The sequence below is a fragment of the Lathamus discolor genome, chromosome 1, assembly GCF_037157495.1.
Source record: "Lathamus discolor isolate bLatDis1 chromosome 1, bLatDis1.hap1, whole genome shotgun sequence".
Lineage (NCBI taxonomy): Eukaryota > Metazoa > Chordata > Aves > Psittaciformes > Psittacidae > Lathamus > Lathamus discolor.
This window is the reverse complement of record NC_088884.1, coordinates 40,049,352-40,193,530: the sequence shown is the minus strand read 5'-3', so window position 1 is coordinate 40,193,530 and position 144,179 is coordinate 40,049,352. Positions and strand designations below refer to the sequence as shown.

At 40.0% G+C, this 144,179-nt stretch overlaps 3 protein-coding genes and 1 long non-coding RNA gene across 6 annotated transcripts; 1 reads left to right on the top strand and 3 right to left on the bottom strand.

The window, feature by feature from the left end:
* Positions 1-2,636: 2,636 nt before the first annotated feature.
* Positions 2,637-55,679, bottom strand: TPH2 (tryptophan hydroxylase 2). Its single transcript, XM_065665034.1, has 11 exons — positions 55,411-55,679; positions 51,849-52,001; positions 50,494-50,677; positions 50,285-50,385; positions 47,960-48,027; positions 42,517-42,713; positions 40,626-40,761; positions 35,039-35,165; positions 12,323-12,418; positions 4,794-4,927; positions 2,637-4,702 (listed from the first exon to the last, which is right to left on the bottom strand). Exons 1-11 carry the CDS (start codon positions 55,513-55,515, stop codon positions 4,528-4,530), a joined length of 1,476 nt encoding a protein of 491 aa, XP_065521106.1. The 5' UTR covers positions 55,516-55,679; the 3' UTR covers positions 2,637-4,527.
* An 8,882-nt stretch (positions 55,680-64,561) lies between these two features.
* On the bottom strand, positions 64,562-99,347 carry TBC1D15 (TBC1 domain family member 15). The gene is made up of 17 exons (XM_065669090.1): positions 99,212-99,347; positions 88,599-88,697; positions 88,290-88,364; positions 87,409-87,547; positions 85,591-85,801; positions 81,151-81,253; positions 79,964-80,161; positions 78,342-78,470; positions 77,149-77,252; positions 76,750-76,844; positions 74,907-75,023; positions 72,119-72,219; positions 70,749-70,848; positions 70,275-70,372; positions 67,267-67,383; positions 66,618-66,704; positions 64,562-65,930 (listed from the first exon to the last, which is right to left on the bottom strand). The coding sequence occupies exons 1-17, from the start codon at positions 99,233-99,235 to the stop codon at positions 65,724-65,726; spliced, it is 2,004 nt and encodes a 667-aa protein (XP_065525162.1). The 5' UTR covers positions 99,236-99,347; the 3' UTR covers positions 64,562-65,723.
* Positions 99,348-105,925: 6,578 nt separating this feature from the next.
* RAB21 (RAB21, member RAS oncogene family) lies at positions 105,926-124,922 on the bottom strand. The gene is made up of 7 exons (XM_065669105.1): positions 124,523-124,922; positions 117,375-117,434; positions 117,087-117,194; positions 115,533-115,596; positions 114,645-114,699; positions 113,585-113,673; positions 105,926-112,682 (listed from the first exon to the last, which is right to left on the bottom strand). Exons 1-7 carry the CDS (start codon positions 124,667-124,669, stop codon positions 112,543-112,545), a joined length of 663 nt encoding a protein of 220 aa, XP_065525177.1. The 5' UTR covers positions 124,670-124,922; the 3' UTR covers positions 105,926-112,542.
* Positions 124,923-125,086: 164 nt separating this feature from the next.
* LOC136009020 (uncharacterized) lies at positions 125,087-130,375 on the top strand. 3 transcript variants are annotated; one of them, XR_010610306.1, is made up of 3 exons: positions 125,087-125,189; positions 126,979-129,249; positions 129,394-130,375. It is a non-coding gene; the product is annotated as an uncharacterized LOC136009020 (long non-coding RNA). The 3 variants fall into 3 exon arrangements; XR_010610305.1 differs by having other exon boundaries at positions 126,882-129,249; XR_010610304.1 differs by lacking the exon at positions 125,087-125,189 and having other exon boundaries at positions 126,791-129,249.
* Positions 130,376-144,179: the final 13,804 nt, after the last annotated feature.

The following is a 144,179-nucleotide window of genomic DNA, read 5'->3' as shown; positions in this document are numbered from 1 at the left end:
CACAACACTCCAGGTGAGGTCTCACAAGAGCAGAGTAGAGGGGCAGGATCACCTCCTCCGACCTGCTGGTCACGCTCCAGAAGTTTTGAAGAAGCAGCTCACCATGATGCAGCAGTGAGCACTTGCAGCCCAGAAAGCCAACTTTCTCCTGGGCTGCATCATAAGGAGCGTGACCAGCAGGTTGAGGGAGGCGATTCTCTACTCTGCTCTGGTGAGACCACACCTGCACTACTGCCTCCATCTCTGGGGCCCCCAAAATAAGAAGGACGTGGACATGGACCTGCTTGTGTGAGTCCAGAAGAGGGTCACGAATATGATCAGAGGCTGGAGTACCTCCACTACGAAGACAGGCTGAGTTGGTTTTGTCCAGCCTGGAAAAGGGAAGGCCCAGGGGAGACCTTGGAGCAGCTTCCAGTACAGGAAATCTGGAAAGGGACATTTTACAAGGGCATGTAGGGATAGAACAAGGGGGAATGGCTTTAAACTTAAAGAGGGTGGATTTAAATTAGATATTAGGAAGTTCTTTCCCATGAGGGTGGTGAGGCACTGGCACAGGTTGCCCAGAGAAGCTGTGGCTGCCCCATCCCTGGCAGTGTTCAAGGCCAGGTTGGACGGGGCTTTGGGCAACCTGCTGTAGCGGAAGGTGTCCCTGCCTGTGGCAGTGGGGCTGGAACTGGATGATTTTTAAGGTCCCTTCCAACCCAAACCATTCTGTGATTCTATTAATTCCCCAAGGGAAGATGGAAAGATGAGAACCACTCTTTAGTGCTGGTCAATGCCTGAAGGAAGAGGGAGAGGTGCAGGTGAAGTACCAATGCCCCGCCATGGTGCCTGCTGACCACTGCTGTCCTCGAGCTGGCTGGAGCCTTTTCAAGAGGAGGCTGAAGACTTTTCCAAGCAGTTGCTCTAAGGAACTTCAAGTTGTCTATAGCCTCTCCCCTGGTCTCAAGATGGGACTGACTGTGCTAATAGTATTCCTGAGAGATAGCAGCCTAACCTGTTCTTCCTAGACAATCTATACCCCATGTTTCACTATTACACAGCTTAATGCTCCTCTTCTGCAGTTTAAGTCCATTAGCTCTTGAGGCCGGAGAACAGTTTGTCCCTTCCATTTTGCAGCTATTTTGGTGTGTTTGAAAAAGGTTATCATGTCTCCCCTACTCCAAACTAAGCAACCCCAGCTTCCCAGCTCATCACACAGAAGCTAGGCTGCTGCTGGCTGGTGATAGCTTTCAGTAACTGCTGACTGGGCTGGATTTGTACCAGCAGCCTGTAGGTGAAATCCTTCAGCAGCTTTAGCTCTCTGAGCCAGGCTGTCCTTTCAAAGATAGGAAACTTTCTTCTGTAATCCATTACAGTGAGCCATAAATATACCTTATAGTGCAGTGAATTTCTGGAATTTTCTTCATTACATTACAATATAATAACAAAAAAAAAGGAAAAGACCTTACTTGTGACAGTGTCCTGAACGGCTGAACATAAAACAGGATTCTAAACAGGCCTCAAAAAGTAGAGAGGGAAACACACAATATATTGTGTTAACACCTTTTGCACTCCATCCCCTCTACCAAATGAAATGAAATGCATGAACCATGTCTTGGTTTGCAAATGAAACTTGGTATTTGTATTTGCTGCCATGTCTCAGAGTGTTGTTTTTCATTTTAGACTTTCCATGGTAGTAAACACTGCAATGCCTTACATTCATTAAGCTTGGGCCCATTTACTCTGTGCAGGCAAAGCAAGTGCATATATCTTAGACCCATAAAGCATCAGTTCAGAATTACACAGGAAATAAATGAGCCTAAGCCAGAAGTCCAATTTCCAGAGTCCAGCTCACTATAGCTAAACAAGCACCTTAGATAAATATGGCCTATTTTAAATGAAACATTAGTGTAATCTTATAACTGTCAATAATTCTCTCATTATGCCTAAATGAGCTTGTCATCGTAGGAGATTGCTGCATGGCTGATCTTAATTTGCTAATAAAAAACGCAGAGACGAATTTCAGCTAAACTGAAACTATTTGATTCATAAAAGTGCAATAGTGCACTTTTTAAAGCATTCCTTCCCAGTCCTGACTCCTGACTGGCTGAAGCCCAAAGCCAGTTTGCTCTACAGCCTGTAAGAGGGCAGCTTTGCTATGTAAAAACAATGAGCAATTGTCTCTCTAAATCACTATTATTCCTTAGCCCATTATATTTAATTTATTTTTAATCATGTTGTATAATAGAAATAAAATCATCGGATTAAGCATGTATCTAGCAGCAAGAGCCCATTATCCTTTGACAATGTTCTGTTTCATTGACATTATATCTTCATTGTAGACAGTTTCCTTGCCATCATTAGTCCTAAAATGACTATTGGATTTCAAGGGTTTCTCTTTAATCCATAATAAGATTTACTTGGTAACAGCACAAAACAAAACAAAGATATGCTTCTATTGTTTTACTGCTATGGAATTCTTATTTTAATCTGTTCAGAAAAGTCAAGAATAAATCCAGATATTGTAAGTGTTTCAAGTTTTCCTGCATTATTCTGATTAAAGGGAAAGCCTCAGTAACTTTGCAAGCTTAGGAACTCTGTTACTCATTGCAGCTTTATTTTACTTAAGCAAGCAACAATACTTAGTTCTTGAACAGAGTAAGATCTACTATTCCTTGTACAATGATTTTTTCAGATCACTTAAAGCAAATCTCAATACAGTCCATTTTCTCCAGAAAGGGCTAAATGGTGTTTATCAGATTCCACGGGAGACAAAAAAAGGACAAACTTCCATGCCAAGGTTGCCAGCAATTCCTCTGTGATAAGTGCTAGCTAACAGAGTCAGCACTAACGTCAGGAAGTTAAAAACTCCTCCGGCATGCTGATCCCCATGGGATAATTCAACAGCTCTTCATCTGTACCAACGGCAGTCACAGTTAAATCTAAAACTAGATTTTTCCACACCCTATTAACAGCAGCGTTGGAATGCAGCAGGGATCATCCAGAGAAAAGAGCATTTTCTGTTATCTCATAGTTATCTTTGAGGAGGTGGCAGATTTCCCAATGAGAAATTATCCTTATAGACTGCCTCTTATTTAAGGATATGCTGGTACTATCAAGTGGTGCTCTTTTTATGCTGAAATTGCTAGAAACAATTAAGAGTATCTATCTGCATGACTCTTTCAGCTGTGAGTGCAGCTTCAACAGATACCTATTTTCCATGCATGTAAGCTATGACACTTTCACCTATACTGACATGATCTGCATAAGCCATGTGGTTTCCACTAAGAAGGGTTTATACAATAGAGTCAACTCTCCATTATCTTGGCTAATAGGGGAAGAGAATAACCCAGATAAAGGAAAGACATGCATAATTATTGCTTTCAGATAAGAGCCGGCTCAAATATTTCCGCACTGTGCTCCCCAGACAGAGCTTGTACTTCTGCCAGAGCTTGCTAACTTAGACTTTATTAACTCAGGCATTACCTGCATCCATCTGGTACAAACTAGGCAGCTTGGGTGTCTCCATGATTTAATCATCCCACAAGTAATCTACTAACTGATAATTGTCTTGGCTGTAATTAAATAACAACTTCCATATTCACCTTTTTATATGTGCTGATACTGATACAGCATAGACCCACTCATGCATGTCCATGTCAAGGTTGAATGTGACATAATGAGAAAAGGCAAATTATGCATGAAATGCAAGAGGAGTATGTTCAAAAGACAAGGGAATGCAGAGGGCACACAATGATGTAGAAGGGCTTTATATACACATCTAACAACCCAGAATTAACACAAGCACTTCTCCTATTCCCATATGGCCCTTGTAGAGGAAGTATGCTCAGGACTCTCATAGGCAACAGAACTACCTTTCTACACGAATTGTCAGAGGTTTTCTGGGGTTTTCATTATGTTGCAATTATTCAGCCACGTTGAACATTTGTCAGGTGTGAGAGCTCATAATCTGTAATCTCCATGGACCTTTTAGTACTGATACATAGCCTTCCTGATCTCAGCACTGGTATATAAATTGTATTGTTCAGTCACAAGAGACACTCAGTTCCATTACAGATATATGGGCAAAACACTGTCTTCACCACTACAGAAAGAAATACAGATTCTCTTATGAAGAAAATTAAAACATTGCAAGTATTTTTTCTGGATTCCTATGGGAGGAAAAGGATTATAAAGAAATAAACTCAGACTTCATGAAATCAGCAACTGTTTCGTATACACTGAAGTGAAACATCTTATGGAAACAAAACCATTGCCAGGTAAGTTTTTAATGGTGTACTTGTACATGACATTGTGTTGAGGAATTGATGACTATATTTTGCCACATTTCATGTTGCATTTACAAATTAGCATTGCCTTGGTTTGTCTGCACATTACAATCAGACAGAGCTACACAATGATGCAAGCCATAGGCCAAGCTGCAAAGGGAAAATTGATGGGTTTGAGAAGTTAGCCATATCATGTGATGTTACAAGACTGGCTACAGAAAAAAGCAACTAACAGCAAATTACAGTGCCACAAATATCAAATCCCCAAATATCTGTTCATTTTGCTTAAAGCATCACATACAGTGTTCAGATCGCTGCGGAGGTCCTGAACAACATTTTCTATACTCCTGGTATCCTTCAGAATCTCAATGCTTTGTGTATATGGATTGAAATACACAGAGAAGGGACGATTGATTGATTTGGCAAAGTCCCTGGAAGAAAAAACAAAATTAACATAATCTGGGGGTTTTTGACCACTAAAGAAGAGAAAACTAGATTTTTGAGCCAGGGGAAACATTTTACCTCATCTTTTCTTTGGCTTCTTCAAAACTTTCTGAAACAAAGTAAGCTTCCTGGAAAGTCGTGATAAGGCATTCTTGCAAACAGGTTGTCTTTGGATCAAATGTTTTCACATTGGCCTTGTCAGAGAGAGCATGCTGCAAAATACACAAGAGGATCTGTTAAACCGTATTTCGATACTGCTGTGCATCTATACAGCTGTTCATATATATAGCTTTTATATCACTGTGCTGTGTGTTTCCCTTTGGTTAATAGCCTCTCTTATTTTACACACAGTGGTCTTTCAGTTTGAGCAGAATAAATCATTTGTTACTTTAAAAAGCTCTAAGAGAGTAATTTTTCCCCAAAAATGATTATTAAAATAACTCAGAGGAGATTAGAAATTCACCTGCCATGTAGGCATACAAACATAAATCCTCAGCTGGAAACAGAAAGTCATCAAATAACCATTCCTAAAAATTCATCTGTATAACTACAAATATGTATATGCCCAAAACGTCATTTAACTGGCAAAACTGATGATCATCTTGGTGGGTGAACTGAGTCTGACCAAACCATTCATATAATCTGTGCTTTACATTTCCAGTGCAAAATCATATACTATTTTCCTAACAGTGAGTTTAAGAAACTACATATCTGAAAATCAATTAAATAATGCCCACTTATATTGCATGCTGACGAAATGCACTACATTCTGCCACGTACTGCTGAGCAATAATGCTCTATATAGTACTGTAAAGAAAAAAATAACTAAATAAACAGGCACAAATAAGTACAGAGCAGACCATGGGCAGATGATGCATCAAATGCTGCTACCCAGAGAAGAAATTTCCAATTAGCCTTTCTTTTTATGTGACAGGCACAAACCACTAGAAAGGATGCAGAAGTTCCAAAACTGAGAATCAGGCACTGAGATGTTTTCCAACACAATCTTTTTCCAGCCCTCCTTTCTACTTGAATAATTGTGCTAGCTTTTGGATCTACCCTAACTTTTAGAGCACATATATTTTCATTCTCAGCGCTCTGTACAGAAGTATAAGCTAAGGAAAGAGAGCATATTTAGGTCAACTTTCAACCTTTTTAAGTCTTCTAATATCTACCCATAGTGAAGATGTACATGAAAAGCATGGAGAAATGACAGGGAGGAAGCAGATCCCTGAGGTCCAAAGGTGCCTCTTATTTCTTTACTTTTTTTTCTTCATGGACATTCTTTATAGCAGAGTAAGGTATTAATATTAAGGTATTCACCACACCTTTTATCCAAGCTTTTGCTTATGCTCATTTCTAAATCCCTTGAAAGGCTCTGAAAATATCACACTAGCTCTCAACCTGCAGTCTCCAAATAACAGGACATAAAACTGGAACAAGAACCTCTTTCTCCCACCTCTTCTATCTCCAAAAATAAATACATGAAAAATTAATGTACGAAAACTTAAAATGTCAGGGAATTAACTTTCTTTAGTACATGTATCTTTTCCTTCTCACAAGGTTTGCAGTTTCTAGCCAGCCATCAGTTAAACAGGTTTGAAAAAATAAGGCAAAAAATGGCCTGTCTTGAATAGCATCCTCTTCTAAATGGATTGCAGAAACAGGCTCACCACAGGCCGCTGTCTGTATCTGTCATCACTTTCTCCTTTCAGAGCCATGATGTGGTTGAGTGCCTGTAAATTTAGGCATTTACCTCCTTCTACCAAAATGAATGTGTTTTTATTGACTGGGAATTAGAATTCCCTGGGATAGTAACTATAGCTAAAAACATCTCCACTAAAGGTGCCTTCATACTTCCAGGTGAGACTTGATGCCTCAAATGTCTAAAGCACAAGGTTTTAAAACTTTGGGTGACGCGCTGTGCAGGGGATCGAGAGTGATATGGGCCACATTTTCTTAGGAACCAAATCAGTAGGTGACCACTCCTGGCTCATGGTTTCTTTCCTATACTGTGACAGCTTCAGCAGAAAGGGTGACAGTGTTGTCATCTCCTCCTTCACTCACTAATGGCCTCTGCTGGGCTAGGCCTACTCCTTGGGATATAAGACATCAAAGGCGAGAAAGGATTCAGCCTGTGGCTCCTACACCATGAACAACTGCTCTGGTCACTTAGCACTGATTTTATGAAAAGGAAGAGTTTAAAGAGAAGAAAAAGCTAATTCTTTATCACAGTGGACGCACTCTGAGAAAGCCCTTCTGGTTATTCTCCTCAGATCTTGTATATAAAATTATTCCTACTTTCTGGATCCTAGTTCAGTTTATGCACGAGCAGAGGTGCTGCTTCACAGAGCAACTCTGCAGAGACTGGGACGTGCAGAAACCAGGAAACATACAACCTGGAAGCAGAGGGTAAAGGACTCAGACATGCCTTCAAAGTTAGGTGACAACTGATCAGTTATTTTTAGGGATGCAGTTTAGGAATGAAGTGCCTACATTCTGATGAATTCACACTCAAGATACCTATCTATCTCCATTCTTGGATACGGTCTTTTGGCTCTTGCATCAAGCAGGCATTGGCATGCCTACTAAAGCAATGGGAAACACCTCTGTGAATCTGTCCTGCAGCCTAGTGCCTCTGATGTCTACTATTGACTTGATATGCTGACACCAGTGACTGCAGAGTTCAGAAATGAACAGCCTGCAGACAAACCTTCAGATAGAACATAAACTGCCTGGTGCAAACTAGGGTGGTCAGGACACTGACTCAAAGCCAAACTAGAGGTTTGGCACTTTCAACATTATGATGCACAGAATCTCAACGAAAAACTGTCTGATGAGTCCAAAAGCTTCCAAGCTGTACTTTTTAATATATGCTATTCACTTATGTTCTGGTTGGACATTCAGTTCTTCGCTGAACTCAAACAAGTAAGTATCCAATACAGATTTCTCCATTAGAGACCTCTTCAGTTATCCAAAGAAATGTCAGGGTTAAAAATCATAAAGAAAAGAGCATTTGGTCAAACAGAGCATTTTACCATCTTGTGCATTTGTGATAACTGTCTCTAAGGACCCATTCATGCAAACTGTACTGCTTATGCCAATACAGCCATTGGTGATTCTCATTCAGTTCAAGCAACAAGTGTTTGGAGTGAAAATTCCAAATGAATCATCCCTGATTCCCAGGAAAAGCAGCACTATCAGACAACCAGACAGTTTTAAGAATCAGACAACTGCAGTATTGGAAATAAGCACAGCACTAAAGAATGCCTCAATGACCTGCTAGATCAAAGGTTGAGACTGATTGAGGTAGCTGACCACAGGTCTCTAGGATGTTTGATGCATCTGTATAGGGATGGAAGACATACCACAAGTCCTAAAGAAGACTTAAGCATTTCTGAAGTGGCAGCTGGAGAGAGCTGGTCAGATATACCGGGGCGTCTCAGAAGACACTAGGCATTTACACTGAGCCAAGAACCATTAATCACTTCCTAAGTAACCACTACCATTGACACATGAAGGAAGAGCTTGGTCTTGCAATTCCTCCTCGGGGTACAAAAAATGGAGTGTAATAATACAACTTGGAGTTTTCCAGTTTCACAAAACAAAACAAAACAACCCCCCTCCCTCCCCCCCAAAAAAAAAAAAAAAAAAAAAAGCAGCAAAATCTTCAGCTGGCAAGGAGAAAACTTCAGATGAGTTATAAATACAGCACTGTCTGAGGAGCAGAGGAGGGCAGAATAAGGACACAGATGAGAAGTTGTCTGTGTGCCAGTACTGATTTTACTACCTTATTATTTCAAGTCTTGGAAAACCTGCTCTTAAAGGTTTTTCTGATTATCTACAACACAGGTTGCAAATCTGACAGTGTCCTGATTTTACCAGATTTTTTTCTTTTTTTCATCAGTATAATTTTCTATATTGTTTAGACAAATAAGGGAAAGACTCTCTATTTAAAAAGGGCACTAAAATGAGCATCTGGGATCCAGAAGGTGTTTTCTCCATCATCTTCATACTCTTCAGAAAACAGAGTAAAAGCTTTTATTTGAATCATTTTGGTTATAAAGGCTAATGCTGGCTCTCCTTAACATAAATTATCATTAAAACAAACTATGACATCGTATATGGACATCGCATTTGACTTTAAAAATCTGTACAGAAAGATGTGAAGTCTACCTCTCTGTTAAATATAGAAGCATATAAGAGGGATATATGACTTGATCTATAGCCAACTAAAGCTGATAGGAGACTCTTTTAATGAAAGAATTCAAGAGAGCATCATACAAAGCAAATGGATTAAAGTTTCCAAAGACATTTGGACTGCCTTTTAGAAATAGTTTTAATAATTGAAATGTACATTATTTCTGCCTTATCTCTAAGCCCCAAATACATACTGTGTAATAGCGTTAGCTAGAGTTAACCTGACTATATTAGGCAGAACATTTTATAACTACTTACTGTACTATTTGTTTCCCCCTGGGCTTCACTTCTAATCTTCTCTTTTGTGCTTATTTTGTTGTGCTTTTATAAGTTTTTTGCCTCATGCTTCCATAACATGCACATCAGGAGATGCATTTTTCAGTTTCTGAAATTTGAAGTCTAAGAATCGAGTGAGGAAAAAGACTTGAAGAAAATCCTATATTGATTGGCTGGTGCCCACATTTCTCTAGCTTTTATAGTTCTTTGTTGCTGAAGTTGTTGACCAGATTTGCAGACTGGAGCCATGTAATACAGAAACTTGGATGAGTGAACAAGCCATTCATTCATCTGAAAGGCCCAAATACTGTAGGGCCACTCTCAGCCTTCAAATAATGCAACTCATTTATTTCTAGAAATTTCTAAAAATTATCCATAAAATTGGGCACTGTTTTGCATCCTGTAAATAATACTGTTACATAGAAAAGAGAGCTGATAGGGTGGGCAGCTGGAGAACAGCTTTTCTTCTTGCTGACAAAACCATGTTATTATCAAATGCCTGTAAAATCAAGGCAGCAAAATTCAACACTGACACAAAATCTACCTTCCTAGTGGCAAGGATAAATAAGTATTTGAACTTCTTCAGAGATTGGACAACAGGCTCACAATCACTTTTGTCTTAAGAATGGCAGTATTTATTTCTGAAAGGGCTTCTTCACTCCGACTCCTGTGAGAAGTATGGGATCTGAACACATGAGGGTCAGACTTCATAACCATGCAATCTCACAGTTTCCTATTCATCCCCATTCACCAAAGAAATATTCAGTATTATTGTTATCATTTTGAGAGCAGTTCCTGCCATCCATGAGGATTTTAGATAGAATCAGGATATTGCTATTATCGGGATCTCAACCAAAGTCTGTTATATTAGCATTATCTTTCAGACACCTTCAGGTTAGAGAAGACATTTTCCCTCCCAGTAGGTGCTAGGAAGTGGAAGTAAGAGAGCTTGCTTTCCCAGGAAACATCATAAACCTGCATGGCTTGATACAAGACTGTGCACCAATCCCATGGGCAGCCAGACATTTTGCTTCCTAAGCATTTGCCTGATGTATCTTGTTAAGAAGAAGCATATTCACTGCCAGGTTCCTGGTCTAGAAACAGCTTCTCCTATGGTCATATTAGCAGAAAACTTAGTAGTGTTTTACATTTTTTTCCTTACCTCTCACATTATTTTCTACCATGGAGCACAGCCCTAGACGTTTTTCACCTTACCATTTTCTTCATGGAGACTGGCTATTTGTGGTATGGTGCTGTTCTGCGCCTGCAGCACACAAGTCCTTAGTTTCTCAATAACTGAAATGTCCAACTTAAGTCCCTATGCTCAGTATATGCAAGATCTGGAGAAATTTAATAGCTTACGATACACAAGAGGTCAAACCAGATGATCGAATAGTCCCTTCTGGCTTCACATCTATGAAATATATATGTAGTATAATAGAAAAGTATATAATATTATTGATTTATGGCAAAATTATTATGATATATGGCCATACCTTTGAAGCAGATCAATATAGTCCATTAGTGGGCACATTATTTAATTTTTACTGTTGCTTTTCAAAAGGATTATTCTTTGCATTTATACTATGAGATTACTGCTGAGTGAAGAACACAGATTTGGGATCACAAATGCGAGGTAACAAAATACGCACACTTGACAAGAATAATGTGTTTGTTTATGACATTGATGGTAGAAGATTTATTTCATTCTTGACTATTCATCTCCTCATTTTTATGCCCTTAGATTTTGTAAATGATGTGACAAGTATTTTCAGGGTCATTACCTAATGACTGTGACTGTTAGTTTAAATAAAAGGCCTGATTCTCTGCAGACTCCTGCACGGAATTTGGGGCTTAGCACTGAACGCTGTAGGGCCAGAAGAAGTGGGACATATTCATCTCTCTCCATCTAGCCATCTTTGCACTGGGGGTATAAAATACTACTAGGCTGATACAGAGCACTGTGGCTGAAGTATGCACTGAACTTAGAGCAGCTGTAACGCAACAGAGCACTGTGGCTGAAGTATGCACTGAACTTAGAGCAGCTGTAACGCAACCAAAGAAAAAATACTGGAGAAGGCAATTTTCTTCAACCTTTTTTCTACTAATGAAAGAATAGCAATTTGACTAATGAGCTTCACCACGAATATTCTCAGTTACAGGTGAAACAAACATTTAAAAAGAGACTGAGATTCTTCTATTAAACTGCTAGGTAGTCCACTGAAAAAGCCAGCACAGCAGGGTGGGGAGAAGTTTAAACATAAATAAACAGCAGATATATTGCAAAACAGTTTGTAAATACTATTATACATATACTGTATACATATACTGTTCTGTATATGCTTTCTAAAACCAAATCTTTACCTGGAAAGCCACTAAGAGTTCATTTAGGTGCCAGAAGAGAGAACTCCTCCCTCTCCCTCCCTCCCATCTTGCCAAGAGAGAGATGTATTATGCCCCAAAATACTAGACTTCTGACAAAATACCTTTTGCTTGTTCTCTATGTTTTCTAGGCATAAAAAGAGGCAATAAATGATTCACTACAACTACTCACACCATGCAAGGCTAAACACTTTCACCTTTATAAGAATAGGGCTCTAGGTATTGTCACACTGGCATGTACTTCAAATCTAGCATGAGTTCATATGCATTCCTTAACTTTAAATATGATTAAACTACTGAATCAGGACCTTAATAAATGTTGTTCTTTTAATATCAATAATGAATCAATTGAAATACGCTGCATTACTTACACCAGAACCACATCTGATTTCAAAACATTTTTTGTATGTTTTAAAATTATATGCTTCCCTTCTAAACAAAGTTTTCAGAGCTCAAGGAACCCTTACCTGTTAGAACCTATGAGCCTCCTTTTACAAGAAATGCAAATTCAAACAGAAATTAATTCTGTAGTTTGTAGTTGCTTTGGTACTTTGGGCCTTACAAGTCCATTTCATGCTTCAAGTGCCAGCTGATATTTCAAACAAAGCTTTTAGGTCAATATCATACTTCAAAAGTAAGCTTTTTATCTTGACAACTTTAGCTGTTATTTGAAAGTCAAAATATTTACATCCAACTATTATTTTGTTAAGAATTAAAAAAAAAGTTGATTCTGCTTTAAGGACACATACCTTTAATTCACCAATAGAAGACAGAAGTCCTGCCCCATAAGCACGTAGCTGTCCTTCTTGCTTGCAAAGGCCAAATTCAATCGTAAAAAAATAGCACTGCAAAACATAAAGATACATATAGTGCCGCTGCAAACAGGCACTTCAGCAATGACAATTGGTACCATATTCGCTTGATTGCCCCACTTCTTCAGAATTTCATGTCTTTCATACAAATTCAGGTAAAGTATGTTGTTACTGCTAAGTACTTTAAATGTCATGGTCTGCAGTAGCAGAGCTTTGCACAAAAGTGTGCGATTCTGCTTTTTTTCTGAACCCAATCAGTTCACAGGAATGACCAGTTAGGAACAGACAAGCAAGATCATTTAGGTATCAAAAGCACTGATAGTAATCTGCAGAGATTTTTGAAACCTCCTGAAATAAATGAGGTGCCTTAAAATAAAATCCTGCGAGGTAGTTGGTCTGCCTGTCTAGAAGCCTCTGAATATCTCTGAGATCTAGTTCAGAGCACGCAGCTTTAAGCTCGAGCTGATGCCACTTTAAAGTGTGTCACATATTTAAGTACTTTCTTGAGTTAGAATTAACTTACTTACATGTATGTGTTTAAGAGCCTTCTTGAGCCGAAGCCTTAGACTTCACTTGATTTTACACTGCCCTAAATGAAGACTTAATATGCCACTTGGCTTCTTGAATTACAGAAAGAAAATTACAGTCAGTTGAATGAGTCCACTTGACCAATCCATTACAATTGTTCTTTAGGTCTACATTCAATCAGGTAATATATCTGATAACAAACTAACGAGGAACTATGAAAGAGAGGTGCTAAACCAGCATAACAGTACTGTAACTAACTTTGCTGTATCCACCCAACAAAGTTAAATGTTAGGAAGACTATAAGAAACACAGATAGCTCACTGACCACTAAATGCGAAAGAAGACAGTCACTTTTGCTCCTATGGTACTGTGTTTTAGTTTGGTTTTGCTATGACACATCAAGATTACTTTCTGATGTTAAATGGAACAGTTGAGATTAAGCTAGTAACTATTTCTACATATGAAGGTTTTAGGAAGTTGATTTCTAACTTGAACAAAACCATTACATATCTTGCATATATACACACATATATACATGTGTGCTTATTACATTACCTGACAATTTCAGGTTTTGTGCAAAAGGACATAACTCCACTGAACCGAACAGATTTACAAGTCTTTGCAGGAAATGCAAAGTTAGGACAAGAACCCGGTATTTGGCACTAAGTCTTTAGCTTTTCTGAATTACTTGAGAATGGATCCTAACATGATGACTTATTTTTCATCCATTTCCCTCTTAAACCCCCACTCTTCCAGGTTGAGCATCATACTAAACGCAAAAGAGCAGAAATTAACAGCTTTTTTAAGTTCAACAAATGTTTAGAAATTGACAAATGATTCATTTCTCTGCCTCATAAAAGTTCCTGTAGAGCTAGTGATTCATGCGGCATGGCACTATACAGAAGGGTGTGATAAAAAAGAATAAAAATATGAGCCCTGTGTCTAATCCAAAGCTGCTAAGTCAGCTGGGAAGAAGAAAAGGTTGTGGTGACTTCAAATGCCTTGAGTCAGATTCCATCACAGCAAAGGCACAGATATACACTAGGGGAGGTGAAAGCACAACTCTGACCAGCGAAAAAATGCCTACAAAAAAAATCAAAGTTCCACCACTGGCCTTGCTTTTGACTCAGATAAAGGCAAACTGGCACAAAATATTTCATTAGATGTAATGAGCTGGCGTCATCATTTAAAAGAAGGCCAAGACAACTGGCTTCTAAAAGAGACGCCTCAGGGACAAATAGCCAGGTGCACAAAATGTCAAAGGCCTCTCTAGGAATGATGAGTGAAGCTGAGAGACCTACTGCCAAAAAGAGTACAAAGTTAGCTTCCCTGTCTGAATATCTTGCCAGGAAAACCTTCAGGAGGCTACCTACAGTCCTGGTTCTGTACATGCTGACACTGTCAGCAATGAACCACTCAGCTTTACACTTTGAATTCACCTTTGAATTTGCCCCCTCCTCATTAACTCTCTTAAAACAACCCATCAGGTAGTGGTTCTTATGCTCTGAGCATGAACACCCTCACGGATACACAGCAGGACTGGGATCCTGATAAAACACAGTGATCACAGTCACTTCCATTCTTAAAACCAATCATAGCTAAAAAAGGGCATGGTCTGGTGTTTGTCTGTTATAGATCTGTAAGAGCAGCCATGACTTTGTTCCTCAATGTGGGACAGTTTTACTGTAGACCTTTCTCAGGCTGAGAAGGACCAAACCAATGTCCCACTGCCCACAGGAGAATTTCCACTTAGCAACCCATAGGGACAGTGGAGGGCGGGAAGAGAAATGCTCTCCGCTCCCCTGAGGAGGTGCACTGTTGGAGAAGGAAGGGGCAGAAGGCAGAGAGCTAACACTGGCAAAGGTGAGAGCAGTCCTTGCTGCCACGGAGTAGGGTGTGCATAAGACAGAGGGAGACCTCGATGGCACCTCCTCCTTGATGGACACAAAGCACACAGAGAGGTTTTTATACTTAAGTTCAAAAATTATTGCAATTCTTACTATTATAAGAAAATATACTATCGTTATATTTATGAGCCAACACTCGCTGATGACAGCCTATCTTCCGTGTTGATAAAACTTGCACTCTCGGGATAATTCAAATAAAATGCATGAAAAATGACCAGATGATAAAAGATGTCTGCCTACTACTAAGTTTTGGTATTAAGCTACAGCATTAAGAAAAGCTCTTCAGATGAAAAGTTGATTTTTTGAGAAATTTGCCATATGCAACAACTCCAATTTCCGTATTTAAGAGACCTCTGCTTAGCTAAGAAAACGCGATAGCTCACCCAATACTGCCATCTTCAGATCATTAGTCAGCAACACACGATTCCCCCCCCTCCTCCACTCACAGACTCACTCGGTGCCTTACAAGACTCTGCAGGCTTTGTCAAGCTGTGCTCTCAAGTCTACAAACACCGAAGCATACTGATAAGGAGGTTGAATGTTAACTATACAGAGACACGTTTTATAAGACCAGACGCAGAAATACCCACTTAATCACTCTCTTTATATGGTAAACCTCACTGACTGTGGTAATCTGTGTGTTATATTAAGGTAACTATAACTGAAACTGGAGTATGAATGATAGGACAAAGAAATGGCTGTTGAGAATAACAAATTTGTTAAAGCCTCACCTGAAGGCAAATAGCTGATTATTGTTGTTATATGGTTACTTGCTGAGTGCAAGCACATGCTAAATGCAAGCAAAATGGGGCACACGGGCTCTCGTTCCGATTTCAGATCTTAGACATGTCTCTGGCATACTCCCCAACCTGCAGCCCCAAGCATGTGGCCCTTCTACAAGCTACAAAAATATCCTGTTGTCCCCCCCACCCCCTACTTCCAGCTCCACCCCATCTTTGGGATGAAGTGTGGCTTTGCTACCTACAGGTAGGCTCTTGAAGTAGTATGTTGTAAAAATTCTGTAGTTCTTGAAGAGCCTTCACCTAAAATGCACCTCCATTACCCAAACCAGCAAAGTAAGATGAAGGATCAAAGTGCCAAATGAAGGATTGAAAAGAATTTTTAAGACAAGAGACTCTCCCCAGCCCTGAGGAGAAGGACTTGGGGGTGTTGACTGATGAGAAGCTCAACATGATGCAGCAGTGTGCACTTGCAGCCTAGAAAGCCAGCCACATCCTGGGCTGCATCAAAAGGGGCATGACCAGCAGGTCGAAGGGGTGATCCTGCCCCTCTACTCTGTCCTCATAAGACCCCACCTGCAGCACTACATCCAGCTACAGTGTCCCCAACAAGGATGTGGACCTGCTCAAGCAAGTCCAGAGGAAGACCACGAAGATGATCAGAGGCTGGAGCACCTGTGCAGTGAAGAGAGGCTGAGAGACTTGGGGGTTGTTCAGCCTGGAGAAGAGAAGGCTCTGGGTAGACTTTAGAGCAGCCTTCCAGTGCCTAAAGGGTGCCTACAAGAAATCTGGAGAGGAGCTTTTCACAAAGGCATGTAGTGATAGGACAAAGGAGAACGGCTTTAAACTGAAAGAGCATAGATTTAGATTAGATATTCATAAATTCTTTATTGGGAGGCAGGTGAGTCACTGGAACAGGCTGCCCAGAGAAGTTGTGGCTGCCCCATCCCTGGCAGTGTTCAAGGCCAGGTTGCATGGGGCTTTGAGCAACCTGGTCCAGTGAAAGGTGTGCCTGCCCATAGCAGCAGGGTTGGAACTACATGATCTTAAGGTCCCTTCCAACCCAAACCATTCTGTGATTCTATGAGACATCATTGTAATGACTAAGACTGTGCCAGGACCATAAGACAGTAACCAATATGATTTTAATTTATTTCTCTTATTTAATGAAAGTATACAAAAGATACTTTACTGTCAAGTGCATGAAACACTGTCTACATGGGTCCAAAAATTATTAAATGGATCGATGGAAGAAAATCCTATTAAGGGCTATTAATTACTAATAGAGTAGATCTCTTCTTTCAGACTGCCTGAAGCAAAAGTCATTAGCAACTGAAGCAGCACACCAGGAAAATATTTCCACCATATGGCTTTTGGTCTACACTGTCCTCCAGATGTCTGCAGTTTGCCGGTATCAGAGACAAGATACTGGGGTACCTGGTCTGACCCCGTATATGTGTGATTGTAAGAGTCAGACAGTTGTCCTACTGTCTGCCTGGAAAGCCCTGGCTAAGTCCAAGCCTGGTCTCCAGGGTAAATACAATCTCTGCTCTTCATGTTCAGGTACTGTCCTGCATTATAAACTAGGCTAACAGAAAGAAAAAGAAAAAAAAATGTGACTAATAATAATAATAAATTATTCAAGGCTGTTAAGACATTTTCAAAGGCAGAAGAAGAGGACTAATAAGTTGAACTCTCTTCACCTTAATGGTTTCTAAGCCTCTGAAAATCACTCCTCACATCACACCATTCTGTAATTGGGAATCTCCCTCCTGGGACATATGCAAACAGTTTGTGCAGGGTTTTGGGTGCTAAGGTCATAAAGTCAGTAGTTCAAAATCTGCTAGCAAAAAAAAGGCCTTGCAAGCCATTCCACTTTGCTTAGTTTTCTTATGGTATAGCATAGAGACCATTATTTGTGTTCACTTGGCAAGTTTCAGCATCACGTGTAACTTAAGATTTTATCTGTTCTCTAAAAGTACTTTGTAAAGATGTCAGCATGAGTCCTGAGAACACCAACCATGTCAAGACTTGATTCACTTGCACTCCCTGTCAGGAGAGGAAAGAAGGCGAGATTGAGTAACTGCATGACTGCAACCTTAGCATATGGATAGGATATGCTTCACCACTACAGGAACCGGTAATGGGATGGTGCTACAGCCCCAAACTGACACACAGCAGCACAATCACTTTACGTATATGTATGAAATTAGTTGCTATGAACACAATACAACCGTTGATGTGTGTAAATAATTGCAAGTCCAGTGGCAAATAAATATACTTCAGAAAACATCTCTACATTCATTCTATTGTATTTCAGATTTTTAATGAACCATTCTTGATTCAGATATGTGTTATGTCATAGAGCCACAATAGTTTGGGTTGGAAGTGACCTTAAGGATCACCTAGTTCTAATCCCTCTGTCATGGGAAGAGACACCTTCCACCAGACCAGGTTGCTCAAAGCCCCATCCAGCCTGGCCTTGAACACTGCCAGGGATGCAGCAGCCACAGCTTCTCTGGGCAAACTGTTCCAGTGCCTCACCACTCTGCCATATGGTTGGCCCTCTAGGCTGCAAGTGCACACTGCTGGGTCATGTTGAGCTTCTTGTCAACCAACACCCCAAATCTTTCCTCTCAGGGCTGCTCTCAATCCAGTCTCTGGCCAGCCTGTATTTGTGCTTCACAAGTATGTTCACAATATGCAAAATATGTTCCCAATATGCAAGAATAATTCCTTTTTCTTTAGGAGGCCTCTAAAATTATTCACCTAGAGATTAAATCTCACATATAGTTGTAATTAATTATCTTGTAAAATATAGTTATATACAACTGAAGGACCTCTAAAAATCCCATATTTAGAAACCAATCCTAAGAATTAATGAAGGTGTTTTCTTCACCTCTGTAAAAGTTGTTCAAATTGCAAGCAAATGTTGATTCAGTGATACTGTTTACTCCTTGTTTGTGCTTTCTTTCTTCATAGCTGTTGCAAATAAACTTGTCAATAGTTGCGTATTTTTCAATCTTATCTTAAACACATCAATAGTCACTGAAAAAAACACCTGGCATTTCACATTAGAATTACTTAAAATACACAGCCTGCTGAGTAGTATCAAGAATCTCCACTACAAGAAATAGATAGATATAACACAGGTAACCCAGGCAACTAGCCAGTACAGCCAGCGTTAAAAGTCCAGACATCAAGCAATGCCGGCTATTTGACAGCTATTCATGCGGGAACATTATTGAGTAGAAAAGCAGGGAGATTTCTAAACAACAAATAAATCTCATGATGAGCTTGTGAAGAGATCAAAAGCAGAAAAGAAGTAAAATTCAATGGCTAAGCCTCATTATAGATGATTCGCCTACCTCCAACAAAGGCAGTGACCCTACTCACAGCCAACAGCGCTTCTAAATAAGAAAACAAAGTTTAATTATTCTGCGTTATCTTCCTGAAGTATTTTGTTCAGTGTGCCACTTTGAAATGTATTTAGGCTCACTGAAATGAGGCTTCCTTTGGGGATTCCAAAGTGTATATATTTAATAATATTCTCCTTTTCTCCTCATCTGACTGCTTTGCATTCAGACCTTTCACTAAGGGTGAATACTTGGAACAATCTCTTTATAAACAGAAATTTGAGTAGATGTGGTGCCGCTTATTAGAGCACTCAGGGATAGATGCAGACCAGCCTTCACAGTTCTGTTGACAGCCATAGCACACAGTATCGCTACATACAAGTTCCTCTAATGCAGAGGCTCAGCATACGCAGAGAGGGCACACACTACAGTGAGCACAGCAGGGCTTAACCCCTTGTGAGTAGTTTGAAATGAAATGTTTCTTTTTTTTCAGGAATTTCTGCAGAAAAACTCGTAATGGCAAACAAAATAGAATTATTATCATGAGTTTGTAAGGAAGCAGAAAATATACCACAAGCAACAAAATGGTACAGTGATATTGGTAAGGAATAAAGCTGTACCTCCAATACTGGTGAGCTCAGCCAAGACAAGAAAATGTGGATGTCAGTTGCCCACCTTGCAGGTGCAATATAACTTCTGGAATAAGATCTGGAGGACATCCTTACTAACATTTTTCTGTCACTCAAGAGAATGCATCTTTCTGTTGCTCATTCTCACGTGAAAGAGGCCCTCTTGCTACTCTGAAGAGCAGGCAGGGAAAGTGAAGGATGAAGCACTTCTGGAATCTTTCTGCTGCTGCCACTCCACTTAGCTCCCCCAGAGCTGGAGCCAGTGGATACCCTGCTCCATGTCTGAACTGCTCCTAAATAATCTGAATTCAAGCTTGCTCTGCACAAAGATGATGTCTGTCCACCCCTCAGCTGAAAACCGTGGAGGCCTTTGGAGATGCAGAATCGAGAACCTTTACAGTTAAGCAGGAACTCTTTCTGTGTAAACAGGCTGGTGTTTCCTGGCCAGGCAATGATTCTCTTCCACCAAAGCTAGGAGCCAAAGAGATGATACAAAAAATATCAATCCCATGAAAGCACACTTGCCTCAACTTGCTCAACACTGTCAAAGACCTCCTAGCTTTTTTAAACATAATTAGCTAGTAGTGCTGAAGCTTAATACGCAGCTAAGGAGACGAGACCATCAAACCTATGAACTGCAGCTTAAATCACTTGTTGAACATAAGGCATTGAAGCCCTAATGCTTCACCCTTCCTATTTCCCCTTCCCTGTCATTTGACTCTTATCTTGAACAACTTCTAAAACATGGGGTTTTAAGGTTTATTAATTTCATATGGAGTTATTAAGAACAAATGATGTGCAATAATGAACCATTCCCTTTCCACATTATTTTACAACATGTAACATCAATTCATGTTCAGCGCTCCCTACGGTAGCTGAAGTATTTGCTCATTTCTTTTTCAAGCTGTTGCTTCAAATTTCAGCAATTCTAACAGAGCTAACATAAGAGGCACAGTTAGGTCTTTCAACATGATAGCTGGGACTCCAAGAGATGGGGTCCTCTGAAAGTCAAACTAAAAAGAAACAAAAAAGGAAAAGAAAGAAAAGCACAGTAAATACACGTCACTGCTGTCCAACCACACTCTCCAGTCTGTGCTGCCTTATGTGGCACACTCAACCCACCATGATCCTTCGCAATTCACAGTCTGCAAGCAGGGACTGTCTTTCCGAGATCTGCTGTTCCTGTTCTCTACATCTTTGTCCTGCTACTCCTTCAAATGAGAGCTTTAAGAAAACATATCAAAGGAAGAACCATCCTGATTTTATACACTACATAGGCAAGGGCTGGCACACTGGAAGTGCTCCCTCAGCCTTGTGGCTTATGCTACAGCTTGAAGAGTATGATTTCTGTAGCAGAGGGCTAAGGACTTGAACACTGACAGGTGGCATGACCCAAGTGAAAGCAGAATTTGGAACCAGTACACATAAAAGAGATCATTTAGCTTTCCTTCACCTGGGAACACTCCCACTTTCTGGGCAGTCACTGACTCTAAGACTGTTGCCCCAGTTGTGAACTGCATTGCTTAGAAGAATACCCAGAGAACAGACAGGAACAACCTCAGACACTTTTCTTCCTCTGGTATCCAGAACCAGCATCTCTACAAAAAGCCTAGGCCAGCCCCCAGGACCTGTTTCCCACAGTTACCTACAGACCTCAGCACTGGTTTAACATAGTTTCCTCCTCTCTAAAAACATAAACTTCCCAGCAAGCAAACTTGGAGGGAGACTCAGAAGAGAAGACAAAGTTACAACACTCCCTGAAATACCACTTCAGGCTAGGGAGGCAGAGTCTGTCCTTTTGAACATGCTGCAATGCCCTAAGAAAATGGCATAAGAGGAAAACTGGCACTGGAGTCTCTTCCACTTATCCTGGGAGAAACTTTTCATAGACTGGTAAGGTAAATTCACAGATCAAAAAGAACCACAGGTGCAGCAAAATCACAGTACAGGCAATCCTCATTCTATAAGCAGAGAATATACAGAAGCACTGCCCAGTCCACTGTCAGAATTAATTACTACGGGCTGCAAGGCCTCTTTAATAACTATCCTTGCCAGCCTGGAGACAAGCCCCACTGTCCTCCCTAACAGGCATTCCCCTAAGTAAGGCACCAGGCGCATACAGCACTTCTCATGATGCGACTCCCTGGAGCAGGCTGTGTCCCCCTGTACTTGTCAAGCCAATTACTGCGTATGGCAATAGCACTGCAAGGAGTGGTGCAGAAGAGCCACTGAGCCTCCCATGACATTTTAGCTGATGAGGGACATGAGGTTCTTGTGTCCATAATCAGCAGCAAAAGTCCTAATGTATCTGGTAATGGAGGAAGTCGCATCTTCAGAAAGTGGAGCAGCCTCCTGGGGCTTGAAGGATCTCAGAACTTTTGCAAGACATGAAATTTGGGGGCAGAAACACACTGAAGAGACACGGACAACTGGAACTGAAGTCACAAAATTCTTACTTCAACGAAAAAAATGCACTATTCCTTTATAGTCATATCCATTTCAAATTTATTTTTTTACAGTCATATCCATTTCAAATTTATTTTTGAGGAGCAAAAAGGGTACCTCATTCCAAAAATAACAGCATCCACACTAATTTTCTAAACATTTAAGGTAGAAAATTAACTACTTGCACCTATGTACTGAATATTGATTTAATAGATAAAACCTGCTTTCAAACATCACAGTTTCCAACAGCAACACTGCATTTAAACTCAATGTTCTTTTAATCACATAAATGCAAAGGGAGTCCCAAAAGCTTTTGTGGCTCTTAATGCGTTTGCTTAGCCTGCTTTGCACAAAACCCCCAAAAAAGGTAGTAGGCATCGACACAAAAGTGTAAGTTCTATTCCTGTCAAGCTGACAGGCAGATCAAAGAAGAAAACTAGCTCAGGGAATTTTAAATATCTATTAATTTTGATACTAAAAATATAACCAAATTGAAGATGTTTTCATAGCCGCAAACAGAATCCTTTTCAAGTAGCTGAGCATCTCCTTGTAGCTCTCCAATTTTCAGCAGTGAGGGCACGTAAAATGAATCTATTGTAACCACAGAGTAATCAACTGAGTCACCACTGAGTTACCTGACAGAAGCCTGTAACCACAAAGCAAATCACATGAACTGGTATTCGGCAAGGTAGAAAAAAGTTATACTGAGCAAGTACCTGTGAGCAGAGATCACAGCTCTTCACTGAACCAAGTCCAAGGCTGTGGTCTAGAAGTGAAGACATGAAGATCACTCTGAAGACCAAACATGAAGATCACTCTGAAATGGTCACTAGTGATCTTGCACTGATATGTAAGATCTCTGTACTCATGTAGGTCCTAAATTAATTGTAGATATGTAATATGTATCTGCTCATAATCTAATAGGTTTATTCAATATTAAAATTATTTTATAAAGGTGTTTACATTCTAGAAGTTTAAAATGTATTGTCAAATATAAATTTAGACACTTTCTATAGTCAAACTCTATAATTGTAACAATTACAGTCTACTGATTCAAAGGAGGAAGAAAAACCATTAGAAAAAGAGTAATGTGTTTTATGGGGGGAAAAAAAGATAATCTGGGAATACCCACTCTTTCCAGCATGTCTTGAAAAAGATCTGAATTCAAACTGTTTTACCCAGCACTATTAGTAGACACCATCTTCATCAATGATACTATAATGATCTATAGAAAGTTCTTATAACTTACAGAAAACATAAAGCTTACGGATGCTAACTGAAACAGGGTTATCTTGCCAAAACTAATGCTTTGTCTGATGTAAAAGCAAAATCCCAAAGTAAGCTTGAATCTAAGAAACAGATTGAGGGAGTGGGAGACTTGTTCAAAGTGTGCCTGAAATGGCACTGTCACACTGATGTCCTCACCTCGCACTGCAACAACTTCAGCCACAGCTAGAATCAAACCAAAACAATCAAAACTAACAGACACAAGGCCTCTCTCTTTAAACTTCTCTTTGGCTTCAACAGTGCTCTCAGGCCAAGCACTTGCTTTACCTTTCTAAATTGTTAACAAATAAAAAGAACTTTTATACAATAGCATCAGAAGGACTGCCAGCTCTAAGAAGTATCTAACAAAATCTGTTGCATGCTGTACCACATGAGCTTGGTTTGGACAGAGGAAGAGACAAAAATGCAAAGTCATGTGTCTTCTGGAGTCAGTTCTTCCCCTGAAGAAACCTGTATTCCAAAATAACAAGTTTTGGCAAATAAATTATTACCATTAATTTTACAGCAATAAATCCTACTTTCATTTACATGTGTACAACCCTACTGACCCTTCATGGAAATTAAGGTAGTATTTAGCCCACAGGTCTAAACTCATTGAAAGCAATGGCAAACCTCCCCTTGGTCTTGTTTAGCATCAGGCTTGGACCTATAAATAGATAATTCAGCTATACTTACAAAATCATTATGGTAGATCACACCAAAAAATATCACAATTAAAAATTTATGGGACCATATTCCATCTAGCATTTTGATGCAACTTGATAGAAAGATGACGACAGGCATAAGAACCACTTCCAAAGCTGCAGCATTAAGTAATTAAGCCCTAGGCATATTTAGGTCTTTATGGATGCCAACCATATTTTGTCTTATTTCCATACTTTTATCTGTGCATACAAAGAAAATACCCAGGAACAAGCTGGATGAGAGAATTAAACCGAACACATGTGGTACACTCAGTCACTAAACCAGTATTTAAAACAATGCAGATTAGTGCATAGTTGTGAATATTAAGTTAGTATCTTTTCAGCTTTGTACAGACATGAATTTGAAGACTCTTTCCATAAGATGGTATTTGGCTTATGCATAGTAGCTACATGTATGAATGTCCCTTCTGTAAGCAAAATTATTTACTGAAATATTCCACACAATAAAAAGGTAAGTGTATGATTCAGGGACTGTCTTCATTACACGTAATTGCTTTGGATTCTGCCTGAAAGCAGAATATCCTGGCTTTCTTCTCCTGATGGCCCCACAGACACCCAAAGGGAGGGCTGGGTGTGCAGGGTTGCAGCCATGGTTGTACTGTGCAGTGTGGCACACCCCTGAGCAAAGGGAACCTAGAGTTGACCCACTCCAACAGCATCGCAGGTTCCAGCCAGATAACTGGGCATCTGCATTCAGGAAGCTGCTCCCAGGAGAGCCCCTACCTGCAGCCACCAAAGCTGTTTTTGCACAGCATTCTTTAGCTGCTCTGGCTCCATGTAAAGTATGGATAAAGCCAGCTCCTTCACCTGTGCACACAGAGCACAAACATTCCCTCAGTTCTAAGTAAGACCTAGCCATGGCTGAAATGAGTTGCCATATGCTGAACTCCTTCACTTCCCCATATACCTGCGTGATGCTGATGAAGGACCTCCACAACTTGTACAAATGACTGAAATAATTACCACTCTGTGTTACAGAATCATACAGAAGTAGGTAAACAAACATGATAAAAAAAGCAAGGAGCAAATTATAAAATTTACTTTGTTGGTTAAAAATGATAAAATTTACTTTGTTAGTTTGTTTCAACACCTATATATTCCTCTGAGAATACTTCTTAACATAGTATGGGATGTTCTGTGGTACATAAATAAAGCTTTAGCATCATGAGAGCCCCGCAGTTCTGGACTGTACAAGAATGCATTTTAGCAGTGAGTTTCACATGTATGTGCTACCAAGGAAAAGTAAGTGTAGTAGTGTCAGTATGAATGGTATCTACACAGAGCCTAGGATTGTCTCTTTGCTTCAATATACAAGTGAAAGCACTGGGGCAGTCAGGAACACCACCAACAATATATTCCAAACCTTTCCTCAACTTCCATATCCCCCCCCACACACACACACAATTTTCTTTATTTAAACCTTTATTCCTGTTACGTTTGTAGTTGTTACCCAATATGCTTGTGCTATTGTTGCCCACTGGTGGTGTGGTTTAAGCCCAGACAGCAACCCAGAACCACACAACTGCTCGCTCACTTCCCCCCTTCCTCCCCCAGCATCCCAGAGGGATGGGGAGGAGAATCGAAAGAATGTAACTCCCACAGGCTGAGATAAGAACAGTCCAGTAACTAAGGTATAACACAAACCACTACTGCTACCACCAATAATAATAATGATAAGGGAAATAACAAGGGAAGAGAATACAACTGCTCACCACCCGCCGACCGGTACCCAGCCCGACCCAAGCAGTGATCTAGCCCTTCCAGGTAACTGCCCCCAGTTTTACATCCTGGGCATGACGTGCTGTGGTATGGAATACCCCTTTGGCTAGTTTAGGTCAGGTGTCCTGTCTCTGTTTCCTCCCAGCTTCCCCTCCTCCCTGGCAGAGCATGAGACTCAGAAAGTGCTTCGTCAGAGTAAACATTACTGAGCAGCAACTAAAACCATCGGTGTTATCAGCATTGTTCTCAGGCTGAGAGTCAAAAACACAGTGCTGCACGAGCTACTAAGAAGGAGAAAAATGACTGCTACTGCTGAACCCAGGACAACTGGAAGCTTATGCTGGGTCCTTTCTTTTGTGTCTGTTACATATGTTCTGTAAGAGACAATTTATGCCTTTTTGCTAATACATTTCCTACTTTAGGTCAAAAGAGAAAACAAATATGCAAAAAACCCTATCAAAATAGTGCCATGTGGAGACCTCATAGCAGCCTTCTAATATCAGAAGGTGGCCTACAAGGATGCCAGAGAGGGACCCTTCATCAGGGACTGTAGTGACAGGGCAAGGAGTAATGGATTGAAACTTAAAAAGGGGAGATTTTGGTTGGGTATAAGGAAGGAGTTCTTTACTGTGAGCGTGGTGAGGCACTGGAACAGGTTGCCCAAAGAAGTGATAAATGCCCCATCCCTCGAAGTGTTCAAGGCCAGGTTGGACAGAGCCTTGAGAAACCTGGTCTAGTGGGAAGTGTCCCTGCCCATGGTAGGGGGGTTGGAACTGGATGACCTTAAAGTCCTTTCCACCACAAACTATTCTATGATTCTAAAATTCATAGACTCCTTCCACCCACTTCTCAACCTATTTCAACAGGATCCAACACCAAAATGGTAGATGCTTGCCATTTGTGTACACTCTTGAATCCCACGAATTCTTCCTGAGCTGCTTTTTTTGATGCTCACTTTCATTACTGTTGTAGCAGAGCAAATGTTCAGAGTGTGATCTATTGAACTACCGGCAAAGATTACTATTGCAGAATCTGCAATTTCTTAATGAAAATGAAGTTGCTCCTGAAAATAAACAAACATAATTAGCAAGCCAGTGCTGTGTGAAATTTGCACCATTCTCTTGTTAACCTATATGTCAAAATGTATTACTGTGTGCATGTAAATTTGCATTTGCAGTTCAGTAACCTCACAGATTATGATCTAACCACTTTTGGAAACATAATGCTACAAGAAATAAAAGCAAATCTAGTGCCTGGCTGTAATTTGTTATTTTATTAGAGGCTTTTTCTTTAGTGATTCTAACTGCTTAGGGCTTGATCTTCATAAATTGCATCCTGTATAAAAGGAGCCATATTATTTCTACAGTGAAATTTCTAATTCCTTCTCTGCTCCCAATTAAGTCAAATTAGTTTTCTCTTGCATCTAGCTTCCTCATTTCAGGGTTGGGCCCAAGCATACAAACATACAAGCATGTTATAGAGCAGCACTATTTCTAGTTACTTGTGAGTGCAAAATTTTGTCTTTTAGGGAGATCCTGAGATCCTCTCAAGAAGCAGGTTGCTGACTTGATCAACTGGGCACCTCATGGTGCATCACCTTCTTAACCTTGAGTAACACAGTACAAAGCCCAAGACATTTCATTTCCAGACCCAACATGTCCTGTGTTGACCTATGTAGCCCAGAAACAAGTTAAAGCAGGATGTTTAAAAATGTTTTGCAAACCAGTATTTTATACCACCCTCCACAAATAAAGAAAAAAACCCCACCACAATTCCAACATCAGCAGTCCAGCTCCCCACCTTCAATGCAGTTGCTGACACACAGTTTCTCCACCAAATTACTTCTCTTACACCAGCACAGAATTAGCAGCAGCAGAATCACCCTTTTGTACTTCTGCTGATCAGAAACTGCAGGACTCATATCCTTGAATAACAATGCTGACTGATGAAGATGGATCCACTGAATCTTACTTCCCCCCTGCATGCAGCCCAGCCCATTTCTCCTATCTCTAAGCAGCAAACAGCATCAGATCTACACCACCAGGTCCACTCCTCCAGCCATGCAAAAGGCTCCCATTTCTATAGCAAGGACACCCAAAACTGGCTTAACTCCACAATGCTGCTCTTAACCAACTTGGATTAGGGTTCAAGCTGCTCATTTACCCCACTCCCCTGCCTGATGACTGAGACACTCCCTCTCATTCTTTTCCAGTTCTAGCTGGAAAGGGTTCAGGGAAGGAGTAACATGCTCAAAGTTACAGAGCATCTTGAGCCAGCAATGTGCTCTTGTGGCCAAGAAGGCAAATGGCATCTTAGGGTGCATTAGAAAGGGAGTGGTTAGTAGGTCAAGAGAGGTTCTCCTCCCCCTCTACTCAGCCTTGGTGAGGCCGCATCTGGAATATTGCATCCAGTTCTGGGCCCCTCTGTTCAAGAAGGACAGGGAATTGCTTGAAGGAGTCCAGCGCAGAGCCACAAAGATGATTAAGGGAGTGGAACATCTCCCTTATGAGGAGAGGCTGAGGGAGCTGGGTCTCTTTAGCTTGGAGAAGAGGAGACTGAGGGGTGACCTCATCAATGTTTACAAATATGTAAAGGGTAGGTGTCAGGATGATGGAGCTAGGCTTTTTTCAGTGATATCCAGTGATAGGACAAGGGGCAATGGGTGTAAGCTAGAGCATAGGAAGTTCCACGTTAACATCAGGAAGAACTTCTTTACTGTAAGAGTGACAAGCACTGGAACAGGTTGCCCAGGGGGGTTGTGGAGTCTCCTACACTGGAGATATTCAAGGCCCGCCTGGACAAGTTCCTGTGTGATGTACTGTAGGTTACCCTGCTCTTGCAGGGGGGTTGGACTAGATGATCTTTTGAGGTCCCTTCCAACCCTTGGGATTCTGTGATTCTGTGATTCCACATAATAAATAACTAAACAAATTGTTCAAACTAGAAAAGGAGACAACTAAGGGAGAAAACGAAACAGTTCTGTAAAGTCATGACAGTGTAGGGAAAGCATGCAGGGATGATTAAATCGTTCTCTCTTCCAATACAAAAAAGCTAGTAGGAATCAGGTTAAAACCACAGAAACAGGTAGTTCACCAGACATTGAGCAGTTGAGCCACAGAGCTCTTTGTCGAAGTTCCTAAAATAGGTACTAAAAATGTATGTCTCTTCAAAGATAACAGCTGTCTCTGGATACAAATCCAGTCAGGATAATTAAATATGTAGAAACCACATTTGGCTCAAGAGCTCCCTAAGTTTCTGACTGCTTGGAAACTTGGGAAACATTTAAAAATAATCATATATCCTCATCCTGTTCTTCCATCCCTCCTAAGCAGATACTGATGACTGCATGTGGCCTGACCAGCACAGCAATTCTTGCAGATCCAAACTTCAATCCAAAGCCAGTACAAAGGCCTCAACAAACTGTCACAATTCCTGAAAAAAACATTGAGCATTTGCTCTCGTTTCAGCAACAGAACTCTTCACATTCTCCTTGTAGTAACTTCTCTGGAATGCCAGCTTATTTTTATGTAGTACAAAGCCGTCTGGTTTTGAGCTACAAAGCTAGTGAGGTATTGCTGCTGAGGTTTTGTTCTTGTGCCATGAATTGCTGACATGATGACTGTGAAAATGCTCTGCAGGGAAACACTGCAGTATTCTAAAATATTAAATATTGATCCCTGGAATCTGTGAGGTTTTTTTGCCTTTAGTCTTGTTCTGTGATATATATACTATCTTTTCTGCTCACCTCTTTGATTATGCATACTGCAGGAAGGACTTGACATCAGTGGTTCAGCTACTTCATCAGAAAGTATTGCCGAAACCCTTCAAAAATGGAGACCGTTACCTGTTATTAATTCCTTTAGAACATTACACAGAGCAAAGCCATGAATTAGGGAATGCTTTTACAGCAGCAGTGAGTGTGCCCAGCAACATCTCACCAATCAAAGGAAAGTAATCTATGGGTAAGTTATGCTTCTCTCCTGATTCAAACAGGCCTGTAAGACTTCGTACTGAATAAGAAAGCCACAAGATTTCATCAGCAAGAAACTCCATTATGTCACCACCGGACTTAAGGTACTCACTGTGCTCACTCTCGCATTCATCACACAATTTTGGCGTGCGATTGAGATATAGTAAAAAGACTGAGCAGATTTGAATGTTAAACTTCAGTATGCTCAGTGACTGCCATAGCTCTTGGGCTATAATATCAGGTTTCAACTGGCCAATATATAATTATTTCCATATGGCAGAATAGCTTCAGCAGGGGAGCTGATCACAGACTTACAACAGTGGTTAGTTCACTGCCTATCATTTTGCAACTATAAACAAGAAACATGCAAGCAATCTTGATTTTTCAGAGGCACAGTGGGAATGTTCAAAATCTCAAATATTTTTATAGTTTTCGTCTTGGCTTCATTTGTTCATTCATGGGGGGAGACAGCAATCCAGTTCACAAGCTGTACTTATGGCCTAGCACTATCAAATAGCCCCTCTGGGAAATCTAATCTGTTGTTTGTGAAGATGAGAGACTGCAACAGTCTGCTCTGTCTAGTGAGACCACAAATGCTGCATCTAGCCTAAGTTACTAAATGCAACTCAGTCTTTATCTACAATGCTCCTATTTCTTCCATTCTGGTTTTCCTCTCAGCAAATACAATGTGTAATTGTCCTGAATTATGTGCCAGTTGTTCAGCGTGGGAGAAGAACCAGAATGAAGCCAACAAGACCAGATAACATAGATCCTGAGGGAAGACAGGCAAGTAAGCTCACAGGAATTACTGCTGACTTCTCCCAGGGAGGCAGTTCTAAACATTGTTTTTATCCCAGCATATATCTTTAAAATATTTTGCTTGCGATACTTACACAGATAAATTAAAGTCAGCTTTAGAAATAAAGCATTGGCCTCAGTCATCATCTGGGCAAGGTAAAACATTTAGATTCCTAACAGGATTGAAATGCATTTACAAGACCTTATAACACACAATTCCTTCTAATTCAGAAGCAATTCTCTATTGTAGTTTTCCACATAAAGGACAGCAACACCAGGAGAAATTTCTTGATTTCTACTGTCCCACACTATTAAAATACCAGAACAAGTATTATCGAGAAAGATGAAACGATGACAATTTTACAGTTCTAGAGAACTGAAGGCTTCAACATAACTTCCATTAAGAAACAATTTGGAAAAAAACTTAGTGCAACTAATTAGGCCCTAATTACCAAATTCCTGGTGGAAAGATTTGATTATAAACTTCATACAAAGACACTCTGCTAACCTCTTTTCTGAATCACCATGAGTTAATGTGCCCCACTGAATTTCATAGACACAAACACATCCTATACATACCACATTACGAACCTGGACTGTACTGAAACAACTCAGCAGGAGCTAGGAGTCATTTCATTGCAGCTTTACAAAGACAGCTGCTTTGGCTCCCAAGTCCAGAAATTACAAGGTAATACTGAAGTGTAAACCGAGATGTATTTTTTGTATAATTTTCCTGACAAAACCTTATGCTACATGCTGCTAAATATGTTGGAAATGATATGTTGGAAATGATATATTATATAAATTAGTTGAAACACTGCATGTCAAGTCCTCCCTACAGCTTATGGTCTGATAGGTAAGCAGAAAAGACAGTCTTTGTTTCTTTTGGTACTATGTCGGAGAAGACCAGTCATGCTTGAAAAATCAACTTAGAAGTGTTTTTAGAAAGTCACAGAATACCACAAGACATTAGTGATGATGATAATTACCACTAAGACATGCATGGCTAATACTGTATTTCTTTGACTAGTAACCCCATCATACCATGCTACAAACAAAAACGTGGGTTGTGCAAATATTTTGTTTTGTTTCAGTAACATACCTCTCAGTCACTTGTTTTTTGTGCTTTCTCTCTTTCTTACTCTCCTAAAACATTGTAAAGGAAATGGCATCTCTCTAAAAAACACTGCAAAGCCAGTCTTTTGGCTCTTTCAATACTCCCCTTAAATGCTAAGAATGATTAAGTAAGTTTTAAAAGGAGCAAAAGCAGCTTCTTTCTCCTTGTCCCCATCTGACTACCAGACTCAAACAAGAGGATGACGGGAGCTTGCATCCTTTCTATTCAGCCATCTTGCCCTGAAGGCATCCTTCTCTCCCTAGCTGGCCAACATCAGGGCCCCTGCAATGCTCTCCCTTTTAAACCCTGCCTGCAGCAGGACTGCACAGATGTGATTAATTGCAATTTACTAAACACTCCTAGTCTGTCCAGGGCCCAGGCTCCAGCTTGCTCTACATCCACTGTGTCAGCTCTACAGGGACAAAACCAGCAGGTTTCCTTTGCACCTCAGTACTAATGGGGCACAAAGAGCAGATCTATCAAAGCCAATACTCAATGACTTTTGAAAGCAGAATGGAGGAAAAGATTACAAAATCACCTGTAATAATTCTTCCCCTTCTGGTCCAAATTCCTAAGAGGTGTTTTTCTATCTTCCTAAAGCCACTGTCCTCCCTGTAATGACTCAGCTGTTAATGTCACTATCTTTTGAAACAGGTCATGCTAATGGCAAGCTTGCTTTGAGCATATTGCTTCGAGCTCATTAATATGCATGTTCTCTCTCTGTTCATTTGTTTCTCTATTTACTTGGAAGTTGCCTCACTGGAACCTGCATTGCTTTTCTGTGTTCAGACTCTTGGCTGGCATTTCTCAGCTTGCTACGTCTCTGGTTTTTATCTAGGACGGAAATGGGACCAAATGTTGCAAAAGTCAGTTAACACCAGCTCAGGTGACATTTGGTGCCTAGCTGAATGAATTTCTTGGCCTCCTCACCCTCACTGCTGAGAGATGTTCTTTCTACTTGCTCTCAAACTGACTGTTTACATTGCAAATTTTAGGGCAAGTAACATCTCTGTATTTGTCAAGCACTGCCCCAGGAGAGTACAGGCCCACATTGTGCTTCTATGAGAAATAACACCACTTGGGTTACCTTAATTCTCTAAATGTCTATTCCACCTGAAAGAGCTATTTCCAGCATGGGAGGAGGAATCAACTTTGACTCAGATATCAAATTCTCAGTGTGATAAGGGAAAGTGATTCAGCTGTCTTCTTTTTGCCTTTGTGATTCAGGAGCAGCTCATTGTTCAGATGACAGCATCATAACTGGGAATAGAGTCAGTCATAACTCGGAACTTCTGTGACAGGGAGGAGCAAAAGTATTTATATTTTATTCAGAGGTCACTTTATATTAATATCTCTCCCCATAGAGATGGGTCCCAACATTGTCTTCTGCAATAGGCCCATGTCATCCAAGGTTATTTTGGGGTAAAAGACTTGGAGATACTGCTTTCCTCAAAGTACCTCCAGGGACAGCCATTTAGGTAGTTTCTCTGGAGGCTTCAGGTTGTGACAAGGTAGGTCTGATTCCTACTAAGTCCCTTCCTAGCAAATGTGCAAACAGACACACAACTGTCATGATTCTTCCATACAAACAACAGTTTATTCTCAGTAAATATTCATTAGAAAACCAAGGAACACACCTTGAAGCATATGAGAGGAACTGGCTGTGACCGAGACACTGAGCCTGCCTAACTAAGGAGTGAGCATGGCTGCTTAAACAAATTTGCTAGCCTTTTCTAGAGGGCTGCAGGATTAAAATCAAGCAAATGGGTACAAATGCCTTTTTCAGCAGATGGGACTCTAAGCCACTGCTAAGCCAGTGCATCAAAACCATCACAGTTTGAATCCACCTTCAAATTGTGTCCAAGTTACCTCCAACCCTTTAAATCCCCACTGCACTTCTTGCGCAGAAAAGCCTTAGTATGCTAGGTAAGTTTCCAAGTAGCCAATTCTTCTACTGGATCTCATAAAATTTTTCCTGACACAAAAATATTTAAATATGGAGCTGTTTTTCAACACCATATAGTTCATTAAATTATTTGCAGCATCAGTTTTAACAGGATCCACAAAGGGAAGCATACATAAATTAAAAGAATTGAACTGTGCGAGTGATATGTCATCATGCAAAGGGCTGCATATGAGTTATTTGGAAATGGCAATACAACAGGGCTGACAGGTAGGCAGGAGCTGAGAGTCCTGGGAACTTGATAGGACCCTTCAGTGCAACCTGAGGGTGCTTAACACACAGGCCATCTAACATCTAACATCTTTAACGCACCACGTCTTCCAGTTCACACTATTTACTGGCATGTGCCTCATTTGATGCAATAGAGAATCCATCTCACAGCCACTAGCTGAGGCACTTGACCTCAGTCTAGATCTACTGCTGCACAGCCTTGGGTTAGTAACTATATATTCTCCAACAGGAGCAATAGCAAGGATGCAACATCATCTCAAAATCCATCACACACTACAATACACTGAACAACTGCAAATCAGAACAGTGAGTACAGAAATAGCAGTGGTAAGAGCCAAAGTGGCCACCTGTGCAGGAACTAACAGTGTAGAGATGAGAGCACACACCAAAATGTAGTTTTATTTTCAGAATTACCTTGCTTACTTGTTTTCAGCACCTTTAGGTAGACAAACGGCTCAATGTGCAAGTGGAGATAAGTGGCATTCCTAGGGGGCCAGTATTGGAACCAGTGCTGTTTAAAATATTTGCTGGTGACACAGACAGTGGGATTGAGTGCATTCTCAGCAAGTTTGCTGATGACACCAAGCTGTGTGGTGCAGTCAACATGCTGGAGTGGGGGGATGCCATCCAGAGGGACCTGGAAAGGCTCAAGAGGTGGGCCAGTGCAAACCTCGTAAGTTCAACCTAAAGGGGGCCTACAAGAAATCTGGGAAGGAACATTTTAAAAGGGCTTGTAGGGATAGGACAAGGGCTAATGGCTTTAAACTGAAAGAAGGTAGATTTATATAGGTATTTGGAAGAAGCTCTTCACTGTGAGGGTGGTGAGACACTGAAAGACGCTGCCCAGAGAAGCTGTGGCTGCCCCATCCCTGGCAGCATTCAAGGACAAGTTGGATGGGGCTTTGGGCAGCCTGGTCTAGTGGAAGGTGTCCCTGCTAATGGCAAGGAGGCTGGAACTGGATGATCTTTAAGGTCCCTTCCCTAAACCATTCTGTGATGTCATGAAAATCCATCTCATCCACCCCTGAAAATTGGTGGTTATTTCATGTAAAACATAAAACTGACAAACTGAAGACTAGTGCGTTCAGCTTTGCTCTTATTAAAATCAATGGAAAAATACCTAAAACTCTGTGACTGTCACATCATAGTCATCCGCAACCTGAAAATGCAGTCAAGCTCTAATAAGATAATGCACATCACTTAATCAACCAAAGAGGAGGACAGATGAGAGAGCATGCCATAAAAAGATTTTGACTCACAGTGGCTAATTTCTGAACATCTTCATCAGATGCTCCCAGTGAAGCAAGTCCTATCTCTTGTGAAAACTGTGCAAACTTGGGATCAGCAAGTAGAGGCACGTGTCCCAAGAGTTCATGGCATGTATCCCTGAAGGAATGGAACGTAAAAGAGAACCATTACAGAAATTAATGCCATAATCATTCCATAATTAATTTAACATAAGCCATTTTACATGACCTCTGCTTTAAAAGTCTTACCATGAAGCACTTTTTTTACAGTGTAATTGTTCTGCCCTGTACATGGTTCTGTAGAAATATTCATGTTCGCTTCTATTAAATGGATTATACATCATTTAACCCCACCTGTTCTGTGATTTCCCCATCATTTCTAGATTGAACAGAAGGGCCTAATCATTGCTGTCTTCCAGGCTTAGTACCATGAAGACTGAACTGCCCAAAGGAAAGCCAGATGTCTCACAAGTACAGTTTTCAGCATTTCTTCCCATGTGAATCAAGTTCAAATCCAACACATTCCCTCCTCCCTCTTCTCCATTCCTCTTTTTGCATGTGGGTACAATATCACAACCAAACATTTTGCCACTTGCTGCTATAAATTCAGGGTAATATTTACAGTGGTTTCTGTGTGCTTGATTTCTTGTTTAGTCCTGAGTTCCTTCTACAATTACTGGGTACTTTTGTTACTTGGTTCACTTTTCACCAAGCAGGTTTCAGAAAAAGCAGAGAAGCCAAATCATTTCAGAAAGAACTGCTGTCCACACCTGTAAGTGCATTTTAGCCATGACAAAGTGAAGATATAAGTGTACAAAAAACTGCCAACCAACCTAACAGAAGTGCACATGCATCATCTATAAAAGCTCTCAAACAATTCTGAAAGTTTTGGTGCATTTGTTCTCAGAAAATAATGGACCTGGTAGTAAAGTTCACTTTAAAAATCAGATCTGACATTTCCTTTGCTTTTGCCTCTTCAAAGACATTTCTTTTATTTTTATCTTTTTTTTTTCTTAAGCTGTAAACAAATGCTTTAAAGGCAGGGAGAAAACATCGAGTTTCCTGCTTTCTATCCAAAATCATCCAATTTGTCTTTTATAAACTATTTTTGTTTGAAAAGACACAGAAACTGACACTTTAGATAAATCATGAACAGAAAAACAACACTGTATTATTTAAAGTCTCCTTACTCATTATTCTTTACTAAGAAGGCTGCAGCAACTGTGTCTAGGTAGATAGTAGTAGTTAGTTTCTCAATGCATGCAAATGAAGATTAGCATTTTTGGCATTCCTAGGTTGCTTCACCAAAAGCTTATCAAACAGAGTTTCAGTACTGAAGGGAGACATACAAGCTTCTTTTCTCAGCCCAGAAGGCCTCACTGACAGATGCTTAGCAGCATTTGCTCATGTTATATTCACGCCTTTTGGTGAGACAAGCACCATTCTGAAGCTGTGCATGACAAGTTTAAGCCAATTTCATATACAAATAATTCATTCACTGGTACAGAGAAATTATCAAGTCTCGTTTCTCTTCCTTCCTAGACATAGGCATTTCCCAAAGAAGCAAGGGAGGTGAATAGGTAATCTTGCTCCTGATAAAACAAAAAGTACTCTTGGCATGATAAAACAAACATGATCCATGGACACTGACTACAGATTCAGCTGTAGCAATATGGGCTGAGTGCTCAAATTTGCTGCGTGCCAGTATTTTCAGTCAGCACCCATAAAACGTTTGATATGTACAGCTGGGCAGGAACGGTATCAGAAATCACACTTACATAAGGAAAACAGTTTGCATTTGTTTTCTACTGCCTGATAAAGCTTGTCCTGAAAGTAATCTTTCTTCCCTTGTTTCTACATCATTGCATATCCTTTCAGAGCCCTGGAAATTCCCAATTTCTTCAAAAGCAGCTGTTAAGAAGGCTTTTCTTTTATGATCTACACATCCCTTTGGTGATGCTCTGAGTCTTGCGAGATAACCAAAGTAGCCTACCACAAGACCCATAGGTTAGCTAATACTCCTTTCCTCACTGGAGCTCAGACTTGAAAAATTGGCTGCCTCTGCATGGTGCCTGTCCCTTAGTTCAGGAGATGGTTTGCATCACTAGAATGGATAATCATCAACAGTTAATAACCTTTCTTTAATTCCTTCAGTTCCAGCCATAACAATTTCTTCTGTCATCTCCTGCAAGATTTAGCTTGCTAACAATGCAAGGGACAGCAGTAAAAATGAGTTTGTAGTCTGATAGATATACCCAGAGAATTCCCAGGACCAAACAATTCGCTGGAGGAACCTGACTCCTCCAACCATCACCTTTCAACACAGAAATGGGCCACAAAGCCCATTCTCTGGAAGGCCAGTGCTCAAACTCCAATTCTCATCTTCACTGATGAAATCAACATTGATTCCTGAGTACTTCACCTATGCTGCGCTGCATCAGACCACATGTATTTAACTTAGTAGTTCAAATAACAATAGCAAAGAAGATATACTGGAACTGGCTTCAAGTTCCTGGTTTCAGGTAAGGCTTCTACAGCAGCATCACTACTATTGGTACCCGCGTGAGTGTCTACATCTCTGTTTTCCTGTGCTAAAGCCACAACTCCCAGAAATAAATAAGCAAAGGCATGTTATTGCCAGTTCTGAACTGGGACGCAGGCTCTCTGTGTCATTTCTACCCTTGCAAACAAAATGAGAACAGACAAATCCTAGCCCCATTAACTTGTCTCTCCTGACAAGGGGAGGAGGATGAGGAGGCAGAAGTTATTTGTCTCACGCCTTTAGCCTGCAGATTCTTCCATTAAAACTATGCAAAACAGTATTTTTAACATGCAGTTATAAAGACAGGAGCTTGAAACAAAAAGCAGATGATGAAAAAGAAAAAAAACCACCAACAAAAAAAACACCCACAAAACCAAAATCTTCCAGGCAGCACCATGAACCACCATTCACTATTGTCATTGAAGTCTCTTAGATGTCCCTGCTAGCCTGGCCCTTTATAGATAGCCTAAACAATATAATTCTTCGTTTAACTACCAAAGCTTGATTCTTTTGTTTTGTTTTGTTCAGAAAATAATTAAGTTCCTTTAATTTATTCACACACATTGCTCAGAGAAAATAAGATTTTTGTAATGCACTTTTCACAGCACAAGATTTTTCTTAGAGTAAATTAGTTAGCAGAGCAGAGGAAATCTATATAGCTCTGTGAATGTAGTAGAAACATAATGAAACTCAGAAAGAAATGTTCTAAAATGCATATAGTAGTGATACAGATCAAACCAAATGAACTCTCTAATTTGTATCTAGCTCTATAGCCTGGGTGTTAAATCTGATGGAAAGCCCACTGAAGTCAAAGAGAGTCTTTTTACCAGATTTATATCATTGAAATGCAACATTCACCAAGCCAGGAACCTGCAGCAAATCTCATTATGGCCCCGTATATCAACCAGCAGATCTCAGGGCATTGCAGCTACTGCAGAAGACAAAGAGCTGTCCCCACTCAAGTCAATTTAGTTTTGCCATTGATTTAAAAAAAAAAAAAAAACAGGATAACAGGATTTCACTCTGTATTTCTGATAACACTTACTATATGCTCTAACTATACATATAAAAAGAAAAAATAAACACATTTAGAAAGGTATTTTCAGAATTTTTCTATGGAGTTCCTAATAGTCAGTACACACTATTTAATTTATGTGAAGAAACAGGTCTGCAAAACGAGAGTAACATCATTAGAAAATGACAGCTTCATTCCTCTGTCAGTTTAAATTTAAAGGTGTTAAGACCATAACCTGGATTTTTAAGTTCAGCCCCAAAAAGGAATAAAAACCTTCATTTTAACTGAACTATTATTACTACAGTGACTTTGCAGGCACCATGACCAGAAAGCTTACAAAAAAAAGTAGCTGCCATTACTATTAAGGATCAACTGTAATACACTGCATAATTGTGAATGTAAGCAGCATGCTCCTGAAAAGTACAGGGGTCTCAAGTATACAAATCAATGAACCAGAGAACATCAACAAAAGCACAGACACACTTAATTGATTCCTGGAAGATGTTCCTTCCTTTGTTCCTGTTGGAGTTATGTACCTAAATCCCCTATCAATAGATTAAAATGATCTTCTAGTTTGCATTAAGTTAATAAATGTCATCCTTCTTTTACTGAATATTGGCAGGTGCTGTGATCTGAGACACTGGCTTCCCACAGGAGAGGAAACCATGGCTGCAAAATCTGGTACTTCCTAATTTCCTTTTTTTAATATCTAGAGATATTTTCAGATAGATCAGAAGAGGTCCAGCATCATATATGAAAACCCTTCTTTTACACTGCAGCAATTTGCCCACAGATTTAAGAGATTCAAATTAGAATTACGAATTATAAATTATACTTACAGAGGTTACAGAAATGAATTAATTTCTTCAGGGATTACCACCTCTTTCCCAAAAGAAAAACACACACACAAAACTAACCTCACAGCACTTCAGCAAATACTTTGCCCAGTTCACACGCTGAGGAAAAAAGTAGATAAGTGTATAACAGCACCACCTGGTGACTCCTGCCAGAATAATGTTAAAGCATTTTTAGTTCCAGCTTAATATGTGGTTTCATTATCCTTTCATATCCAAAAATATCACTCCATGGTTTTGGCAGTCTATTCATGAAATCAAAATTAGGCATGCATCCAAATGTTTGCAAGGCTGGAGCTGAATATATATGTATGTATCCTTTGTGTATATTTGGGCAAAAAAAAAAACCACTCAAGTAGACCAAGCTGACTAAACAACAGCCACAATTTCATGCTAACCACCTGATGACTGACTTACTGTGAAAATGTCATTCCTTGTGGTTACAAGATCAGTGTATGACTTTGGTAAAACTACTTCCATGTTATCAAACTGACATGTATTGTTCTGTTATTACTGTACAGAGCACACCATATATAATACAGGACAAGAACTACAATTGCTTTGATCCTTTTTTCCCCCTACTTTTCATCAAGAGACCAAATGCTGAAATATTTCATCCAAACTCACAATATTCTGTTTTAGAAAAGCTGCAATGCTGTCCCATGAAAGTCTCTTATTTCTAACACGTCCCCTATAACAGGCTTTATAGCCAATATCCTCCCTGGCTGAGAGAATAACGTCTCATGACTTGCTTGTGTTGTGTTATCAGAGATAAATGAAGGTCAGCTGTGGAGTCTGACCCAAAGAAAGATAAATGGGGACATAAGAAGACCAAATTGTAATTCTGAAAACATTTTTTTTCAGTTGATTCAGGGTTTTTTTTCCCCAACTTTTTTCCTTAGCTGTCCACCAGAGAATAAAATTTCAGATACTTGTTCAAAATGCTTAGTTGAAAACTCCATTTTTCACTAAAATATAATCCAGATAGAATTCTTTTACAAAAAGTCCAAAAGAAGCCTCTGAATAAAATTCTGGCTCGCCAGTGTAAAGGGTTTTGTCATCCATGGTATAAGTAGATTTTTACACTTGAAGGCAGGTTCCTGTTTTCAGTCTTGACAAATTCAGTTAGGTCCTTTAAGAATCTAGTGAGCATATTTTCTCAGAACTAAAGCAAATGTAGCAACTTACGGTTCCGGTGTGTAGAGAGGATCCGAGCCATGTCGTATGTACTGAGTACAGTGAAAAACTCTATATGCTAAGCCAGCTAAAAAATCTCGGGGAGACAAGTATCCAGCAACTGGTCTCACTGTGAAGCCAGACCTTTCTGAAGTGAAGGAGATAATAAAATACCACATTATACATATATATATCACTGTATCAGTTTCTGAGGACAGGTAGTGATATGTTGTTAATTATTGTACCAGAAACCATGACATGGAGAATCATGGCTGAAGATCACCACATATAATTTTCACCTATTATATAGGAGAACTATCTTGCATGGCTAGCATATGTTTAATGAAAACAGTCTGAGGTATTTCAAAGTCGGTCTGAATACATTTATCTAGAAAAGATGGTAAGGTACCGTAAGTGATGTTCTCAAATCATAGACTTTTATGTCTGGTACCAAATGGGAGAGAAATTTTGAAAACAGAAGATGTCTTCTGAAATATATATTAAAAACTAACAGAACAGAGCAGGATTAAATTAAATCTGTTCTTATTTTTACAGATGAATTACTGTTTGTGACAGTAAAATACTGGCTTTCACAGTTGAGATCCTCATTTAAATATTTAACAACGTGTTCCTTTGTCAGATTGGTCCCAGTGGGAAATAATTTCACTCAGTGACTTTTCTCTCCCACATTCATCCTTTATTCTTTCCAAGTGTTTACAGGAGGATGTTCCAAATTTTTCTTTAATAGACACTACTATTGCTGTATTTAGCCTGAAAACCTGTTTCTGAAGGAGTGTGAGGGTTTGAGTTTCTAGTTAGGGAGAAAGAAACCGTACACTTTAGCATCATTCCTTAGAGACTGTAGTACAATATATGAGACACCCAGAATGACATAGCCAAATTCTAAGAGTGATGAGTCAGTTATTACCAAATGCAGGTGTTCACAAACAGGAATTACAGATGAAGAAAGCAAGCCTTTCATTACAGATTTTGTATTTCTCTTGGCTAAAGATTTTCGACACATATTTGGGGCAAAATGCATTGCTAATCCTTCTCATAACATTTAACACCACATAACATTTTTTTCCAAACACCCATCTTTACAGTATTTTACTTCTGGAGCTCCTGGAGCTCCTGAGCAAGAGGATTAAGGAACAAGTATGTGTATTTGAAAGATCCTTGAAGAGAAATGAAAATCTTAACTCTTTAGTGGCTTTTCCTCTACTGCTAAGAACAGCAGGTTCATGTCTGTCATTTCTTCCATATGGGATAGATTTCCATTACAGATGAAAAACAAGGAGTATTTTCAAACTTAAATATGTAATATACTGGTCACTTAAAAACTAACATTAAAGAGAGGTACCAGATCACCTATGCAGTCACATTGTTTTTTTTCAATATATAAATAAATATGACTTTAGGTGTTGAGCACTCAGGAAAGCCTCCTGTCCTCCAAACCTGCTCTCCTCTTTAAATTCAATTATCTTGGCATTTTATTCCCTCTTCTACCTGCCTGGGTATTTAGGGGGATGCCCACTTGCAGTTATCAGAACTCCCACCCTGTGGTACAATGAGAAAAGCAGAGCTAACTCTGCTCTTTCTTTTCATTGTAGTGAGTGACTTTTCTCTCTGTGAAGAGAGGAACATCAAGTGATAACATTACATGATACATCTTCAGCTTTTTAACTCCTCTCAAATTCCTACTTGCAAATACACAAACACAACTGTTTTGACTCAACAAACTTTCTGCCATGGAGAATGTCAAAACCAGAATGATACTTCAGGCCAAACTGAAGTCCACTGACAATGCAGGGAGTCTTTCCACTCCTTGTGCTTTGTATCTAACAAAAAAAGAGTGTTTTCATGGAACTCTATCTATTGACAAACCAAATATGGAACTTACCCTTAAGAAAAACAGAAACATCTTCCAGTTGAGGCACGTTATCCTCTCTGTATCCACAGTACTTGGTCAGCAGGGGAAAGTTTTTCAAATACTCACGACAAGCATGGGTGGGATAGAGTTTACTGAGTTCCCTAAATACCACCCCCCATGTTTTAATTTCTTCAGCTGTGTACTCCACTCTGGGAATGGGCTGACCACTGTAAAAAACAAAATAATGCAGAATACCTCTGAATACAGCCAGATTCTGGACAGACTGCGGATGGCAAAATTTCTGTAAAAATTATTATTTAAGTAAATAAAGGAAGACACAAACTTTTAAAGCTATTAAAAACTATTTTGAAATTACAGCTAGATGCTTTTTTCTTACTTTCTTACTGATGTTACGTTGTACATATTACATTCATTTCTTAAGAATCGTATTTCTTACTAAGCAATGAAACTATTAATCTTCATATATATCATAGTAGAAAGATGGATTTCTTATACCCCATGTTCCTATACCAGAGTAATATTTCTCCGTTTATTGTCACTGATGCCTTAGCAAGTGGTTAGCTGAAGATCTTTATTTAGTCTAATTTGTAGATTCAGTAAGACCATCAGTAGACTGCACTTACTATGCATTCTTTAAAATACTTAATATTCACACAGCATCATTTCCTAGCGTTTTACAAAGTGAAGATCAGGCAATTACATGGATGTTTAGAAATGTGTGGATCCAGCTGAAATATATATATTTATTGTTTAGATGGTTGCTTACATGTGCAGATATGTTTGCAACCCCAAATTCATGCAGGATGAAACCACAAGGAAGCTCACCTCAGAGCCAACAGCCTATCCTAGGTGTAACTAAGCCTCTAAATACATGCCTCCTTTACTTTTTCTCTTCTTCTGCACCATTCCCCTGCCTCCTCGCCCTTCCATACATGTACAGAAAAGCCTTCCAGAGTACCTGTAAACCTGTCTCTGATACCCAGGATTTGCCTTGAGTGGTTATAGATAATTCAAAACTGATAGTGTGAAGGGTATGAAGGGATCCTTCCAATTTACACTACCTTGTATTTAGCTGCAAGGAATTTCCCATGCCATGGTCACGGGCCATCATCTCACATTATCAGGTCTCCCTAGAATATACTTTATAATGTTTCTCTGGATTTAAAATTCATGTTATAGCATGTAACCTGTACAATCTGCCTTCTTTGCAGGTATCTTCTTTTCCTGCACTGTAATATACTACACATTGGCAAAGGGATTCAGAGGATCATCCTCCTCCCCATCAGTCCCTATCTCCCACTCCCTTGCACAGGGCTGGCGACATGGGTGCTCCCAGCCAAGCACTGCTGCTTCCCCAGTACCACGGACAGCAGCTGAACGGGTGTACTGGGCACGGGGAATCCTACAGTAGCAGAACTGCAGTGCTGGGCTTCTGCTGGGGGTTAACTTTCCATCTTGGTTGCTGCCCAGTTCATAGCGTTGCCTATCTCCACTGTACAAGGTAACAACGAATGAGCCCTCGTGTCATATGGGGATCGCTGCTATGCAGTCCCTACGTGCACAAAGGAGGCTCATCTGCCCCACGCTTACTGTGACTGCTCTCATCTTTATTGAAAACTGCCCATTTAATCCCCTTGCCTTTCACTGTATCAAAGAATTTTGATCCACAGCAGTTATCTGTCAGTCAAAGGCTACTTTGTATGAGGTACTCATTCTTGTTAAGGGCTCACTGAACATACAATACACCCGCTAGTTCCCCTTCAGCCACTCTTGCAGACACGACAGGAATTGCAACACATTCAGTGAATCATTTCTCATCAGCTGAAGCTGTACTGGGTCTGTGCCCATTCTGCAGCAGGAGTGAGTCCTTCAGGTCTAGTATCTGTCTTCACCTTTACACTTTATCAGCCTTAAGCTGCCTGCCAGCTCACAGAAAACATAACAGCTATTCTAAATTGTACCATACATGACAGATACAAGCAGGTTACTGCTCCATCCACCTGAGGTTGCCAGAATACTGTTCAGTAGCCTTGTCGGTTTTCTTCAGACCTGACCTCTACTGTGGATACTGCCAGTACAGGTCAGCACTGGCCCAGCAAAGAGGAAGAAGTGTGTGCACCAGGGGAAAAACTCAGGTTGCTATTTAGCCTGTCACTAGAGAGGTATAACACAACCAAGGATCTGAAGCTTGGTCCCTGCTCACTAAAAGGTTTATAACTTAGTTATTGTTTCAATTAATTCACTAGTACTTAAGTAAGGTTCACTGAACATTAATTCCTTAATAGGATTTATGCCTAGGAGAGCTGATCTTATTTCTAGCTGATCATGGTATTGCTTTCTTTATCTAGAGGATCAAGGCAGCCAGACTTGAGGGAGGACCTATACCTTTCTCACTCAGCTCTGCAAAGCTCGTTTGTCTCACCCTCTTATTTCAGCAAGCAAAACCCACCTTGCACTCAAACATTTCAGTAAATCACATAAATGGCCAGCCTGCATAGCCAGTTTTCTTGTGGCTGAGTAAGATGACTCTACAAGCTAAGATAACTCTACAAGCTAAGCCATCCTGAATTTTCATTTCGCCTTATTAAAATAGGGTCTTTCCATTTTGCCATGGTCATGAGCTATCAAGTCGCATTATGAATTCCCTCTTAAACATAGTATTTTTCCCCCAGATTTAATTTTCTCAACACTTTTTCAATCCCTAATCAGTCTCAAAGGATTAATTAGCAACATCAACACATTTTCACTATCTTTAGGGTAGAAGCTAAGTGAAGGAAGGAGGAAATTTTTTTTTTTTGCCTATTTATTTCATACAGCTGATCTTTACTGCTGTGCTCTATTAATGTGTCCTTCCCTTTATCACCCAGCACCAGCAAATAACTGCTTCTCCAAGTTCCCTTCTTAGTGTTTCTCCCTCTCTCTCCACTACAGAGGCCTCTTTTATGTTCAAACAAAGCAGAGCCTACCACTATAGAATTGCAGCAATTCATAAATGAAATGGTGATCTGGGATTTTCAATTCAACGATTTATTTACAGAGCCAACTCCTTGTAGCCAATTCTTTTCAGCCAAAGCTGTTATTTTTTAAGGAAACAAGTGGTTTGGTTTTGGTTTTTTTAACACTGGCAAAAGAAAAGTAGAAATGAATCAAGCCTCAGCAAGTGATTAGGGAGGTCACTCACCTGGAAGACACTAAGAGTTTCAAGACAATGCTCTGAATTTATCCCTAAGGGAAGCAGTCCTTACAACAGAGCTGTTCTTTTTGTATAAGTAAATAGTCACTAGCGATGAGACTGCTACAGCATAGTGTCAAGACACCTATATTAAATCTGAGCTCCTCAGCATGGGGAGCAGAAACAGCTTAGCTGTAGCAGCACAGAATCCTCCCTCAGCTGATTTGCCTTTTCCTCCGCGTGGCTTAGGCTGAGGTGCAGGATGCTGAGGGTACATGTCTCCCTGGGCCATCTCTACAGGCATACTCAAGACCGACAGTACGGCCCAGTAGACATGGCACATGCCTCGAGTTAAGATAACCACAGTGTGAGACCTGTGGAGTATGAATGAGCTTTTGCCATTTTTAGGTAACTGCTTTAAGCACTGGCTTCCCAGTGATTTTGTAGTCCCTGGCTAAAAATATTTGAAGCATTTTGTTTTCCCTCTGCTTGTAATAATTGGAGAGTTTGGAATCTTTTAAAGGTTTGAAAAGATCAGTAGGGTAAAGGAGTACTTCTGAGAAGCTTTGCTGAAGTACAAGATCTGGCCCCCAAATAACATCTGGTTTGAGTTGTTTGGTTTTTGTCATGTACCTGCAGAAATGGTTCTTGAGCCTTCAATACCTACAGAAGGAAAAGATTTTTCCTTTCCTTTATCTGTTTTTCTGGGCGGTATGCAGGATTACTCTATGTGAGTTTTGTGAAAAGATTTTTCCCACTGGTTTCAGAGCTAAAAAAAAAACACACCTCTTTGTAGCAGGAGACCAACCACTGCTTAGCGAGTCAGCTGCATGATCTTACCAGCACTTAACCAGCTGAGAGGGAGAAGGAAGGAAGGTACTTCCAGCAACTTAGCAGCTGAGAAGTGCATGGCACTACTGTTACCGTCATGGGTGAATGGAGAACTGTCCAACTTACAAAAGAGCTCTAGGAACACACACAGTCTGCCCTCAACCACAGGTACCTGCTTGCCATTTCTTACTGCAATAAATGCTAGGCAAGAAGCTAAATCTACCACAAGCATTAAGACTAGAAAAAAAGAAGATAAATATATCAATAAATCAATCTTCTCTAAACAAACACACAAAAAACCTGCCTCAGTTTACATCTGAAAGCTGTAAAAATTAGGACTTCCCTGGTCAGCCTAGGAAGCTTCTCTACAAACCAGCACCCTGCTCCTAGCATGCAACAGCTCAGTATGCTGGATGAATATCACAAGCCCCCAGCTAAAGAAATGCCACCATGAGTGGAAAAAAGGGGAATCAGAACTAGCACTTACCAATTTATTAGATTGGTAATAGCTTAACAACAGGAATGGGACAAAAATAAAGGAGAAATACAATCAGGATTACATGTCACAAAGCAGAGTCAATCCTCCTGTCCCCCCCAGCTTTCTGCAGCCCATATACTAGCCTTATATGAAAAACAAACAGAACTGAAAAACCTTCACCCCTTTTTTTGCTTCCTGACAGAATGTGCCTCCTCTGAAAGGGGAAAAAAAAAATTACATGTTATATTCTTTAAATAGGTAGAAATCTCAAAGGAGAAAAATTAAAACCTGAAGAAGAGTGGTAAAATGGAAAAGAACATGAAACTAATATGTTCTTTCCCTTGGGAATGAGAGCTTAGGCCTGTTGCAAATGAAACCTAGAATATGATTAGAATTAGTTGAATACTTCTGTGACAAGAAAATTGCATCACAGTAGGTGGTTGTAGGTAGCACAGAAAGTTTCCTAATTTCCAGGCATGGTAATAACACCAGCTCCACTAACTATAGAGAAATCCACTGAGTGAATTCTGAGAAATTTAAAGCTGTGTTAGCAAAATTGATAAATGGCATTTTGCAGCGTCCAGGATAGTAAGCACATGAAAAGAAAACACTAATTTCATTTACAGTGAGCTTGTCCAACTACAAAGAGATGATAGATATGTGCAATTCAGTAGTGCATCAGTCTGTCATTAAGGCATGCAAGTATTTGTAAAGGAGTTTCTTCAGTTTTAGCAGCTATGAATAAAATGCTGAAGAGATAGTGCTTACCTTTCAAATGCTTTACTTGCCTGTATCTGTACCAAAAACATAACAGGATTTCAAGCAACAGGTTTGCCATTTATAGCCTATACTAAACTAGTCAAAGTTTAAAGGATGACTTTGTCTACTGTTAAACTTCCATCCTACAGAATCAAGTAAGGCATGAATCCTAAATAGTCAGCAGCATGGAGAAAAACTATGCCAGTACTTACTATTTATAGCTCATGGCAACATCCACAAAGTACTTTCTTCTCTGCCGATAGACATTGTCTTTAAATCCCTTAAGCAAGGAAGAAGAGAGTAATTCACAATAAGGACAGAAAATTGGTTGTAAGAATTACAAAATAAATCATTAAAGTGTTTATTTAGTGCCAAATTATACTGTATTTTGATTAGCACTATCTGCTGTACTGCAAGAAAAGATAAAGATTTCTCCACTTTTTTCCCCACCAAAGTCCCACAGGAGTTTTTTTAGTTCCTCCTTGTCTGATCAGTAACTTCTGACAAAAGTCTTGAGTTACTCAGTTGAAGATCATTCAAGAGCTGAAAAGTTATGGAAGACGAGGCAAAAGGGATTTAAAAGTCTGTCACGTGTAGTGAAACTGAGACTAAAACCATTAGCCAATATGGAGTGGGTTAGGGCTCTGCTGCTGAAGTGGTGCTGTACTGGTTCTGTAACAGGGTAATCCTCTTTGGTCCTCTGGCACCCACACACCACTGCTAAGGCAGACACCAGAAGTGGCCTTAGAAAGACCCATCACAGATTTCACAGGGCTTTTTCCCCCCCATCTCTAACACCTAGCATGCCACATAGGCTAACAAATGGTGTGTAAATTATGTTTATAGGAGTTCCCCCAAGTGTAAAATATATATTCATATAACGCAAATGTCTTTTTTCATTGTCTGTAAAACTGAAGGCAGATTTTCAGCAGAGCACTCAAGTATTTAATGAAGGCACCAGCTCAGAACATAAAAGAGTTTCAAATGGCCCGTCACAGCCATTGACTCAAGGCTGGAATGAGCTGCCACTACAGCTTCTGTTTGAACCAGATTACTGTTCATGGTTGAAGGTAATCAACAGGCTTTTCCATTCTGAGAAAATGTGAGGTAAATCCTAGTTTATCATCAAGAAGTATACGGCAGAAACTAGAATCCAGGAATGCACTCCCCAACTGTGGGCCAACAGTGGGGGAAGGCCTCACACATGGTAGAGATGGCTGGGAACCAAACAAGGTGATGACAATTATCATGGTTGATAGGCAGGCAGGTGACATTGGAGACAAAGAAATGGGGCTGCCAGGTGACATCATGATGATGCCCTTTTGCTTGAGGGTCTGTGAGGGTCTCTGCCTGAGTTCCCACTATGGCATGGCTGCTGTAGGAGTTGTGGAGCAGACAGAAGGCAGCAGCCTGAGTGCCATTTCTGTACTGACGTAGAGCCTCAGGCCCAGGGTACCTAGAGAGTACCTGCCCCTCCTCAGCCAAGGCAGTCACCAGGCAGATTTCCACACAAGCACTGTAGTACCACGGTATACAGATGCATCACCAGAAAGTCCCCTACACCAAACTGATATTTCTGCAGTCACAAAATGCAGAAATGGCCATTTTTCACCATCTCGGACAATACCAGCAAAAATGTGTGTGACAAAACCCAAAGGAGATTACCACCTACAGGTAGCGCTTAATCTACTACGAGACATTCTTATAGTCAGGTATCTTAGTTCGTTACCTACTTCCTTTCAACTGGAAACTTCCTACAATACCAGTTTAATCCAGCCTATTTTAAGAATGAATATAACTAGCTACCACCAGTATCTTTCAGCCAAGCTGTCCAAAAGTAGAAACTCAGATCTGTAACACATGAAAATGTAACATAAATCCTTGCAGTCATCTGCCATCTAAAGACTCAGAGGTTAAGCATTTATGGACATCAGTCATATGAAATAAAACAATAACAAATCTATTTTTCTGCCTTTTGCATTGTGCATTTGGCTGCATATACAGCTTGTGTGAAACGCAGGCTTGTCTCCTGTCACCAAAGTCTGAAAACAACGTGAGGCACTTTCCCACCTGCTGCATTCATGCAGAAACAGGAACATCTTGTTCTATTTTGTTTTGTAATTACCTCCTGAGTGCCCAAGGAAGTACTCCTTCATAATTCTTTCTTCTCTGACACCTAGGTCAATATCAACTCTTACCTAAGAGCTACATGTGGCAGAGCCCAAGGTCATATTGATCTAAACTCTTCAAAGTTTGAAACTGTTCTATCAACTAGTTCATTAAAAAAAACCAAATAAATGAAAGCAGTACAAAAGGGGACATAGTTGTTAAACAGTGAAGTTTTCTATAAGACCTCCTTTTGAGTGTCCTACTACAGAAAAATTAATTCACTGAAACTACTGAAGAGACCTAAATCCCCAACTTCTGAAAACCGTATGCTCAAAAGAGCACTCAGAATCAGCAGTCAACAGGCTTTTTATTTGGTTGGCAAATAACCTGAACAGATCATCTACAAGACAATTTTACATTACACTTACAGGGTGATCTGCATCCAGCTCAGATCCATACATCAAAACTCTTTGTGAGCATTTGTCTAATTCAGATATCTTCCTGGGGAACCAGGGTACACAGTCAAGATCTGTAGAAGACAGAATGTGAATTGAATGTACTGGCATGTAAGACTATGCAGATAACTGTGCAAAACGTTTGTCAGTGTCTAAATCAAGTGATACAAAAGCAGCCTTGCCTTCTTCATCAGTCCAGATGTTTTCTGGTGGATTGAGAGAGACAATATTCGTTTGAAACTTGAGCAACTGGATTAGTTCATTAAATTCTTTCTTACTGCAGTCACAGTCCACAAAAATTTCCACCTCCGAGTTCCTTCTCTTCGATTTTCGTGATTCAATATGAACCATACTTACATGTTTCTCCTGTGGAAAGATGAAATAACAGATGAAATACAGACATACCAGCTAGAAGGCATATTCCTCATTAAAGCTTTTCCTAGTTATTAAAATGTGTTTGCATTGAAAGTACTTACTTTGTATTTACGCAATTAGTGACACAATACTGATAACAGAAGAATCTATAGATTGAAAGTAAAAACTATTATTCTTAATGAAGAAAGTTAACTAATGATTTCATCTATCAAAATAACCTCTTGTAGAAGAAAGTATAGGATTATAACTTGCATAGAATCACAGAATGGTTTGAGTTGGAAAGGAACTTAAGATCATCTAGTTCCAATCCCCCTGCCATAGGCAGGGGCACCTCACACTAGACCATGCTGCCCAAGGCCCTGTCCAACCTGGCCTTGAACACTGCCAGGGGTGGAGCATTTTATACTTAAATTTTAAATTTTATACTTACATTTGCTATAAACACTAAATTCTAATGCAATTTTATTAGGCAATGTACATAATAATAACATTAATGTAACTAGATTTCAGTGTGCTCACTTTCTCTTCACTGCACAGACTTAACAACCTAACACTTTTATCACACTGCTTTGCCTCCACTGTCCTTAGACACACCCCAAAGCCCTCTTCAATCATTAGTAAGTCAAGCAGACTACGTGCAGTACCAGCAGACTGACCAAAAACTGTCGATTGCATGGGGACCCATACGGGAACCAATACTTCACCATTTACATTCTAGTTAGACACATGAAACCCTGACCCTGCAAGCACTTAAAGGTGCATTTAACTTAATGACTGAACACTGCCTTGCAGCAAGACTGCCACCACCACTTGATTGTATATAATTTAGATTCTGAACTTCTCTCTGAAAATGCCTCCTTTCATTGTGGCCTGCACAGACAACTTCAAACCTAATTTACTCTGTTGAGAATCGCACACCAGAAATCTAAAGCGAATAGCACAAACATCAGTATCGCTCTCCAGCCATATTCCAGAAAACCCTTCACAAGCCCAAAATGCTTTGTTGAATGGTCCATTAAATTTTAAGTTACTTTTATTCAATTCTGCAAAGTGTAACCGCACTCTATTCCTTCTGCCACGGTCCATTAGATTTATACCAACAAACAACCTGACTTCAATAGCCTTCCTCAGTCCAGTCAGCGTAATGATTTGCAAGCTTTACCTGGAAGAGTCGGAGAGCTTTCACCAATCCACCAACTTCATTCTTCAAGGAAAACACTACGGCTGTCTTTCCACCTTCAGAAACAGATTCACCTTTGCCGTTTCCCTTATTCCCTTTCTTTTCCTCATTCTTCCCAGAACTTGATCTGTTTAGCTACAAATGTATAAAGAAACACCATCATCTCAGATGCAAACAGGCATTTCCTAAATTTAAGTCTTTTCACTCAAAGTGAAATTTTTATTAGAAAATAGCTGAAAGAAACTCATCCAGACTTAATTTAAATGGTAATGCATTTACTTGTAAATTGGTAATTTACATTACCAGAATCACAAATCAAAGGCAGCTGTCAGAGATGATCATGTAAGAGGCCAGTCCATAAAAAAAAGCTTAAGGAAAAGCATAGGAATGCTTGGGATACAAATATGATTATATTATTAGGGCAATGCTATCATTTATGATAAATATGAAGCAAATGGAGATGATTTAAATTACTGCAACGCCTGCAGTGATGCTATTCCGCTATTCTAACCTGAATATTGCTGCGAAATTGCACTGCAAAATTTCAGTGATCCTATTTCAGTCAATTTACAATGATTTACACTGGTCTGTATGTTTGCATTAACCATCACATTTAAAACACAAGCATTATGTTCTCTGTTTTAGTACAGTTAATGTCCTCATGTAATGCCATTTTTCCTGAAAAACCAAAATCTCTGTTGATTATACAAACAAGGACAGAAACACACATAGACTGTATCACAGAAACATAGAACACCAGGTTGGAAGGGACCTCAAGGATGTTTTGGTCCAACACTTCTTGGCAAAAGCACAGTCCTAATAACATATCCCAGCACCCTGTCCAGGTGAATCTTTAGAAGTGTCCAGTGTTGGGAACCCACCACTTCCCTGAGGAGATTATTCAATGGCTGGTTGTTCTCATTGTAAAAAACTGTACCTCCCCATTGAAGATGAGCTGGACCAGGAACTCAAACACACACAGAAAATGACACCATCCTTGGCCACTCCTACATTCTTCTCACAATTTGGAGGTCAAAGACTGCTTTAAGCCAAATTTAAGTCAGCATTTAAAAAAAAAAATGTAATTTTCTCATCTTAAACCTTGTTGAGATGCCAACAGTACAGCATTTATAGAGAATTGTTATAATATCAACTATGATTTTCAAAAATCAGCCTGAGTTTTCTAGTACCCAGGCTGTGCCTCCTGGAGAAATCAAATCTCCAGTGAGACACTAACTACTTTTTTTATCATCCATAATAGAGTCACTAAAGATACATGAAGATAGAAGTTAAGAATCATGTACAACTATCGCATGTGGATTAAACTGTCCTTCAGTAAACTGTAAAGCAGCTTTCAGAAGAGAATCCAAAAATGAAATTTTAAACAGGTCTCATAACATTTGATGGAAGCCAAGTTAAATCTCTAATCTTATTTTCTCCTTAAAGGTAAGTTATCCACTTGTGAAAATCTGTGGACCCATGTTGATGGACTTTAGCAAAGGGTCTCCCTGTACTTCTAGATTTCACAAGATTTTATCAAGTGCTTTGTGACCAGGAAACATTAGTGAGCCTCAGCATGATTCCTTTTCAAAATCGATTATATAAAGTGATTTTCTTAAAAATGGGTATTGCTGGCAGTGACAAGGTACTTCAATCACATACATCTTAATGCATCCATATTCATGTCAGATTGGTTCACTTTTTTACCCGATGCTAGCCCACTCTGAAATATCTCCCCCTACTGAGCAGAGCTCACAGCTACCCAGTCAGCTCACACTGGATCTTCTGAGATTTATTTTCTTTTAAGGTACAAGAATGCACTGACTTACAAAAAGAACTAGTTAAAATGCATAATCTTACAAAAAAACACTCTTTAAATGGCACAGGTTAAACCAGCCACTCTTAAACTAGTTACTGGACATGCCAAAAAGTCTCTGTGGTCTTTTCTCATCATCTATTAAACTTCACAAAAAACATCTGGAAAAATATTTATGTTTTTAGAATGATAAATGAAGGGTTTCAAACACGTTTATTTCTTAGTAATTGAGCTTACAGGATTCTGCTCAGTAGGAGGTTCGCTCAGTGATAGCTTAAGAGAAGGCCACTTTTGTTTTAACTTCAATATTTGGGATTTGGCTGAGTCCTTTTCACATCCATCAAGTACACAACCTCCACATGAAGTGACAAAGGTTCTATCTTTATAGCATCCATGATTTTTCACTGTGTGGTGCTTTCCAGAAGTTCTATACCGAGGATCATGTAGTCAACTGAGTGTCTGAGTACCTCAACACCATTGACTCCTTTGGGAAACAAAAGCACTTGGCACCTTCCAAGATTGTCACAGGTCCCCTAAAGCTTTCAAGCAAACATTACCCAAAGTGATGGCTAAAAAACACTTTCAAGCATATAAAAACTAGAAACCTATCTGTTATGAACACAGTAGAGAAGGCTGAACTCAAAACCTTATCAGCCATGCTCATTAGTACACTTCATAACTAAACAGACTAACAGATCAAATTCCATAATGAAAATTAATTATCTGGAGCAAGCACAAGTACTCAGGAATAAGTCATCTATAGCAGAACTCAGTGAAGTAACTCAAATTTAAAGAGGGTAAAACAAATTTATCCTATTTAATTCAGTATTTCTAAGTGAAGCAAAGCATATGCAAATTGGGATATTTCACATTTTACTATGAAGACAACTGGCCAGTTCACAACTGGCACAAACTGGCGCATTCTGTTGGTTCTTCTCAAGTGATATGGACCTTCATGTGCTGCAAAACTGTACAGGACGAAAAATCTTCACAATCCTGAACATCTCACGTATTCAAAGCAGAAGACATTACTAGCACCAACTAATATTCTTTATTCCTATTAAAGTACACCTATTCAAATACGTTTACCTGTGAGTATACAACAGTTTACCCCATGGCTGAGATCACCTGTCGCACCACTGTCACCACCTCACAGACAGGGAACCGCTTCTCCTCCTGACAGGGTTTCCAACAGGGAGGATGCACATCCCCTGCACAATGCTCACGCAGGTCCTTGTGTCCCTGCGAGCTGGCAGAAGCTGGCAAACCCCAAATCCAGCTGCTCTGCAACGAAAGTGCCACAGGCACCAAGGCAGCGTGATCTGCACAGTGCCAAGAATGCCTTAGATACTGTGTGTCTGTCTTGAAAGGGCAGATTCTGCTGGCGCGTAGTCCCGAGGACTAATCAAAGCCTTTCAAATTCAAGCACTTAAAACTACCTGAACTGGACCCCAGCGCTTTTATATTATTCCTATGGCAAGCCGGTTCATTTCTGCAGTAAGGTCTGTACGTCTAACAAAACTTTTACAGGTACTTAACGACACTTTCAAGGCAGCGTTTGCAGCGAGGACCGATTATACCTGCGAAGCCGGCTTCACCGGCCCTCGCAACCGCGGGAGAACCGCTCCCTTCCCCTCAGAGTTACAAGGAAGGGGTCGGGTTCCTGGCACTGGCCCCGCCCCGCCCCGCCGCTGCCCGGGCCCCGCGGCTCCCGGTCCCGCCACTCACGGTGAGTCCCCCGACGGCGGGGCGCTCCTCCGGCAGGGCCGAGTCCAGCGAGAAGCCCCTCCGCGCCCAGTACTTGCTGGAGAACATCATCATGGCGGGCTGCATGGGGCCGGCCGGGCGGGCGGGGGGGCAGCGCCGCGCTCTGCACGCCTCACCCGCCGCGGCCCCTTTTATACGCCCCGGCGGAGGCTGATGGCAACGCGATTAGGGGACACCCGTCAGCGGGTGACGAGCGCCGCCGCCAGCGACGCCCACGGGCCCCGCTTACCTCAGCCGCGGCCGGGAGCGGCCCAGCCCCGCCGCTCCCCGCACCCCCCCGCAGCAGGAGCACGGACCCAACCCGAGAAGCCGGACCAGCCTGCCCGCTGCTGCGGCCGGGCGGCGGACGGTGTGCAGCCCAGGGCGCTGCCCGCGGGGTCCGAGGAGCCACGGCCTCAGCAGTGCGGGGCCCGGGTCCGGGGGGCATGAGGGGACAGAGTGCCAAGGGTAGAGGCCGATTTTGCACAGGGAAGAGTTGCGTGTAGGCTGTGATGTAAGAGATTCTTTGATGTAAAACTTTGCGACTCTCCCTTTTATATAGTACTGCTTTGAAAAACAGACTGGTTCAGGGAAGAGGAATTAAGGGACAAAAATTACATCCTGCAGTGAAGGACTTAACATACCTGATGTACTGAAGGGTGATGCGCAACATGCAAAGCCTGCTTCCCCTGAGAGAGAATGCTTCACTGGAGAATGCTTTTCCATCAGGGCAGCAGTGGCTGTGGTTTGTGCATCAGCTGTGTAAAGGCCAGACTGCAGCCCTAAGAACCTCTACTAACCGCAACATCAGTAAAGCAGTTAAACACCTACGGGACTAGAACAGTCCTGCGTGGATCTTGGAGATCTGCTATATTTATATGACTTCACTTGTCTCTGAAACACATCTCAGGGTAAAGTTTCTTGGGTTTGGTTATGGTGTTTGGTTGGGGGGGGGGGGGGGGGGAGATGTATGCTTCCTTATTTCATTTGGGGTTTTTTTGTTTCTTTTTAAGACTTTGTTTACTGCTTAAGGCTACTATTAGCTGAGAAATTTTCAGTGCGCAGAAGGCATCTGCTGAAGCAGTAACTTGACTGTGGTGTTAAGGTACCTTCTTAGTCTCTCAAATCTACTTACAAAACTGGTTTAGGGTTTTTAATTTCTCTTACACTACCATTCTGAGGTCAAACACTCATTTTGCCCCCCACCATTGCACTTGCTCTCCCCTGTAATTTTCCTTCCCCCTTCTTTCATTTTCCAAAACTTCCCCGTGAGCTACAGATAAACACCTGACATCCATGGAGTATCATGGAATCTTCCCATTCGTCACAACTAGCAAAAATCAGCAAAAGTTTCCGGTCCAAAATGGCCATTGTCAGATGACCCCTTTCTTATAAATGGATGGTCATGCTTTATGTTCAGGACCAGGACAGAGCTGGTCCTGAGCTGCCTCAGAACTCAGAGGGGGGCCTGAAGCACACCCTTTTACCTTCACTTTTCCAGCGTTTCCCACGTGTAAAATGTAATAAGGCTCCTTTTTGTCTGCTTGACAGTAAGTTTGTAGTAATACTTGGTTCCTCTACCTGCTCCTGTAATGCAGATCAATCATTTTCATTACGCTAACCTACAAAGTTTTACTTTTTCCCAGTCAGAGGAAAGCATGTCTTCATGTATTAGCTCAGTCTCATATCCTGAGGTTGCAAGAGACATTCTCAGTCATGTTTATTCATTATTTTTAATGATGGGAAAGCAGGTTTGGACTTCGATATTCCTACCTGCTCTGCCTGAGATACAGAGACACAGTTGCTGCAGTTGAACAATTTATGAGAGTGGGATTGCTTTGTGCTCTCCAACTGCTCCAAAGATGAAACCAAGCCCTACTGGGTGGCTTTTCTCCTATCGTCATGACAGAGCATGATTTCCCCTACTGTTAGATGCTAGCCCTGCAGCTGGGACATCAGACAAATCAATGACCCTGCTACCCAGTAGCCTTGCTATCTATCACAGCTCTGTGTGGCAACTAGAGCATGGCAAAGGTTTTCTGTCTCTCATAACCTCTTCAGGATGACTCATGAATGCAAAAACAAAGGTACCCTGTGCCACCAGGTACTATACCACAGGTGGGGAAGACTCAAGTGATTGAACTATTTTAACTATTCTGTCTGCCCATTAATCCCACGGAGGGATTGCTTCGCCCTTGAACTGAAAGTTCATTGAAGCAGATATTCAAAAATCTCTGCTCTTCAGCAAAAAAGTTATGAGAATAAAGCAAAAACTGAAAATAGGACTTCAATAAATTTGGTTATTACAGCCCCCAGGGGGAAGAAACCTAGAGCAAAAAGACAATTCTTTCCTTGTTTCAGGGAAAAAAAGGTTTCGTCAGGAAACTGTTTCACTGTAGAGGAAGTATAATCTCCTACTACGCTGTCACTAGTATTATCATAAGTTGGTCATTACCTTCAATTCAAAACGGAGCTTAGAGGAGATGAACAGTAGGACCAGGCTACTAAATACAGGAAGCATAACACATAGACAAAGGCTACGGTGCAAAATTCAAAGTAATTAGTATAAGACATTCAAAGCAATTTTTTTTTTTATAAATAGAGCAGCAGCCATCAGAATTGAAGGATTAGCCCACTACCAAACACAAGGACAAAAGAAGAAATTTTAAGTGATCTAAGTACGTAATGCTCTTTTAACATTGTTCTTTGCTGAAAGAATCAACTGTGACCATAGTTCTGTCATAATTAGTAGGAAGGGCAGAGAGGTAAGGTTTTAGCTTTGAACAAGATGAAACGATGTTGGAGAATATTTCAGGTAAGTCTGGGATATTCGGGATAGCAAATGACTTGGCAGACACCACGCTTACAGAGCAGGCTTGTTAAATCTCTGCCATCAATAACTATTTTGAGAACCCAGGGAATGGACAAGTGTCAAAAGACTGGGGAAAGGCCAAAATCATTTATAGAATAGAATCATTTATAGAATAGTTAGGGTTGGAAAGGACCTCAAGATCATCTAGTTCCAACCCCTCTGCCATGGACAGGGACACCTCACACTAAACCATCCCACACAAGGCTTCATCCAACCTGGCCTTGAACACCACCAGGGATGGAGCACTCACAACCTCCCTGGGCGACCGATTCCAGTGCCTCACCACCCTAACAGGAAAGAATTTCCTCCTTATATCCAATTTAAACTTCCCCTGTTTAAGTTTTAACCCATTACCCCTTGTCCTGTCACTACAGTCCCTGACGAAGAGTCCATCCCCAGCATCCCTATAGGCCCCCTTCAGATACTGGAAGGCTGCTATTAGGTCCCCACGCAGCCTTCATGTCCATTTTCAAGAAAATGTTGGGGAGGATGAAGGGCTGAAGAATTATAGACCAGTCTAATTTCACTTGTTGGAGAAAACAGAAGTACCAAAATTGTTTGTAAAGACCTAGAAGATAACAGATGATTAAACAGTCAAGATGGATTTGCTGAGAATAAATTGAGCCAAGCAAATCTCATTTCCTTTCATGACAGTTCTGTGGACCAAGGGAAAACAATACACGTCATTCATCTTGATGGTAGTGAAGCATTTGGCATGGTCTGTCATAACATTCTCACAAGACAGATAAGGAACCAAGTCCAGATAGAACTAATAGATTGGGCAAAAGGGTGGCCTCACTGCTAAATGAAAGGGTACAGAGAACAGAGAGCCGTTAAGTACCTACCCTCATCTCCTGTACTATTTAATAATAGCCTAAATGACTGTGTAGAGACCACCTGTAAATTCCCAGACTGTACCTACCTCAGAGATGCTGTAACAGTTACAAGATTTAAACAGAGCTTGGCAGGGGAAAGGCTACTTGTAGATAACCATCTGCACACTTCACCAGAGAAGGCAGAGCTCATGTAAAGGGAGTCAGAAGTTACAGAAAATCCCCAGCTACATGCTCTCATTCAAACTTCCCTGAAGGTCCACAAACACCTGAAAAGTGCTTGCCAAATAGACTGCAGGATCTATGAAGTTATCCTCCAAATGGATACGTTCATATCCTTCAGTAGATAGACATAACGGCAGAAGACAGTCATACCTTCCAGCAGGAGATAGTTGAGCCTAGTCTGTTATTGACAAGCTTTTAAAAGTGCCTTCCAATATTGTAAACCCGTGATTTTAACTAACTTGCTGTATGTATATACTCAGGTATATACTCCAGAGTGAAAAAATGTGTGGTATGATTGATCTGGCTAAAAGAACTGGTTAAGCCTGCAATTTGTCAGCTCCTTCATGTGATTCAGCATACACTGCACAAGTTAATCATACCAACATAAAAGAGGTAGTGGCACAGGGCAGAGAACAAGGAGCCAGGACTGCCACTTCTGGTAGCAGTAGCTGCACTGCTTTGCTGCTTGAGGAATTTTCAAGTCCCTGAACCCAAATATCTGTACTTTAAAGACTTTCTTGGGTTCTTCCATCAGTTACTTTAACAATAAAACCAGAAGAGTATGTGAAAGCTCTCAAAGAGCCAAGCCCAAAGGTGGCATGCATCTATGTAATCTAAAGGACATCTGGATCAATTCATACACCAAAAAGTGTTTTGGAAGTTCTGGTGTTTTATCTTGTTGACTTATGACAAGCAACAGAATAGCTGAATGCAAGTTGCTTAGATGCAATACAACTGTATGTTGCATCAGGTCTAGATGGGCACTTAAGTGTCCTCTTCAGCAGGAAGGATTCACTTTTTTCTAGCATGATCTCAGATACCATGAAGAATGTGTCATCACACCAAACTGGGTCAGGCTGGCATGGAGTTAACTTTCCTTGTATCAGCCCTTATGGTGCTGTGCTTTGGGTCTGTGCCTAAAACAGCATTGGTAACACTCCACCTGTGTTTCAGCTGTTGTTGAACAGTGCTTGCACACTACTGACATGCTGTCACTTCTTCCGCAAGAGGTTGAGAGCAAACAGCCAGGACAGCTGACCCAAACTGACCAAAGGGACATACCACATAGTATTGTGCTCAGCAGTAAAAGCTCAGGGAGAGGAAGAAGCAGCCACATTCATGGTCATGGCACCCATCTTTCCAAGGAACCTGTGCTGAAGCCTTGTTTTCCAGAAGTGCTTGGACATCTGCCTGCTGATGGGGCAGTAGTGAATGAAATCCTCTTTGTGCTTTGCTTGTGGGAGCAGAACTTGCCTTCCTTGTTAAACTGTCATTGTCTCAATCCATGAGCCTTCCTGCCTTCATTCGACTCTCTCCCCATCCTGTGGGGAGTGGGTGAGGGGCTGGGTGGGTGCTCGCTGCTGGTCGGGGTCAACCACACCATACAGAGGGGAAACAAGTGACCACCAGTTGCTGAACTGCTAGACTGGGCAGAAGTTTAAGCTCTGCACAACAGGGCTCTGCGGTTAGTTGGTTAATAAGATATGTATGTAGAAACAGTCTAAGAACTAATGTTAACATAGGGTACATGTAGCCTGTATAATCCAAATACATGCTATAATTGAATTCCTTGAAATGTAGCCCATCTAGAAGACTTTATTTACTTGAATTACATGGACAGTTTGAAATATGTATTTGATTCAATTGTGAAATTAATTTTGGATGAGGCAAAAAGTGACAGCCTACAATATATTTTTTGTTTGCAATTCATCAGAAAATGTTTGTGCCAGAGTATAGCGATTTAACATGAAAAAAATTGCACCTATTCTCTAAAAAAAACAGGTTTAAAATCCCCACTTGAACGAAAAATGAAATTCAAGCTTAATTTATACAAGGCCTGCAGTGCAATAACATCACTTAATTGAATAGCAGACATTTTCAAGTCCCACTAAACACGAAGCACAGCTCATCTTTTAACACCATAAAAAGTGCATTTGAAAGCATCTTTAAATCAAATATAATAGCAAGCTTATATGAAATGTCTGTTAAGTGCTCAGTTAGGTATCTGCATCTCATCACCTTATCATGCTCATATACAGTCATGTCAACAGCAGAGCTAGATATAGGTACGTAATTGCATGCACAGAACCAAGGGTTAGGGTTTCCTGCTTTAATCCCAGCCACCATAAAGCAGATCATGGAAATTCTCTCCTAAGAGCAGCCTTTCACATAGACAGAGATGGCACCAGCAGATGACTGGAAGTGTTCAGAAAAGTCAACAGGTTTAAAAAATATATATTAAGTATTTAGTCAGCCACAGACAAAACCATGTTACCAGTTTTCTACAGCCCATGGACCAAGCTCCAGCTTTAAGTTGCATCTGTACAAGAATATTGACTAAAACTTGAGCCTGAGGAATAGTTAACACATCTCCAAAACAAATCATTACCCCCATTTATACCGTGAATAAATTCACAGATGCACTTTTAACGTTTCACTAACCTCTTCAGCACTGTTATTTGTGGTGTCTGACATGGAACAACCTAAGGAGAACAGGTATTTTTTACCTATGGAATTTCAGTCCCAAATTCGGTACGACTTCATTTGCATCACACTAGGATGCATGAATCATGCTAGCAATACAAAACTTGTTCACTGTACAAATTCTGAAAGCCAAATCATTTATAATAAAATCTTCTTTTCATGTTAGGCAAGAATCTTGTAACAGAGAATTGTTTAGAAAAGCAAGGAGAAAGTGCCTCACATTTTGAATTAAAATATATCAAAAAATGGAAGCTAAGAGAATACCTTTTTTGGCTTCCTGAAAAGTTGCAACAATAGGCTTTGATTCAGTGCTAATGAGTGTATTTGAGAGTAGTGAGGAATCAGTGAGGCTAAATTTCATAGTGTAAGAAAAAACAAGAAAGAATAATTGAAGAGGCACCAACAGCATCTTGAATTTCTCCACTAGAAAAACTCAAAGGTTTTAAGAACTGGGCTTGTGGAACTTTAACATCTTAATTTTAATTAAACTACAAATTAAAAATAAGCCCAATTCCTAATACAAACAGCACAGTATTTCCACATCTGGTTCTTCAAGCAATCAGGACCTGTTATATATAATCTTCATGAAGATTACTCACAACGATGAATACAAACCTCCACACTTCACATACGCAAAGGCCACTGGCTACAACATTCACTAGGTGCAATCATGGTCATCATAGAGGAACAGGACAGGCATATATTTACTAGTCAATACAACTGACATGTCAAGTGATGGCTATGGCTATGGGCAACTTTGTATCATCCTTTCATATTTTAACCTCCGAGTATCAAAAACATTCTATAAATATTCACATTGGTCTAAACCTCCAAGAAGCTTCAGCCAACATTCCTTTTCGTAAGCTATCCTCTTAGAATCATAGAATAATTAGGGTTGTAAAGGACCTCAAGATCATCTAGTTCCAACCCCCCCCCGCCATGGGCAGGGACACCTCACACTAAACCATCCCACACAAGGCTTCATCCAACCTGGCCTTGAACACTGCCAGGGATGGAGCATTCACAACTTCCTTGGGCAACGCATTCCAGTGCCCTCCAACAGAAGAAAAAGACCCCAAGAATGTACTTTTGAAACAAATTGCCCACATAGGCAAACTAAGAAAAAGCTCTCTCAGGAACACCTACATAAATGTAGTTTTTACCTTGGAACAGATAACACTGGTATACTGCTAGGATTCAAAAGTATAAAGCTTTAAAATACTCCAAAAGATAATTACCTTCCAGTAAAGCATTAAAAACAAAATGGGTTTGCTGGAACTAAGCAAGTATTGCCTCTTTTATAGCCTGACAACTATAACCAAATATATATTCAGCTACTTCATATTTCTTAATTCTAAGCCATCTAAATGATTCACACACAAAACAAAATTGCACATCCAGAACCGCCAACCCTTGGCATTTCTTCAGCCATCATGATCCTGATTCAGGCCTCTTCGTGTCTGTCTCATCAGCTTAGGCTAAAATCATCCCCAAGAATCAGGAGTAGCTCAGTGGAGGATGAGGTTCTTCATGACTGCAGCTCTTTGCAATGTTGGCAGGAAGGAAACTACAGATAACATATGCTGCAAGGGGGATTTGATCTTATTGTTGGGAAGCAGAGCAAGCATACCCACTCCAAGCCTTCCACAGCAGCTGCTCACTGTTAATTCAGGAGCAAACATCTCATCCTTGAAATTCATGTGCTTAATACAAAGAGGAAAAGATCAAGAATCATGCCCAAAATGGAAAGGCAAACTTTAAATGGTGCTAGTATTTCTAGGAAGCCATAGCTGTTAATTCTAAGAAATTATAGAAATCCACTTAAACATGCTTTTCTTAAACATCTGAATATTCATGTTCAGTCAATTACGGTTTTCTTCAACATCTTCATATGTTGCATATAAAAAGATATTTTTGTGGCTGCATATCCTGAATAACCAAGAACCATGCACAGTTACCTGACAGACTCGCCCGTTGCATTTCTGTTTTAGATATCCCCCCCCCCCCCTTACAGTTTCAACTTAATTTGACAAAACCATTCTGCAACTACACTTCAAAGCGAACTAGGTGCTCCAAAAATACTGGAACTAACTTGCTTAGTGTATATGAACCAAAGCGTTGATTATGTAAGTCCCAATGCTTTTATGCATTCTGTGCCATGTTAAACTAACTGCCAAGCAGCACAATGCTCAACAGTGAACAAAGGCACGATGCTTCACAGTAATTTCCTGGACAGGAAATGAAAGGCTACAGATACACTGAGCTGTCAATCCTTGACTTCCACCACATCAGACATTTCTTATTAACTGATGAGAGACAGCACATTGACAATATTAAAATCTATACTGATTCAGCTCTCCAGTGTTTGTTCACAACTTGTGACAGAAGTTTAATCAGGTCTCAAATTATTGTAACAACTTGATTTATCTATTAAAGCCTTTTTGTATTACTTATATTTGCTTTAGATGGCACAAATAACATTTGTAGAAGTAAAACTGCTCCAGAAGAGCTCCAGCATATCCCACACATCAGCTGGCCAAAGGTGAAAGGCACGTTCCACTCCGCAATAAACAGATACTCCCACTGCTCTTCATTACTCACAAAATAAATATATCAATGGACTAATTGTTGTTAGTTATCCCCTCTGTCTCATGTTCTTATATCAACAATCACACAACTAGATTTTTTCTCTAAATAGGATTTAATTAAAAACACTAAATCAGCTTTGATTTTTATTTTATATATATGTACAATAGTTACCAAATATCAAATACACTGAATCAGTTATGTTAAATTTCACATAACGTCAAAGGACATCAGCATGGCATGGAATAAACTCACACTGCCTTTTGCATGTACAAAAAAAAAAAATGCATTCATGTTAATTGCAATTACTGGTTTGGTTTGTGGTTTGTTTTTCAGTTATCTGCTTATTAATTCTCCAAATCATCTTGCCATAAAAACAGTGCAAGTAGTTAATTGATCAGTTAATATATTAGCAAAGATAAACATTAGTAAAGTTTGAAAGAAATCAATTGCAAAATTATCTCAAGTGTAGGACTGAATGTATTCACATGAAAGTTACCTTCAGTTAGAAAAGTTCTGAAAAAGAGCCCAAGTTGGAGCTTTGCATTAATTTGGTCAAACTGATTCATATGAACAAACAGTCAAGTTTATTCAGATATTGAAAATATGACTATCCTTTTTAGTATTCACAAACATTTATGTATATAGTGTGTGTATGTGTGTAAATATATATATGCATATATAAAGGGAAGATATGTTAATGTAAAAATATACTGTTCATCCACTCCCAGTTACACAAAATTCAGTTTTTGGACATTCAACTGTGTAAGTATAAATGTCCACTTCAAATCTACATTCAACCAGCAACAAATACTTAGAAGTATTTTTGTAAACATTTGAGATAGGGAAACCCCATTCATTTACAAAACGATCCTTCTTGAACACATCAGCATCTCTTCAGCTTAAAAACTTTGTACAGCAGCTTCAGCTCCTATTGTGAATCTGCTCCAAAGAGCTCACACTTAAATCAGTACGTGTGAAAGCTCCGCAAATGCAGAATTTGCAAATTCGTGCTTCATCACCATCCATTTCCAGTTCACCAGCAAAAAGAAAAATGCACTTGGCTACAAAAATATTAAGGAATGTTATTGAAAACAAAAGGCTATTTTGGTAGAAGAAACTACAAAAATAGTTAAGTTGAGTCATGTTGTAAAGCTTTAATGAGAGAGCATTACAGTACAGATTTTCTTTCTGACCTTAAAGCTTAATCAACACCAAATTTAAATATCCATCTCTCAAGTGCTTCAAAAAAAACGTGCTCAGTAAAAGTCTTTCTTCAATGTAACCAACTGTGATTACGCAGGTGTCAGGCTCTGCGTCTCAGACATCTGTTGACTGCTGTCTCTCGTACCATTGGCAGCAATTACAGGTGTTGAGATACTCTGGTATAATGACGTTGGACAATTCAACATGGCTCCGCTTTCATCTTCTCCATTATCTGAATCGGGTGTTACAGAACTGCTTTCCATCCCCAGGATCTCACTAACTGCTTGAGGCAATTCCTAAAAGGCAGGAAAAAAAAAAAAAGTAGTACTAAAAACCACTGTAATTAATTAAATAAATAAATAAATAAAGTTTACAGTGAGATGTCATCCCCCCAAGCCCATGCCCCAGCCCTAGTAAGCAATCATTCATCCGAATTTAGCTGTACTGAAACCATCTCTCTCAGCATTAGTTCCATTAAAGTTATCATTTCCTATACCTTGCTTTTCAAAAAAACAGCAAAGGGGACAGGTTCAGTAATCAATTCCTTATGAATAATATATTCTTCATTGTAAAATTAGAAGTCTAAACAACTATTACACTTCATCTTATTGAAATTACTTTTATTGAGTGAACCATTAGCTTCTGCCTAATAAGCCTGGTATGCTTTCAGTGCAATGCACCTTTCACCTCTTTTCTTGAGCACACTGAAGATCGAATTACTTGTACTGAGGTTAACTAGTAGGAGTTACAAAATCACAACCAAAAGGCACAATCCTGCTCTTCCCCAGTGAATGATGTTACTCTGTAAAATTAATCCTTTTTGCTTACAGACTTCTAGATTATAAATGCTATAAAGATACAGCACATTCTTGATCATACCCAGTCATTAGTTATTTTACAAGTCATACATGCATACTTACAGCTAACTAAGCACTTTTACTGTCTATAAATGCTCACAGTAGATATATTCAAAATATCTTTACCTTGCAATTCATCATCTGCATAGAAATTGCTTCTGCCTTGCAGAGTATATATTCCACATCAATTTTCATAGACAGTTCATTGATATGCTAAAAATATATTCACAAAGAATAGTAAAAATGTGATAAATGGTAAATATGTGTTATTGTAAAATACGCTAATACTGTACTGCACTGCTAGTAAGTATCACTTTATAAGCTTGCCCCTTAAGCTATGAAACGCTAAATATGCTCCATTTGCTTTGACAAATGGGTACTGAAAGATGCAGTATGCAGCAGCTGGCTGACACCAAGACCTGCAAGAGAAATCTATAGTACTTCTAAATGTGACAAACTATCTAGCCCTCCTAGGAACGCCCAGCTCACATTTTCAAAGAGTTAACAAATAAGATTCTGGAAAAAAAGGCAAAAATCAAGATAAAGCATACTAAGAAGTCTAAGAGGGAGATCTGGTAATGATCTTATTCCTCAATGCAGACATCAAATAAACCATTTTGAATGCACAGACATTCAGTTCGCATTTAACCCTTCAGAAGATACATCCATCTACATCAAATCTTCACTTTTTCTTCACACCAGCAGGAAATATGAACATATTGCATTAACTCCAAAAAGTTAATCGATATTCAGACAATGCATAAGAATTCAGTACCTTTAATATTTCATTAAAGCCATAGTGCTTGTCCATTATTTGCTGTTTTTCAGATTCTAAGATAGCACAACAAAGGAGAAGATGAAAATTCTGGCAAGGCAGTTCTGTCCACATGACCTGTTAAAATACGAAAACCACTTTTGAAATGCTTATGCTTTTCCTCCAGAAAGTAGTTCTTGGAAAATAAGCCCTCAAGCCAAGTGGGCTTAACTAACAATAAGCTATTTTTGAAGGCAACTAAGTATATACCATTATTTGAATTTTTTCTTTTGGCCAATTAGTGACCAAAATTAGCCTGAGTCACCAAATGCTTATCTGGTTCTTCAAGACTTGTGTGTCTACCAGATTGTCCACTATAATGCTGTTACGCTGCCTAAGCTTGCGGTCTTGTGAATGGGTGTGCTCTGCCTCAGCTCATGTGAAACTCTCCTACTTAAAATTACCAACTACACAGAAGTCTTTAAAACTAAGAAATTATTTGCATGGCGTAATGTATCTGCATTACATGTGAATTGGTAGAACTACGTTATGCTCAGCAATCCGTACAGAAGGGATGGTTATAAAAAAGGGTGCTGAAGTTATTCCCAGTCCCTCACTACAAAAGCCCAAACATCGGTACTTGCAGGTGTTGAGGGTGGGTGAGTGCTACTTTCTGATTACTGCAGACATGTTAGCTTTTGGTCCCACAGAGGCCAAAAAACAGGTGTTGCATATAGCATTGCACATAACTGCAAATACAATGTGTCTCCACTTACCCACACAGGGTGGAATGCCACCTCTCTAGCATGTGCACTGCTGCGATTTAACCATCCACATTTTCTACCACAATCTGATTACAGCTCTTGCTCAGTAAGTGGACATGGCTTGGGGTTTAGCCTCTGCTCCAGCTGATGTGGACTGGTATCTCACATCTCTAATGTGCATGTCTAATAACCAGTCTAAAGAACAATCTTCTTAATTCCTTTTTTTGAGACGAAACACTGGAAGACATGCAGCTGCTGGGAACAGGCAGAAAGTAACCACTGCTACCCTAGTAGTTTAGGCAACTCTGAGGACAGAAATGGAGAACCAAAAGAACACCCCTGAAATTCATAGATTAGACCAAAAATGCTCCAGAAGTCCTACAACTTGGGAATGGCATCTCACATGGTACCTCCTCTTCTCCACATTCTACCCTCTGCAAGTGAATTCATCATAGGGTAACATCACTTTCAAATGAGTTCCCTTAATTCATGTGCTATCACAAAAAAGCACATGAACTTTGCTCAGAATGAAATACCCTAAAAGCTGCTCATTTCCCTGTGCTGGTTACAAAGGTGAAATGTTCTCCTGTACTTAGAGCTTGCGTGTGGAAATCCCACATATACACCCACTGATACCACTGAAGTGGCACAGTTACGAATAGGAAACTTGTTTCCTATTCATAACTGAAGCTGGACTTCCAACTGTGACAAAGGTGACACTAGCTTTCACATAAAAAACATAAACACCATTCCTTAATTAGCTTCTTTTTAAAAGAAAAAGAAGTTACCCCCTTTCCATATCTCCTAGCAAAGAAACAGAATACTTGTAAACACACGTTATGACATACTAGAAAAAACCTACAAGACTATGATATATCAATAGGTTTCCATCATCTTCCTAAGACAGAAAAAAGTACTTGAGAACTAGAAATAGAGTGTGTTTCTGTATGCAGATGTATACACACACATTAAAGCAGAGGCAATAAAAACATGCTAGCCTAGGACTAGAAACTATAAATAAAAATACCACTGTCAATTTAAAAAGAAAAATTAGTCTTTAAAAACATACTAAGATGATGACATAGCACACTGAGGAGGGAAAGTGAGATCAGTGATACCTTATCTCCCAAAAATCATTATCATTTATACCTTGGAATAAAAGAATTCTTTTGGTTTTGTATATTTTGGTTCCCTTATTTATTAATGTTACTCATAAACTTTTTAGTCCTCTTCAGTTAAAATACCACCTCATTACTCTGTGATAGTAAATTCCACCAAAGGATAATAAACAGCTAAAAAAGATTTACTTTAGACAGTTTTAAATACTGGTCCTCCTTTTTACGCGAGTACTTTTTCATTGGTGGAAAAAGTGAATAAAAGCATCAACATTATTTTTCATTATACCAGAAACAACATTATTTTTCATTATAGTACAAACTTTATGTATCTCAGTCCTGTTCTTTTCATTACCCTTCTGTTCCCCAACACAACTCAATGGGATGTTATGTCCTAGAAAATACTCCTTCCATTCATCTGAACATTTATTCTCTTGTTTGGGAGTTTTCAGTGGATACTGTGCTCTTGTTAAGTGCATCTTAGACAGTAAACCTGTACTGTTGACACACTTCTCAATTTCCTTGGAATAAAGAGCTAAAGAATGTTCAACAAAAATATTAGTTCACCTTAATTACTCCATCTGATTCCAAGATTACCTAAATCAAAAAAAGAACTCAACCTGGAACTATCAAAACTTCTACATTTGGATGCTTTAAATCATGTTATTTGGCATCTTGAGGCCTCATAATTAAGATTAACAGGACCTTCTGACATCATCCTCTTTATGGTTTTGGCTAACACAGAAACTACCCTGCCAGTGCTTCATTCCACTTAATCTATAAAGCACTACCAATAGCAAAGAACTAATCAGATATACACACTGCTTCTTCTAGCATAAGCTGTTTTGCAGCCAAAAGTAATTGATACTCTCCACATACTACTTCCACTTCAGACCCTCATCTGAAGAGCCCTGTCCAAACCTTCTGAAAAAGCCAGTTTTTCTCCACCAGCTCTTAGGAGCATTTTTCATTAAGTTCCCAAGTTGCTGTTTTCGCTAAAAACATGTAACATGCGTTAGTTTGTCCTCAGCTCATTGCATGGAATCAGTTTAAAATCTATCAGAGTATTAACCACTTTGCAGAATGACCCATGCTTTTTGTTCTGAAGTCCAAAGACTGCTGGAGTTTGTGTGATGAAACATCTTCTTACCTCCCAGAGTCGAAGAATATCTTGAAAGCTAAATTCCCTTTTAAATCTGATAAGAAGCCATCGGAAGCAAAAATATAGGTAGCCAGAGTCTTGAGATTCTAGGAATAAAAGTATTACATTTCATAAACAACAAATTTGGTTAAGACAACAGGGGGAAAAGGCAAACAAACAAACCAACCCAGAACAAACCATACTTTACAGGTACAGAATCATACCACTGATTTTTAAGACAGTAGTCCTGTTTCAGAATCAAAGATATTTGCCAGAGTAGGGCATATATTTAACAACAGCAACAAGGTGACCATGTTTTTCAATAGGCACAAAGCAATTACTGAAATCTTTTAGGTGTTCTTCATGTTTAAGTCCTGTATTCATATATTACTATTGGAATTATGTTTAACAACTGGCAAGGACATCAATGCATACAGTATGCAGTAAATTGTTTCAGTTAGTGTGCATGAATAATACACCTACCTAAATAACTGCAAAATCCACTGTCTAGTAAACGAAGCAAAGTACTCAGCTGAATTAGTTGTGTCTTCATCCCCTGCATCTGTTCTTCAAAATTCTGATGCTGCATGGAATAAAACATCAGCACTGTTGTTTTTGTCAATGACAACTTTGATATTTACAGCTGTTCTTAATTTTAAAAAAAGTTTTGTTGTTGTAGCAATGGTTCTCACCCTCCAGGTATATAATATGGATATTTAATTGTACTTCCACCTAGTGAAATGTCTGCCTTTTACTGAAAGGTTTAACTAACGCAGTGAACTATGTTTCTTTGATAACACATTTGTATGTAATAAGAGATGATTTTATATTAGCCTATGCTCTTTATCTGCAAGAAGCACCACTGCACTCAAACCAAAAGACAACCTTTTCTGGTATTCTCCTACCAGTCACATACTTTTTTGCCACATGAACAATTTGCAAAAGCTTCAGTTTGTAAAAAACCTAAATTGCATTTTGTTGTGGTTTAAGCCCAGCTGGCAACACAGAACCATGCAGACGCTCGCTCACTCTCCCCCCTTTCCTTCCCCTGCTCCCAGACAGATGGGGAGGAGAATCAAAAGAACGTAACTCCCATGGGTTGAGGTAAGAACAGCCCAGTAACAAAGGTATAACACAAACCACTACTGCTACCACCAATAATAATAATAAGAGAAATAACAAGGGAAGAGAATACAACTGCTCACCACCCACTGACCAATACCCAGCCTGACCCAAGGAGTGATCTAGCCCTTCTGGGCAACTGCCCCCTGTTTATATAGTGGGCATGACGTGCTGTAGTATGGAATACCTCTTTGGTCAGTTTGGGTCAGGTGTCCTGTCTCTGCTTCCTCCCGCCTTCCCCTCCCCCCTGGCAGAGCATGAGACTCAGAAAGTCCTTGGTCAGGGTAAACATTACTGAGCAACAACTGAAAACATCGGCGTTATCAGCACTGTTCCCAGGCCAAAAGTCAAAACCACAGCACTGCACCAGCTACTAAGGAGAAAAATGACTGCTACTGCTGAACCCAGGAGACATTTAACAAATGCCAAAAAGCAGGTGTGACAGGGAACCCTTATCCTGAACAAAGTCCTGCAAGAGGACCTGATTAATACAAATTCATCTGTGATGTCTTCAAGTTACTTTGGAACTTCCAAGGAGCTGAATTTGTCTGCATTACACAGTAATAGTATCACAAACCCACCATAAGGTATGTCAATCAAAGAAAACATAACTTCAAACATGACTGCTTCCAAAGAATTGAAAAAACCCAATGAAATGTATGAAATAAAATTAACTCTAAATGCTGTCTGTAGCTTATATGTTTGAGTGGGCTAAAAAAGCCTTTTTTTACCATTTGATCCATGTATGATACAAAGCACCAAAAGGCATCTACTTCATTCTCCATAACATACAAGACAGGTGATAGCAAGTCACTCATCCCCTGAACATAACCTTGAAGGAGAAAAAGGGGGAAAAAAAAGGCAAGTAAGAATTTAGTTAAATTCAGCAGTTTATTAGTAATTTTTCAAGGTGTTGAATGACTGAAACAAAAATTAGCATTCCAAGTTTGTACAGATACTATAGTGTTCCAACTCAGCCACCAGTAAAGACATTTTTGTATTAATAACCACCAACATCCAGCAGATCTAACAAGATTTAGCAGCTGATTCTGCCAACCTACAGAGAATATAAAACATTAGGTTTAGAGTTGTTAAAATACATACAAACTGAGCTAACATCAGAATAGAATTTTAATATAAAAAGTACCCATTTAGAGCTCAGGAGCATATACTGATATTTTCAAGAAGATTAAATATATACCTTGCACCATCACAAATACAGACTTGTATTTGCTCTCCTTTCTATCTGGCCACTTTCCTCTAGACATTTAAAATCTATTAATGTCTTCCCACTTTCCCCCGCCCCCAACTGAAGATTTTCTTTTCAAAGAGAAGAAGAGATGTTGAGTTTTAATCCCACAAAAACATATGGCACAATAGCTTTTATGTAGAAAATTCTGCACTTAGCATTTCTTTTTTCTGGCACGGAATATGCTTGAAGGATTCCAGTATTTAGGGAAGTCGGGACTGTTCTACTAGGATGATCTTTTAAATAAACCAAAGCCCACGACCATCTACGTAACCAAGCAGCTATCAACAATAAAAGACTATCACCTATCAAACTGGGGAAAGGAATTAATTGCTTGTGAGAAGTATGAAACATATCCAGACCTGATTCAAGGAAGCGCCTTAAGGTTTCTGCGCCTAGAAATGGTGAATCAAGTTCATATGCCATAAAACACACTCACACGCCTTAGAAGAAAAGCTTACATTAAACTGGAGAGTAAAATACCCATTTTTAGAGCACACCAATGTTACAAATAGCTAGAAAATTTTAATTGTACACAAAACAGTTTAAAAATTTTATAGCTTTTAAATACTTTTTCCAGTTCCCTTGTTTGCAATTAACACCCCAATTAAGAAGAGTAGGGGGACAATGGGCTTTAGAGCTTATTTTTTGGCAACTCTTGCAACTGCCATACCGCTGACACTCAAGTCAGCTCATCTACTGCCCCATGGCTGCAGACATCCTTAAGGGAGAATGTGATTTATGTCTATGTCTATCATCAGTGGTTGGTTCAGCACAACATCTCTCAGTTGACTGATTCCATTTCTTAATGACATAATTATAACTTAATAACTGACAAGAGGGTTAGAATCAATGACTGTGAGACTGTGGAGCACGTTTGAGAAGAAAAATACAAGGAACAGAAAACAATTAAAAGGTCAAAAGAAAAAAAACCCCACACATTTCATACTAATAGCCAATTAAAAACAAATGTAGAGAAAATTCTGTCCAAAACAGTTTAAAAGCCTCTTAAAGAATAAAACCAGTTTTATTAACGCAGACTTGAGCAATTAATTCAGAAAAATGCAGTATTAGCAGCTGTTCTGTCCCCTTACCTATCTGGCAGTTTGTGGCATTATTCAAACCTCTCTACAGCTGCTGTTGAAGGATTAAGTGCAGCATTGTACGAATGTTTGAGTAGCTTAGAAGCCTGAACAGATACAATGTCAAATGTACTATATTTCCATTATTCTTTCTTGTTTATAAAACAGGATACTTATCCACTGCATACATGTATGCCATCTAAACAATGTTTTTAATAGTGGGTGGTGAATGTTCTTTAATTTCACTTACATGCCACTGTGTGTTAATACAGGTTGACACATGGAACAGAGCTACATGCTTAAACAGTCTAAATCAGTTTTCTCTTTCTTTTCCATTAAAAAGTCCTCTACAGACTTGACAGAAAGGACAAAAGCTGACAAGTACTATGCCTCTGCAGCAAGTTTACTAGCAATCAAACATTTGTTCCAACTTTTTGCCTTCAAAATCTGGCACAAAGTGAGCTTTTAGAACCCCACACTTTTTTGAGACAGAATACACACAAGAAAGTACTCAACAGCCAAATGTCATGGCAGGAGTGGAGGGGAGAACCAACTAGAAATATCTTTTCCATCCCCAACCAATACATCTCATATACACTGTGATTAAAGCAAAGCCTTATATGCTCTTCCTTCTGCAACAGATGTGTACACTAAAGTGTAATTTGACAGACTGTTAAGTGCAGTCCTCAAGAACCATCTTCTGAGGTATTGTAAACATCTATGTTTACAAACAGCTGTTTCAGTATGCTAAGCTTTAATTACAGCAGTGGCAGCTGGTTTATCATTTTTATTGATATATCTGTTGTAAAAATGCATGCAACACTCAAGCTCCAGAGACCAAAACCTATATAAAACTCTAAAAAACAAACCTCCTTCAATCCTAAAATACAAATAAACAACAACAAAAAAACACAAAAACCAACAGGACTATGGGGAAGACAAACTGTCACTTAATTCCCAATCCCACCTCAGCTGATGAATTCAGATGCCCGTGATAAGCATCTGATACAAGGAAGAAAGAGGATGAGAAACTGAATAAAGTTATCTACTTTATTAAATTATATATCTTGACAGTTACAAAAAGAATTGTAATCAAAACAAGTTGAACTGTGTTAACAGGCCTTAACATAATCAAAGCTGCATTTTGGAAACTAAAAAGGCTTTTACATTCAAAGGAACACAACTTACCTAAGTCAAAGTCATACATGCAATAGGTCATCAAAATATCATGAAGTAAAATCAATCCTGGATTATCTTCACCTTCATAGAATTTATTTGTCCGATCTGTTCTGTTTACATCTTTCTCTAAGGAAACAGTCCAGATTTAAAAACGTTTTCAAAGCAAATTCTACAAAGCCAGCATCAAATGAGTTCAGACTGATTTTTAAGCTGCTGCTTTTTTCCTCGATGCTGCAAAGCTTTGAAGCGTTTAAGACAACTGCATAACTGAATGGCATTTCAAAATAAAGAATATTTTAAAAGAAAGAAAATCCTGTCTGCAATAAAAGGATTTGCTTACAAACAGATTTTAAAGCTTTTTGCCCCTTTTTATGAAATACTTTTTATGGAATACTTCCTGATTATAATTCAGTTAAAATGTTTTACACCTCCATGGATTAAGAATAATTTTATGTGAGTTAGCTATGCAATGCCATTTATGAATACTTATGCAACACAGCATAAGCCATAGTAGGGAAGTTAACACATGATCAGCTCAGACACACTGTGATAGTTCACACCAGCATGTTTATAAATTCTTCTAAGCTCATATAATTCATACTGAGCTGAAACTGCCTGTTCCATCAGGCAGTTCTCATGCCTCACACATAGCAAGCACACACCATACTCCTGAATAATAAAAATTCAGGATTTGATGTATTGAAATAAGCCAAATTTTGAATGTGCTTTAATAAAAGTAGTAATTTGTAGGTTTGGATCTATTTCACAATGTAAGCCTAACACTGTCATTTACATTTCAAACACTTAAAAGGGAATCGAACCGCAAACTGCTTCAACAGAAACAAAACTATTAAATATATACACTCTTTAAGATTGATCTACTAAGATTAGACTCGCCACTTTCAGCTTGCCTACTGAGGAACTGGCTGAAACAAATTTAATTCACAACTCAGAATAACACAAAAAACAATCTTACCCTGTTTCCTGAAACAACTATTTAGCAATCCTAAACGTGGTTTCCAAATCTCACTACCAAAGAGATCTGAGGATACAAACTGCTAATAGTCAGCAGAACTTGATGAAATCTTTAGAAGTAGGTATAAACCCCCCACAAGTCATAGAATCATAGAATAGTTAGGGTTGGAAAGGACCTCAAGATCAACTAGTTCCAACCCCCCTGCCATAGACAGGGACACCTCACACTAAACCATGTCACCCAAGGCTTCATCCAACCCGGCCTTGAACACCGCCAGGGATGGAGCACTCACAACCTCCCTGGGCAACCCATTCCAGTGCCTCACCACCCTAACAGGAAAGAATTTCCTCCTTATACCCAATCTAAACTTCCCCTGTTTAAGTTTTAACCTATTACCCCTTGTCCTGTCACTACAGTCCCTGATGAAGAGTCCCTCCCCAGCATCCTTACAGGCCCCCTTCAGATACTGGAAGGCTGCTATGAGGTCTCCAAATGCACATGTACAAATCCCTATAATAAATTTTAAAATATGGACAGATTCATTTTCACATTCTTACACTGTCATTATTCTAATGTCATTACAAGTAAAATTACACCAGGAAGTAACATGAAATAAAGATCCTTTTGTTACTAAGTGAAAGAAGTTAAAAAATCCAACCATTCTGTAACACTGACATGTAAAGCTCTGAATTACTCTAGTTGAGAAAGTTTTAATATTGAGTACATAAAGTTTAGACACCTCTAGGACAGCAATATGTCAGCCTTGAGTGCTTCTTCATACAGGTTACTCAAAAGCATACATTTTTTCAACTTTAGACTGAGTTGTAAGAGTGTGCACATTTGTACAGTTAGGGCCATTTCTAAATCTAAATTTACCTATGAGACTCCGGTAATCTCTCAATCTTGAATTTCGTTTTTCCTGTTCCTCACTGACAGATTTCCACTGCAGTTTCATCCTGAAATATTCATCCCTGAAGAAGAAAAGATAATTGAGACAAAAACATGCTCAATTACTAAATTTCTTTTTTATTTAACCATTCATTCATTCCATTTGTTCTTTGGCATAAATGGCATAACAACACCATTTACATAGTACTTTTACTTTCATGTAAAAGTAATTTTTAAGAAAGTCTCATGCATTTCTTTGCATTCAACAGCCTTTAGCAGCTGTCTTTTAAGTTTCCAAAACCCCTTCTACTTCACTGCATGCCTCAAGTAAAAAAGCAGCTCTGAAATCTTAAAAAAAACCCAAAAACAACACCATACTGTACTCACGTTTTCCTTTTCTGCAGATTTGCTCTCTCTTCTTTAGTGCTATTCCAAGGAAAATACCCCAAAAGAAATTTCCACGCCTCTTTTCTTAAAGTATGGCAGAGACCCTAGGGAAAAAATGGATATGAAACATGCCTAAAGTGATACAACACTTCTTACAGTAGCAACTTAGAAAGAGAATTTTTATAATTAAGCTTCCTTTTCACATTGCAGCCAAATCTTATCTGCTATCTAGGTACCATACTTGGAAGAAACAGCAGGAAGAGAGTATGATTAGCAGAAAACTGCAGAAGCACTGGATTCTTAGAAGATAAAAAAAAAAGAAACTTTTTACAAAAGACTTTTCTTCCTACATTTTTGCTTCACTGCTAGAAATAAAAACCTTGCAAGCATCAGAGACTTCAAGAAACAAACAAAAAAGCCCTTTGAAATCTATATTTAAACATCTCGTTGCTTAACCGACCTAGAGGGCTAGACTTCCTTTTTTTTATTTATTTGTTCAAACATTTTTATCTAACAAGACACAGTCAACACACAGATGAATCTTCCAAGCAATCAATACCAGTGTCCACTCAAGGATGCTTATCTGTCAGAAAGGTTTCCAAGTAATGCTCATCATCTGTAGATGATGAAAACATATTAGGTGAATTACATCCGACTCATCCAAAGAGTTTCTTTCAACTCCTGCAGTTTAGTCATGAGAATGATACACTTTTGCTTCCACGCTCCCCAGTTGACCAGTCCAAGGCCAGCTTAATTCCTCATTGTAGCTACAGTTTTCAGATTTCCAACACTGAGACTAAGTTCACATTCATATTACAAAAACCCTCAGTTCAATAAAAACAAAAAAAAAAAACCCAAATAAAAACTGATTTCCTAACACTGAAGCACTGGTGTCTTCCCAAAAAGCACTTTGATTTCTCTTCTTTAGCACTTAAGCTTTTGTGTTTCCAACTCAGTCACTTCAGCCAGCCACACAGATCTCTCTCGTTGTAGAGCACTTTGTATGGTTGCAAGACTGCTGAGGTATTTGATCAGATCATGCTTTATGAAGTCTCTCCAACAATACTGAGGCTCAAAGTCCTGCACAAAGCATTACAAGTGTAATGAAAACAGCATAACCGTAGTTTGTGAAGGACAGAAAAAGGGGCGGGAATCAAGCCACAGGTGTTGCCGAGTTTAGAAAAACAAGTTACCCCTTTGAATATTGATTGCTTTATGTAGTCGACATCTAAAATTCTTCCTTCAGCATCCATATTCTTGGCCCATTCTTCAGCAGACACAGGCTCTCTTCTACTAACTTCAGGCTGTTTTCCTAGATCGATCTGAAACATATGCAAATATGATGTATGAATCCCACTGAAGTGCTTCAGTAGTTTTAAACAACTGCACAAATAGTACTAAGCTCGTCAGTTTCTTATACAAAGTGCAACTACATTTTCCCATGTGCACACCTCAGGTGGCAACTCTGAGGATCTATGATTGCATCCACATTAGCAAGTAGTGTGGACCAGTACAAGCAGATCTTTAAAGCAAGATATTCCATGCTGAGGGCCTGGGTATACATACTAATATTTCAGATTTTGGAAGAGAATGTATGTGTTTTTAATGACCTCTACCCCCACAGACACCTCCGAGCTAGTTTCCCGTGGACTAAAAGCCATTATGCAACTAGGTACATGCAACACAACAAAACAAGGACAATAGGAAGCTTCACTTCAAATGCACATTCCTGATACACACTAGCGCATCTTAAGAGAGAGCAGAAAACCAGCTTGAGTTCAGAGATGATAAGCTCACACAGACTGCAGCATGACTGAAAGATCAATTTACGTACACCGCCCTTAAACAGTAAAAATAAACCCAAGACTGTACGTGCTTTCAGAACTCCTAACACCCACTAAAGTTTCACAGTTTGGAGTTACTCTCAGTTCCCAAATTGCATGTTTAAACACAGCAAATTCATCATACAGTAATTCCTTACTATCTAAAACGTATTTTGATAAAGGCAACCACCAAGTCAATTTGTGTTTTAACTCTTTAGAAATCTAATGCATTTACCAGATTACAGTTAATATTATTTTCAGTATGTAGCAGTCATTACACCTTTTCTCATTAATAAACTAAGTGCTAGGCAGCAAGTTCTTAGAATCACATAGTTCATACAGCTACTGCTAAGTTAGTAACACTATTTTGAACTCAAGAAAAAACATTCAATCCAGTTTAGCACTCTAAAAATACGCAAGCTACTTATATAGTAATCACTATGTTTTCCACCTGTCTGTAAAAGACACTAATAGAAGCCTAAAGTGATTCAGAATGCCATTAGAAGTTCATTCTAGCTTTGGTTCAAGTCGCACATAAATGTGTACATTCACGCATCCTAGATGTTAATCATCCAATTAAATACTTCATTTTAATCTTTTCAGTCCTCTTAAAGCACACTGAAATGTTCAAGTGATTAGCCAAGAAAGATGGTTATTAACATCCATATCCCAATTTTACTTAACATAGCTCTAGCTGACCACAGAGGAAACGCTAAACATGATGGGTCATTTTTCAAGGTAGTGACTCTGTGTAATGATAATCCCCATTTCAGCAATGACAAACTTTCTTTCAAAGCAAACCTCGTATTTGCAGGCATAAAAATAGCATATTCTAGATGTAGCTGACAATGATCTTCTCTTGTGAAAAAATGGTAGGGCTGCATACACCACAATGACCAAGCATAAACACTGTAACTTGCCAAGCTTCATTCCTTTAAAGGTGTGCATAGAAAGAATTAATGCATCTGTTTCATATGCCTCTACACACTCACTCGTGTAATGACTTCAAATCCTGGTTCTTCCTGCTGATTTATCTTCAGCCCTGGAATAGCATCATTGAGAAAGTCTGCCATTTCTGATGGTGGTCGCCTTTGAGTTGAAGGGTCGCTTGAACGGAAACTGTCAAAAATATAGTTTGTGACTTTGGAAAATCTTCCCATTGTTACTGTGTATGGATCTTTCTTCAATTTCTGTGTTATAACAAAGAAAACAAGTAAAATACAAAAAATCTCAGATTATTTGGAATTCTTGTACTCAAAGAGACCAAGACAACAGGACAAATACTGTACATCTCAAAGTTATTGAAGTTTCATGTATCAGTGGTTTCATATAGTACATTCATTACATGATTAAAAAATGTATCTTGAGTATTAAGATAATACTGTTGGTTGATTTGAAAAATTGAACAGCAGAGTTTTCAGTAAGCATGATCTACATATAAAAGTGGATCAGATTTACTGTTTACTTTCCAGTGATTAATGCCACAAAACATCATCTTTATGCCTAGCTTCTCTACCTTCACAGAGAAAGCAGCTTGAATCATCATGTAGTCTGCTAGGAATCTCACACAGAAATTCATCTGACAACTAAGTCCAGAAACTAACGCACCTCACTCAGGAACATTTTCTTCAATTAAATAAATCACTTGGTTAAAACTCTGGCCTCATTCAAGTCACTGGAATTTTTGCTGCTGACTTTCCTAAGTCCACAAACACCACTAAATGGTAAGTAGTTTTAGCATTAAAACAAACAAACAAAAAAACAAAAACCAACCCAAAACCTCCTTTCTGCAATATTGTGTTCTTTGCTGCTGTATTTCCAACATCACTTCAAAACTGTCAGAAAATATCAAGGAAATTTTTAAAAATTCTAATTAATATTATGGTAACTCCTAAAATTGTTCCTTATTCCCTGTTATAAAACTATCTGTATCCAAATGTATGGAACAGCAGGTAACATTAACTTTAACAGCTTTGAAATAATATCACAGGGATATTAAGAATTTCTTAGAACACATAAAGCAACTAATAAGTAAGTCTACTTTCTATAGTAAGCATTCATTTTAGGACACAAACAATGCCTCTACAATGGCAATGGTTCAGGCAATATCTGTGTGACACTGTAGGTGGGTTTTTTTAATACATTTCTTCAGAATAGAAAAATCAGAGATAATACATACTTGTAATAAGCCATATGATGGTTCATCAAAGAGATTTTCAAAAGACTGAGAAAGAGACTTGTTCTGAGAATTCACAAGAAGAATCCGTTTATCCTGGGGAGATCTGCAATAAAAATAAAAAGGTTTCTATAAGCACCACTAGTTTTTCCTGAAAACATTTTTAAAACACTGTTTTCTGAAGTCACAATTTAGGTGTTGTACAATGAAAGCAGGTTTGACGCAAGATCACTCTTAGTTCTTGGCACAAGTTCATAAGCTAAAACACTACAAAAAGGACTTTCATTTTTCAAAAGGTTAGTTGTAATATTAATTCTGAACGGTACTCTTTCATACTGTGAAGAATCATGATGCTTTTGAGAAATTTCTGAGAAATTACGCTGGAAGATAACCTTTGTCATCCACATGTAAATAATTTTCTTCTACTAGTTTTCTGTATTTGACAACAGACAAAAAAAGAGCTGACAGAGGAAAGGCAATTTTGTGAGACAGAGTCAGTCTCAACACAATATATGCCAAAACTCCTTTAACGTAACAGAAGAATTGAAAAAAAGCCCACATCACCTCACACAATTCAGGAATTCTTTTTACCAATCACTAAGTTTACATTAGCATGTCCTGTAAAACATTACATAAATGAATACAAATTGCTTTTCAATGTATGAAAGCACATCAATGAATTTTTAACCAACAGTATTAAAACAGCTACTGTTAGAATAATTCTAAGATTCATACTGACAGGAGCTAAAAAAACACCACAGCCATTGTATTCTGAAACAGAACCATCTCAGTACAGTTTGCAAATGTATTTCTGTGTAGAATCCAAAAGCTAAATGAACACTATCCAAATCTGGCCTAACTCAAGGTCTTTGTACACTCCTGTTCTTCAATGTAACATTTTCTTCTCTGACAGGCTTGCACAGGCAGATGAAAACAGTAACAACAAAGGCAGTGGAACCACACTGTTCCTAGTATTTAATCTGTTCTTTTGCTCTCAACCCCTCAACCCAATATTCCATCCTTTTCCCTCCTCCAGCACAGACTATAGAACCATAGAATGGCTATGGTTGTAAAGAACCTTTAAGATCATCTAGTTCCAACTCCCCTGCCAACCCCATCAATTCATTAACCAGCTCCTGAGCTCCCAATTTACAGCTCAGTATGTGACAGAAAACATCTCAGAAGCCAGGCTGACATTCAGGCCTCAGAGCTGGTAGCTAGGCAAGGAAAAACCAAACACTTTGCCATCTGACACTAATCCATTGCACAGGCTTACTCTTATTGCTCTCTCCCAAAGTTCAAATCCACTATTTCTCATCTTTGAAAGGAAAATTACTTTTATTTTTCTTAGTACCTGCACCATCTACCATGTTATTAAAGTCAAAGATAAGAACTTTAATAAGCCTTATCTCTCTCCCATTCCAACAGGACAGGACACTGTTAACATGGACGGATATGAAATGCAACAAGCGATCTCATTTTGAGACAGCCAGACACCAGTCATAGTTCTGAGGCACCAACAATTAATGAAGCACAACTGACTTTTGCTAAAAAGCAGGACAAGGGCAAAGGCTGAATCATGTATTATGTTTTCCTTAACTAAAAGAACAAAAGAAACAAACAACTTTGTACCATAATCTCCATTTTAATTAAACGTTCTTTCTGGACAGCCAGCTGGGTATCAACAGCTACTTGGGTAATTTGGGTATCCTCAAAACAGCAAATTATAAATATTTAGTTCAAGTTCAGCAACTTCCCACACACTGATTTCAGCAATGTTCCATTTTATAAGGAAAAAAACTTTTGAGGTGATAGGAACAGAGGAAGAAAATACCTGTGACAAAAAGCTGTTTTAGAGAAAAGCTGAACTTTCTGCCTTAACACCAGTATCCCATGTACTATAAACTAGAGGCTGGGATAACAAGTCATTTTGCTGCCAAGTATTTGCTTCTGGCATCCAGAAAAGAGGTTTTGAGCTTAGATATATCATTAACTAAAGCACAAATAACCATTAGGAAACAACAGAAATGCACAGCCACTGAAGTCTGCCATTTCCACAACTTTTGTTCTTTTCTCTTTCTTAAAAAAACATAATCATCATAATTCATGATTAGACCACAGAAAAGAAATTGGTACCAGAAGCACACCTTAACTGTAAGACAGAAAGCTAAGAAAACTAAAACTGGAAGTTCCCACTCAGCTAAATGCTTCATTCAAATTTTATTTCCATAGCTGCCTCAGCTTTTTGCTTTGAAGTTCCCAAAGTATCTGCTTCTGTGTTCATCAATACTTAGAATTGCATTGAGTTGGCAATATTAAGCAGCTCAGCATATCCTAGATGCTTGAACATCACCTCAAGATCCCGTGTTACCTTAGCAAGAAACTCCATCTGGTAAGGATTCCTGGACCTCCCCAGGGTACCACTGCTGGGTCAGACCACACAAACTCTACACCACTGCCTTCTTTCAAAAACGGACACATGAGGACATTACTGCCTCACTTCATCCAGTTCCTTCCCCACCTGACAGCTACTGGTTTACACTGTCCATAGAGAAATGTCCACCTGGAAAGAAGCTACAAAGGACAAGAACTAGAAATTCACTGCGTCAAATAAAGGAAAAATGGTGACCACCCACTCGCTCACCACAGACTATCTGAAAGAGACAGTATTTGAAACAGGAACCAGAATCAGTACCTATTTCATTTTCATTCAGTGACTCACCAATAAACATTAATTTGGCATAGGAATGTGAAGTATAATTATTTACAGCACATGAACCAATAAAGCTGGAAATATTGCCTGTTGGCAACACAAACTGTTCAACATTATGTGCAATAACTAACTGACAAACACTGGACAGAACCTAGATGTCTGGCTTAAGAGGAGCTTAAGTGTTCAACTTCATAAAATGGTTTAAGGTATTCCAGTAAGTTAGATTCCTGTGGTTTTAAAAACTTTCAACCCTAAAGTCAAAAGACACAAAGAACTTCCTGGTTATGGAAAGACAAAGTAACTCCTTACATAGCAGAGCAGTATCATGTAAATATTTTATGCTTTTGAGGAAAAAAAATATGAAATATAAGCTTAGTCTAGGTGTCTCAATACTAAACACATGGAACTCCAACAAAATTAATTCAAGAATGACTACAGATCGGTAGTTCAGTACTGCACTCTGGTTATTAACTTTTCTGTTGCTTATTGCTTTTTATGTGTATGTCTGTGTACTTAACACACACATGCACACACCTCTTTAAATACTGCCAACTAAAAAACCCAGCAGCATGAATTCGTTAGCTTTAAATTGCTTTTGATAAAGCTTCCAATAGACTAACTGGAAAGAAGGTGTAAGTTTCTAGCTGACAGTTAATCACAAGAACGAAGTTTCAGTTAAGTTAATGCAAACCAGTTTGCTACACTCTCAAATGCACTCAGTAAGCCTACTTAAAGCTTGGTCCTGTTCATTAAATACATATTATGGAATTAGTTAGAAAATTTGAAATACATTGCTGCATTATACAGGCAACAGATTACATCAGGGTATAAAGCTTTCATCAACTCGCCACACAAGATAAGGGTTTTTCATAGTGTTTCCACAGCCATTTCACTATCCACCTTACAATCTGTCATCAGAATATTATGTTTTAAGTGCTAACAAAACACTTCTGAAAACAGATTACCTGTTACACTGATCTTACACCTGCTACAGGTGTACCTGTTACACTTTATTGTTTCTTCATGTTCTACCTACTCTTACTCACTCTGCTGCCTTCTTAAATTACACTTATGCCTACGTGTTGAGAGCAGAACGTTTTATTCCATTCTACATTCCTGCTTGCCAATCACAAAGGATTTTTTCTAAGTGAAAAACTTGGAGGTGACACAATATACAACAAAAGCCAAGTATTTAACACCATGATAAGGTCTAACTATGTTTATATTCATATGATTGAAAAATAAAGTGTGAAACATTCCCCATGGCAAGAAGTTACAGGAACAGAATCCTGAGGGAAAACATTTATATACAAGTTGATTTAGTTGACAGTGCTGTAAGTTCCCTCACACATCGATGTCAATACAGATATTTCACACAAAGTAGAAGATCGCAAACTTCAACACAAATTATCCAATTTAATACAAGTGGTTCAGGAAGAAGGATTTAACTTTACAAAGTGCTCATGAGAAGCTTCTGTACCCTCCAGAGGGAGCTACTGAGGAATTATGGAACTGGTACCACTTCAACAAATTCTAAAACTATTTCATAAATTGATCTAACAATTTCAAAACTTCAGCCTACATTCCAAATGCATATGTTTGAGTCACCTTGAAAACTGATTCTACTAATAAAAAAGGGTATGTAAAAGACATCAGGAAGCATTAATCTGAAATTCATTAAACCAATGATCTGTATTTTAAATCAGAATTAAGAGTTGCCTCATACTTACTGATTCAGGACAACATGCTTTTCAAGGCATTTAATCAATAGCTTGCTATCCCCGTGGTGAAAGTGAAGAGCTGGTAGTTTCACGTCATCTTTCAGACAGAACACCAAATAAGACCATCCCATGCCTTCTTTATTTTGTTTGATTGATTTCAGATCTGTCAAACTGAACACGAATGACCACTTGCTTTCGCCATTTGCATGAGCTGTAGTATCTTGAAAACAAAATGACCACATAATTTTAGTTTGATTTCCAGTGTTAGCAATTACAAATGCATTGTATCTGTCACTGTTCCTAAAAAACAAGCACAAAACCCAGCATTCATTCTTATGATGAAATGTGTACCGTAACTGCTGTAACTGCTATATCTGGATTTCTACTTGTGCTCCTCCTCCTCATCTTCTAAGAGACTTCAAAAATAACAGGCAAGTAGATCAAACTGCTCCCCTAAAGCTGTGCCTACAGTTTATAAAAGGATCCAGCAGTTAACATACAACTGCTCTATCAAATTCCAGCAGAAGGCTGAATCCCGCCAGCACCTCCACCAGGTAGTGCTACTTACTCAAACTAAACACAGTATACATTAAAATACTGTATGCAACATATTGGACACAGTACAGGTGATATGTGGTAAGACAGCTACCAAAGCAAGGGAGAAGGAACTGAAAATCTCACTAACCACTCCTCTGTCATACTGTGCAAGCATGTATACACTCATGCAAGACTGTACATATTCAAACAGAAGGGACTACATTTTACTTTACCAGAGGACACACAATTGCCAGCATGCCTGGAGGGAGCCTGACTCTCCCCCCCTGCCCCAGCCTGTCCCCATCAAATTACATCAACTGGAAATGAGAAGTGACAAAAAAGCATAATCCAACTCAGTAGTGCTCACTGACGCTCACTTTGGATGAAGATGTACTCTAACACCTGAAGATGAAAAAGCAATACAAACCAGTGGCATAATAAACCATCTTATGCCTGACATAGATGCTGATTTTAGCTTTATATTGTGCTCGCACTAAAAGCTCCTCTCAAACACAGGAGCATTTCAGGAGCAAGGACTGTGCTTTACGCAAAACCATCAATAAACTAAAGTCCAAACCCTGCACTCACACGACATAGATGACATTTAAAACCACCACAGCTACAGTGAGACAAGCACAATGATCTCCAGTTACAGACTGAGAAATAATACAGTGAAAAGCAGTATTATAAAGAAAAATACTGTGGGAGAATCAGAGGAAAAAAAGATTATTTGAGAATCACTACCCTTTCTCCCCCACTCTTCCCCACGCCAAACATCTCTACTGAGACACTGTAACAAAAATGATGCAGCTATAATATTATTTTGCTGAAGTAAAAAAAGATCATATAAAAAAGACCCACATACCACATAATTGTACATTCCATCTCCCCCTGCTGTTGCAGCATGGAAAGGCATTTGAGTAGTAAACCACTTATGTTTGCATTTTCCTTTCTAACGTGACATCTAGCTCAGACCATTTATTTGAAAGAATGCAAGAGCCCAATGCAGGTAAAGCTGCTACATCATCTAATGACCATCACAGCAAGAAGTTAACTCTAACATTTATTTTCAATACAATTCTCCACCAATTTAAACAAAAAGGGATTGGAGGCAGATGGCAGCTATTTCACCGTGATTTTTTTCACCCAACGATTCACCTCATACCGCAAACAATGGACAGCTTTTCAATTCCTAATGAAATTAATTTTACTGTATCTGAAAGGCAATTCTTCACCTAAAAGTTGCCATAAAGTAAAAACAAAACCAAACCCCACTTATATCTGAAGTACCTCCATTTGAATGAGGTTTCTTTTTAAAAGAGACTGTGGTGACCATGTCCCATTCTGCTTCATAACTACTTGGACGGTCTGCTCCTCGGGAACATTTTTCTTTAGGAGTTTGAGTCCACTCAACAACAGAACTGGAATCCTGAGGAGGGGGGGAGGAGAAAAAAGTTACTATCAAAAGAAAAAAAAAAAAAGCATGAAAACTGAGCTAGTTTCTCAGATTTAACAAGAACAGGCATCTAAATTTTCACAAATTAAAAGAATCTGTAGTATTAATATCCTAAGAAACACGATACAGTTCAATACAAGAAATCTGGACTTCTGACTAAGAGAAAAGACTTACATAATAAATTCAACATGGTACTGAAATATCCTAGCCTCTCTTGCAAATTCCACCAACACAACAAACCTTTTATTTAAATGTAAAACTTCAATCTTTCTTCTTTAGTTGCATCCTCTTAATATTGCTTAAAGACCACACATCACTGCATCTTAGAACCCACATACACTTCAATTTTTATTTTGCATTAGAACAGTACCTCTCTGTTTTCAGTCTAATTATGAAGAGCAAATCAACATAGTAGATGCAGGGGACTGGTGACTGTGATACACATATTCATTTGGTCTTTACTATTCATACAGATAGTTCCCTTCTATTTTATATATTAATCAAGTAAAATATAAATACAGCCACCTACACATGTACGGCAATAACCTGAACTGGGCTGTAGCCCACAAATGATTCCTACACGTAGCTATTAATACCAGTGATAATCACATTAATAAATTTTGCTTCCAGTTAGAAGATCACCTATTCATAACTTAATACAAAATAAAATCTCTGGAGAAACAGAATGAAGAACATCGATAACTAACAAACATACCTTTCCAGCACAGAGGATATTAGAAGTATCCAAAGTATCATCCAGTGGTCTCCAGTCTACTATTACTTCATTTTCCTACAATACAAACCATCATAAAAAAATTCAATACTCACAACAAAGCTCCCTGTGTATGATCACGGTACAAGTGATCATAGATAAATACACATAAAAATTATGAAGATCAAACATTACATGATGTTTGTTCATTTATGAAATCTTATACTTAAAAAGATACTTAAGATTTCCCAAACACATTGTGTGCTTCACCAACAAATAGATGAAGCTTCCATAAATGTATTATGCAAGTACCTTTTCTATGACTCGTAGTACTCCTGACATTAAGTTGTCTTGGTCATCATTTTTTCTGCAGGATGAATGAATGAAAACTCCTTCTTGTTCATATACAACCTATAACAAAGTGAGCAATAAAAAAAAAAAAAAACCAAGCATTTTAATTTATCGTCTTCACTCACCTACATAAGTTGAAGTGAACACCTTCACCTTGTTAGAGGATTTACTACCTTTCGTTCCTTCCCACCCCCAAGATCTGAGTCTTTCACTTGAATCAAGAAAAAGTAGAAAATGGAACTTGTTAAACTTGCTCTCTAAGCAACAATTAGACTATTATTACTTCACCATGAAATCACAAAAAATGCATCAGTACCTAGTATTTTTTAAAGCAGCAGGCAGAGGTTCATATGGAAATACTACACAGCTTGTAAAACATTAAAAGGCCTTCTTACATAGTCTGCCTTTCCCCCACTTACCATTAAGCATGTTGAAACGATAACCATAATTTAAATTAAAAATGGAAAGTCTGGTGTACAATAGATGAGTTTCACAGAAATAAAAAATTGGAGCCTTAAATTAAATAATGGCCCGATCCTACATTCTTTGCCTACATGAATGGCAAAGGTTCCATTCCAAAGGCAGAATATGTGACAGTCAGCTAAAAGAGGCTCGTAGGAGTACACGCTGCCCACATAACTTCTGTATTTAAGCATTTACAAAATCTTCACAGATTGAAAAAAAGGAAAAAAAAAGAAAATCAGAGATTTCTTGTCTGTCAAAATTCAGCAAGCTTCAAAGCTATATGCTATACATACTCTTAAAAGCTCTACAAACAATGTAAACGGGTTCTGTTTTTAACAACTCTCTAAAAGAAGCATGAGAAGTCCCTAATATACCAACCTTATATTTTGTGGAAGTTAAGTGCAGCAAATAGGAAAAGTATTTTTTTTATAACCATGTTAATTTTCAAACCAAGACACAAGCACCTCCTCAAGAATTACATATTTTTTAAGGCAAAACCTAACAATACTTGACTAATCGGAGACAGATATTATACTTCTTCAGTACTAACATATCAGTATCTCATTCTCAACTTACTTGTCAGATTTTTTAAATCCTCACATTTGCAGTCAGGGCAGTAAACTAAAAGTTTAGGTATGTAAGCTTAACTAGCCAGACAAGAATACAGAGCTTAAAAATACCAGTAAGAGCCAGTTAACTCATCCTTTCAGTTGTACATTTACTACTTCTGTTTCTCTTCACTTTACACAATTCTGAAGTGTTCTGTTTAATCACAAAAATATCATTTTAAAGAAACCTCTAGAGGTCCCTTAGTGCCATCTCCCTCCTGAAGGATTATTAACATCAAGTTACCTTTCAAATACTGGAATCCTTTTTTCCTTTTCTCCATTACAGCTTTTTGATCTTTTCTATCAAAAAATATTCTCTATTTCTACCAAATACCTGTGGTTATGTTCAGTCCCTGTTTAAAGAGGGCAACTTTGGAATTAATGCAAATTTTCCCTTCTAGCTATTTGGACCTAATTTATTACAACTAGTCAGAAGTATCAACAAAAGTGATCAATCATATGTGTCTGTATCAGAGTTACACTGATAGAAGTGGATTTCTGCCAACAGTGTTAGTAAATATTAAAGAGTATACTTTCTCAGTCTAGAAGGTATGCAATCTAGTGATTGGTTTTATTATTTTCTATCCATTAATTTCTCAGGATAAATGTTTCCTTTTGAGGAAACTGTCCTGGGTTCAGCAGTAGCAGTTATTTTTCTCCTTCTTGGTAGCTGGTGCAGTGCTGTGGTTTGATTTTTTGGCCTGGGAACAGTGCTGATGACACCGATGGTTTTAGTTGCTACTCAAATGTTTGGTCTGGCCAAGGACTTTCTGAGCCTCATGCTCCGCCAGGGAGGAGGGGAAGCTGGGAGGAAGCAGAGACAGGACACCTGACCCAAACTAGCCAAAGAGGTATTCCATACCACAGCACATCATGCCCAGGATGTAACGGGGAGTTACCCGGAAGGGCTAGGGACTGCAGGGTTGGACGACGTATCGGTCAGTGCTCGGCTGGGGGGAGTGGGGCGAGTTATTGGTCGGCTGGTGTTGAGGTGTTGTATTCTTTCCTCTTGTTATTTCCCTTATCATTATTATCATTGGTGGTAGCAGCAGTGATTTGTGTTATACCTTAGTTACTAAACTGTTCTTATCTCAACCCATGGGAGTTGCATTCTTTTCGATTCTCTTCGCCGTCCCTCCAGGAGCAGGGGGAGGACAAGAAGGGGGGGGGAAGTGAGCAAATGAGCTTTTTGGTTGGGTTTAAACCATGACAGGAAACGAAAACACGTTCCCAAAACTACAGCTGTCATGCAAATGAAAAATTCTACCTTGCTCTTCACAGCAAGTCCCTGCTCCGTGCTCCACCAAAACAGGAGAGAAAACCAAAGAAGCAAGAACATGCTTAGAAGTTTGGAAGGTATCTGTAGAACAGAGGCCTTCTCACAGTACAGGTGATTGAGCTGTTACTCAAGAGAAAAACTTCTCCAAGTTTGAAAGGCCAGAAGGCCAAGCTGTTGGGATTTATTCATAACCAGTAACAGGTGCAAGCTTGTATTTATTTTTTCCAACTGTTATGAAGCATTTCATATAACTGAGCTTAAAAAGTGCCATTTTTTTTTTGTATCACTGAAGAAAAATGTTAAGTCACACATAGATGGGAGTCTACAAGATGCAATAATGGAACTAATTTGAAGAAAAACATAGCATTAATCTTACTAAGTATTACCTAGGAAGTCCTTTAACAGCTATTCCCACTGCAAAACACTGCAAAAAAATTTTGGAAGTTAGCATTTTTGAATTATCAAAATTATTGAGCTGCTCTGTTCAGCATTACTTTGTGAGATAAATCCACAACTGAATTTGAGAATATGATTTTATAGTGGTAGTACCTGAAGATTAGCTACACTGGGCAGCTGTATTTTACACACTGTTCTTAAAATGAAGAATCAAAAATGCACCTTACAGTAAAATGTAGTTTGTGATAGACTTTTGTTTTCTGGTATTACAGTACTGACCAAGCTACTGGTCAATTCAAAGAGGGGAAAGTAATGTTAAACTATATACAAAAGTACTAAGCAAAGTATCAAATTGAAAGACAGTACACTAACAGCTAGATTTGAATAAGGAAACATCCATCAGTAGACAACTGCTGTAGCACTGTATAGCTCAACCCCACACACCGTGTGGCCCACAAAGGTATTTTTCCTCAGTGCCTCAGCAGCTCAACAAACCAGGCAACAGCAGCATACACTGCCACTTGCCTGAACAATAGGTTACTGCAGAACATGCAAGATGAGTGTCTTGAAATAACATGAGGAAAAACAGACAGCAAATGCTGGAGGACAACAGAAGCATCATTTGAATACTAATGACTTGTGTAAGGCGTGCACACAAAATGTATTTAGTGAGATCCTGGCACATATGAAGACAGTAGAAGGAACTAGATGTGAGCAGGGCAGGATAATGAAACCTTTGCTCCCTTATTAGCAGTTAAACTAACTATAAGCCCCCCCTAAACCTGACAAAAACCAGCATCACCATTACCTGTCAACACGCCCTGCATAGGGAAGCAACCCAATCTTCTTCAAACATCAGTTAACTTTTAGCCTTCAGAGACAGAGGTCTGTAATCTAGAAAGGCCTCACTATCCTTTTCAAGGGTTTTAAAGAACATTATCTGTTCAGTTAGTCAATTCTGCTTCTTGTATTATGAGGCAGGAAAACACACTACTGGCTCACCTTGGTTTTGTATTATTCATTATTTCACATATTTCATCATGGTTTCTTTTCCAAAGGTGAGAAGTAGATAGAGTCAAGCTCAATCTTCTATTTTCTTTTCATATGATTAGAGCCATCACCCTTCCTCTAAGTCTACACAACATCAGTAAGTCCATCATGAAGAAAAAACAAGTTAATGTTAATAAGGCCGGATAAGTTGATAACTAGATAAGTTGACATGTGCCTAGGATTTTAATCAAAACCCAAAGGTATTCCTCACCCCAAACACCTTTCCACCCTTCCACCCAGTAAGAAACTTGTGCTCTGCACAACCTACCAGTCATGGAAACAGAACGCTAGGGAAGAAAAGCAGCATATGTTGCTTGGACACGTGAGACCAAAAAGGCTGTAAAGCCATGAAAACCCTAACTACAGATTTTAACAAAGGTCGATTTGTTTTCTTCTATACCTATTTGCAAACATCTGTGGAACTCCCCAGAGATGAATGTTCCTCAGGTTTAGCTGCTGTTACATACATGAAAGCAAAACCCTACTGGTCCCACAATAAAAACACAAACAAAAAAGTATAGCTGTTAAAAGCACACATCAACACAACCAAAGGAAATGGAGATGTAACATGACAGAAGCTAAACAATCTCAAAAGTTACTTGATTTAAAATTTTAATTGTCTTGCAGCTGTACATGTATCAGAATTACTCAAAGGTTTTTAGACCTCTCACTAGCTTAAAGCTAGTTCTAATGCAAAAAAGTTTCCAGATTTATGCATCTATGGTATCCTTCAGTTCCTCAAATGCCACAAATCAGAAGCATCACTACCTTATCACTGGAAAAGCACTCAGTTGGCAACTTTTTTCTATGAAGAAATTACAGAGAAATTAGGAATAAAAAGTTTGTATGACTTAAGCATTCCTTTTTAATAAACTTGAAATTTTAAGTTTTCATTTTTTTCAAATATGCTCCTGAGCAACTTATGTTCATAGGTCTTTCTTGCTTCTCAAGTAAGTCCATGCTTGCAGTATGCAAGCATAACTTAAACACATTTTTCCAGCTGTCTAAATTAGACCTACTGCCTATTTGATCCAGAATCCTACCAAAAGCTAAAAATTGATGCAAGAGCTTCCAAATGCTGCTAAACCACCTTGACCTGGGTTTTTTGCACAGGTACTACAGAAGTCAGAGGCAAAGTCGCAGTTCATTCTAGTCAGTCATTAATTGTACTGTGCCACACGAAACTGCAGCTATTCCATCTCATATACTGGCACAATCTCTGTAAAATCAGGAAAGTACAGCACAAAATTCAGGAAAGCTGCATGAAGCAACAGTTGTTTTTTTTTTTAATGGTTGGCGAGTAGAGACAAGAAGGAAGCAGCAGGATGTAGGTTTAGTTTACATGCCATGGCACATGCTAGGTTAAGTTCTGGAAAACTGTTCAAGTATTTATATTCTATGTCCAGGAGAAAATAATTTTAAGTGCCACTGTTGTCCCACTAATGCTTTCTGAAAAATAAACTGTACGATTCTTAATACTATAAGGACACAGCACGGACAATTCGTATCTCCAGCTCAGTGTACTGCTTACAGTGAGCAGTCAACAGGCAATGTTTGCAGCTCTTTATTGTCAGGGACATAGGCAAGCAGAAGGCTTTCAGCATAGTACATCAACAATCACAATATATGCCAGAAGACAAGCAAAGCTTGGGCATTAAATGGCTGTTTTGACAAGCCTTGCACTACCAGCCAGTGAAAGACAACACTGCACACAAAGACAATGAGGTGTAGGCAACAAAAAAGGAGAGCTAGGATCTGGGGCTACCATAGAACAGTCCCAGGGTCCTGCCCTCCTCACCCATGTGTCTCCCACCCTACCTGTGATGGGCACCTAAGTACAAGCTGATATCACATCCACTGATTGTTCATACGTTATACTCTTGCTCTTCCCTCTGCCATGCACCAACCGCCTGCCAAATGCAGGACATTTGAGAGAATGAAGAAGCACTACAACAATCCTAGCTAGTTAGCTAGCCCATCTTTCAGATGCATTCTGTGTTCTTACCCAACTCGCTTCCCTCTTCTGCCAAAGCGTACAGCTCACAGCCAGCTCTGCTCTGCCAAGATGCCATCCAGCTTCTCATGACAGACACAGCTTGCAGCACTTATTCAGTAAATCAGCCACTGCTCTGGAATCATTAAGTAATTATGGCACTGTGCAGATCCTCATTTTAACAACTTTGCAACAGCAGTTACATTGGTTTTGCCTCATCTTAGAGAATCAGGTAAAGGACCTTACTGTGGATTCAACAGTTGAAGCAGCACACAGGCGTGCTTGTAAGGAAGTGACTGAGTAAGAAAGTCTGAATGCTCCACAGACTACAAATTAAGGAAAAATGGATCTGTGTGCAAACATTATCAACAGATATGGCAGCTGTGAAGCATCTTATTTTTCAGAATCCGACAGAAGGTAAACAGAACAAAAGTTGCAACACAGTAAGGAAACAACTACAGCCAGTAAAATAAATTCAATTTAGGAAACGGTTGTCTCAAGAGACCTTAATCCACAAAATAAAGTATCTTAGTTTAGATCTGTGCTTTAAGTTAGAAGAAATACAACTCAATTTAAACAATTTGCATTATGTTGCTTTAATTTCCACCTCCATCATTGGAATAGTTTTGGAATAGCTAAGGTTTCCCCAGAGCTTATTCACATATCTAGTGCTGAACTGTCACTGGGCATGTCAAAGTACCTACTACATCAATAACCTGCTTTCAAGGAGCAGATACCAGCACATTTGAGTGCTCTGCCAAAGCATGAAGTGAGTATTACTTGACCAATGTGACTTTTTCTGCTTCGCAGAAGATACGCTACAACTTCTGGTGAGAATACCACAAATATTGTTCACACTGTGAAAAATATGAGAAAGCTCACACCAGGAACCACATATCATAAGAAACGTTTCCTACTTAACAACAGTAAGTTTTCAAGTTCTGCCTGAGGTGCATTGACAACTGAACCACAAAGTATTACTACTACTTATGCAACAATAGGGGGAGACCATTAAAAATGCAAGTCTATTCAGGGTACCAAGAGTAAGGGTTTGAGGTGATAAAGCAATATTTCTACTGTGAACACTTCTGCAAGAGAAATCCTTAATGAATAGAAACAGAAAGAATATACAGAAATTTCAGTTATTAGTGAACTGTTTTACATTCCAGCATAATGAAGCCTTAACTGAATTCAAAAGACACAAAGACAGGTATAGGTTTTTGTTCATGGAGAAAACCTATGAAATAGAATACTTTCAGAAAGCATTATTATTATGTATATAGTAAATTATAAAGGCTGAACATAGAGTCCTTAATAAAATGGCATAACAATGCACAGTATAGGAGTTTGTGGCCCCAAATTTTACTATAAGGTGCAGCAAGACACTGCCTAGCACCACAGAATATATATATCTCTAAAATCATCTGCTATATCTGTGCCAACAGACTACCTGAAGGATGCAAAGCTACTTTTAACAGATCATATTTGAAATCTCTTTGCTGGTCCTGGCTATAAAAGCAAAACCAAACCACTTAACAGCACACACACAAACATACCACACAACTCACCCCCCAACACCACAATATTTGCAACATTACTGTTTAGTAATAGCTACACTGCTGCTCAAACACTTCTGGGTGCTGAACTGGCCAAACATCTGAGCTTAGAACTGAAGATCAGATGTTCAGTCATTTAAAGCTCTGAAGCTTTAACTTCAAGAGCAAGGACACAGACAAGTGAAAAATAACTTCTCTGACAGCCCATGTGTCAATTGGTAATTTGAGAAAGATCTGAAAGCCCATGTGCCAAAGACACTCTGAACTCCAAGAGCATAAAAAAACAGTACTGTCTTTAGACCAGCTGTAATAATAGCCTATACACCAACAGACTAAGACTGAAGTTTGCACTTCTCCCCATGCACAACTTCAATCTCATTTTCTAACACGATTTTCTATTATAACGGCAAGTCCAGAGTCAGTTCTCTGAATTACGGATACTGCCATTTGCTAAGCAACAGAAAGAAAAAATAAACCTGTTTTCATGCATAAAGCCAAAAGCACTGAAAATAAATGACCTTACTGCCAAGTCACTTGCAGAAAAAAATGACAAGTCTAAGAAAGGGCAAAAAACTGAAGCTCAGACTGTTCTAGTGCAGACGGGCATCAGTAAAGAATGAGTCATAACTCCAAAATTCAACAGCATTAACTTAAGTTTTCTGGAACCAAGCTAAGCACATAGAGAAAAAACACTGAAAAGGAACCTTCCAAGATACAAAACAGTAAGAAAAAACAAACAAAACAAAAATCCTAGGAAAGTAGCAAACACAGTTATGTGAGGTAATCAAATTTATAATTCATATCCCCCTAACATATGGGGCAGAAACCACAGACAACATGAAATAGCAAAGTTGTGAATCCCTTGATATTAGCCATGTCTGGGAAATGAAAAACAAGTGATAGAGAAGGGGAAGGCAATCAGGGTAAAAAAGTAATAGAAACCACAACCTTACATGGTTTGCCGAAGCAAGACTGCATAAAAGCTAAAACACCGCAGGCTGTCGCTGCTGTTTAATATATTGCCATGGGAATTTCTGTAACATTTTGCAGAAAAGAACATACACATTAAAAGAGATTACTTTCAGGTGATAAGATCTGCCAAATGAGATTACAGCACTCCACAAACCAACGTCGGCTACTCTTTCAGAAAACTATCACCTGAAACACCTCCCTACACAACACTGCATAGTCAGAAAGAAAAGTGTTATTAATTTAGGACACCCGTAGCTTGGAAACACACAGAGCTGCAAAATGCCTTAAGTGAGAATGCCAGGTCTGTACCAATTTACACTGTGTTTACTCCACCTCCACTGAAGTTCCACTAATTTGTGAGCACTTCTAAAATCCTGCTGCCATCCAAAGGAACAATTTGTGATCCAATGTGCTCCCTAGACCAACAAAAAAACAATCCAGCCAAAAATAGGCATACACAGGTTTATGTATTATTTCAGCTTGCTAAATCAAATCACTGAGAGATCAAATGAGAACAGCACCCAAGTGAGCAGAAGTGCAACACACAGGTGGGGAGGAGGACAGAACTGCTCCTACTGAGAGCAGTGAAACTTCAAACCAGCCCAGCCACTTCATGAAGCTTGAGAAAACACAACTGTCATTTCTTTCCTCTGTACCAAAAGACACATGGCAAAGAATGTCACTGAATTAGAAGTTGCGTTAACAAGCTGTATTCATATTGTGGACGTGGAATAACTGAAACGGAGTTTTGCAATATCTTGGAGATTTAGCCTCAGGCGAACAGCCTTTTTTTTTTTTTAAAGGAACAATGAGCACATACAAAATTCACAAACAACTAATCCACAATAGGTTTAGCCTCTGATATAAGCTATCCTAATATAGCTGCTTTCAGGAGAAACTTCCTGAAGAAGATCCTGATAAACTACAGGAGGAAGGGAAGCTGCAAAATGAAAATATTTACCATCATCCAATAAACTGCTGGACTGAGATTAAAATGGGCAAAACCAGAAGAGTAACTTTTCCCTGTATACATAAAAACTGGACATGCACAGGTACAAACAGCCAGGAAAACAGTAAGGCTACCTTCACATTAACTGCACCTAACAGCAGTAAAGAACTTAAAGTTGTAACAACACCAGCTGAACAAACTGCCTGCTCCACCAGTTCTGGTTGGAATGGAGATGGCAAACTGGCACAAGCAAGATCTCTACTGAGTTTTCCTGCTAGCTAAATGCACTCTTCAGCACCCTCCAAGAAGCACAGACATAGGTAATTACTTATGTTCTCCAATGCCAAAATCAGTACTAGCAGAAATTATCAGTTGCTGCCATATGCTGGACAAGTGAAACTGGAGACTGTCACACTCTAACCCTTGCCTACATAGAGTCAGATGCTACACTGAGATTTTAAATCCTAGACAGAAGATCCACATGCTCGGGAGGCCAGCACTGCAAAGTGATACTTTCAGGAGATGGACTTAGGGAATAAAAATATTCCTACAATAAAACCACACGGACACAAGTCGGACCTGCTGGTGGGAGAGCAGAGAAAGTTGCCAATACCTTCTCCTGGGACCTCAAAGCAGGACTGCAATCTGAATCCTCGTGAAGCTTTACCGTTTCATTCAAGAACACTCGGCAAGGAGCGGCGGCATGAAAAAATCTTTACATCCCCAAACTACCTTACGGACATGGCTTTGTACCCACCCGGGGAGAACACCAACACACTAACAGCGCGGAGGCCACGAGAAACGCCAGGAACGTCTACCAGCACCTCCGGGACACGCGGCCACGTAGACGGGACAAGCCTCGTTCCCCCACGCCGGCCTCAGAGCCTGCTCTGACGGGACCAGCCCTTGGTCCCAGGGCTGTCCGACTCCGCCGGAGAGCGGCCTCTTCCTACACCGGGGCCGTCCCTCCGCGCAGCCCGGGGGCGAGCTGTGGCGGCAGAAGCCGCGGCAGGCCCCAGGCACGGCCCGCATCCCGAAGGCCACGACCCCCTCCAGCGCCCGGCGGCGCAGCGGGATCACGGCCTCCCACCAAAGCCAGGCCCGCCCGAGGGCGGGACCGCCGGTGTGCGGAGGAGCGAGCCCGGGCGCCGTAAGACGCCCCCGCTCCCCACAGTTAGGCCAGGCCCTCGCCAAGGCACGCAGGGGTCCAGCCGCCCCTTCCCGGGGCTCCCGCCGACCAGGACGCCCGCAGCGCCAGGCGCGGCTGGGCCACCCTCGCGGGAGCCGACCCCCGCACCGCCGTTACCTTGCCGCTCGGAGGCGCCGCCATGATGCCTACGAGTGTTTATGATGACGTTGCGCTCTTCACGTGCTTCCCCCGCCGCTCCACAACAACCCCGTCACTCCCGCCGCGGCCGCGCTTCCGGCGCACGCGCGTGCGCACTGAGAGACCTCCGCCCGGGCGAGGAGAGGCGCGGCGGCTACGCGGGCAGCGGCCGGGCCTCAGCCGAGGGGGCGGGGCTCCGGTACGGGGCGGCAAGGCCACGCCCCCGGTGTGAGGGGCTCTGCGGGCGGGTGCGGCCGGTTTACCTCAGGAGCGGTGTCGAGGCAGAGGGGACATGGTGGGGTTGTTTCCTTTCTTCCTGCTCTTTTCTTTCGCATACTTTAACCACGACAAGTGCAAGGTCCTGCACCTGGGTCGGAGCAATCCCAGGCACAGCTACAGGTTGGCCAGAGAAGAGATTCAGAGCGGGCCTGCAGAGAAGGGCTTGGGGGTGCTGGTCGATGAGAAAATGAACATGAGCCGGCTGCAGTGCGCGCTCGCAGCCCAGAAAGCCAACCGTATCCTGGGCTGCATCAAAAGGAGCGTGACCAGCAGGTCGAAGGAGGTGATCCTGCCCCTCTACTCTGCTCTTGTGAGACCTCACCTGGAGTATTGTGTGCAGTTCTGGTGTCCTCAACATAAAAAGGACATGGAACTGTTGGAACAAGTCCAGAGGAGGCCATGAGGATGATCAGGGGACTGGAGCACCTCCCATATGAAGACAGGCTGAGGAAGTTGGGGCTGTTCAGCCTGGGGAAGAGAAGGCTGCGTGGAGACCTCATAGCAGCCTTCCAGTATCTGAAGGGGGCCTATAGGGATGCTGGGGAGGGACTCTTTGTCAGGGACTGTAGTGACAGGACAAGGGGTAACGGGTTAAAACTTAAACAGGGGAAGTTTAGATTGGATATAAGGAGGAAATTCTTTCCTGTTAGGGTGGTGAGACACTGGAATCGGTTGCCCAGGGAGGTTGTGAGTGCTCCATCCCTGGCGGTGTTCAAGGCCAGGTTGGATGAAGCCTTGTGTGGGATGGTTTAGAGTGAGGTGTCCCTGTCCATGCAGGGGGGTTGGAACTAGATGATCTTGAGGTCCTTTCCAACCCTAACTATTCTATGATTCTATGATACTTCCCTACGAGACTGGCCCCCAGTGGGCCTGCCCTTGGCCTGGCGTCCCGCTGGTTCTTCTCCGCATAGATTTAACAGGAAAGTGTTGGGGGACGGGGACAGCGAAGGACATGGCAGCAGCAACAGGCGTGTGTCCAGCCGGGGCTCCACAGAACGGCAGTGCTCCTGCCCGTGCCGGCTGGGCTCCGCTCCAGTGAGAGCAGCAGCCGCCCCGCTGGATCCCGCGTATGGCGGTGAGGCGAAACGAGGCGAGTTTTTTCTCATCCTTAAAGTGTTCCTGAGCCACCAGCAATTGTAATTACAACCTGCTGAAAATGATGTAAAACACATGGTATCTTCTGTCGTTGTTTTATTTCTCCTCCTGCAGTTGCACGATTTGAATATGAAGGAACTACCGGCCCATAGGCACCATTAAGCTGCACATAGACCACTTTTTTACCCTTAATAAAAACTATACCACTTTGCAATGACGGATTTCAACACATAACACATTCATATTCATCACGGGATAAAGCCAAGTCTTAATTATGGTAATCTCATCAGTGCTAGCAATCACTCAGCATTCATAGGTGTCCAGATTTATAAAGTTTGGAAGAATTCTCCTGAAGATGTCAAGAGGTTTTGATTGGTCTATACCTGGAAAACCATATAATGCATGGTATTTCTTTGAATTAATTAGCTTTCACTTAACATCTGCAACATTTGATCCTCCTGAAAGCTATAAATAAAGATTTTTTTAAAGACATTTGTCAACATCTTACCATAAAATAATTTTAGCAAATAGTGTATCCCCAGATACTGTTTTGGTTGAAGCAGATGAATGAGATGCTCACAGGAAAGTGATTTGTTACTATGAGGGAGCAAAGGCAACGCTGTCACAAAATAGCATTATAATTTGCTTCTGACTTCTGAAATTAAAAACTTCACCTAGATTAACACCCATACTGTATTTTGTACCATGGAAACGCAGGTTTGCAATTCTCAAGACAAATACCGATTTGCTTCAAAGTTGTGGGAGCCTGTTGTGACTCTTTGGAGGAAACCTGTTCTGTCAAGGTTTCTTTCAAAGTTCCTTTCCCAGGAGAAGCTCAGAAGTAAGATTCCTATCAGCTTCATTAGCCTGCATTTGCAATGGACTCCTTGAAGTCTGCTCTCTCCACTAGCATGACTGCCATCTTCTCGTTCTCCAGTCTCCTGGACTTGACCATTAGCATATTGAATCAAAGCCTCCCTCTCTTTGTAATTGTGTCAGTAAGTATATATTTATCCCATGACACACTGCTTTATTTCTGCTACAGCCATTAATCCTGATCCAAATTAAAATATTACCATCTGCAGGTAACTAACGGAAAAGATGGTTTTATCTTACTCCAGACTTTCTTGGCACCCATCTCTCTCTCTTTAATATCTTTCTGTCTGCGAGGCATACCACGTGGTTGATGCTTCAGCCTTAGATATCTTTCTGGATTCTCTCTTTCACATAGCTGGCTCCCTTGCAGACTTTTTCTTCTACAACAGCACCAAAGTGTACCTTTCCCTGTCTGTCCACACAGCTGAACATTCTTTAACTGGTAACGTTCTGTTTGCTGACAGCAGCTGACACCATTTTGATCTGTTTGGACTCCTGCAGAATGTTTTCTGCAGAAGTAATTCATCTAGCCCATTATCACTTTAATCCTCTCATCTAGCTCCTTCTGTACACCTACCAACTCTCACTGCTCTTTAGGGCCCAGCATAAAATGCCCTTCCTTGTTTTGAGAATGATTGATTCCCACTCTTATTCACTGCTGAAGTCCAGCTTCCACCTCAAGTCAACAGTGCTAGACTGTGCCTGTTATTTGTAAACTTTTCATGCAAGTTGTGTGGCTTTTTCCTCAAGCTGACCTTCCTGGAGCAAAAACTCACTTAGAAGTGCACCAAGTTGTCTTATTATTCTTCTTGTCCTAGATTAAGGAACAAAATTGGTGTCAAGTAGATGGTTGATGACCTAAAACCCCCACTGATGGTGCTGTTACACTGTCTTATTGTTTCCTTGTCTATTCTGTCTGTCTGCATCCATGTATTGTTTCTTAACTATTCTTTGATTGTTAATGGAACTAGACAGGGTTGTTGTTTTTCATATGATCGTACAATAATTTAGGTTGGAAAAATCTTTTATACATCATCTGGTCTGCCTTACTACTCAAAGCAGGACAAATTTAGTAGTTGGGTCAGGTTGCTGAGGGTTACTTTTGCTTTGTGACAGACCATATGACCTCTTGGCAGATTCAGGAACACAGCTGCAGAGGCACCCTGCAATCAGCTGAGAAGCATGATTCTCAGATGAAGGAGTGAAAGAGGGGACCAAAACCAATATGTGGGGGTTAGACATGCTCTGTGTGATACTTATATGTCCTGCTCTGAACAAGACAAGTGCTTTTCACTTTATCCACTGAGGATGGTGAAAAACTTTGCTTATTCCTGACTAGGATTAGCATTAGTGGCTGCTTCTCAACAAATCTGGCTACTTAAGGGAAGGCCAGTTCAGGATACTGCCGTGCAAGTTAACTTACTTACCTATGTTAGAGACCAAGCTAAAGAATCTGTCACAGCAGGATCCTGTTCCTTTATGAGATTTAATGGTACTATCATAATAGTACTTCTACTAGAAGTTTTTTCTTTCAGTGTTTCCTTTACTAAAAACATGCTAATTAAATTAACAGTGTCTCTAGGTTCACTGAATGCTAACCTGTGCTCCTCCATGCATTTTCCCTTAAACTTCCAGCATTCTCATATTCATTTGTACAGCCGGTCAAGAAGAATCAAAATAGTGGGAATTGGAAAAAAATGGAGGCCCCACAGCAAGGAACAGCTACTATACACCCATCATGAGGAGAAAAGAGACTTAACACAGTGGGTTTATGTATTTATGCACAAAATCAGAGTTGCTTTGCCAAACATGGAACTATGACTCAAAATAATGTCAAAAGTACTCTTCAGAAGAGGGATGGGAGAAAAAGATCACTTAGCAGGAAACAGACTAATACAGAGAAACTCAGGAAATTTTTTGAAAGAGGGAGCTGTGAAAATATGCAGGAAATGGTGAATGATTTCTAGACTGATTTCCTTAAACATTTTAATCTAGATAAAGATTATTTAATTTGTTAGGACTGGTTATTGTTGCCAGACCTGTGCTAAGGTGATCAGTGCTTGTACTAGGGAGTTGCAGCTCAAAACTTGACCAGAGACAAAACTAGCTTCCATTATTCCCTAAGAAGAGCAGCAGTTGGGGCTTTGGAGACTAGAATTGGAGAAAACAAGAATTATAAGAAAGGTACAATTAAAAAAAAAAAATATTGTTGACCAGCAAATACCAGAACATTCCTTAAGCTCAATGGAGCCTGAATGCTTGTAGAAGCATCATGGAGTTCTGGATAAGCCCTGAGCAAGAAACACAGAAAAACAATGACCTGACTAAAACTATGTTTAAAACATTCCTAATCCTAGAGTTGTGCCTAGCCCTACTCAACATACAGTTCAAAAAGATTAGAATGAGGAAGAAAAGTTCCTTCAGTCTTCAAACATAGACTTTAAAACATACATGCTGATAGGCCCATCATTTTGTAAATAAAGATTTCTTATGCTTAAATAGAATTTCTTGCATTTCAGTTTGTGTCCATTTAGTCATGCCCTTTCACGGGACACCACTGAAGAGACCAGCTCCACCTTCTTTACCCCGTCTCATAGTGTATTTTTAAATGTTGACAAGATCCTCTGAGCCTTCTCAAGACTGAACAGTCCCAGCTCTGTCAGCCTCTCTTTGTATGACAGATGGTCCAATCTCCTAATCACCTTTGATAGCCCTTTGCAGGCCTCACTGCAGGAAGCCAATGGCTCTGTTGTACTGGGGCACCCAGCACAAGACTCCAGAAGTCTCTCACTAGGGCTGAGGGGAAGGATCACCTCCCTCAGCCTGCTGGCAATGCTCTTCATGATGCAGGCCAGGATACTGCTGGCAGGTCTTCACTGGCTCATCACCAACTGCTCATGCACCATGACACTGAGATAGTCCTGTGCAAAGCTGCTTTCCAGCCAGTCCATTCCCATTCAGAGGTGCTGTATTACAGCATTTCGGTTTATAGACCTGAATTGTTCACAACACCAAGTTCCACAGGCCGATGCTGTGCTAGCAGGTTCCTCTGCCTTCTCCATAAGCCTGTTAAAAAAAACAATAGGGCAGGCTGTAGCTCTTATACTCAAATCCAACCCTTCACACACTACACAGATGGGAGTCTAAGGAGGATGGTGTCTTCAGCTTGATGGCTCACTCTTGATTGGATTTTAAGTACCCAACTACTCTAATAAGGAATCTTCTGCCACATAAAGGTAGTCACAGCACCTGAGCTAGCACCAAGTGCAAAGCCAGAAAGTGTTCCAGGCTTTCCTGTCAGTTCTGTTGCCATCACAGCTGCAAGTGTAGCTATTACTGCTATGCCATGCCAAGAGCTGCAGCAACTGCTATTGTTGTTCACATAGCTATTTCAGCAGAGTTTCACGATCTATTCCTGTATTCAGTGTCAGCTGCCCATGTGCTCAACCACATTAAAAGTTGGCCTGCACAAGACAAGTGAGGATTCTGTCAAGTCCTTCCATCACAGCCTTAATTTGTACAAACAAAACTTGCATAGCAGAATAACAAAGATAAACAGTGCCAAAAATATCTTTCCCTTTGACCTTTTTTCCTGCACATAGGAAATGGATATATTCCAAGCCTTTCTTTGACAGATGCAGTCTACGATTTTTCCAGGCTACTCCAGCTTGTCACAGATAACAAGCAGCCAGTAAATGGGGTGCTGTCCTGGACTCTGGGTGCAGCAAGACACCCAGGAGGAAGCTACAGACCAGGCTTCTCTTGAGTTCCTCATATCTGAGGAGGTACCAGTCTTCAGTGTGCGTTACATTATAGACAATAAAGGAGATACCCAAGGATGTAAATGTCACACTTTTTCTCCACATGCAAGAGGAAAAGATAAAGTTGCTTCCTACTCCACAATTAGGAGAGCAGAAGAGAGAGATCGGGCTGTGGCTACATCCACTCAAGTCAACCAAGTAAGCCTGGGGTGCTAACCAGCAGCTAGCCTTGCTGCTGTTTAGTCAGTCACAAGCATGCTCTTCTATGTAATTACACCACTTAAGGTTCCTCAGACTGATGTCTTGATACAGCATGGTGAACGACACAGCCAATCCAAGCAGGCAGCATGTAAGTATGATTTAAAACATAGTAGAGGACTTAACCACCTGGAAGAAAGCTGTACTGCGCTATTTGCTCTCAAGGCCAGAACTCCTTATGCGCCCTGGCCAAATTTATTTGCCAGCAAGAACATAATCTCTGTGACCAGTTAGTATCTTGTCTCTACCACAATGTAGAAACTGAGAAATGAAGATATGATAGCCTTAGCCTGTTCCTCTAAGAAAACATTAAAAAGCCTAATCTGCACAAGTGGAGCTTGCAAGTATCTTAATTTCCCATGCTTGGCTGCCTTCCGCCACAGTTAAATAAGGACAGGGACGAAGAAATTAAGTATGCACAGACTGACAGTAAAAGGAAGGAAATCCCATTCCCCAGCAGCATTTATTTGTATTTAGAGTGTGAAGGCATGGAGATGCAACAAGACATGTAGGCAGTACAGTGAACAATGAACTTTCTTCAAGTATTTGCACTGTGTCACATTTTGTGTATCCATAACCACAGCTGTGAGTTCCTGTTTGTGAACCTGGTATTTTTTTTACTCTATACATATCAAATATTAAATTCCAGAACATGAAACAACCCAAAACATACAAGATTCACCATAACATTATGGTTGGTACAACAGCTTTGTTTTCCAAGTGGAACAAGGAACTTTTTAAATATAAAAGAAGCAGAGCGGATATCAACATGAAATGCTCTGCATTTGTCAATGCAAGGGAAATTCATGACCACACCAGCCTCCACAGAAGCTAACTGGAAGATATCCAAGAGTGATGACTGAACAGAAACTGATCTGTTGTGTGCAATTGGCACAGTATTGCCAGAGCTAGGAACAAGCAGAGACAAATAGTAATAACCCCACCACTTCTACATATGTATTACAACACCCCCAACAGGCAACATTTCCTGGAAAGAGCAGGAAGCTAACAGAACAATTGTTTTAGGATGGAGTAGTCAATGCTGTATTTCATCCCAGGTGTTCAAAAAGCAATGCTAAGGATGGGTCTGTGTTTCTAATACAAGACTTCCTTCTCTTCATTTGCCACCCTAATCCACTTCAGAGATGGCTCCATTTCCTATACAAGCTTAAAATCCCTAAGTCCCTGGGAAAGACTTGGTGTCCCATGGTGCCAAGCACTGCATTATTCACATACTGAAGGATGGTCAAGATTCCTTGAAGGCTCAAATCAAAGTAAAATTTAATGTCGTTTTAAGCCTCAAGCCAACTTTTCTAACCAGTATGGGCGCATCTTATGGTTGAGGATTGTTTTGCAACTGCTCCATGTCAAAAAACAATGGTAGAGTATATTGGCAATGACAGGCACATTGGTTACTCTATTGCTTCTTGCTGTTTGAAACATTCACCATAGGACTCTAATTGCAGGGTGTAACTACAGGCAGCAAACTTGCTCTTCACTGTTTAATACAGCCCCTTTAATGAGCTACTGGACAGCCTTTGGAAAGACTAAATTGATAAAGTAAATAACATTTACCCTAAAAAGCTCTTTAGGAATTTAGTTTCTTGACAAAAAAATAATACACTGACACAAAACTAGTAGGATATAGATACTGACTTTTAAAAAGTGCAAGTGGAAGGGCTAATAACAGCCAAATCAGGAATTATGCAAACTCCTTTTATCTTGCCCTGCTTTTCCTGTTGCTTCCTATTTTAACTTGCAGTGCCCATCCAGTTCAAATCCAGAGCATCAGCTGATCAGCAATTTTCACTAGGAAAGCATGCTCAAGCACTCATTGTGGAAGTGGGACACAAGTACAATACAAACATAATGGGTGAAAAATTCCCAGTGTTGAGCCTTTGGTTCCATGTTTGACCTGGTTTTGCCACTCCCTTTGCATACAGGCAGTGTGCCTGGGGCTATCATTGAACTGGCAAATGCAGTTCAACAGCAACTGCTGCTTCTTCACAATCTGGGCTGTATAATACCAGTTTGGAGAATCAAATCTGCATTTTGATGGGTGCCTGCTCACACTACAGCCTCTGGGATATGCACTAGCATAACACAAAGCAACTTTCCTGAGCCTGGTTTGGCATTTTAAAGCCATCTTTCATGACATCACACTCAGATGGGTTCAGAAATTTGTTACGGTAACAAAAAAAAAAAAAAATCCATGGTCTCAATTGTTACCAAATCTTTGTAAGCCAGGCCACTGTCAACAACCACCAGCATTTTTCAGGCACATTACAGACTGTTCATCAACTTTCAAATTGTGTGACTTCCTAAACTGAAAGATATAATTTTCAGATATGACAGTAACACAAATTACCAGCTCTCTTTTCTTGGATTGATTTTCAGTACGCATTTTGCCCCCTTTCTATTGATCCATTTCCATTTACATGCACTTTTCACTTTTAATATTACGCATTGATTGAACAGCAGTCATGCTAAAGAAGGTAATTTCCCCAGTTGAATGATCATTTGGAATTAACTTATCACAGAATTATCTTCATGTAAATGTACTAGTGCATAAAATCTCTCACGTGTAGTTACGAACTCTAGAACTGTAAGAAGTGTAGCAATACATTAGAAAAGTTAAGACTTGTGAAGCCTATTAGATACTTTTTTCCCTCCAAAATTTTTTATCCACAAATGCCAAATAGAATATTCCTACAGCATTTGACAACATCAAGGTACCTGATGTTAAAAAAGCCCTGTCCTTTTCAGTACTGGCTTTTGCCCTGCTCACATTTTCTGTAGGTTCAAAGAAAGGATTCTATTTGATTGAGCCTCATAAGCTAAAGGAGCTTATCAGATGAAAAAAATCCAGGAAGACAATCATTTTAATGCTTGTACGATCAAATAGCACTGACAGCACTTAAATCTTTAGGTATCAAGTGCTTTCCTCTTCTCTTTCCACTAAGGAAAGCCTGATTAGGCAGTTCAAGTTTCCTGTTCTGAAAATGAGTAACTATTTGTTCTCTTACACCAAGTCCCAGATTTTTTGGCCTTTCAGAATGGAGCGATGGTTAAAGGGTCTGCAATTTAAGTCTCAACAGCTCAAAAGAGGTCTGTTCATGAATTTGGATCTCTCACAGTGTATCAACTACTTGGCAACAGACAAAGAAGTAGTTCTTAATCTCTCCAACCATCTATACTTCAATTTCTTCTAACTCACTTCCAATAACTGTTCTGTTCAATACATTGGGCAATGACAGCTCCAAAAAATGCAAGCAGGAAGATTATACAGTCATTATTTGACAGAAAAAGCACAAGTTCAGTAGACTGGTATGTCACAGAGATGTACAGTTTTGTCCTAAACAGAGGGAAAGTCCTGGTGTTGAGCAGAATCCCTCAAAGAGTAGCGTGAGCAACAGTGCCGAGCACAGTTAAAAGCGAACTAGTTTTGGGGCTTTGTCAAGCTTGCACAGCAACTAGGGCCAAGGATCTTGGTCTTCATCTGCAACTCCTTGATGCAACTGTAGTAAAGGTTACGCTCACTGTAAGATACAGTTCCCGACATGTCAAGGAAAAAAAAAAATCCTAAACTTTTATGCAAACTAGGATTAAGTCAGTTAACTGTAAATAGCTCATAAATTAGCATATTCTAATCAAGTTTTAAGTAGGTTAGTATTGTGTCTGAAAGCCTGTTGCAAGTTGGTTGTATCTTGTTAGTGAAGCAACACCTTCAGTTTTTCCTACTAGCTTTTCTTTCTAGTTCTTTTTCCTTCCACAAGAAAGTGTAGAGAAATAACACTTACCTTATTCCCATACTCCATCATTCAGATCACTTACTGCTTGTGGGGATTCCTAACCTCCATCTGTCCTCAAGCAGGATTCCCATTCCTCTTACCTTCTTTAAACTGTTCTTTCCTGACATCATCCAACATTTTCAGAAAACTCCATCTGAGCTCCAGCCACCTTCCATGACCTCATACCTTTTTCCAAAGCTTTCTTCATCTGGCTTGGACTCTGAAGTAGAAATTGAATTACTACATTCTTCAAGAGCTGCAGCAGGTGTGGCTGGTTTTATCTATCCCACAATAGAGGTACTTTCTAAAGACAGATGCAGTTATTCTCTTGCACTCTTCTTAGAAAAAAAACTAGCTTGTTTCTAGCAATGGAAGTTCGCAACAACAGATTTTCCTTAAGACATACAAGCCATACGATCTAGACAGGCATACAATCTAGACAGTTCCCAGCAAATGCAAGATTCCTGAAACTCAAGCCTCACAGCAGTAATACCAGGTTACTTGAGTAAGAACCTCCTCAAATACAGCAAACCAAGCTATCTGTGCTTTCCTATATATTTCATGCAAAGAACACTCTAGATATCTTCAGTAAAGATGCTTTTCTCCTGTAACTTTTTTTATCTAACAATGACTACCTGAAGTCTTGTGTTAATCAGTTTAATCAGTCCATGTTTTTGAGTCTTGGAAACCAAATTCCCTGTCTTCATGAAGTTGTATTTCTTCTGTGAGCTAATATAATGATACCCTGCTAAGCACAGGTTTTAAGTTCCATAAATAAAGGAAGGTTACTAGGGAGTATTTTTCATGCTGTAAGTAACTTGTGAGAATTTATTTTAAAAATATTTTGCTAATACAAATGAAATCATACAAAATTGTAAGCTTTCTTATCCCCACTTAAATATTCAGCAGTAATAGCTTCAGTTTTGTAACAGACTTAAGAGTTAGTATCAACATGGCTTTGTTAGTTTTGTAATTGACAAAAGTCACAAAGAACGCCCCTACCACAGAATACACCAAAAGAAACTCTAGCTGCAGGACGAAATATATTCTACACATTACTTCTACTCCAAAGCAGTCAAACATAACATTCTATTGGGTAAATACCTAGTATTACTTTCCAGACCAGAAATGCATCTGTCCACTTCAATGAAGTGCAAAAAGCTCTGCTCTGGAGAGAGCACATATGCTCTGGTGCACATAAGCCCTTCTGACTCATCCACTTATCAAGTCTAGTTGAGGTTGGGTTGCTTGTTTTGCTGTTTGGTTTTGGGGGTTTTTTTCCCCTTCCATCACTGGAAAAAAGAAATACTTTAATCAGAAAATCTGGAACTCTTATTATGAGGAGATTCCAGTTGTGCACATCAAGTCCTGCCAATTTCACTCCTCCTATCAGTGTCTGTATTGATTTGAAGGTACCGGTATTTGATGACCCTGACCTGGTTTTCAGTTTTGTGAAGGCTCACGAATAAGTTAGATACAAGAATGTTAACAGGGTTGCTACATATGCACACATGAATTTTAGATTCACATCAAAGCTCTGTGCAGTCAAGAAACTATCTTCACTAGTGTGAACATATCACCTTTGTCCATCATGCACACAATCATGCCAAAGAGCACAACAATGGTGGCTTAATAGAAAGTAGCTACACCACAGTTTAGGCAGAAAGTGAAAAAATGCACCAGGACAACTCTGTATCAAAGCCATCTATTATTTCAGAGAAAATTAAAAAAAAAAAAAAAAAAATCAGGTTGAAGACGGCACACTTCTCTTACACAAATTCATTAGTTACTACTACCCCTTTTGTGCATCAGAACATACCCACAACATTCAACGCATTCATATGCAATACTAATTCTACCCTTCAGAGAAAGGAAGGCCAAGGAATATTCTACTTTGCCACAGACATCACCTTTACTGTTTTTCCAAGCATGACAACTTAAGTAAAAAAGTCAGAGCACAAAACATTTTGAAGTTCCAGCTACTACTAACTGTGTCCCTTGTGAGAGTACTTTGTACACCTTTTCTGAAAACCCTCCTCCCAGAACTTAAGTGGGCTTCAAAACACTTCACAAGAGAAACAGCAAGTCAGGAGTAAGTGCAGTTCTATCTAGTATGCTCAGTTACATCTTGCAAGTTTCATATCTTCCATTTAATCACTCCAAATCAGAAGCAGTCCTAGTTAATGCCAATTCTTTAGTTCACTCAAGCCCTGCAATACAGGGTGTGGGGGGTGAAAATATGCTCATTAATAATTTATAATGCTGTGTTGGGGACAAATGCATTAGTGAAGCTTAAGAGTTTCCCATGCATCCGGTTTACTGGCTACCAGATGATGAGGGATACAGTAGCTTTGACTTTGGGTGATATTCTGAGAGGCCAAAGTAACTGCAGAGGCAAGATACATGCATTCACCAAGTGTTTTAGCTGGGAGTCAAACACCTCAGTGATAAACAGCAGTCTATGGAAGCATTCTCTTCCCACTAAGGTGATACTCTAAATACTGCTGCTTGCCAGAAGAGGCTTAAAGAAAATAAAATACTCTAGTTATGAATGTACCAAGAAAAAAAGCTGTTTTTTTCAGGTAGGGGAACAGAATGAACAATTCAACAATACACATGAAAAGCTTGCATCTTTCACCGACTTATTCACTTCACAACTACTGACAAGACTGATGTACATATTTCTGCACCTGCAACTGTAAAAGCAGATAAAATATTTAATATGTAATTTACAATGTATTTTACCAGCTTGGCATACAGGATGAACAGAATATATCAAAGTAGTTGACAGTTATAGGCTTGTGGAGGCCCTGCAAAAATATTACTTCAGATATCTGCTAATTTAAAAAAAATCAGTTTGCATTTTAGAAGTGATACAATTCAATCTACCACAAAATACAAAGAGCTGCAAAACGTATACCATTCCAACAACAATGTATATAAGTTATTAAATAATGATCTGATTTAAAAGAATATAAATGAAGCCTTTAAGTAGGTCTTTTCTACATGCATATTATTCCTCATTAAAGAAAAATATGTAAAAAGGCCATTGGTAATTGCTTTGTTAACCACTGTAGAAAATGCCAATTCTCTGGTCACAGATGCCACTAGTTTAGCACTTAAGGTCTCTGCAGTGTTATATGTGATTACTTTTAAATACTGTTAATTCTATTACTCCATTGGTAAAGAACACGTGACTTGGAATATGGCAGTCTTCATACTGAGAGGGCAGTGATGCACAGTTTTATAATTATCCAGAAGAACAGCACCCTCCACTGCTCTGTACTTGTGGCTCATCATCAATGATCTGTACACCTCGCCTTGATATTCCTGACTGGCTGGAGCCATTGCCTCTTGCTCTCTCATCCACTTGAGCAGTTTCTATCATTCCTGTAAAGGAAGAAATGTGTTAGATGATATTCCACTGCATTTTGACCCAAGACTTTGAGATCTTAATCCATTTGAGTTGCATGCACAAAGTTCAGCAAGACCAGTTCTCTTACTTATTATGTGAAAGTAAGTACTTTAAGTGATACTGTGGTATCACATGGCATAGCTGCAAGAATATACTTAAATCTTTTTCCTAAAACACCAAACATCAGCAGTTCCTGTTGACTAGGGACACCTTAGATGCTCAGATGCTCTACAGCAAACAACTTCAAAAGCTAGATTTACCCACCGATATCAAAAACATCCTGTTAAGAAAGAAAACAAAAAACCCAACCCACATACCACCCCACCCCACAAGATAAACCCTCAACCTACTCTTCAGACATTCAGGTGAAGTTTCACTTAAACTCTTTATCATAAGACAACAATCAATATGACAACTTCCTTGTATTGCAACATTACCCTACACTGTGATTTTTACCATTTGTTTAGACTGCTGTGTAAAATTTGGATCACCACAACTTCCAAGTTTATGATTTCTAATTGACATCACTTGAGAAAATCCTTGAAAGAGACTGAAGCAGAGGGTTTGAAGCAGGCAATAGTGAAACCCACCACATGAAGTCTGATTTGACGTTACTATTTACACAAGTGAAACAGCAGTTAGTGCTCTAACAAATGACAAAGATTTTTGGAGTAGAGCATGAAACTGCCATATGGTAAGCACCCCATACATCAAGCTGCCAGAGCAGCTACAGTACACAAGTGGCTTGAAGTAGACTCAGATGAAGTAAGTTCTTAGGAATAGTTTACATTAAAGCTCTTCTGTATGGTTTTAAGCATTACAAAGCCTTGAGCATTTTGTGAATGAGTTCTTTACCAGCAAACTAGATAATACCTACTTTTACAAAGGTCAAGGAACAGTTCTTCAATTCCTTTGTTCTGTTTAGCTGAAGTATGATAATGTTTTGCTCCAACAGATTCAGCATACCTGCAGGAAAAGATACAGAACTTGATTGTACTAAAAGGGCTAAAACTTTCTAAGCTATTTCACATGAAGCAAGGAGATGATCACAAAAGGTTTTATTCCAAGTTCAGAGTTAAATCTACATGTGCTGTAAAAAGGGAATTCTGTGGTTAAAACTGCCATGATTGATGAAAAACACCAGATGAAATAAAGAAAAAATCATGTTTAGAAATTGTCCTGGGTTTACCAGGAGCCGTTTTGCTCCTTCTTAGTAACTGGTGCAAGCTCTGTGTTTTGACTTCCAGCCTGGGCAGAGAGCTGGTAACACCGATTGTTTTTAATTGTTGCTAAGTAATGTTTATTCTGGCCAAGGACTCTGTGAGTCTCATGCTCTGCTGGGGACGAGGGAGGCCGGGAGGAAGCAGAGACAGGACACCTGACCTGAACTAGCCAAAGAGGTATTCCATACCACAGCACGTCATGCCCGGAGAGGGAACTGGGAGTTACCCGGAAGGGGCAGGCTCTCTCTCTTCGGGGGGGTCAAACTCATTCGGCGGTGGTATCGTATTCTCTTGTTATTTTCTCTTAGCAATATTATCATTGGTGGCAGCAGCAGTGATTTGTGTTATACCTTAGTTACTGGGCTGTTCTTATCTCAACCCGTGGGAGTTACATTCTCCTGATTTTCCTCCCCATCCCTCCGGGAGTGGGGAGGGTCAGGGTGGGGGGGGGGTGAGTGGACGACCTGTGTGGATTGGTTTAAACTACGACAGAAATGCATTTAAACTAAAAGCATTTACTTCAACCACGTACAACTCTCAAATGATGTTTTGGTCAGTAAGGACATTCCAGGGCTCTGATACAAACAGAACATTGAACACAGCAGCCAGCTAGGCACTGCTGGTTTATACTGCCAGTTGTTGACAGCATCACAAGTTTATTACTCCAGCATAATTGTGAAATGACTGTTTCTGTGAGTAATTGGCATGACTTACGTTTCTGCTTCTTGCACTGAAACATGTCTCTCTTTTTCCAAGTCTATTTTGTTACCTGTTGGAAACAATTCAATCTTTCAAGTCTTTGTACTCTAAAATTACCCAAAAGGAAGTAATCAGGTAATCGCTGTACCCCATCATTTTCTTACAAGCTATCCCAATAAAGATTAACTCTTACACAGGTCTCAATTTGGAACACAATGATATGATTTAAAAATCTGCTTTCACTAAAGCATTTACATGCAACGAGAAGGAAGTTCTACATCTACAGAGAACAAGATAGCTAAATAACTCCATATAAACCACTGATTCAGCCTCCTGCTTTTCTTCAGTAATTTATTAGCAGCTTATCCATGCTACAGAGATAGTTTTTGTAGGATATCCTTACATCTATCCTCCTGAAAGTATTTTAATCACTAAATATGATTTTAAATCTAAATCCAATATTTCTGTTGCATTCTGTTTGAGCTGAAATACCCAAGTTTTAAGACTCACTCCACTCCCCAAGCACTTGATTATGAAAGAGGACAAGCATCCAGCCTATGCCACTGAAAACAGTAGAAAACATGACATTTGATTACCTACAAAAACAATCATACACATTTGAGGTTTATGTTTCTCTCTGTTGGACTACAGTCTTCAGGTGTCTGTACCATGCACTTCTGACATGGTGTATCATTAAATAGCTTTTTTTTTTAAATTAACTCTTCAATTCCTCAATGTGATCTACAGAAACTTCTAGCTCCAACTGAACTTTAGATATCAAATTAACATAAACTTCACCCCTTCACATGTACAAGCTGTCAAAGCAGTGTTTGAAAAATGCTATTAATTAAAAGAAACATTTTTAATTCAGTCATTAGACTCATGTTAAAAAAAAAAACTTACCTACTATACATAAACAGATTTCATTTCCCAACATTTTTCTTAATTCCTTAACCCAACTTTTTACCTGCAAAAACAACAAAAGTTCATTCTCACTTGATATACTTACTACTAGCTTAGACATTGTGGAACTGACAGATTTCCTTCATTAATCATTTACTCTAAACTAGAAACAAATGTTTAGAGCAACACAGATGGACAAAATATTCTTTATGTAGCTATGCATGGCTCTTGTTCAGCAGTTGAAATTACGAGCAAATGACTTAAATAAAATGGTTCAATTACTCCAAAAGTATGACTCACCACACTTACGTTAGACCCACTCCAAAGAACAAGTTCACTGCATTGGCCACTTTAGGTCAGGCATGAGATCTTTTATCAACAGGCACTTACTGATAGATCACAAATGGTACTTTAAAGGCAGAGGTACCTGAACTGAGTAGCTCAGGCTAGATTATAACAGATGTTTGTTTCCCAAAAGAACAGATGGGACAAGAGCGTCAAGTTAGATGATGCTAAGTTACCTGTTATCAATTCTGTTATCATGCTTTGAGGTTGTACGATCAGTGCACTGACTTAGAGACTGTTATTTTAAGGGAATTTAATCATGACAAGAGGTGATCAAGAACCTAAAAAGAGTTAGGATATACAATACAGAGGTATGCAATAACTTCTGCCAATTAACCTTCCTTCTTTTTTCCCCCCAAGAACCACAGAATTTTATTAAGTAGGGCTCAGCATGAAAAGGTACATGTTGAAGTAGTACTCAAGTTATTGCAGTTCTGCAGATAGAAGGCAAGAGTAACTTTTAGCACAAACACTTTACTTGCCTTGCATCACAAGATTTGAATTACTTAAGCTGTTGCAGAACTATAGCCTTACATTACTTCTATCACTGCTAACCCAAGCCTTGCCCATACAACCACAATTTCTTACTCCTCTATACAGAAGCCCTACTAGTTTTGCCACAAGTTAATTGGAGACAAACTCACTTAGGAAACAGTGTCACCAGTTTTCAGCTGGAACATCTTACAGTAACAGCACAGATTTGACACAAGGTTGGCAAAAACCTCACCTACTCAGAATGATCAACTATTATTGCTACAATTAGCCATCAAATTTAAGGGTTTGATGAGGATTTGAAGTCCAAATACCTATTATCACTGAAAAAGTAATGTCCCCACAATCATGTATTACAATTTCAGAGTTCAGATCTGAAAAAGGTCATGTCACTTAGTGTCTTTCAGTAATTTTGTTTATACAGTAGAGATCAGTACTGTGTACTACCACAACAGTTCTGGTGTTATGTTTGTAGCCTGTCACATTAGATGGGAGGTAACTCACATCTAATTCTCTGGTGGCCTTTGAATAACCTCGCTATAACTTCAGTAGACTGATAAAGTCAGGCTTCAAAAGAAGGCTAGTAAGACACACACTTCTACTAAATTCACAAATATATGTTGCTCTTGCTGAAAACAGAAGATGCCCATTTACACACACATATCACAGATTATCTTTCAGTTTACAACTCCCACAGAAGTAAGAACTGTCCAATACCTTTTGAAAAGAGTCTTCGTCTGTTATATCATATACTAGAATGGCACCATTAGAATCCCTGTAGTAGATCGGCCCCAATGCATGAAATCTTTCTTGACCAGCTGTATCCTGCATTTCATACACATTTGTTAGCATTTAAGACATAGCAAACAATACTTCAAGAAACAAATACTTGGAAATTTCACTTTTATTAAGAAGTGCCTAACATTTGAGTTCTAATAAGCCCAAGTAATTTTTCAGGAAAACAGAATATTTAGCTAGGGAGGGAAAATAGGAAAGTAAACATACCCATATTGCAAGGTTTACTCTTTTCCCACCAATATTTAGCTTCTTTGTAAGAAAAGATGCCTGGAAAGCAAAACAGATGAGTTAAGTTTTACACACAAATGCCTCATTTGACTTCAGATTAATTTACTAATAAAAACATCTGAACATCAATAAAAGACAGATTTCTAGATCAAAATACTCTTTAAGCCAGAAGGCTGAGTCAATATTAAGCCAGTTAGCCATTTTACTACAGTTTGCCAGAAGTCTATTTTAAATAAATTTGGCTTAAGCCAATCATTTACTACATCTTTTTGCTTTTGTTTTGAATGATTTGGGGAGGATAAGAGTTGTCTGTAAAGACTGAATTCACAACACTGACAAGTCCAAGCCGACCTCAAAGCATTTCACAAGACTGCGCAAACTATAGGTAGGAACCAGCCTAACTGGATTTTTGATTTGGCAGAATCAGACCAAGTAATTCACTATTAGTGAGCTACTAAACCAAAATAAAACAGTTTTTTGCTAAAAGTCTCAGAACACTGGCATTCTGCACATTTGCTTGTCTGTATCTGTTCCTTTTGCTGAAGTGAGCCCACAACTCTCCCCATCTGCTTTGGGGAGCTTTTTTGGGAGCCATGGTGTGGTCATGTTCACCCCCACCCCCCCACCCCAGCTGCTCATGAAGGCTCAGCAATATGCTTCTCAGCTAATATAAAAGCAAGCTGCAGGATAAGAAAAGCCCCAGAATAAGCATTCAAACTTCCCTAAGAGTTCTACTACATTACCATCTGAAAATATTTTACAGGACCAGAGCATATTATAAGGTTTGTCCAATTTCAGCTACCCAAGAGTATATCTGTTCTCCAAGCCTGCATAACCTACATTTTTAAACACCACCTCTGTTGCCAAATGTATAATTCAGCGGCTAAAAAGGGACATAATTTAATACAAGTTTAATAGGCTAGAACAGGGTCTGAAGGAGTCAATGCATTTGGAACCTGCTCCCATTGTTCTGCAGACTAGCAGTGGCAGGTTATCATCATACAATTCAGTTGCCAAGGGTTTCTGACTTTTGCCTTAAATTATACTCAGTTTTCCTTTCAGCTTCACCTCAACTTGCATTTGGATACAGACAAGAGCTCAGGGTATTTTACAGTACATTCATCCCAGATGATTTTAGGCTGGACTGTAACAGCTCAACAGGAGCTCTCTGTATGAGCAGTGACCAGACACTGATCTAACTCGTGCATGTAGCAAGGGTCACAGGCCACATCAGCTGCTCGATCCAGCTTGCTGCTTAACTACGCAAGCAACCAGTACACACATGTATTGGTAGTTCATTTTACATGGTAGTTCAATTTACACCAGCCTAAACTGCTATCAAAGTGGATACAGGCTGGAGAGCAGCCTGTATTACAGTTAAAGTCATCCAACACTTAGCTGCTAGAGTAGGTCCTGGTTTTCAGCTACTTTCTCCAACATTAAGTCTAGCATCTGTATGACCTAAGGTGAGATGATTCACAAAACTTCTCTTTTCAAAGTAAATTGCACGTTCCTCTAAAGCTTTCCATGAAGTCTGATAAACAGAACAGATAGAGAAGGCAGACCAGAGGAACAAAAAACACTTAAACTTTCCAAAAGCAGACAGCAAAGAACTAATCATTATAGCCACTGTATTAGACATAACTAAAGCATTAATGCTATCCCTACAGTCTACAGCGAGGAAGCATAAGTCAGCTTCAGAAAAAGCTCTAGACAGCATGTTAAAAGTATTCAACACTCCAGCCAACTCATAACAAACAGCTTAACAGCAAAGTTAAACTGATCTTACACATCAGGAAAGCTTTAGTTCCTTAATCAGTAACTCTGAGAAGTTTATGGCTTTCAGCTAGCTGTCCTTAAAGGTTATCTGATCAGTGCCTAGTTTTCATATCATAATTTGTTCTACTACACCACAGTTTAAAAGCCAAAACCTTAGAGGTGACTTCAAAAGTTTTGATCCATCAGCTCTTGGGCCGTATTAAGAGAAGATATGGTGAGACACAATGAATCCAGATTACCTAACCCTGCTGTACTGCACTACTTGATATTCTATTGCGAATCTCAAACAAAAAACTCTTTTGAGCACTGTTTGCTTTTGTCACAACACTGACTATCAAATCTGTTCAGTTGATGTGAATTTCACCTAAGTAACCAAGAATCACATTTCTGGACCAAAAGGCAGAAAAAACCTTCACAGGAACAGAATTTATATTAAAAAAAACCAAAAAAAAAAAAAAAACCCCGAAAAACACCACACAGAACTCCATATCCATAAAGCTACATCATCATGGCTTTAGACATTAGCCCAATTAATATCACAAGTATCTATGGGGATAAGCCTACTTTAATATTTACTCTGTTGGATAAATGCATCACCAGTCCTTCGGGTCATCACAGCTTTTGATAGCAATACTGTCTTTTCAGCACTAAGTATTTCCTTTACTAAATACCCAAGTATTAGAAGACCCATACATTCAAGTAAGACTTTTTAGTATCTTCTGAACAAAACAAAAAGCAAAAACAAAGAGACTAGGGCAAGAGTATTTAGCACTGGGCTATTGTACTTGCTCTTTGTATTAAAACTTCATGAATTTGTATCAATTAAGTTTTAATCTAAAGTCTTAGGCCCTTAACCAAAATAAGGAGTGACTATCCTGTATCAGTTAACCAGATTACAAGCAAGTTTGTCTAAAAAGTTTGCCAGACAACAGGATTGGAACCCAGTTTGAAGTAGTCATTTAGTAATGAACAGAAGGCTTTAGGGTTTGTGAACACATTACAAGAAACAGTCAATACTACATTACAGATTAAATGTTTCATTCTTCTTTACTGTGTTCATATACTTGAATACTGTCAGCAGATTCTGTTCTTGAATGAATAGGTATGGGCAAGTTTGTTGTATTTACCATCAGTAAAGTGGGTTTTACAGCCACAGTAACAAACAACCTAATATTTACCTGCTAACACACCCCACCACCACCACCCTCCCCCCTCAGCTTCCTTTTGTCTCACAGAAGAGCACCATTACCACTACTTCACTTACTATAAAGTTCGAAAGGAAAAAATATTCAGGTGGACTGATAACTCTGATTGAATAGTCAGCTCACCTGACTATTCAATCCGAGTAACTGAATCAGGCAAACTGATCGAAACCACTGGGGAGGAACCCAAAATGGAAGGAAATGCCTAACTACTGTTTAGGGATAGCTTAGGAGCTAGTTTGGAAATAAAAAAAAAAAAATTAAAAAAATAAAGTCAGCTGCCAAGAGGTCAATGCCTTTGAAATCCAGACAGTCTAGACAGCATTAGGTAATTACATATAGAAGAGGATTCAACATTTTTTCTAATCTCCCAAGAATTTACTAAATTGAGTGCCTAAAGATTGAAGTCTAAGTTGTATCTTGACTTACAATCAGTAAGTCATAAATAAAATTCCATATTATTCTCATTACTATGACAATTCATTTTTTGCTAGGACTTTCAAAACCCCACAAATATATAAGACCACAGTTAATTCAAAGATAAGTAAACTCAAACAGCTCTTTGAAGCAAGGTACTAATTTTGGTATTTGGCTCTAGTGTCGTATGACAGGTCTAAAGACCACTTACACACTTCAAAGGATAATGCAATTGTAAGAGCTAAAATTCTATTGTCTTCATGTGCCTATAGAAAGATTTATTTTATTTTAATTTTTAATTCTAAGAGCTCAGTTTCACATGTCCATCCGGCCCTGTTAGGAGCTGATGAAGGGGCCTGAGTAGAATATAAGGAAGACCCAGCTGGTAAAGATTCTCTTAAAAGTCACTAAATAAAAGCAGGTGTATGTCACCTGCCCCTTGACTGCTTCATCTTCAGCAGAGGCAACTAAGGTATACAAACACTGCATACAGCACTGAACCTCCTTGCATTGTCATCCCCTTGCTCCCAGCCCCAGCTCTCTTAGACAGCCAAGACAGCTTTTCCAGGTTATGCAAGTGCATCACAGCAATCAGGCTCCATATACGATCAGCAGGTCTCTTGGGTTGGATATTTCACAGCTCACCACATATTTGAAAGACTAGCACACAGAAGCTCTATTTATCTTGAATAATTAACAAAGTGTCTACTAAAATTAAAAAAAAAAAAAAAAAAAGCCAGTAGGTTTATTGGAACAATTCCAGCATATTCACTTGATAGTAATTTATAGCTCAGAATTATTTCATCAAAACAAGCACATTGATCTCAATATTTCAGTCAATGGGAACCAATTTTAACTGTCCCATCAGATCTGAAAACACATTATGGATTGCATTAATTGCCTGCACCAGCCCCTACCTTTTCTGCATCAGTTTGTTCATATTATTCTAGATAAATGTCAGCTTATGTGAATCAGTAGCTACCTTAATTTTAATTTCAATATGCAGGTCATCAATATCTAAGCACATGACTTGATGCTAACATACCTACAGCAACACATCCCAACAGCCTCCTAACCAACCTCAAAGGACGTTCCAGGTCACCATTTTCCTCTAGCTAGCATTTAGGCAAGGGGGGCACAGAGAAAAGAGAAACAGTGCCCTTTCAACTAAAAACCATCTGTAACCAGCACAGAAAGAAACTCCCCTATTTGGTTAGTTTCACAGGTACACAGGTTAACTTCACAACAGAATAATACTTAAGTGTTAGAATTCAGATATGAAAGTACAGATATACATTAAAGAGTCACACTGACCAATTTAAAGACTTTTTGTGCTCACCCCCATCACTGGGCTCACACTGCAGGAAGCATCAGCTAACATCCCTAGATAAAAGTTTCCAGAAGGCTACACTCTCACCACCCTTTTTTGTTGTGGTCATATTGGAACTAAGCACTATGCAATAGTTTTTCTGATTCTAAAAGAGAGAACGCTGTATATGGAGAGCCTCTCATCTCAGTATTTGGTGATCTTTTAATATGATTCATCATTGTGGCTCCTTTGCTGAATCAGGAGCTAAGTATTTATCTAATTTTGGCTTTATTGGAACAAAATATAGTTTGGTGGAGAACTCTGAACTGATGCCATGAAACAAAGCCACTGTATCAGATTAAGACTTTTATCTTAAGAAAAAGGATGTTTTGCAAAAATATCACTTCATCATTTAAAAAATAAGATAAGGAGAAACCAGGATATCTGAAAAAAAGACTGTTTTAATTTGCTAGTGAAAGAACTTAGCCCAACTTTTTTCTGGAACTGAAAGATATAAGAAAACAAGAATAATTAAGATATTTCACAACTCTGTTATGTAAGGCAAGATTCAACAGCAACTGACACTGCATTTTACAACCAATAAGAAGTATATGTGGCTAAGGAGGCCAAGAATAAAAAAAAGCAAATGAGCTGATAAACACAGTGCAGTCGATTAAAAGATACAGGTAGCATGGAGACACTTAAAGGTCTGTTTTCTGACATTTGTGGCCTGAGTCTGTATTCCAATTTTAGATTTTCCACTACAGATTTAAAGAACATGATTAACAAAAACAAACAACCCCTCCAAAAAGGCACACAAAAACACCCACAAACTACAGACTTATATTAACATAACAAACTACTCAGCTCTTCTCTTTTTACAAGCAAAAAGAGAATTCAGCTATACCGAATCATTTTTATGGCCTTCAAGCAACTGTTTGCTCCATGCTACACTTCAGCTGTAGCTGTAATTCCTATGTGCTACCAGTCATTTCTATAGCATAACAAATATGAGTTACCTCTACGGCAATCAGAGTTACAATCAGCTTTCCATAAATGCCACACCATGCCTAATAAACCCATGAACAGATTCATCCAACAGCAAAGTACAAACACAGGGTAACAAAACTTCAAAACATGTTAACTTTTTAGCTCTTTATAGCAAAAGTGGGTGTTTATGAAACATTCACTGTATTGTTTCTAGCACATCCCTAATGTTCCTTTGTTTTTTATGGGAAAGTTTCACTATCAAATACGAGTTTCCTCAAGTATACTGGAATAGCACACAATTACCCTAAGGCTCTCTTTTGGCATTACCTACTATTTATTCTCTACTTCACAGATCCCCAAAAGTGTTCAAAAGCTACTAGTGGCCCACACGGTGGCAGGGCTTGTTTCTTTATTTTGTAAATAAAGAAACAAGAGCAATATACATTATAGTGCTAAAACTACACTTTCATATACATACAACTGCTAAGAAAGATGCTGTGCAACTGGTGTAAATACAAATAAAGAGGCAGAGACATCCTGACAGACTTAAACTTCACACTGTGGGTTGTATGTTAAAACATGTTTTCTGAGACCATGTACAATATAAGCATTTTATTCTGTACCATGGCATACACACCATTCAGCACTAGTAGGTAATGAAAAAACATTACTTTCAAGCAGACACCCTGCCACATTTTTAGTTCTTTATAAATCAGCAGACTGAGAATCAGGCCAAATTCGTGGTGCTAATGTTAACAAGCAAGCCTTAAGAATCTTTTCTGTTATTAGATCACAAGCCCTAATCTCATAACCCATTTTGTAAAAGCTGTTCTCTTTAAACAGTAGTATTCAGGTAGCCCAAATATTCAGATCCGAGAACATGAAGAAGGCTATAATTAAAAGAAATGCAGCACATATGAAGCACTCAGTCATCAGTCCTACACCAATGACTACAATAACACTACTTTCAAATCGTACTTCCCAAGATTCAAATGAAGACATTTAAGTACATAACTGGAAAAAACCCCAAGCAGTTAGCATTCAGAACAGAAACACGGCCTTTAAGTATCGAAAGCTTAAGTCTGAGGAGTAAACAGCATCAGGAAATTAGCTTCCAACAAACTCGGCAGGGGACAGCCACCATTTAAAGCGCAGCAGTGATCACCCCGTCCACCGTTAACCGGTAAACAAGACGGCAAACACCGAAACCCTAGTGCGTGTTTACGGATCAACCCTCCCCAAGCACTAGAGCGGAAGGGGCAGGCCACTGAGTGCCAAACACAGCGACGTAGGGGCGGCTGGCACCGGGCAGCAGCCCTACAAGGTGCGCACGGCAAGAAGAGAAAAGCAGTTCCTCCCCCCGTGCCTTGCCTCGCCTCAGCCCGGTGGCTGCGGGCCGGCCCCCCGCCCGCCCCCAGCGCGGCCCGCACCTGCAGGGTGGTGATGTGCTTGTCGTTGAACTTGTTCTCGCAGTAGCGCAGCACCAGGGAGGTTTTCCCCACGCAGCCCTCCCCGAGCAGCACCACCTTGAAAGAGAAGCTACGGCCCCCGGCCGCCGCGCCAGCCCCTGCCGCCATCCGCGCCCCGCCGCCAAGTCCAGCCGGGCCGCCGCCGCCTCACATCAACGGTCCGCACCGCCGCCCGCCGGGACGGGGAACCCGCGACGGAACAGGAGGAGGGCCCGATGGACGGGAGCGAGAGAGGGAGCGAGGGGAAGGAACCGCCGAACGCCAGGGAAGGCGGCGGGGGGGAGAACACCTAGAACCACAACGGTGCCCCCATCCGACGGGCCCGCTCCCCCTAATGGCGTCTTCTTCCTCCTACGTCACGCGCCGCCCGGTCACGCGCACCACCCCGGCCGCCAATGGAAGGGGTGGACGCGACGGCGGAGAGAAGCCCCGCCCAAAGGCCGCTGAGGAGACGGGAGGGGAGCGGGGCCTCCGATAGAGCGAGGCGGAGCCGGGCGGCAGCTCCTCCTCCTCCTCCTCCTCCTCCTCCTCCTCCTCCTCCTCCGGCTGTCCCGGTGGCCGGGAGGGGCTCGGTTCGTTTCTGTGGCGCTGCGTGGGTGCTTGCACGGCCGCGGGAGCAGCGGTGCGAGTAAGTGTACGTGCTTGCTGGCAGCTCTGCGTGCCCCTCGCTGGAGGGGCAGGCCGTCCGGCGCGGACGCGGCGGGTGAATCATCTCCCGACAGCGGCTGGATTTTTCCATTGCGAGTAAAGGGCAGCCGGAGCGGCTGCTGGGGCCAAGGCAGCTGCTGGCAGAGGCCGGGCTGGGTGGGGGAAGCTGCTCGTCAGGCCTGTCCCCAGGAAACGCCCTGAGGGGAGCGATGAGCAGAGCGCCGAGGGAGGAACGCCGCAAGCCTGAGCGTGAAACACAGCTGTGCCGTACCATAGAATAATAGGACAGTTTGGGTTTGAAAGGACTTTAAAGCTCATCCAGTTCCAGTTCCCTGCCATCAGGGACACCTTCCACTAGACCAGGTTGCTCCAAGCCCCTTCCAGTCTGGCCTTGAACACTGCCAGCAATGGGGCAGCCACAGCTTCTGTGGGCAACCTGTGCCAGCACTTCACTACCCTCACAGGGAAGAATTTCTTGCTAATATCTAGTATAAGTCCTGTTGGTAGTGATAGAAACCCATGCAAGATTTATAGGTGTACATTAATGTGCATTTACATGTCATATTGAGGCTTTCTAATGCAGCAAATATATCTGCCAAGCATCTCCCTGCGAGCAGAGGCCAAAGCCTCTAAAGACATATTATAAACATAACAAGCACAGGTTTTGTTCCAACTTCAGTGGCCCTATTCATGTGAACTAAGTTATATGTGTCTCTAAATGTTTGCAAAAAACCTAGCCCATGATTAAGTGCTTAAAAACAGAGATGTGGGAGCAGGTGATGAATAAGGCACAAGAAAAATGCTCTGTTGAGTTCCATGACTATAAGGGTCTGGTATTGTTTCATTCATTCAAGAGCTAGATAATTGCCTTGTAAAACTGGATATCGTTCCTTAGTTAAAAGCAATCCTCACAAACGAATCCAAAGTGCTGCAGCTTAACTTCTCTCTACGGATCATTTAGTGGTAAGAAAAATAATGCTTCTGGAAAGGCACCATAGTGCAATTTCCTTTTTATCTTGTCAAAGAGTATTAATGCTCTGTTGTGTGAGAAAGAGTAGAGGAAAGTACAGAGAACAAAGATCAAATTTCCTGAAGAAAGAAGCCTCATTACTAGGTAGTGTTATGTTCACATACAAAGTGGATTGGTTTTATTTTCTCTAGACATAAATAAAGTAAATATTTCTATTTTATCCAGATGTAAATAAAGGGAATAGGACAAGGGGAAAAAAAAAATCCACAATGCTAACACAGTCGTCAGGAGTATCTTCTGTTTAAATAAATTCCCAGTTTTATTAGCACATAGGGGGTTTCAGCAAGTTACTATAAAACTGTCTTGCTGGAAAGCAGTGCATGCTTCTCCCAGTCATGCCTTCTGTGTACAGGCAGTAAAACTGACTGGCATGTTAGTTATTCTTTCAGGCTGAATGGAAGGAGAAAGTAAGATCAGGCTCAGATTAAGGTTGCCAGAGACAATGGAAATCACAGTTTATGAGGAGGAGGTGCTTGTAGGGCCCAGCAGGTTGGGGCTTTCCTGGATAGCTGGTGACAAGTGCATCTGCTGAGACACAGGGCTATATGAAAGGAAGTCTTGAAAACTGCTAGTGAAACAATTTCCTGTTCTTGTAGCTTTTTACTGTTTTCAACAAAAGCAGGTTCTGTACATATCTTCCAGAGAGAAAAAAGCTGAAGCTTAGAAAAGGGAACAGGAGAGACACCCTCTGTGAAGTCCGTATGCCGAATGCACCTGTTAAACACTGTTTTCCTAACAGAGAGCACAGCAAAGTGTAAGGCACCAACTGAAGCTCAATCCTGCAGACTGTTTCTCCAAGGACCCTCTGCTGTGGCGCAGTTAGAGGATGCATCTTCCCAGTGACAGTTGGCTGCTGTGAGTAACTCCTGTATTCCATCATTTCTGTTTTCCTCTTTCTCACTGGGACTTTGTGATTACTGTTTTGTTGTATGAGAAGTCCTGTGCCTTCCAAAACTTCAGCTGGCAATACTAAATGAAATTAAAAGGCCCATCTGCCTGAGAACAGAAAATTCTGTCAGAGCTACCTGAAGTACTGCATTTCACTGTAATCTGATACCTATGACTTATTAAAATCTGCAGGTTTAACCATCTGTGGAAGATATCAAGTTACTTTATTTTAATAGCGTTTAATTAATTTGCGAAGTGTGCATTTTATTTCAGCGTATTTGAGAAGACTGTGCCTCTTCCATTTAACTTTGTGTGCTTCCTCTTTTTATATAGCTTCCTAAAAATACTTTTACAGACCTCCTCTTTTAAATATGTTGCTGATGATATCTGCATGAAAAATGCCTTTTGAGGCATATTTTCTATTTCACAAATAAACTACAATACCCTATATGTTATTATACCAAACCAAATTACACCATTGTATCCATTGCCATTACTTCTTATCATTCTTGGTAAGACTCTACTCCAGCTTTTTACTTCACAGGCAGCATCATCTCTGAAAGTAAAAATCATACACTTCTTTCAGCTTGCATTATTAGGTGTCCTTATAAAAGTATGAGATGTTTTAATTCCACTGTAAACTTAAATGCTTGTAGTAGCTGTATGGAGGAGATACCCTAGTTGGTCAAACCTACAACTTGAATACCTCCTGTGCCATTGGCAACACACAGCTGATTTCTGTGATAATTACAAGTTTCCTGTAAATTATAAAGGTGGCAGTTGTTCTGCAGATAATGTCACTCTTATATTTGCATTTTTTCCCTTGGAATGTAGTTCTGCCTCTAATATTGTTTCAGTAAAGTGCTCTGATTTTGTCAGATTTACTTGGAAAAGAAAGAATGAAATTTCAAGCAAATAATATATAGTTGTATAAGATCAAATGATTCCTTGAAACTGTATAGGTGTCCATAAAAGCAAGAAATCAAGAAAATCAAAAAACAAACAAAAACCAATCAAATAAACAGAAAAACCAAAACCAAACAAACAAACAAAAAAACCCTGCACAAAAAATAACAACAACAAGAACAAAACCCCAAAACACTTAAAGTTAGCAATACTGACTCAGTTCTGTCGGGAAAGAGAGATGCTGAGAATGAAATGTGTGCATTTGTCCTTCTGACGTGACTGATAAAAACATCTGTCTAGACAGAGAGACAGTGAACACTGTTCTGCCAAATGGTAATCACAGGCAACATCAACCTATCAATCAAAAATAACAGTATCTAGGGTGAGATCAGTACTTTGGGTTGTATAAATCTATGATAATTCAGTAAGCACATGTGAAGAAAATTCAATGTAGTGCAAAGATGCAGTTTCATCCAAAAATAAGACTTTTCATGTTCTGAAAATGAAGAATAAAGATGAACAGCAAAGTATGTGAACCTGAGAAGAACAATTAATTCAAGAACCTTGACCCAGAGGGACTTTTCTGAGCATGCTTTACCCACTCACCGCTGAGAGCCTCCATGTGCCTGTGAGGATGTTCTTGACAGGTTAAGTAATGTCCTTAGAAGCTTTAATGTGGCATGAAATTTGTTTCTAATTTGTAGAAACAAGTAAAATATGGAATCTGGTTTCCAGCTAGGAATCAGTGCCAGCAAGGGACAACTGTTATTTTTAATTCTCAAGAAAAATATGGGTTTTTTTAAAAGTTCAGTTCTCTACGTTGAAAAGGAATTGTAAATGTCATCGCCCTTGGCATAAGTAGTTTTAAACCCTTTGCCACTTCAGATTATCTTTTTCATGCATTCACAGCAGCACAGATGGCAATGCCAAATACCATCCCCATGCGATCCTGATAGATCCACTCACTGACAAGCAGCATCCTGGACACGTGCTGGGAGCAGCAAGCAGCATGCTGCTTCACCATTCATTTCTCCCCTGCTCTTGGCATTTTTCTTTGCAGGAACAAAGGCTCTGCTCCAGCTCTAAATATTCTGTTCATTGTTTCTGCTCCTGCTCTCCCTGAAATGGACATCCCTCGAACTCTTTAGCAAAGGAACACTGGGGTGAAAGGAAGAGCAAATCTTGATGGCAAGGTGGAGCAATCAGCATGCTTAGAGTAAGCTCAGAGAAAGATGCTGGAGATCTGAAGGGGGGGAGGGGGGGTGAGGAGTGAGGGGAGAGGGGAAGAAAAAAGGAGGGACTCAAAAGAAGTAGTCAAGTAAATGGTTTATTAATTTATTGCAATTCTGCTATTCCCTAGGAAAAGAAGGAAAGGAGAGGGAATAATTATCTGGGCTAAGAATGAGGAGGAAGTAAAACCTCCTCGTTTTCTCCCCCCTCTCTCTTTTACATTCTCGCTCTCCTAGTCATACCTACAGTTTTTCTCCGGGTGCCTCAATTTCGGCAAATTTGGCCATTATCTTGAATATGCTTCACTGATTATTAGTGTATGGTTTTGAAGCCATCCAAGTCTCTGCAGCTCTTGCTGTATTAAGCTGAAATAATAATAATCCACGTGTTCTCTGACAACATTACTCAAAATTGTGTGTGGATGTGTTTTATTTATTATGGGAAATATATATTATGAAATATAGATGATCTCCCTGGGGAGATCGTTCCAGTGGCTGATTGTTCTCATTGTGAAAGTTTTTCCTCTGGTGTCCAGTCAGAATCGCCCCAGGAGTAACTTGGGCCTGTTGCCCCTTGTTTTTTCTGTATGACTGCTTATGAAAAGGGAGTCTCTGTCTTCTTTGAAGCCACCCTTTAAATCCTGGTATCGCATGGAAACTGCACAGAATCTCAAAGCAATGAAGAGGAGACAAATGGCAGTGTAACTCCTTCCAGCATTAATTCATGATCCCACTCTTCAGCCCTGTGTGGGGGCCCTGAGAGTAGCCCTGCTCTGGGAGGTTTGGCTGCTGGGGCACAGAGCCAGTGTAGAGCACTTTGGTGGCAGCACTTTTATTCTGGGAAGAGGCGCCAGAAGAAGACATGCAATATGGATTGTTAGGTCCTTGGCTGCTATGAGTGTGAGGTTGTGGCTTTGTGGAGCATTTGTCGACATTCCAACACTTGAGCTGGTCTGAAGGTTTCATATATAAGGCTTAGTCATCCTGATTGGCAACCAAGGTGAAATCAGGAGAGGGTTCTGATAGAATAAATACATTACAATGACACCTACATTGTTTTGTGTTAGCAGCAAGAAATGAGCAAGAGAAATAAAAATTACTTGTGAGAAGAAATGTGCTATGAATGGTGCTTCTGAAGCTTGCATGATCAGTTTGAATGGGCGGAATATAAAAATAACAGCAGCCTACAATCTATTCAACAAGCATAAAATAGTGAAAAATTACGTGCAGGACCCTATAACTTGTTTTGGACACATTGTACCTTGTATCAAAATTAGTAACAACTCAGGCACAGAGAACCTTGAATGCAGCCTTTAAACTAGTAAAACCCAATAAAGGGACATTGCTGGGGATAACAGATTCATAGAATAGTTAGGTTTGGAAAGGACCTTAAGATCATCTAGTTCCAACACCCCTGCCATGGGCAGGGACATATCACACTAAACCATACCACCCAAGGCTCTGTCCAACCTGGCCTTGAACACCGCCATGGATGGAGCAGTCACAACTTCCCTGGGCAGCCCATTCCAGTGCCTCACCACCCTTACAGTGAAAACTTCTTCCTTATATCCAATCTAAACTTCCTCCGTTTAAGTTTTAACCCATTACCCCTTGTCCTATCACTACAGTCCCTAATGAAGAGTCCCTCCCCAGCATTGCTATAGACCTCCTTCAGATACTGGAAGGCTGCTATGAGGTCTCCACGCAGCCTTCTCTTCCCCAGGCTGAACAGCCCCAACTTCCTCAGCCTATCTTCATACGGGAGGTGCTCCAGTCCCCTGATCATCCTCGTGGCCCTCCTCTGGACTTGTTCCAGCAGTTCCATGTCCTTTTTATGTTGAGGACACCAGAACAGCACACAATACTCCAGGTGAGGTCTCACGAGTAGAGGGGCAGGATCACCTCCTTCGACCTAATCAATTCAAGAACACCAAACAAAACAGAAAATTACTTTTAATTTCTTCATAGAAACTTGTCTATGTCTTGCATTCTACCTGTACAGTTCGGAATGAGAGGAAATGGTGTGGCAGTCCACTTAGAAAATCTGTATGAAAGGACGTGGAGACCAGCTATAAACTCTCAGCTGAATTTCATGAATGCCTCATCTTTCATTTCTTAAAACAAATAGTAGAGCACACAGCATGAGGCAATCCTGAATTGCTGGACTTCAGGCTTAAAAAGAGCCATGGCACGGGAGATGCTTTTCTAGGCATCAGGGACATTAACAGGGGCAGAAAAAAGAACACTAACAGTTAGTAGAATTATAGTTTGGATTTAGACTCATAGAATGGTTTGGGTTGGAAAGGACCTTAAGATCATCCAGTTCCAACCTGCCTGCCATAAATAGTTTGGGTTGGAAGCGACATCTTAAAGTCATTTAGTCCAGCCCTCTTGCAGTGAGCAGGGACACCTTCATCTAGATCAGGTTGTTCAGAACAGAGTGGGAAAAAAAGAGAGGGAAGACAGTGGAAGTAGAAATAAATTAGTAGTAGTTTAAGATAACGACAAGCAGAATATGAGCAGGGCAGCCAAAGACTAGGCACTAAACTCAAGTGCTTATAAATAGGATTTAGGGTGTCATTGTTACAAAAGCCAATACCTCCCTCCCCCCAAAGTCTGTTTAATAGATACATGCTATCACAACATGCTATTGTTAAGAATGCAAGTGCATAAAGAAAGCAGACGTGCTCATTTTTAACACAAACTGGCAGACCAAGGAAATTCAGAAGAAGTCAGAACTGGTAAGATTATGTCAAAATTAGAAAAGTAAAAGTGGGACCAATACAATCACAAACTACCCAGACTACATCAGTCCCTGGTAAGCCTTGTTTAAACAATCATGCCAGTACTTCCTGGGGTGTATGAAGGATGAAACTTTCTACCCAATTAAGTTGGTGCTGCGTGGTGCAGCAGAAGATGGGGAAGTCAGGGGCACCATAGGTTCCCTCTGACAGAAAGTGATTTGCAAGCTGATCCCCAGTGATACCTTGCAGGATGCTGACTGTGGATCAGTCATGGTTGTAATAATAGAAGAAAGGTTTTGTATTTACTGGTTGATCAGCCACTAAACTTTCCAAGATGTCCTATAGTGGGAATAAGAACATGGCAAGGAAGTGTGGGTGCTAACAGAGTTCCTCAAGGATATCCTAAAATCCACCTAGTTCGCTGCTGCTGAGCTGCAGTTAAACAGTGATAATTGCATGAGGAAGGAAAGAAAAGAGCTGCTCTGAGCAAAACCAATCTGCTTTGGATCATAGAAAGCTTACTTAATCCACTATGTATCTTCCTCCAAATCATCATCCGTATAACAGCAACCAGTCTGTTTGCAGTCTAGCTCTTTGGTAATGATAATTGCCTGTTGCACATAGGTCTGTACAGCACACTGGACACAACAAGCCTTGATACACCCAACCTCACCGTGCCATTCATACCTTCAGCTGTGGGGAGGAGCAGATGATGACATGAAGAAAAGTAATTACGCAAAAGAATGGCTAGCAATTAAATGAAACATTTGGATATTATGTGTGCCAGTCAACAAAGACTAATGGAAAAATAGGTCTCACAGAGTAACCTCAGATGAGATTAAAGGCTTTATTGCTATAAGGTAATGTCATAGCTGTACTAATTTTTTAAGGTGGTTGACTTAGCACTGCAGGTTAATGATCAGGAAAAAAGTGCTTTATAATGCAATAAAGCACGAATTCAGTGCATCAAGAACTGGATGAGTGCTTCAAAGTATCTGTTGGTGACAATCCTCTTTGGAAACTGATGTTTCCTTTGGAGCTTCTTGGCTTTCCTGAATGGCCTGGAAAGTAAATATAAAATCAGTGCTAATCAAACTTCACGTGATGTGTCACTGTCAATGTGATAAACAATGATAAGATTAAGGCAGCTAGCAACAACTGTATGAAAAGCTAACTCCTGAAAAGTAGGAACATTGTAAAGTATATATAAGAGAGAACTCTTAGGCAATACAAAGAATATGAGAGTCAAAAACTCAACAAGTATCTCAGTACATGACTGCCGCAGAAGGGTGGAGGTAATTCCTGGATATGAAATAATGAAGTACCAAAGAGATGATTTTATCTCAGCGTATAGCACAGATAAAACTGATACTGAAATTTGGCACAGAGTTTTAAAACAAGGCAGAGAGGAGGGAAGAGCTCCCTTTGGTCAGTTCATCAATACTTTAGCAGGGACAGGCACAAGAAAAGAACTAACAGCAGGAGTCAAAAGCCAAATGCATTGATGGGGAGCCTGATGGCATGACTTTTGCCAGATACAGATTGTATTTCAGGCAGTCAGCAGGCCCAGTTCACAGGATATTGACCATCTCTGCCAGCTCTGACACTAAATAATATTTTTAAAGTGATTTATTTTATTTTTAGTATTGTATTAATCATATTTATTGCTGAAAAAGGCCAGTTAGAATTATGAATGGTCCAAATGGGACTCACATCTCACTAAAATGTAGTGCATTCATCTCAGACTTTTAAGATTTGGAGAAAAACCTGCATTCTAAACATATACTTCATGGGAATGAGTGAAGCAATCCTAGGACCACATTGTGTGGTTTAAATTGAAGCAATTTATCGTAAAGTGACCTTCAGAACAAGGGGGGAAAAATTAGAAGCCATTTTTAATAATATCATTCTGTTCCTACCATTGATATCAAACTTGTTACTTAATATACACTAACATTATAGATGTTTTCATTTGCAAAGTGTTCCTTAAAGTGCTTTGCAGTACAGATACTGGCAATGAGCAAGTAAACAAATAAGGGTCAACTCAGTTATCACTCCTCTTCAGTCCTGCATTTTGAAATGTTGTTGAGACTACATAAGATATATAATACATATTTTATATATATATTGTTGAGAGATTGTAAATATATATATAATATGTATTTATATATATGTTGTTGAGAATATATATGTATATATAATAAACAGCAAGTGACTGGACACGAGGATTATCATGTAAACTTCTAAACAAGGGCTTTCATTTCTACTGCCTGAACAAATAAAATAGCATCAGCCAGCCTATTCCTTTCCCTCAACATTTCTTCCCTTAGAAATTTCTAATCTGTAGCCAGTTCTCCTGTTAATTGCACTAAGTAATGCAGTTTCAAGAGTCACACAGCCACAATGGGAAGAAGAATATAGTTTATCAAGGGTAATTGCATATTACTGTCAGAATACATCCCATAAGAACGATCATCATCTTCCTGCTTTGACAAGTGATTTTCTTTTAAAATGCAAACTCTCCTGTTGTTAGAAGTGGAGAGCTGCGCTGATAGAAATATTGGTCTTAATTTCGGTCTAGAAAAATGCTTAAGTACGACTCCTGCGTGCCCCCAAACCTGAATAGCCGATGCTCCAGAGCAGTATGAAGGGTTGGGGGGTTACCTCCGCCATTTCAATTCTGCAGGGAACAGCAAACGTCCTGTGCTGTGAGGAGATGCTTAAAATGAGTGATCCTGCTGGGTTCCAGATTGCCAGTTAGATTAGGAGTACATTTCTGAGAAGCATGTTGTAACAAGCAGCAGCAGTGATGTATTTCTGGCCAAAATCCTCCACCTGCCCGTGAATGAGAGCACTACAGCAAGTTGCTGTTGCAGTGTACTCAAGAGGAGACTGTCAGTCAGTGTGGGGTTAGACAGCCTCTGGAGAGTAAGCACAGCAGAGTATATACATTGTATGCATAGTTGTATGGGGATATACATATGTATATGTAATTTTCTGTTATAAGTATGTATGTTGTGTATATAAAAATGAGATTAAGGGTAAGATGAAGATCATTATCGTAAATTAAATAACAACAAACGTCTCTTCAAGTGGGATCCCCTTTGGAAAGCCATTGTTTCTATCAGGCAGTTTCTTAGTTAATAGTAAAAAACATCACCTGTGGCAGGTTTGCACATCCAGCCACTGTACAGCAAGATGTCCTTCAGGTGCTGCTTCCTGCACCTTCCCTGCTGCAGCAGCATGGGGGTCGGTGGCTTCAGCCTGGCAGGACATGGGGAGAGACATGTCCCTGGAGAGGGGCATGGGGGCTGCAGTGGGCACCAGCCTGCTGTTCTGCGGCTGTCACCCATGTGGGGTGGTCCTCTGCTGGGTGCGTGCCTGAGGCTGCACCCCCACCTGCAGAGGTGGGGTTTACAGACTCTTCAGGCCTGAAATTCAAGCCACAGAGAACAGGTCTGCAGCCAAAGGCAGCAGTCCTTAGTGCTGGAGATGTGAAATATGTCATTACCTGCAGTGAAGATGGAGTCACAGATGGATGGTATGGGACTGTCATGGTTTCCCATTTTCTCTGTGTTCTGCTTTGGGTTTTATATTTTATTTTAACCCTATAGTAATAGCCTTCACAGCATTAGTACAAAACATCTCAACACAGGTCTTGGGCCTCAACCCAGTTCGCTTAACACAGCTTTCTGAGGACAAAGCATGTCTTTCTTTTTCTGGTAAACTGCTCAGTCTGAAACTTATCCAGAAGCAAAACTTTTAAGACTTTGTAGCTGATGGGAATTTCACAGGAAAAGTCTGAGGTGATGAACCTCCAAACAGACCCCGTGAATGAGCGCTTCTGGAAGACCTGTGCTCCATAGTCTGTAGATAATCCTGCTGGCATTGTAGTATTAGGATATGTAGTTTGGTGGTGAGTTTATACAGAAACTTGAGGTGGCAGATAGCTATCATTAAACATTTACCCATTAGCATCATTGCTAGTGGAAAGCTTCCCTGTATATTGCTTCATCATGTACTTTCCCCATGCAATTTATTTTTCTGACCCTTATACTTCTGTGCAAGCATAATTCTTCAAGTTGTGATGGACACAAGTTTAAAAAGACAGACATAAAGCAAACACACAACAGCATTTGCCAGACTTAGTGAGGATATATGCAAATATCCCATGAGGAGTTGTGGCACTACAAATCTTGAGTTGAAAAGGGAGGAATCGTCTTAATTTGAGGCTGTCAGGTGACCTATGAGGTGCAGGAAACACGATGACTCAGGGACTGTGGCAGGGCTGTGGATAGGACTGGCATAGAGAGTCAGAGAGGTGCTCCAGCCCTCTGATGCCGTCTTCATGGCTGTCCATGTGGACTTGCTCCAACAGGTCCATGTCCCTCTTGCGTTGGGGGCCCCAGAGCTGAACGCAGTGCTGCAGATGGGGTCTTACAAGGGTGGAATAGAGGGGCAGGATCACCTCCTTTGACCTGCTGGTCACTCTTCTTTTGATGCAGCCCAGCATACCATTGGCTTTCTGGGCTGAAAGTGCATATTTCTGGGTTGTGTTGAGCTTCTGATCAACCAACACCCCCAAGTCCTTCTCTACAAGACTCTCAATCCAGTCTCCACCCAGCCTGTATTTGCATTTGGGATTGCCCTGACCCAAGTGCAGGAGCTGAGCCTTGTTGAACTTCACGAGGTTTGCACAGCTCCACCTCTTGAGCCTGTCCAGGTCCCTCTGGATGGCACCTCTTCCCTTCAGCTTGTCTACTGCACCCCTATAGCTTGGGTCATCAGCAAACTTGCTGAGGGTGCACTCAATCCCAGATGTTGAACAAGACTGGTCCCAACACCGATCCCTGAGGGACACCACTCACCACTGGTCTCCACTTGGACATCAAGCCATTGACCACAACTCTTTGACTGCGACCATCCAGCCAATTCATTATCCACCAAGTGGTGCATCCATCAATCCATGTGACTGCAGTTTAGAGACAAGGATGTCAGGTGGGACAGTGTCAAATGCTTTGCACAAGTCCAGGTAGATGATGTCAGTTGCACTTCCCTTATTCGCCACGCTGTGACCACATCATAGAAGGGGTTATTCATGTTGAACTATATGCTGCTTCTTCAGAATGAAGGTTCCTGTCAAGAATGCATTCAGTGACTGAATTTTCTCAGAGTAGCCTTTGCTGACTAAACAGAAAGAGCTGCTTAATATCTTCACCTGGCAAAGCACACAAACCACAGCTGGCATGATTAATACTAATAAAACTTTGTTTTATTCTTGGTGTTTTGTCTTGAAGCTTGTCTCAACTTGTTCACTCGTTTAAAAAACACACACCAGTTCAAATAAAAGCTGAAGAGAGTCTTTAACAACTAATGATGCCTGAGCTTGGTTTGTGTCAGCTGTTCTGCACCTCCTTGTCTCATGAACAGCAATGGTTAGTTTAAACGGTGTCACTTTCTCATCTGCCTTGTCCTTACCACATGAGGACGACTGCAAGGGGAGTGCTGTGAATCTCCAAGAGCAACAGGCCTAAGGCTGTGTTCCCTTTCAGGTGGTAAAGCATGATAGGAGTTTTAAAATACTGTATAGCAGGCACCTCTGAACTCCCAGCTCTAAGTTTCACCTCCTGACTTCTGAGCTCCCCAGATGTGCAGCAGTGACGGAAGCAGTGACTGAAGCAGTGACTGACAAACTCCAGTGACTCAGGAAATTCAGGCTCTAACTAGGGTGAGTTACAAAATATCCACTACACACATGTCAGCTCCTAATTATTCAAGCCAGTTCTCTTACTTCAGGTAGATTCTTCCTTCAAGGTACCTACCCCTGGCCAGATTCCAGGAGGGATGCTGAAATTTCTCCTCCGGTTTGATTGTACATGTAATGATTTCTAGAAAAGCTGATGTCTTTACATGCATTTGGCAAGGGAACAATACAAGATCCAGGAACACAGGAAAGGGAAGCAGTACTTTCACATGGCTGGGGTATGGGAATTACCCATAACAAGCCTTGAAGCCTCAGGATTTGTTATGGTGGCTCCCTACTTTACTTTCATTCAGGACAGCTGTTCCTACAGGAAGGAGTTGGAGAATGACCCTGTCTCAGTGGAGGCATTCTAGAAAAAGATCTGAAGTTACAGGTGATAACAAGTTTTCCACTTCACTTTCCACTGAGCTGTAACTGTGACTTCTCCAAGGACTTTTGTTTTTCCCCACAGTCTGTTAACATCATGAAGGAAGATGTAAAGGAAATAATCTATCGAAACAGCTTGTTTGAAAGGTGAAGGCTGAAATTACCTGTGTATCTCAATTGACTCATTCCAGTAGGGAAACATAAACCTTATGTACTTATATACTTATGTACTTCAGCGCAATGACGTGGTCGCTCTGATGCTAAAGGATGCTATAATATCACTCACTCTCCACGCTTTTGAACGCGCTGTTCTGTGCGCAACAGTATTTTCTGACCACAGGTGGAATAGACCTTCTTGTCTTCAAGGCAGCGAAGTCTGTACCTACAGCGTGAGAGCTCTGGGGAGCAGCGCTGCAGAGGAAGTGCTGCTGGTGGAAGTCGTGGTCTGAGCAGACCAGAAACAAGAGCTGTAGAATAGGGTTCACAAAACTGGGAAGTTTGTGATTTGGGCATAGCAAAAAAGGACAAAAATAGTTTCATGGAGCTTTTCAGGAAATGGCCTTTATCATGTAAAAACTAAGTTAACAAGTCTGTAGAGGGTAATATTGAAAAGATTAACCTTTAGGATTACCAAATGATTCTTAGGTAATGTGTTTCATTAAACATTCCCTGGCTGTTTGTCATCTTTGACGTGCGATTCAGTACAAAATACAGAAACTTCAGCAGACAAAACGAGCAGACATCACCACAGCATGTTGAAAGGAAGCTACAGTACAACCTCCAGCACAGAAAAGTGAGGAGAAAGAAGCTGTAAACTTTTAACTCACCAGAGCACTTCTGAATGAGACACTGTAGCAACCCAGCATGCAAGTCATCTACAAGACAGTGCTGACCTCTGCTCTCCTCACTAAACTCTGAAGGATCTTTCATTGTAACAACCCATGTATGTCACCAGTATCAGGCACGTCCCTATAAATTACAGAATAAATTCAGCATTGAGGTGTGAGGCTGTCAGGGAACCATCCAAAATCTCTGGATTTTGGGATAGAGATAAAATGAAACTGCAATGAAGAAAGCTGGATTCTTCAGGTAATAGCAGAAATCTCTTGATTTTGATTCATGTTTACCTTCGTCCTCAAATCAGTACAGCAAGATTGTCCCAGGTTACACCAGCCTGTGTATATACACAAGAGGGTTCTTGGTTATGGGAGAATATTCCATGTAAGAGATTTCAGTGCTTGGTTGTGAAAATACGGGTGTACTCAGGTAGTCAGCTTTGGGCTTCTGCTTTCAAGTGCTGCAGGACCTGGGACACAAACTATTTGCAATGACTACAGCTGATAACTCACAGAAGCAAACTGAAACTCTTGAGAATCAGGAAGGTAGGAGCACTCGGCTCCTCCTCTTCCCATTGAGTACTTAGTACACATTGAGTACATTAGAACCAGAAGACTAAGATGGACAGAGCAAGTTCTCCCCCTGGTGCTGCCAGTTCAGCCTGGTAGGAGAAGTCAACCCAGACCTGCTGTCCCAATCCTTCCTTCAGAGTCACTGCAATACCTTCAAACAGAGCTCTCAGCAAGCAGAATTAAATGGCAGGTCCCTCAGGACACAGAGCACACAGACCTGCAGCAATAATGTAAATATGGATTAAATTCTCCCAGTGGTGTTACTGCAACACTAATACCATGGTATTATTTTTTATAATAACCTAGTATTTGCTGAGGCAAACCACTTTGGAAATCCTGCTGTATTTAGTAATGCTGTGTTTTTATCAGGAAATCAGTTCTGCTCACCACCAAAGCCCTGCAAGTTGTTTTGTGTCGAAACACTTTAGGCTGCTTAGGTATTTTTGCATCCAAATAAATTTTTACATATATTCATGTTAGCAGATGGAAAAACGATGTGTATCTGATGGCAAATTCAAGGCAAACAAATGCTTCCTTGTGTTCTGTCAACAGGCGCCAGCTGACAACTCTGTAAAAGACAGAGTTTGCTTTTTTTCATGCAATACAGAGGACTGATGAGCTAAGGCAGCAGGACAGAGCACATGTACACCTACATAAATGTAAATAAATTAAGCGTGTTTCCTCTGCTAATGATTACAATTGCAAAGAAGTAGGGACAACAGCCCCAAAATGGCACGTGTTTAGTGGTGTTATTTTTGGGCTTGCGAATTCCATGAAGACAAGGGCATGGATTGGTACATACACATTACCATCACAATCCTTTTCCTCTTACCTTCTAGCTTAAATACCAAAGGAGAGCTGCTGTATACAAGTGCATGCAGACATCGTTTAAGGGAATTTAAGTGGTATCACAGATTTAACAGTAATTTTCAATACCTTTAACTCCATTTAAGTTTTTAAAAGTTCCTTTGGGTTTGCATTTGTAATGTTTGCTCTTGGACAAAAAGTGTGAGTAACCTTCGACCAAAATGTTATCCTGGCAATGGTGGGAAGGAGATTACTAATCTAAAATGCATTATTCCTTTCTTACTATCTCTTTCATATAAAACAGACTACTAAAATCAAAGCCTTTAAAGAAGTTGGACTTTAACTTCAGCAATTGCTAACCCTAAAGAGAACATTCTTGGCCATTTCAATCTTTGAGAATTAGAGGTGTCAAAAAGCAGTCTTTATAGCAGTGCCTATTAAATCCAGTCGGATTTTGCTGTTAGAGTATGTACAAATGCCAGCAACAGTTAATTGTCGGCACATTTCATTCTTCAGGACAATCTTTAAATGCTGAATGTCGACATGAACACGTAGCTGTTGGAATACAGCTGCCGTTAAATGCTATGTTCATTTGCATTCCTTAATATGAAATAAGCTGTTGCACTAACTCATTTCTTATTTTCAGTTTGGCCACTTATAAATCCTTCAATACTCGCTTTTCGTCTATGGCAGATAATGGTGTGGTAGCGCCAGTAACTTAGTTTTTAGCATATATATAAAGTGAGCACATGGAGGGTTTACTTGTTACAGTAAAGGAGTATTCTCAAAAAGTAAAAGGAGTATTCTCAAAAATCTCAAGCAAATAGAAGGTAGCAACACTGCCAGGTCACAGTGAAAATGACCAAGAATTCAGGGAAAAAATGAAATACATCATCTCAACATTCCTTCATTTTAAATGTGCCAAATATCACGACAGAAAATACTGGCTATGAAAATACTGACATTCACTAATAAGGAAGAAATTTGTGGCAGAAGTCACTACATGGGGTTGGAGAGCATTTTGGGTTGGAGAATATTTAAATGAAGCCCTTGTGTATTTTGTGATTTGGGGCTTTATTCTCTTTGTGTAATGGATTACAAGTTCACTCAAGCCATGCACTTGCAAGGCCTGTGTTCCTGTGATTGCATAGAGGGCTGGAGGCAGGAGAGCAGTGCGCCTGAGGACGTGTCAATAAAGTGGAGCACGTTGGAACCAAGCTGGGGCTTGCACTCTGCTGCAAAAACATCTGCAAGGAAGAATTGGGCAAAGCATTTTCACAACTACACATGGGTTTGTGCTCGCCTGTGGATGGATTTTTAGCAAAGAACGGCCACGTTCCCAAGTCAGCAAGTGCCTGCGCGGAGCTCGCCATGAACCGAGGATGAAGGAGGACGTGGGCAAAGAAGCAAAAGTACCGGTGCAAGCAAGATAAGAAGAAACTGGAATGTGCTAAGACACAAAATAGTGAACCGTTCGCAAGTTTTAAAGGTTAAGTTCTCATACGCTTATTTGATTAATTGCTGCTAGTTGCTGTGTGCTGCAAGAATATGTATCAAAGCATAATATACTAAGCTATTGTATATGTATCCATTTATAATACAAGTTATTGAAGATGTATCCAGTCATAATACAGCGAGCTATTGAAGATGTATCAAATTATACTACAGCAAGCTATTGTAAATGTAACTGTAGTTGCTGCGTGTTACAAGAAAATGTATCCGATTATAATACAACAAGCTATTGCAAGCAGATGCAGAGAACAGTATAAAAAGGATAGATGCTCTATAATAAATGGCTTTTGTCTGATCACAGTGATCCCTGACTGAGTCCATCATTTTCCTGCGGCACTTGCCTCTGTCCTCTTGCCTTCTTTATACCTTAAGAACGAAGATAGTTTGTCACATGGAACAGCAAGTGAAGACAGATGACTCAGTGCGAGTTCTAAACCGAAGTATATGCCAGTCCACTCCACACCAAACCTGTCTGAATCTAAGGGTGCATTACTCATAAATCTATAGGCAACCCAGTGTGAGAATAATTTGTTTCATTTAACTAATTCTGAAGTACAACAAATTAAATTATGCTTCTGTTTTGTCTTGTGACAATGGCTTCAGGCACTTTCCAGGGTTTGGTTGGTTGGTTGGTTGCAGCACAGCTTTGCACAGGTTAAATCAACTATAGAGCCTCTTGGGCAGACGTCACTGAGTGCCTTGTCAGATGCTGCTTTCTTATGGCATCTACCAAAAGACATAGGGTTTCCAGAATTCCAGAGGTGAGTTACAGCCATACTTCTTATCCCAATGCATCACCAATCAGTTCCTTTCACTTTTTATATTATAGTAGGAGACACTTAATGCAACTAGATGATCTGTATATATTGGGAGCACCATAACCAGAGGCATTTGGCAGCTAAAGGTAGACTGAAGCTACAGTTGCTTTGGAGAAACATTTGATTGTAGCAGCTTTCAACAGTGGTATGGTTTCAGGACTTGGGATTTCAACAAAAGTAGACACCAGGCAATAGAGATGCCAACAAGTTACACAGGGCTTCGCATGTGGCTCTCATGTGGAACTGGCAGGTCCCCCCACCTGGCAGCTGCTTCCATAGTGGTGGTATTCCCCTTTCCAAAACATCTTCCCTCAGTGGAGGTCAGACTGGTTCTTCCACATTTCTGCTAACCCCAGTCTTCTCCAGGCAACCACTCAGGTTAGGAACCAGCACCTGCCCCTCCTCTAAGATGGAAAACCCCAGAGCAGCATACAGCCAACAGTCCTGCTAGAGGGTCTGCTAAGGGAGGACATGGTCATTCTAAAGGTATTTTCAAGGTGATAATGTGTACGACATTACTGCTTCATATTATCAGTCACATGGAAGGTTTTCTGGTCTGTCCTGGGTTCAGCAGCAGCAGTCATTTTTCTCCTTCTCAGTAGCTGGTGCAGTGCTGTAGTTTGATTTTTGGCCTGGGAACAGTGCTGATAACGCCGATGTTTTCAGTTGCTGCTCGAATGTTTGGTCTGACCAAGGACTTTGTGAGTCTCATGCTCTGCCAGGGAGGAGGGGAGGCCGGGAGGAAGCAGAGACAGGACACCTGACCCAAACTGACCAAAGAGGTATTCCATACCACAGCACATCATGCCCAGGAGGTAACGGGGAGTTACCCAGAAGGGCTGGGGGACTGTAGGGTTGGAGGAGGTATCGGTCGGTGCTCGGCTGGGGGGAGTGGGGTGAGTTATTGGTCGGCTGGTGTTGAGGTGTTGTATTCTCTCCTCTTGTTATTTCCTTTATCATTATTGTTGGCAGCAGCAGTGGTTTGTGTTATACCTTAGTTACTAAACTGTTCTTATCTCAACCCGTGGGAGTTGCATTCTTTTTGATTCTCCTCTCTGTCCCTCCAGGAGTAGAGGGAGGGAAAGAAGGGGGGAGTGAGAGAGCGACTGTGTGATTTATGGATGACTTTTGTTTAAACCATGACATGGTCAGAACTCACAGAATGGTGGTGTTCTGCTTCCCTGCGCATCTGCCTTACTCAAGGAATGCTTCCTCAATGACATTGAGAGATGTGGTAGAGTCCCCATCACTGGAGGTTTTCAAGGTGTGATTGGACAGGGTGCTAGATAACCTCATCTAGGCTCCCTTTCCCACAAGATATTGGGAGCAGATGATCTGTTATGGTCCCTGCCAACCTGGGCTGTTCTATGATTTAGTGATTGGAGTGGCAATGTATTAAAATTGACTCATTTTCGGGGGGGCAAAAGCTGTAGAAGAGCTCCAGAACAAATGTTTTCCTGGTGGAATTTCTTGGATGAAAGTTTTACAGACTAGGGA

What these genes read in the sequence shown, in the direction of transcription:
- TPH2 (XM_065665034.1), bottom strand. Translation starts at nt 55,515, where the DNA reads ATGCAGCCCGCCATGATGATGTTCTCCAGCAAGTACTGGGCGCGGAGG. An exon ending in GTTGCCATGAGCTATAAATA is followed by an intron (nt 42,714 to 47,959) that starts GTAAGTACTGGC and finishes TGTTTTTTACAG; the next exon opens with TGGTCAGCCCATTCCCAGAG. An exon ending in CCTCTCTACACACCGGAACC is followed by an intron (nt 35,166 to 40,625) that starts GTAAGTTGCTAC and finishes CCATTCCTTCAG; the next exon opens with GGATACATGCCATGAACTCT.
- RAB21 (XM_065669105.1), bottom strand. Translation starts at nt 124,669, where the DNA reads ATGGCGGCAGGGGCTGGCGCGGCGGCCGGGGGCCGTAGCTTCTCTTTC. An exon ending in GAGTAAACCTTGCAATATGG is followed by an intron (nt 117,195 to 117,374) that starts GTATGTTTACTT and finishes TATGAAATGCAG; the next exon opens with GATACAGCTGGTCAAGAAAG. An exon ending in TCAGTGCAAGAAGCAGAAAC is followed by an intron (nt 113,674 to 114,644) that starts GTAAGTCATGCC and finishes CTTTTCCTGCAG; the next exon opens with GTATGCTGAATCTGTTGGAG.
- TBC1D15 (XM_065669090.1), bottom strand. Translation starts at nt 99,235, where the DNA reads ATGGCGGCGCCTCCGAGCGGCAAG. An exon ending in TACTACGAGTCATAGAAAAG is followed by an intron (nt 88,365 to 88,598) that starts GTACTTGCATAA and finishes TTTGTATTGTAG; the next exon opens with GAAAATGAAGTAATAGTAGA. An exon ending in CATCATATGGCTTATTACAA is followed by an intron (nt 80,162 to 81,150) that starts GTATGTATTATC and finishes GTTATAACACAG; the next exon opens with AAATTGAAGAAAGATCCATA.